General features: G+C 34.7%; 9 protein-coding genes across 9 annotated transcripts in view; 8 read left to right on the top strand and 1 right to left on the bottom strand.

Moving 5' to 3' along the window:
* The window catches only part of LOC144445079 (putative sodium-dependent transporter HI_0736), a 13094-nt gene extending 8877 nt beyond the window's left edge, over positions 1-4217 (top strand). Inside the window, exons 8-11 of the mRNA XM_078134631.1 lie at positions 24-115; positions 2456-2607; positions 3250-3367; positions 3920-4217. Coding sequence (XP_077990757.1) covers positions 24-115; positions 2456-2607; positions 3250-3367; positions 3920-4090 — 533 coding nt within the window. The 3' untranslated portion in view covers positions 4091-4217. The remainder of the gene's footprint in view (positions 1-23; positions 116-2455; positions 2608-3249; positions 3368-3919) is intronic.
* Positions 4218-15229: 11012 nt separating this feature from the next.
* On the top strand, positions 15230-18339 carry LOC144444306 (malonyl-[acyl-carrier protein] O-methyltransferase-like). Its single transcript, XM_078133720.1, has 2 exons — positions 15230-15416; positions 18017-18339. The coding sequence occupies exons 1-2, from the start codon at positions 15230-15232 to the stop codon at positions 18337-18339; spliced, it is 510 nt and encodes a 169-aa protein (XP_077989846.1).
* A 3745-nt stretch (positions 18340-22084) lies between these two features.
* On the top strand, positions 22085-28290 carry LOC144444305 (juvenile hormone acid O-methyltransferase-like). Its single transcript, XM_078133719.1, has 4 exons — positions 22085-22330; positions 26692-27008; positions 27412-27550; positions 28127-28290. Exons 1-4 carry the CDS (start codon positions 22147-22149, stop codon positions 28288-28290), a joined length of 804 nt encoding a protein of 267 aa, XP_077989845.1. The 5' UTR covers positions 22085-22146.
* Positions 28291-30268: 1978 nt separating this feature from the next.
* LOC144444304 (juvenile hormone acid O-methyltransferase-like) lies at positions 30269-34514 on the top strand. The gene is made up of 4 exons (XM_078133717.1): positions 30269-30452; positions 32466-32782; positions 33750-33888; positions 34351-34514. The coding sequence occupies exons 1-4, from the start codon at positions 30269-30271 to the stop codon at positions 34512-34514; spliced, it is 804 nt and encodes a 267-aa protein (XP_077989843.1).
* A 14703-nt stretch (positions 34515-49217) lies between these two features.
* On the top strand, positions 49218-51071 carry LOC144444303 (three-prime repair exonuclease 1-like). The gene is made up of 2 exons (XM_078133716.1): positions 49218-49268; positions 50394-51071. Exons 1-2 carry the CDS (start codon positions 49218-49220, stop codon positions 51069-51071), a joined length of 729 nt encoding a protein of 242 aa, XP_077989842.1.
* Positions 51072-54075: 3004 nt separating this feature from the next.
* On the top strand, positions 54076-55491 carry LOC144444302 (three-prime repair exonuclease 1-like). The gene is made up of 2 exons (XM_078133715.1): positions 54076-54102; positions 54805-55491. The coding sequence occupies exons 1-2, from the start codon at positions 54076-54078 to the stop codon at positions 55489-55491; spliced, it is 714 nt and encodes a 237-aa protein (XP_077989841.1).
* A 6030-nt stretch (positions 55492-61521) lies between these two features.
* On the top strand, positions 61522-67834 carry LOC144444300 (protein archease-like). Its single transcript, XM_078133714.1, has 9 exons — positions 61522-61633; positions 62617-62641; positions 63109-63119; positions 63761-63792; positions 64190-64268; positions 64667-64749; positions 66079-66131; positions 67140-67176; positions 67680-67834. Exons 1-9 carry the CDS (start codon positions 61522-61524, stop codon positions 67767-67769), a joined length of 522 nt encoding a protein of 173 aa, XP_077989840.1. The 3' UTR covers positions 67770-67834.
* A 1583-nt stretch (positions 67835-69417) lies between these two features.
* LOC144444299 (transcription termination factor 3, mitochondrial-like) lies at positions 69418-74178 on the bottom strand. Its single transcript, XM_078133713.1, has 5 exons — positions 73737-74178; positions 72956-73048; positions 71789-71909; positions 70825-70949; positions 69418-69667 (listed from the first exon to the last, which is right to left on the bottom strand). The coding sequence occupies exons 1-5, from the start codon at positions 74073-74075 to the stop codon at positions 69515-69517; spliced, it is 831 nt and encodes a 276-aa protein (XP_077989839.1). The 5' UTR covers positions 74076-74178; the 3' UTR covers positions 69418-69514.
* Positions 74179-75666: 1488 nt separating this feature from the next.
* Positions 75667-132491, top strand: LOC144444298 (phosphatidylserine synthase 1-like). Its single transcript, XM_078133712.1, has 13 exons — positions 75667-75833; positions 92938-93032; positions 106749-106793; positions 107490-107611; positions 116108-116266; positions 118529-118680; positions 122072-122131; positions 126020-126101; positions 127316-127428; positions 128549-128614; positions 131036-131135; positions 131385-131447; positions 132318-132491. The coding sequence occupies exons 1-13, from the start codon at positions 75667-75669 to the stop codon at positions 132489-132491; spliced, it is 1398 nt and encodes a 465-aa protein (XP_077989838.1).
* The last annotated feature ends 1745 nt before the right edge of the window (positions 132492-134236 follow it).

The following is a 134236-nucleotide window of genomic DNA, read 5'->3' as shown; positions in this document are numbered from 1 at the left end:
TGTGTGTTTTGTTTTTGTTACAGTGAAACGTAAATATATAGTTCCGCCGCTATGTGCAGTTGTGTTTCTGATAGGTGTGGGGTCTGCGGTGAAAATCGATTACCTTGTCAATCAGGTAAGGGGTGATATCAATAGTTCAAGATGGATAAAAAACCTAAATTCTCTTACTTTGATGTGGGGGGGGGGGTGGGGGGTGAACTATATTAGTTCTCATCCTACAAAAGCGATTTTACTTTAAATTTAATGAATCTGTTTGTACCTGGGCCTAAATACAAAAATGTTTCTATAAAAAATGTCGTCAAATTGACAAATAGAAGGATTTTCGCTACTGGAAGTGTATGCCACCAAAATATCAAGTAAAGTGTCAACAAAAGAACTATTTTTTCCCCACTACATACTTTGAAATCGATTGTGGTGTCTGAAACAATTATCAAGTTTGTCCCAATTTAGTTAGAAGGGGTGGGGGTCTGAGGCCTAACTAAATAATTTAGTTTTTTATCCTACATTGCACTATTGATCTCACCCTTAATATGACAGCTCTCATTGGTTGATACATGTGACGTCATGACTGTGACGTCATATTTTAGAGTTTTCATCAAAATGGCGGCGCCTCGTTAATTGCACGTGATACGACAGCCGTTTATATTTAGTCGTTAGTCGAGAAATTTGTTGAATATAATATTCATAAAGCTAATGTTTCAGAAAGAAAAGTTAATGCTTTATTTAAGATGTTGACAAATATATAGGATATTTTGAATTCTCTTACAAAAAATATCCAATAAAATTGGCCCTGAAAATTGGCTAAAAATAATCTGAGATGGGCGTGATTAAACATGAATTCAATGTCATTAATTTTATTAACTAGAAATGTGGAATATTTTAACCTGGAGTGTGTATGTGCAATAAAACAAATTATACATAGGCCTGTATCATCTGTAGTTGAAGGTCAAAAGGACCGTGAAACATACACTGGCCAAGTTCAGGACAAAAAAAAACGTTTGCTATCCATTCGCTCGACTGTCCACGGCACTGATCTATAACTTCGCTAACTTCACAGTAGACATGAGCTAGTGCGGTCGGATCCGACCCAGCACTGTGGACAGTTTATCTAACGGATCGCAAACGTTTTTGGTTCTGAGCGCACCGACTGAATACCACAAAGCAACAGGTGGGTGTCGATTGATGAAGACATAAACATGACATGCAGATCATGTCTCATCAGTTTACTTTAATATTGGTGTGAAGGAAAGTCAAAGTAATATCTAGGGACTCTATATGTTATTTAGCCTTTATATACTGTAAAAAGACAGGGTGCTGTAATAATATGCTGATTGATGAGTTATTACATGTTAATTGAAAAATTCCAGTAATGTGAAAAAACGTCATTAATCGTCGGAGATCATACTTTTCTCACATACAGTTCATGAAATGTCCCGGATGTGATTATCAGTTTTAGTCTATGATGTTAGAAGAGCGTTGATGTTTCTTCTTAGTCGTAAACCTGCACTAGCTGCAATTGTGATATTTGTTTTCAGCAAGCAAGCTAAGATATGGTCACTATGAATTAGTCAATTACAAATAAAAAAGCCTTTTATCTCTTTACTAGTGGTCAATATTACCCGTTAGGTAGTGTAGTGATAGATTTAATTAAATCTTGAGCGAAAGCTTGGTTTTGAATATGTCACCGTGTTAAAAGTGTACTAGTTGTAACTGGAGTATCATTTTTCGATCAAACAACCACAATATATTCACTTCTTTCTAAAATGCCAATAGTTAGACATTGCACTTGTCAATGTTCTATATTATCCCATAGACCCTTCACCCACTGTCTATTATTATCCATAAGCAGTACGCACAGGAAACAGGTTGAAGTCGTGATCGCCGTTGAGGGCGCTGATTTTGGATGCGTACCAAAAATCGATTTGATTTGATTTGATTTGGTTTGGTTTGATTTGATTTGATTTGATTTGGTTTGATTTGATTTGATTTGATTTGATTTGATTTGATTTGATTTGGTTTGATTTGATTTGATTTGGTTTGATTTGATTTGATTTGGTTTGGTTTGATTTGATTTGATTTGGTTTGGTTTGGTTTGTTTTGATTTGGTTTGGTTTGATTTGATTTGATTTGGTTTGGTTTGGTTTGGTTTGGTTTGGTTTGGTTTGGTTTGGTTTGGTTTGGTTTGATTTGATTTGATTTGATTTGATTTGATTTGATTTTTCGTGTACATAACTACAAAAAAACATTTACCCAGAGGTGATGCAATAATGTTTACGGTGTATGATATTACCTAACATTACATTTCTTTTAAAAAAGTTCCAGTTACAGTTAGTGCGGGCTTAAGGAAGTGTAGTTATGTGGGATTTCCAATCAGTGGAACCCTTCCAAGGATTTCACACAATCCCAAATATTTAATCAGTTAACACTTTAAGATTCGTTCATTTTGTTTCACCAGGATCTTGTATGGAGTTATGCCTTACTCTTGTCTGGTATGTCGTTCATCTACATGGTATATAGATATGGATCTAATAAATTACGATCAGAGCTGATTAACGAATACAGTACTAGTGACTGGTATCTACCCAAGATATGGGAATGGATGATTAAGTAAGTACTAAGTCGAATTCTGTAAGGTACGCCGTGACGGGGCGCCCTCACACATCGGTCAGCCCAGGCGAGGGCGGAACGACACGACGTATCTTGTGTACGTCAAAATGAATTGCTGATACACATTTATAGTCTGAAACAAAATAAAGTTAATGAAACCGCAGATCTGCTCTTTCGCTGCCCTTTCCCAGTCAACCTTACTATATATTCGCGGATCTCCTAGGATAGGAGTTGGAATATGAATGCTTTAATCCTATCCGTTCATAGTGGCTACAATGGGTTGTATGCTCCCCAATGAGTGGAGCAATTAAAAGGTCTGTACTTGGAGTAATAACTGTAAATGCTTTAAGCAGTGTGGGAAAGCGTTATTTGAAATTATCATTATTATAATTATGATTTAAATATGCTAAGCATAGAGATAGCTAGACGTTATAAGGTGTGCTATTTTTTCACTATTTCTCATCACTGTTATATAACACAATTACAAATCTGAGCTGCCTTCGAGTAGAACTGTGATTCAACAACTGATGAGATATTTATTTCCAAAAATAACAACGAAATATAAATTCACATATATACTGTGATATGATATGATATAACTATGAGAAATAACATGTGTTATCGATTTTGCGTTGTCTTCAGATTCATCGCACCGCTAGAGGTCGCCCTTCTACTGGGTTGGTTCACGGTTGATCAAATCGTATATAACAGTGAGTGGTACAAAGTGAATGGAGACAACTTGATGAGTTGTATTGTACAGGTAACAGTCACACTGCAATACATTGTTTTTAAATCCAATTTTTTGTCAGGAAATTAAGATAATACTCAGGGCAGTGGTTAGGGCTAAAGATGAATTTTGTTTGCTACTCTTCTTGCTCACCTATCAAGGTCTTGAGATGTTAATTTTACCAATATCGTAATTACATTTTCGCATTACAATATAATACAATACAATGTTTCATATGCAATACAAAAACGCCGTGGTTGTGGTGATAATGATCATGGTGGTGGTACTGGCTTTTGGTGGTGGTGCCGTTGTTGTTGTTGTTGTTGTTGTTGGTGGTGGTGGTGGTGGTGGTGGTGGTGGTGGTGGGGGGGGGGGGCTGCTGCTGCTCTTGGTGGTGCTAGTGGTGCTGATGCTGTGCTGGTGGAGGCGACGGCGACGACTTCGTCAACGATGATGACCCAGATGGGAATGAAGTTACGACATACTTCATTTTCACGTTTGACGTCAACTACGACGTAAAACAACATGCAATGCTATAACCCAAGTAAAATAACGTACTTACTTTCGATTTCATTTCATCACCAGTGGACTGCTGTCATCATCCTTACTGTACTTTTCAATATCATTTACGTCAAATATCTTATGCCATCAACACCAACACCAGCCTATGGAAATATGATGTCAGACATGAACCAAGACGTTAGTGGTAATATACAGTTACAGGATGAGAAGTCCTCCCAAATGACGTCACAATGACCAAAATTCTCTTGCATGATCAAACCATGTGACAAAAACTGAAATATCTATAGTTGATCCTATGTACCATTAATTTCTCACCACCGCCTCTGCAATAAGGATGTAGTGCCTGAAGATGGGCAATTTTAAATAGGGATATAACAATGATATATATATACCGTAACCATATAGAACCTCAATGTAAAGTGTTTCATATATATATATATATATATATATATATATATATATATATATATATATATATATATATATATATATATATATATATATATATATATATATATATAGGTATGTATGTATGTATGTATGTATTCATATATATATATTCGAAATTGATATTACCTCTCATAACAGATAAATCCCAAACAAGAAGTTGACTCCAGGGGCTGTGGTCAAATCAAACCCATAACTTACAGTGACAATTTGTGATCCACTAATATAGAGAAAATGTATTATTTTGCACTGGAATATATACAATGTTAATAATTATGCATATATTATGACGACTATTTATTCGTAGTCTAGATAAGATTTGTATAGGATATGCACAGTTTTCATTGAGATACAGAACCTTTATATTTGTCAAGTAATCAAGTTATTGTCATGGTAACGTTTTAAAGCCTATTATGGTATTGGTATAGTTAAAAATAAGACAGTACTAACGGTAGAATATCCAGAATATTGTGTACAGCACCTCGACGTTTACTGTTCACTCTCTCTGGTTGATACAATTATGCAGAGACAAATAAGAAAATGCACATTCTACACTTCAAGATAACAAGACTGAATGAATACAGTTTCTTGCTACATTTTGTCTAAATGAAATAAAGTTATTAGTAGCTAGGACTGCAACAAGACGCAGACACCCAGGCGTCAATGCTTTGATGTCTCTGCCTTTGATCTATGTTATTTCTAATTGGGGATTTTAAAGTAGAAAAAAAACATAGACTATTACAAAATGTCTCTACTTTTCTCTCTTTCAGCTGTATGTAATTCTCTCTTTATTGACTAAATCTCAGACCGCTAAGTTAGTGGTCTGAAACTAAATAAAGACGCCTTGTCCATTCTTCTCCTCTTATCTAAATCAAAACACCCCTGATCTTATAATTGGCGAGAGATCACTTACAATAACAGTTTGCTTTATCTCTCATCTGCTGGGAGATTATCACACTGGACAAACACTCGATCATGCATAAACTAGTAAGGAAGAGAAAGGGGATGTAACTCCAAGAGGAGACGAATGGACAAGGTGTCTTTATTTAGTCAATAAAGAGAGAATTACATACAGCTGAAAGAGGGAAAAGTAGAGACAGGGAAAGAGAAAAAAGAAGTTTTTCTATCACCACAAAACTCAATGAATTGGTCAATAACACACACAAAGTAAGTTATATTGCACCACAAAAACTGATCATTCAATCGATCAATCATTCAACCAAAACTAATAATAAATCAATAAATCAATCGATCGATCAATCAATCAGTTACATATCCAATGGTGTTATAAAGATTAAATATATCATTACTATGGCAACCAAAATGATATGAACTGAAAAAATTAGGTTTCGGCAAAATCGCTAGCATAAAAATACATGTACTCATGTACACGTTTGTATAAATGACGAATCATCCACCGCACTTCCCAAATATTGTCCCGTATGACAATAATATCAAAAAAGTTACCTTTGTAGTGGGTTTATCGTTAGTTGATAAGGTAATTATATATTATTCTCCAATATTTTTCTTCGTTCAAGAAAGGAAAATATGAGAGACCCAAGGGGCCCTTGTCACTGAGTTGCTATGGTGTTTTGTCACTTTTTTAAAATTGATTATGAATAAAAGAAGTATTGATGATCAAATTTTGTTACTGTTCATTCATATTTACAATTGACACCGAATTGGAATATTTTGGAATATATAATTAGTTTGTTTTGTAAACCACCCTCCCTCCTTGGTTTTGCTAATGCAATGTCATGGCGACGTCAAAATTATCACATTATCTATCTATCTCCACCCCCCCCCTCTCTCTCTCTCACACACACACACACACACACACAGAACGGAGATCAACAACCCAAATACACCTGGACAAAGGAGGAACAAGTACACCTGACAGGTTAATATATTCATTCGTACTTACTTGATTATTCGTTTTTTTTTACTTTAAAAGTTCAGCCAATTCATTGACAAACGCAAACGGTGTGCAAAGGTCGACGTACACCATATATGCTTGTACTTGCAAATGACTAAGTGAATTCAACATGAACGAGGCAAGTAGGAAAGATTATCCAAGCAACAGGCAACATGTGGATAGGGCATCACAGGAGGTGTTGTCTTTATGGAATGATGACTGGATAGACGGTGACAGTGTCCTGGATATTGGATGTGGAACAGGGGAACTGGTCAAGCATATAGCAAGCCGTGATAATGTAAGGTGTGTCGTCGGTAAGTTAATCAAATCGAGTCTCTTTTTCTCCAAAAGTCTATGACAGCATATTGATGGTTTTGACGGTAACTATAAGTTCTTCTCGCTGTTTGTACATTTAAATGATAATTCATTATGAGCAGTAGACTTTCTCACAATCTCAACAACATCGATTCTTTGCTAAATTGTCTCTTGCATTCATTTTGGCTTCGGAGGTACACGAAGGTATTTTCACTTTAGTGACTTGGGTAAAGTAATATAAGTCATCATTCCATTTATTTATTTATGTGTCCAATTTAAAGGTGTTGATATTTCTGATGCTGCCATCGACATAGCACTGAATCGCAACAATTCTGTTCTAAACAAAACTCGATACATCGTGACCGATGTTACCAGACTACAGGAAGCCTGCATAGAGTTCAAAAACTCTTTCACAAAGGTCATATCGATAGCAGCTCTTCACTGGATCGACGACATAAAACAAGTGTTCAGGAATGCTTACTGGTGTTTACGTCCGTCTGGTTTATTCAACGCAGTATTCATGATAAATGACCCGCAGAATACGTTCACCTCCGTCTACAATGGATGTTGTGAACTTTACCGGTGGAAGAATTATCTTAAGGTATGAAAGACGCCGTATGGTTACTGTTAGTGGCACCCCCTCAATTGTGATTGTAACAGCGATAATATATATCGATATGAACAAGACAATGAGGACAGTTTATTTTTATTTCTGATCAAATAATGTGTTTATCTTTGTGTAGATTTTACTATGTGATTACAATAAGTATAAATACATCACTGCAGGATTAAAAACTGAAAGAATCACACACACACACACACACACACACACACACACACACACATACACGCACGCACGCACGCACACACACACACACACACACACACACACACACACACACACACACACACACATATATATATATATATATATATATATATATATATATATATATATATATATATATATATATATATATATATAAATATAATATATATTGCCAACAGAAATAAAGTATGATATCAACATTTCATAAAATGAGTGAATGATTAAAGCATTTTTTGTGATCACATGAATAGCTAGGTGTTTTAAGACACGGGTTCACAATCACACATTACTGTTAGTAATAACAAATCGTGTGAATTCTCCAAAAGGTGCAGCAACTTAGAGTCATCCTAACTTTTGACCTATTTCGGGGACGACTCTTAATGCAAATATTGAAGTACATATTACTGTATTCGATTTTTAAGATGAATGTATAGATACCTGTAAGAAAATGAGGGTAAGAAATTACACTATAAAATAACTACTTAAACAAAGGAAACGTGATATAAACAATCTATGACCCCCCACCCCCACCCCCACCCCCCCCCCCTTATTGGTTCACTTGTCTGTAAGGTGATGTTCTCTGTATAATGGTTCAATTTGTTGACATAGACGGAAGTACAAAATGTATGTAGTCGACAGTCTAAGGTAATAATTGTAAAACTTGTCCCTTGAGACAAACTGTACTGCAATATATATAATTGTTTATCAATACAGGTGAATTTCCATGTGAAGAATTAAGGATTGCCACCGTAGACATGGCTAAATTTTATTTTGAAATGAGGTACTTGATGGCTACAATATTATCCCACTTGGTTGTTATATAAAGCTAGATTATCAAAGTTAAATATAAATATAAACCGTGATACCGATACTAAAAGTCTTACGTTATCAAATGCTAAGCTATGTCGATATATTCATAGAAGCTCTCTCACTTTTTTTTCAATACAGAACTTCAAACCCGGCTTATTCCCCTATCCTGGTTCGCTACAAGATTTGAATAACATGGTCACCGACATTGGATTTAAAGTTGTTACAAGTTTCAGGGAATCGCTGAAGTTGAAGTTTGAGTCTGTTGATGAACATAAAGGTGAGGAAATGAACTTCGATGTTTGCTTACAGATACAATTAAGAATATTGCTATAGGTAACAGAATAAACATATCAATGCTGAACTTATAACCTACTAAAATATGACCTGCAAGTACTCCAAGAGGATTGTTTCTAAAGAGATTAGAAGACAACACAGGACAATAAATTGATACAGATGTATTTCGCTTAACAACTTTATCATAGATAATGATTTGTAAAAATGTATGTACGCACGCATATCCGTTCGCACATACATACATACATACATACATACATACATACATACATACATACATACATACATACATACATCAATTGCTTTACTGGATTTATGTTTTTCACAGGTTTTGTCAAACCTCTTCTCGGACATCTTGATTATATACCATTTGAACTACATGCCGAATTTATGGAAGATGTGTATCAACTATTCTATTCTCTTGCACCAAAGGATGAAGCCGGAAATCCTTACTGGTGGTATGAAGTGGTCTGCCTGAAAATTGAAAAATGATTATATCTTTTCGATAACAGCTACATTCAGCTTCTGGACCATTCTTTTGATCCAAGCATAAACGTTTTGCTAAATCATATTTTTATCCCATTCACATTAACCCATTAATATTGAAGTCGTCTGTGCTCACGCTTATTTTAATTTCCTTTACTGTTATTGTCATATTTACGACTCCAATCTGGATTTGTGTCTGTTTAATTTGAATTTCTAAAAACACTTTGGGTAAGATTTGTACCTCAATTGACAGAATGTTATGAATGAGTTTAATTTTCTTCGTTCAGTTAATATGAGTGACCTAAGGGGTCCTTGTCACTGAGTCGCTATATAATGTAACCACATTTTAAAGATAAAGTATAATAAAATAAAAAATTATTGAGTCAGATTTTGTTCTTGTTCATTCATATTTACAACTGACACCTAATTTGCATATTATGGAATATATAATTAGTTTATTTCGTAAACCGCCCTCCCTCCTTGGTGTTTTGCTAATACAATGTCATGGTGACTACATTATCATAGGGGAAAATTACTACCACAATGGCCAATTCGATTTCCAAATCAACAGTCTTTGGTATTTCTTTTTTCAAGTAGATTAATGTTAATTTTAAGCAATAACCCCCGTCGAAGGCGGGTATACACGAGATTTTGGCACAATTCGCGACATATAGCACAGCCGAATGGCGAGTGCTATATGGAGCGAATTGTACCAAATTCGAGTGTATACCCGCCTTCGGCGAAGGTTATTGCTATTATATTATATCAAAATATGTGTCTATTTCTTCTAAATGTGATTCTGTGGTTATTTATATGCCTGAAAAGGCGAATTCGCACGTACAGAAAAAGATCATCGGTAATAGATCGTCGGGAACGAGCATATTATGATGAGTGGATACGTTCATGTCGCCCCCCCCCCCCCACACACACACACACACACACTGCATGAACACAAACCATATACACTGCATTGCATTGCATTGATAAATTACTTTATTTACATCATATAAATGCAAAACGAAAACGCGTTGAAAACTAGCAACAAAGAAAACGGGGCAAGAGGTCAAAGAAAGTAACAATTTTGTTTGGATATTTACATAAGAATACAATCTTGTACACTGCTAAAAATAGATGTCTCGGCGTTGAATCAGTTGAATCGGAGAAAGCTCGAGACAGTAAACCAGAGACGCGACGTTACACAGTCTACTTTAATTTAATGGTTAACAAATTGAACATTGACTGAACCAGAAAATGTACAGTTTTGAAATAATCCTGACGCACTTGACTGATGGTTAAAAGTTAAATTAGTGTTGCTTGATTCAACGAGAGCAGGACGCTGAGACGGCTCGTTGCATGGGAGAACTTGTACCTTATCAGCCACGGGTGATGTTGAAGCCACTGATCGATCGTTGCTTTCGATCGCAAGGTCATCAGTGGAATTATTTGGACTACTGTAACCCAAACTATTGGACAGGATACGTGACATACCTTTACTCTGAAGAAGTGTTAACTTATTGGTATAAGAACGAACACTAGCTTCATTTTTGTGAGTACTATTCATATGCTAGTTTAGGGGCCCATTTTACCACTGCCAGCCATGGTAAAATGGGATTTTACCACAGTTATTATCCAATCAGAATGGCACATAGTAGCATGATATAATATAATTGTATATTACCTGGAAAAATTTGTTCACGAAGCATTTGTATTGAGGAAGCAAGCTGATACAGCAAGTCATTTTTTCACTTTACGTACTTCAGCCTATATCTATTCATTGACAAACGCAAATGGTGTACAAAGGTCGACGCACAGGTACGCCATATCATTTTACGTGTAAATAACTATAATTAGTAAATTCAACATGAACGAGGTACACAGGGAAGATTATCTAAAAAACATGCCACAGGTATGTAGGATGGGACTGGATTTGTCATCTTTATGGAAAGATGACTGGATAGACGGTGACAATGTCTTGGATATTGGATGTGGAACAGGGGAACTGGTCAAGCATATAGCAAGCCGTGATAATATACGGTGTGTCGTCGGTAAGTTATATCAAATCGGGTTTCTTTTTTTCCAAAAGTCTATGACAGCATATTGGTGGCTTCGTCGCTAATTATAAGTTCTTCTCGCTGTGTGTACACTAAAGTGATATTCAATTTGTCACAACCTCAACAACAGCTTTGTTAAATTGTCTCTTCGTTTGATTTTGATTTGAAGTCGTAGCTAGGTAAGAGTTATATAGATAGTCCTCGATTTAGTTCAGTCCCTTGTGTGATATACATTCAAATCGTTTACAAGATATAATATGTGTGAAAATCCTGGAATTCTGTTTGGAAATTGTTCATAGTAAATAACTTATACTAGGTTTTTTCTGATTAAAAAAGAGGAAAGTGTAAACATGTTATTGTAAATCAAATGCATACATTAAGGGTTGTACATAATACCAGTTTTGCTTTCAAAGAACTAGTGTGACAGTCCAAGATGGCGGCCGCCTGCACCCACAAGAAGTGATAGGCTGCCGTAGATTTCTTTATTGAAAACAGTTCGTAACTGTAGAACATGAAGCGAAAAAGTGAGTAGTAAATATGATACTCTACAGTGCGGAGTGTGGGTGTCATTCTTTCAAACGAAATGTCAAAGTGCATCAAGTGAACTCTGTGCAATTTTAACGTCTACTGACTTTGACAACACGATACACGGCTAGTATTGCAAAGGCTGCGACAAAGGATCATGATCAGCGAAGCTGAACGTAATGGATAACTTTCAAGTGCGACTGGAAAGTTTAGATCTGGTGTACAGTATTTAAGAGAACTGGGAATTCCACAGCTACAAAGAGTCAACATATAGAAGTGAAGTTGAACAACTAGTTTTTAAAGTAACACAGGGAACCAAAAGAAAATTAACCACAATCGAACGAAGACATGGTAAACCAGGGTATGAGTGAGATAGAAAATACAAGCGGGCTTTTAGCTGATATTGGGCTGGGTGACTTAGATGTGTCAGAGATGGCAATACTACCCACTGGCCTGAAGAAAACAACTAAAAGTAGATAGCTACCTACACTAAGGTACTGCAGATTAAACTAATAGATATGAAAACAATGCGTAAAAGTTTCCAGAAAGCCAAGAACTTCTCGAAGTCATCAAACAAAGTATACAAGAATGTGTATATATCGAGCGCCCCAGACCTTACTTCTAAACAACGTGAGATAGATAGAAAATTAATTAAGAAAGGAACTTAAAAGCAGGAAAGAGAATGGGGAAGTGAACGTCAAGATATGTAAAGGTAGAAGTGTCACCAATCAGCACAGAGTTGAAAGAGGTATATCAAAAAACTATTAACTGACAAGAATAAAAGTAAATCTTCAGTGTAGTGTAAATAATATATACTCAAGTAATTTTCAAGAGAATGTATAGGAAAATGTGAGCAGCCTACGATGGTTTTTGTATAAATGCCAGAAGTCTGCTAAATAATTTTGGTGAATTTGAAGCTGTAGTAAATGCACTACAACCTGACATTATTGGTTTGACTGAATCCTGGGCCACAAAGGAAAATACAACTGCTGAACTAAATCTCCAAAGATACAATATGTTAGGAAAGGCTAGGTATGGAAGGAAAGGTGGTGGTGTACTAATACATGTAAAAGACTGTTTTGTAATCAGCAATAGAGAAGACCTGTCAAAAAGTGGTTTTTGAAGGGAGTATATGGTGCGAGGTAAATGTAACCATGAAGAGAATTAAATTATTGGTGTCTGTTACAGAAATCCAAGATCTGATGACAGAAAAAAGTTGTTTTGAACATAATAATCTACGTCCAAAGAAAACAGTGAATGTATACTATGTGTGAGAGATTTTCTACCCGTCCATAAATTAGGGTCGACTGACAGCAGAATCAATTGAAGGCCAGACATTTCTGGATACTAATAAGGATTGCTTTCTCACTCAGCATTTGTCCTTGCCAAATAGGGATGAATCCATCCTCGTGCTAAGTTCGTTGTGCTAAACGCCATATGTAATAAGTGAAAACATAACAAAGGATTCAAAGAGCTTCTACGCATATGTATGAAGAAAGCATAAACCAAAGGACTCAGTTGTCTCATTGAAGGACCAAACAGGAAAAGTTATAGACTCGGACTTGGAGCTGCAAAGACACTAAACGCATTTTTTAGTTCAGTCTTTACCCAGGAAGACAGGGACAGTTTTACAAAAATAGAACCCAATGATCAGAATTAATGGCTATCGCACCTTGACATAAACAGTAGATGTACACAACCAAATTACTGAACTCAGTCCAAGTAAAACAAAAGGTCCTGACAACATACACCCAAGAGTACTGACAGAACTTGTTACAGAAATCGAAATACCTATCACTTTGATTTTCAACATGTCATTAAAAAAAGGATGTATTCGAAGAGTATGGGGACAAGCAAATGTTACTCAAGTTTACAAGAAGGGGCCAAAACACTACTATGCTGGTAACTACAGGCCAGCACATCGCACATTCATACTATTTAAAGTATTGGAAACCTTGATAAGAAATGCCATGAGGAATACTTAGAGAAATACTCGCTCATCAGAAGGAGTCAGTATGAGTTAACCAAAAGCAAATCATGTGTGTCAAATTCCCTTGTGTTCTTTCAGTTTGTAGCAAAATCAGTGGATGAAGGAAACCCAAATAGACATAGCATACCTTGACTTTAGTAAGGCCTTTGATAAGGTTCCTCATGCAAGACTAATGCTAAAGCTACAAGCACACGGAATAACAAGGAAGATCAGTGTATGGATTCCGAACTGGTTAACCGAAGTACAGTATTGAATGGAACTGCATCCAAGTGGTCAGCTGTCACCAGTGGTGTACCCCAAGGATCTGTACTAGGACCTATTTTATTTTTGATATACATTAATGACATTGATGATGTACATGTAGTGCTGTCTTTCACACTGAAGTTTGCAGATGATACAAGCTGTATTCAATTGTTAATTCTCTGGCGGATTGTGACAATTTTCATCAAACGGAATATTTCGCACAGTCAAATCAAAATTCTTCATCATGAAGCTGTTCAACTCTTTAGTCAGACCACACATCAAATATGCTGTTCAGTTTTGGAACCCACACTATAAAAAGGACATTGACCTCGTCAAGAAGATTCAAAGGAGAGCGACAAAAATGATACCAGATCTTAGATATTTAAATTATGCAGATAACATCAATACATTGAAGGAAAGGAGGAGTGGAGACTTCGCGTGTTTCGTTTCATTAAGGGATTTGACAAAATTGACCACGGGCTATCATTCAAACATCACCAAATGAAGAGAGCAAGGTTACCGTTGTCGTGAGTTTAACGTTTGCCATGTAATTAGTTATCATTCCCCAATATTTTTCTTCATTCAACCAATACGAGTGACCTAAGGGGTCCTTGTCACTGAGTCGCTATAGAGTGTAACCACATTTTTAAAATAAAGTATGAAAAAAATAGTATTGATGTAGTATTGATGGTCAGATTTTGTTCTTGTTCATTCATATTTACAATTGACACCTAATTTGCATATTATGGAATATATAAATCGTTTGTTTTGTAAACTGCCGTCCCTCCTTAGTGTTTTGCTAATACAATGTCATGGTGACTACATTATCATAGGGGAAAATTACTACCACAATGGCCATTTCGATATCCAAGTCAACAGTCTTTGGTAAATCTTTTTTCAAGTAGAAATGTTAAAATTATATATAACCTGGCAAAATTTGTCTACGAAACATTGTATTGAGGAAGGAAGCTGATATATATATATATATATATATATATATATGACAACTAATTTGCATATTTTGGAATATATGATTAGTTTGTTTTGTAAACCGCCCTTCCTCCTTGGTTTTGCTAATATGTCACGGTGACGTCAAATGTATTACATTATCTCTCTCTCTCTCTCTCTCTCTCTCTCTCTCTCTCTCTCTCTCTCTCTCTCTCTCTCTCTCTCTCTCTCTCTCTCTCTCTCTCTCTCTCTCTCTTTCTCGCTCTCTCTCTCTCTCTCAGAAATCAACAACTCGCTAATACTTTGAATGCTCATTTCCTGTTATATATTTATGGCAGAGGCGGAACAAGTACACCTGAAAGGTTAATATATTCATTCGTATTTACTTGACAAGTCATTTTTCACTTTACAGACTTCAGCCTATATCTATTCATTGACAAACGCAAATGGTGTACAAAGGTCGACGCACAGGTACGCCTTATCATTTTACGTGTAAATAACTATAATTAGTAAATTCAACATGAACGAGGTACACAGGGAAGATTATCTAAAAAACAGGCCACAGGTAAATATTGCGGCACTGGATATGTTGTCTTTATGGAAAGATGACTGGATAGACGACGGTGACAGTGTCCTGGATATTGGATGTGGAACAGGGGAACTGGCCAAGCGTATAGCAAGCCGTGATAATGTACGGTGTGTCGTCGGTAAGTTATCAAATCGGGTTTCTTTTTTTCCAAACGTCTATGACAGCATATTGGTGGCTTCTTCGCTAATTATAAGTTCTTCTCGCTGTTTGTACACTAAAGTGATATTCATTTTGTCACAATCTCAACAACAGCTTTGTTAAATTGTCTCTTCCTTTGATTTTGATTTGAAGGCGTAGCTCGGTATGATAGTCCTCGATGTAGTTCAGTCCCTTGTGTGATATACATTCAAATCGTTTACAAGATATATTATATGTGAAAATCCTGGAATTCTTTTTGGAAATTGATCATAATAAATAACTTATACTAGGTTTTTATGATTAAAAAAGGAAAGTGTAAACATGTTATTGTACATCAAATGCATACATGAAGGGTTGTACATAATACCATTTTTTTTCAAAGAACTAGTGTGACAGTCCAAGATGGCGGCCGCCCGCACCCACAAGAAACAGTTAACAAGTTCACACCGCTACAACATATTATGAAAGTATTTGCTGAAGAAGGCAACCACTGTGGCTGAATAAATAAAGTGTTAAAGCACATCAAGACAAAATACCATGCATGGAAGAAATAAGCCTGTACTGAAGACTCTAATGACTTCCACCATACAAACAAACAATCCCAAGTAATAGTGAATAGAGAAATTCGTCGTGCTAAACGCCAGTTTGAAAATAAGCAAGAAGTGAAAACATAACAAAGGATTCAAAGAGTTTCTACGCATATGTATGAAGAAAGCAGAATACAAAGGACTCAGTTGCCTCATTGAAGGACCAAACAGGAAAAGTTATAAACTCGGACTTGGAGCTACAGAGACACTAAACGCATTTTTTAGTTCAGTCTTTACCCAGGAAGATAGAGACGGTTTTACACAAGCAGAACTTCTTCCCAATGATCAGAATGAGTGGCTATCGCACCTTGACATAAACAGTAGATGTACACAACCAACATACTGAACTCAATCCAAGTAAAACCCCAGGTCCTGACAACATACACCCAAGAGTACTGACAGAACTTGTTACAGAACTTGAAACACCTATCACTTTGATTTTCAACTTGTCATTAAAAGACGGATGTATTCCAAGAATATGGGGACAAGCAAATGTTACTCCAATTTACAAGAAGGGCCAAAACACTACTATGCTGGTACCTACAGGCCAGCACATCGCACATCCACTCTATTTAAAGTATATATTGGAAACCGTGATAAGAAATGCCACGAGGAACACTTAGAGAAATACTCGCTCATCAGAAGGAGTGAGTATGAGTTCACCAAAAGCAAATCATGTGTGTCAAATTTCCTTGTGTTCTTTGAGTTTGTAACGAAATCAGTTAATGAAGGAAACCCAAATAGACATAGCATACCTTGACTTTAGTAAGGCCTTTGATAAGGTTCCTCATGCAAGACTAATACCAAAGCTACAAGCACACGGCGTAACAAGGAAGATCAGTGTATGGATTCAGAACTGGTTAAAAGAAGTACAGTATTGAATGGAACTGCATCCAAGTGGTCAGCTGTCACCAGTGGTGTACCCCAATGATCTGTACTGGGACCTATTTTATTTTTGATATACATTAATGACATTGATGATGTAGTGTTGTCTTTCACACTGAAGTTTGCAGATGATACAAGCTGTATTCAATTGTTAATTCTCTGGCGGATTGTGACAATTTTCATCAAACGGAATATTTCGCACAGTCAAATCAAAATTCTTTATCATGCAGCTGTTCAACTCTTTAGTCAGACCACACATCAAATATGCTGTTCAGTTTTGGAACCCACACTATAAAAAAGGACATTGACCTCCTCAAGAAGATTCAAAGGAGAGCGACAAAAAATGATACCAGAACTTAGATATTTAAATTATGCAGATAACATCAATACATTGAAGGAAAGGAGGAGTGGAGACTTCGCGTGTTTCGTTTCATTAAGGGATTTGACAAAATTGACCACGGGCTATCATTCAAACATCACCAAATGAAGAGAGCAAGAGGACACCCATGCACAAAAAGGGAAAAAAACTTCTTCACACAGCGCGTCATATCACATTTGAACAGCATCCAAGCCAATACTGTTGTGGACTTTAAAATTAGACTGGACCAGTACATGAACACTACAAGGGATTATACGAGCCTTTGAGGCTTTCTTCCCTGCCCTGGTTAATTTACAACTATGGCAATCACATTATTAACTTCACGTTAAACGTCACATCATGTTTTTATCTTTAAAATATAAATCACCCTGCATCATGGCTAGTCTGCTCATGTGTCTATTGTGTTTTGTGTACAATAACTAACTAATTACAATAAAAACGTTTTCCTGAAAATGTTGAACTACAGAGACGGACTTGGTCTGGGTTGCTTACATCTCTTTTAAGAGACTAAATGCATAGTAAAGTTAGTTTAACATTTTAAAAATCCAAACTGCATTTGAATTTCCATGCATGTTTGCTCTTTCTGCTCATACGCTGACCTGGTAAGGCAAGTATTGTACAATGTGGTTGGACTATATGAACGTTTCCGTTTTTTCACCATAAGTGACTTGGGTAAAAGTAAATGTAACGTCACCATTCCGTTTATTTCTTTATGTGTCCAATTTAAAGGTATTGATATTTCTGAGACTGCCATCGACATAGCAAATCGCAACAATTCTGTGGTAAACAAAACTCGATACGTCGTAGCCGATGCTACCAGACTACAGGAATCCTGCACAGAGTTCAAAAACTTTTTCACAAAGGTCATATCGGTGATAGCGCTTCACTGGATCGAAGACATAAAACAAGTGTTCAGAAATGCTTACTGGTGTTTACGACCGTCTGGTTTATTCAACGCTTTATTCATGATGAAGGACCCGCAGGATACGTTCACCTCCGTGTACTATGGATGTTGTGACCTTCCGCGTTGGAAGGACTATCTTGAGGTATGAAAGATGCCGTATTGTCATTGTTAGTGGCACTCCCTTTATTCGAATTGTAAAAAGCGGCAATATATATCAAATATGAACAAGACATATTTTCATATATTCATATTTTTATTTGTGTACTGTGAATCTTGGTGTATTAATATCTTATTACAATAACTATAAATATGTCACTGCAGGATTAAAAACTTAAGGGATGACACATATACTCATATTGGCAACAGAAATATAAAGTATGATATCGATATTTCATAAAATGAGTGAATGACTGAAGCACTTTTTGTGATCACATGAATAGATAGTTGTGGTAAGATATGGTTTCACAATCAGACATTACTGTTAGAAATAACAAATTCTCCAAAAGGTGCTTCAACTCTGAGTTATCCTATCGGAAGCCCCCCCCCCCCCATTTGTATTCCAAATATTTGAGTACATATACTGCATTTGATTTTTATGATGAAAGTATAGATACCTCTAATAACAGAAATTACACTATAATATAACTACCTTAAACAAAGGAAGCGTGTTGTAAATGAACTATGACACCCCTCCTCCCTCCCCTTATAGGTTCTTTTGTCACTAAGGTGATGTGCTCTGTAGAGTGGGTCAATCTCTTGACATAGATAGAAGTACAAAATGTATGTAGTCAATAACTTTAAAACATGTGCCTCGAGGCAAATATTACTGTCATATAATTCTTTATCAGTACGAATGAATTTCCATGTGAAGAATTAAGGATTGCCACCGTAGACATGGTTAAATATATTTATAGAATTATGTATTTGATGGCTACAAGCATTATTCCACTTGATGTTATATAAAGCGAGATTAAGTTAAATATAATTATAAACCGTGATATATACTGATACTAGATATCTACTGTTATCAAAATGGTAAGCTTAGATGTCTACATTTACATAGGTTTCAATGTCAATATATTCATAGAAGTTCTCTCATTTTTTTCAATACAGAACTTCAAACCCGGCTTATTCCCCTATCCTGGTTCGCTACAAGATTTGAATGAAATGGTCAACGAAATTGGATTTAAAGTTCTTGCAAGTTGGAGGGAATGGCCGAAATTTAAGTTTGAGTCCGTTGCTGAACATAAAGGTGGGAAAATGAACTTCGATGTTTGCTTCAAGATGAAATTAGGAATATTGTCAAACATGTCAAAGCTGATATATTATAACCTACTAAATATGACTAGACATGCAAGTACTCAAAACAGATTGTTTCTAAAGCGAGAAACATGGGACAATAAATTAATACAGATGTATTTCGCTTAAAAACTTTATCATGATAGTACGCACAATGCATAGATAACAATTTGTAAATATATACATGCATGTGTGTATTCGCACATACATACACTCATGCATGCATCAATACATCCATTCATCCATCCATACATACATACATACATACATACATACATACATACATACATACATACACACACACATGCATACATACATACATATACATACGTACGTAGTACGTACGTACGTACGTACATACATACATACATACATACATACATACATACATACATACATACATACATACATACATACATACATACATACATACATACATACAGAGACAGACAGACAGACAGACAGACAGACAGACAGACAGACAGACAGACAGACAGACAGACAGACATATTTTTACTGGATCTGTATTTTTCACAGGTTTTTTAAAACCTCTTCTCGGACATCTCGATTATATACCATTTGAACTGCATGCCGAATTTATGGAAGATGCCTACCAACTATTCTGTTCTCTGGCACCAAAGGATGAAGCCGGAAAGCCTTACTGGTGGTATGAAGTGGTCTGCCTGAAAATTGAAAGATAAATAATTCTTTTCGAGTACACATTTCCTCCATTCATCTTCTGGACCATTCTTTTGATCCAAGCACACGTTTTGCTAAATCATATTTCCCATTCATTACAACTCATTAATATTGAAGTCGTGTGTGCTCTACGCAAGCTGATTTTAATTTCCTTTACTGCTATTGTCATTTTGAAGACACCTGTAATATTTGTACCTCAATTGAGAGATTGCTATGAATGATTAAATCATGAACACTAATAGAGGCTTCAGTACATTGTGTGCTTCTTGTGTAAAGATCAACCATGTATGCATGATTCAGCACACAGATGACTTGGACATTCATTTCGCCCTCACCGGCCTTCCCTCTGAGTGAGAGAGGTTGACCGATGTGTGAGGGCGCCACGTCACTGCGTATCTTACACACATTAACAACAACAGACGACTGTGACTTTACATGTCATAATTATCTATATATGGACATTAATTAACAGTCAAACAATTTGTGACTTCCATGGTAGTTAAGAATCAGGTCATCATTCAATGACAATGGAATTATCCAGTTTTTATCAATTTTAGGGTGGTCAAATAAATACAATAAGGGCAAGGAATAAAGGTGATGTGAATTGAGTTATTGATATCATGAATCACAGTAATGACATTGACTCTTTAAATTCAATTTCAATTAATTAAACTTCATACTCTTGACTCTAGTTGAGTTTATCTTTTAAAAAGTCTGTCTTTCATAGTCATAAAACATGGCTGGTTTTCCCAGTCACCATACATTCATGGTTCACAAATTGACTAATCTAAACTATGCTCTCCTCACCAAGCTATTATGGTCACACATAATTTAGACCATAATTTTCTCAGGGTACCATATATCCAATGATGTTACAAATCTTAAATATATCATTACTATCGCAACCAAAATTATATCAAGTGAAAAAAATGTTTCGGCAAAGTAAATAAAAATGCATGTATTCATTCCCAAAAATTGTTCTGTATGATCATAATATCAAAACAAGGTTACCTTTGTCGTGAGTTTAAACGTTTGCCATGTAATTAGATATCATACCCCAATATTTTTCTTCGTTCAGTTAACGAGTGACCTAAGGGGCCCTTGTCACTGAGTCTATATATACTATATAGTGTAACCACATTTTAAAAAAAAATTATGAAAAAAAATAAAAAAGTATTGATGGGTCAAATTTTGTTCTTTTTCATTCATATTTACAATTGACACCTTATTTGCATATTATGGAATATATAATTCGTTTGTTTTATAAACCGCCCTCCCTCCTTGGTTTTGCCTCAGAATTTGGTCATACAATGTCAGGGTGACTACATTATCATAGGGGAAATTTCTACCACAATGTTCATTTCGATATACAAGTCAACAGTCTTTGGTAAATCTGTCTTCAGGTAGAAATATCAAAATTATATATAACCTGGCAAAATTTGTCTACAAAGCATTTGTATTGAGGAAAGAAGCTTATATATACATACATACATATATATATATATATATATATATATATATATATATATATATATATATATATATATATATATATATATATATATGTATATGACAACTAATTTGCATATGTTGGAATATATGATTAGTTTGTTTTGTAAACCGCCCTTCCTCCTTGGTTTTGTTAATATGTCACGGTGACGTCAAATGTATTACATTATCTCTCTATCTCTCTCTCTCTCTCTCTCTCTCTTTCTCTCTATCTATCAGAAATCAACTACTTTGAATATTCATTTCCTACTATATATTAATGGCAGAGGCGGAACAAGTACACCTGAAAGGTTAATATATTCATTCGTATTTACTTGACAAGTCATTTTTCACTTTACAGACTTCAGCCTATATCTATTCATTGACAAACGCGAATGGTGAACAAAGGTCGACGCACAGGTACGCCATATCATTTTACGTGTAAATAACTATAATTAGTAATTTCAACATGAACGAGGTACACAGGGAAGATTATCTAAAACACAGGCCACAGGTATGTAGGATGGGACTGGATTTGTTGTCTTTATGGAAAGATGACTGGATAGACGGTGACAATGTCCTGGATATCGGATGTGGAACAGGGGAACTGGTCAAGCATATAGCAAGTCGTGATAATATACGGTGTGTCGTCGGTAAGTTATCAAATCGGGTTTCTTTTTTTCCAAAACTCTATGACAGCATGCGCATATTGGTGGCTTCGTCGCTAATTATAAGTTCTTCTCGCTGTTTGTACACTAAAGTGATATTCATTTTGTCACAATCTCAACAACAGCTTTGTTAAATTGTCTCTTCGTTTGATTTTGATTTGAAGTCGTAGCTAGGTAAGAGTTATATAAATAGTCCTCGATGTAGTTCAGTCCCTTGTGTGATATACATTCAAATCGTTTACAAGATATAATATGTGTGAAAATCCTGGAATTCTGTTTGGAAATTGTTCATAGTAAATAACTTATACTAGTTTTTTTCTGATTAAAAAAGAGGAAAGTGTAAACATGTTATTGTAAATCAAATGCATACATTAAGGGTTGTACATAATACCAGTTTTGCTTTCAAAGAACTAGTATGACAGTCCAAGATGGCGGCCGCCTGCACCCACAAGTAGTGATAGGCTGCGGTAGATTTATTTATTGAAAAAAGTTCGTAACTGTAGAACATGAAGAGAAGAAGTGAGTAGTAAATATGATACTCTACAGTGCGGAGTGTGGGTGTCACTCTTTCATACGAAATGTCAAAGTGCATCAAGTGAACTCTATGCAATTTTAACGTCTACTGACTTTGGCAACACGATACACGGCTAGTATTGCAAAGGCTGCGAAAAAGGATCATGATCAGCGAAGCTGAACGTAATGGATAACTTTCAGGTGCGACTGGAAAGTTTAGATCTGGTGTACAGTATTTAAGAGAACTGGGAATTCCACAGCTACAAAGAGTCAACATATAGAAGTGAAGTTGAACAACTAGTTTTTAAAGTAATACAGGGAACCAAAAGAAAATTAACCACAATCGAACGAAGACATGGTAAACCAGGGTATGAGTGAGATGGAAAATACAAGCGAGCTTTTAGCTGATATTGGGCTGGATGACGTAGATGTGACAGAGATGTCAATACTACCCACTGGCCTGAAGAAAACAACTAAAAGTAGATAACTACCTAGACTACGGTACTGAAGATTAAACTAATAGATATGAAAACAATGCGTAAAAGTTTCCAGAAAGCCAAGAACTTCTCGAAGTCATCAAACAAAGTATACAAGAATGTGTATATCTCGAGCGCCCCAGACCTTACTTCTAAACAACGTGAGATAGATAGAAAATTAATTAAGAAAGGAGCTTAAAAGTAGGAAAGAGAAAGGGGAAGTGAACGTCAAGATATGTAAAAGTAGAAGTGTCACCAATCAGCACAGAGTTGAAAGAGATATATCAAAAAACTATTAACTGACAAGAATAAAAGTAAATCTTCAGTGTTGTGTAAATAATATATACTCAAGTAATTTTCAAGAGAATTTATAGGAAAATGTGAGCAGCCTACGATGTTTTTTGTATAAATGCCAGAAGTCTGCTAAATACTTTTGGTGAATTTGAAGCTGTAGTAAATGCACTACAACCTGACATTATTGGTTTGACTGCATCCTGGGCCACAAAGGAAAATAGAACTGCTGAACTAAATCTCCAAAGATACAATATGTTAGGAAAGGCTAGGTATGGAAGGAAAGGTGGTGGTGTACTAATACATGTAAAAGACTGTTTTGTAATCAACAATAGAGAAGACCTGTCAAAAAGTGGTTTTTGAAGGGAGTGTATGGTGTGAGTTAAAATGTACCATAAAGGCAATTTAATTATTGGTGTCTGTTAAACAAATCCAAGCTCTGGCAGAAAAAAATTGTGATGAACATAATAATCTACGTCCAAAGAAAACAGTGAAAGTATACTATGTATGAGAAATTTAACTCCCCGTCCATAAATTGGGGTCGACTGATGACAGCACAATCAATTGAATGCCAGACATTTCTGGATACTAATAAGGATTGCTTTCTCACTCAGCATTTGTCCTTGCCAAATAGGGATGACTCCATCCTCGACTTAGTATTGACCTGTGAATCCAACATGGATGAAGAAGTGTGGGTGAGAGATCATTTAAGAAATAGTGATCATGCAATCATACTGTGGAAAGTAATTGTTAAAATATCCATTCCAGAGAACATTTCGCAAACACCAAACTACAATAGAGCAGATTATACATCAATGAAGAATACTCTGCAACAAAAATATACTTGGATACAACATTCAAAGATTGTAACACAGAACAATGTTGGAGAAGCTTTCACTCTATACTACATGAAACAGTTAACAACTTCACACCACTACAACATATCAAGAAAGTATTTGCTGAAGAAGGCAACCACTGTGGCTGAATAAATAAAGTGTTAAAGCACATCAAGACAAAATATCATGCATGGAAGAAATAAGCCTGTACTAAAGACTCTAATGACTTCCACCATACAGACAATCCCAAGTAATAGTGAATGGAGAAATTCGTCGTGCTAAACGCCAGTTTGAAAATAAGTAATAAGTGAAAACATAACAAAGGATTCAAAGAGTTTCTACGCATATGTATGAAGAAAGCAGAATACAAAGGACTCAGTTGCCTCATTGAAGGACCAAACAGGAAAAGTTATAAACTCGGACTTGGAGCTACAGAGACACTAAACGCATTTTTTAGTTCAGTCTTTACCTAGGAAGATAGAGACGGTTTTACACAAGCAGAACTTCTTCCCAATGATCAGAATGAGTGGCTATCGCACCTTGACATAAACAGTAGACGTACACAACCAACTTACTGAACTCAATCCAAATAAAACCCCAGGTCCTGACAACATACACCCAAGAGTACTGACAGAACTTGTTACAGAACTTGAAACACCTATCACTTTGATTTTCAACTTGTCATTAAAAGACGGATGTATTCCAAGAATATGGGGACAAGCAAATGTTACTCCAATTTACAAGAAGGGCCAAAACACTACTATGCCGGTAAATACAGGCCAGCACATCGCACATCCACTCTATTTAAAGTATATATTGGAAATCTTGATAAGAAATGCCATGAGGAACACTTAGAGAAATACTCGCTCATCAGAAGGAGTCAGTATGAGTTAACCAAAAGCAAATCATGTGTGTCAAATTTCCTTGTGTTCTTTGAGTTTGTAACGAAATCAGTTAATGAAGGAAACCCAAATAGACATAGCATACCTTGACTTTAGTAAGGCCTTTGATAAGGTTCCTCATGCAAGACTAATGCCAAAGCTACAAGCAAACGGCGTAACAAGGAAGATCAGTGTATGGATTCAGAACTGGTTAACCGAAGTACAGTATTGAATGGAACTGCATCCAAGTGGTCAGCTGTCACCAGTGGTGTACCCCAAGGATCTGTACTAGGACCTATTTTATTTTTGATATACATTAATGACATTGATGATGTAGTGTTGTCTTTCACACTGAAGTTTGCAGATGATACAAGCTGTATTCAATTGTTAATTCTCTGGCGGATTGTGACAATTTTCATCAAACGGAATATTTCGCACAGTCAAATCAAAATTCTTTATCATGAAGCTGTTCAACTCTTTAGTCAGACCACACATCAAATATGCTGTTCAGTTTTGGAACCCACACTATAAAAAGGACATTGACCTCCTCAAGAAGATTCAAATGAGAGCGACAAAAATAATACCAGAACTTAGATATTTAAATTATGCAGATAACATCAATACATTGAAGGAAAGGAGGAGTGGAGACTTCGCGTGTTTCGTTTCATTAAGGGATTTGACAAAATTGACCACGGGCTATCATTCAAACATTACCAAATGAAGAGAGCAAGAGGACACCCATGCACAAAAAAGGGAAAAAAACTTCTTCACACAGCGCGTCATATCACATTTGAACAGCATCCAAGCCAATACTGTTGTGGACTTTAAAATTAGACTGGACCAGTACATGAACACTACAAGGGATTATACGAGCCTTTGAGGCTTTCTTCCCTGCCCTGGTTAATTTACAACTATGGCAATCACATTATTAACTTCACGTTAAACGTCACATCGTGTATATGTTTTATAAGTATTTTATAAGAATAAATCACCCTGCATCATGGTTAGCCTGCTCATGTGTCTATTGTGTTTTGTGTACAATAACTACCTAATTACAATAAAAACGTTTTCCTGAAAATGTTGAACTACAAAGACGGACTTGGTCTGGGTTGCTTACATCTCTTTTAAGAGACTAAATGCATAGTAAAGTTAGTTTAACATTTTAAAAATCCAAACTGCATTTGAATTTCCATGCATGTTTGCTCTTTCTGCTCATACGCTGACCTGGTAAGGCAAGTATTGTACAATGTGGTTGGACTATATGAACGTTTCCGTTTTTTTCACCATAAGTGACTTGAGTAAAGTAAATGTCACCATTCCGTTTATTTCTTTATGTGTCCAATTTAAAGGTATTGATATTTCTGAGACTGCCATCGACATAGCAAATCGCAACAATTCTGTGGTAAACAAAACTCGATACATCGTAGCCGATGCTACCAGACTACAGGAATCCTGCACAGAGTTCAAAAACTCTTTCACAAAGGTCATATCGGTGATAGCGCTTCACTGGATCGAAGACATAAAACAAGTGTTCAGAAATGCTTACTGGTGTTTACGACCGTCTGGTTTATTCAACGCTTTATTCATGATGAAGGACCCGCAGGATACGTTCACCTCCGTGTACTATGGATGTTGTGACCTTCCGCGTTGGAAGGACTATCTTGAGGTATGAAAGATGCCGTATTGTCATTGTTAGTGGCACTCCCTTTATTCGAATTGTAAAAAGCGGCAATATATATCAAATATGAACAAGACATATTTTCATATATTCATATTTTTATTTGTGTACTGTGAATCTTGGTGTATTAATATCTTATTACAATAACTATAAATATGTCACTGCAGGATTAAAAACTTAAGGGATGACACATATACTCATATTGGCAACAGAAATATAAAGTATGATATCGATATTTCATAAAATGAGTGAATGACTGAAGCACTTTTTGTGATCACATGAATAGATAGTTGTGGTAAGATATGGTTTCACAATCAGACATTACTGTTAGAAATAACAAATTCTCCAAAAGGTGCTTCAACTCTGAGTTATCCTATTTTTTTCAATACAGAACTTCAAACCCGGCTTATTCCCCTATCCTGGTTCGCTACAAGATTTCAATGAAATGGTCAACGAAATTGGATTTAAAGTTCTTGCAAGTTGGAGGGAATGGCCGAAATTTAAGTTTGAGTCCGTTGCTGAACATAAAGGTGGGAAAATGAACTTCGATGTTTGCTTAAAGATGAAATTAGGAATATTATTAAACATGTCAAAGCTGAACTTATTATAACCTACTAAATATGACTAGACCTGCAAGTACTCAAAATAGATTGTTTCTAAAGCGAGAAACATGGGACAATAAATTAATACAGATGTATTTCGCTTAAAAACTTTATCATGATAGTAGGCACAATGCATAGATAACAATTTGTAAATATATACATGCATGTGTGTATTCGCACATACATACACTCATGTATGCATCAATACATCCATCCATCCATCCATCCATCCATCCATCCATCCATCCATACATACATACATACATACATACATACATACATACATACATACATACATACATACACACACACATGCATACATACATACATACACACACACACATACATACATACATATACATACATACGTGCGTACGTACATACATACATACATACATACATACATACATACATACATACATACATACATACATACATACATACATACCTACAGAGACAGACAGACAGACAGACATATTTTTACTGGATCTGTATTTTTCACAGGTTTTTTAAAACCTCTTCTCGGACATCTCGATTATATACCATTTGAACTGCATGCCGAATTTATGGAAGATGCCTACCAACTATTCTGTTCTCTGGCACCAAAGGATGAAGCCGGAAAGCCTTACTGGTGGTATGAAGTGGTCTGCCTGAAAATTGAAAGATAAATAATTCTTTTCGAGTACACATTTCCTCCATTCATCTTCTGGACCATTCTTTTGATCCAAGCACACTTAACGTTTTGCTAAATCATATTTACCATTCATTACAACTCATTAATATTGAAGTCGTGTGTGCTCTAAGCAAGCTGATTTTAATTTCCTTCACTGCTATTGTCATTTTGAAGACACCTGTAATATTTGTACCTCAATTGAGAGATTTCTACGAATAATTAAATCATGAACACTAATAGAGGCTTCAGTACATTGTGTGCTTCTTGTGTAAAGATCAACCATGTATGCATGATTCAGCACACAGATGACTTGGACATTCATTTCGCCCTCACCGGCCTTCACTCTGAGTGAGAGAGGTTGAGCGATGTGTGAGGGCGCCACGTCACTGCGTATCTTGCACACTAACAATAACAGACGACTGTGACTTTTCATGTCATAATTATCTATATATGGACATTAATTAACAGTCAAACAATTTGTGATTTCCATGGTAGTTAAGAATCAGGTCATCATTCAATGACAATGGAATTATCCAGTTTTTATCAATTTTAGGGTGGTCAAATAAATACAATAAGGGCAAGGAATAAAGGTGATGTGAATTGAGTTATTGATATCATGAATCACAGTAATGACATTGACTCTTTAAATTCAATTTCAATTCATTAAACTTCATACTCTTGACTCTAGTTGAGTTTATCTTTTAAAAAGTCTGTCTTTCATAGTGTATTCATTAAACATGGCTGGTTTTCCCATTCGCCATTCATGTTTCACCATTTGACTAATCTAAACTATGCTCTCCTCACAAACCTATTATCGTCACATATACTTTAGACCATAATTTTCTCACGGTACCATATATCCAATGGTGTTATAAAGATTAAATATATCATTACTATATATGGCAACCAAAATGATATAAACTGAAAAAAGGGTTTCGGCAAAGTAAATAAAATACATGTATTCATTCCCAAAAATTGTTCTGTATGATCATAATATCAAAACAAGGTTACCTTTGTCGTGAGTTTAAACGTTTGCCATGTAATTAGATATCATTCCCCAATATTTTTTCTTCGTTAAGTTAACGAGTGACCTAAGGGGCCCTTGTCACTGAGTCGCTATATACTGTATAGTGTAACCACATTTTAAAAATAAATTATGAAAAAAAATAAAGAAGTATTGATGGGTCAAATTTTGTTCTTGTTCATTCATATTTACAACTGACACCTTATTTGCATATTATGGAATATATAATTCGTTTGTTTTGTAAACCGCCCTCCCTCCTTGGTTTTGCCTCAGAATTTAGTCATACAATGTTAGGGTGACTACATTATCATAGGGGAAATTTCTACCACAATGGCCATTTCGATATCCAAATCAACAGTCTTTGGTAAATCTGTCTTCAGGTAGAAATATCAAAATTATATATAACCTGGCAAAATTTGTCTACGAAGCATTTGTATTGAGGAAAGAAGCTTATATATATATATATATATATATATATATATATATATATATATATATATATATATATATATATATATATATGTATATATATATAATATATATGACAACTAATTTGCATATGTTGGAATATATGATTAGTTTGTTTTGTAAACCGCCCTTCCTCCTTGGTTTTGTTAATATGTCACGGTGACATCAAATGTATTACATTATCTCTCTCTCTCTCTCTCTCTCTCTCTCTCTCTCTCTCTCTCTCTCTCTCTCTCTCTCTCTCTCTCTCTACTATCTATCTATCAGAAATCAACTACTTTGAATATTCATTTCCTACTATATATTAATGGCAGAGGCGAAAGGTTAATATATTCATTCGTATTTACTTGACAAGTCATTTTTCACCTTACAGACTTCAGCCTATCTCTATTCATTGACAAACACGAATGGTGTACAAAGGTCGACGCACAGGTACGCCATATCATTTTACATGTAAATAACTATAATTAGTAAATTCAACATGAACGAGGTACACAGGGAAGATTATCTAAAAAACAGGCCACAGGTATGTAGGATGGGACTGGATTTGTCATCTTTATGGAAAGATGACTGGATAGACGGTGACAATGTCTTGGATATTGGATGTGGAACAGGGGAACTGGTCAAGCATATAGCAAGCCGTGATAATATACGGTGTGTCGTCGGTAAGTTATATCAAATCGGGTTTCTTTTTTTCCAAAAGTCTATGACAGCATATTGGTGGCTTCGTCGCTAATTATAAGTTCTTCTCGCTGTTTGTACGCTAAAGTGATATTCAATTTGTCACAACCTCAACAACAGCTTTGTTAAATTGTCTCTTCGTTTGATTTTGATTTGAAGTCGTAGCTAGGTAAGAGTTATATACATAGTCCTCGATGTAGTTCAGTCCCTTGTGTGATATACATTCAAATCGTTTACAAGATATATTATGTGTGAAAATCCTGGAATTCTGTTTGGAAATTGTTCATAGTAAATAACTTATAGTTATACTAGTTTTTTTTCTGATTAAAAAAGAGGAAAGTGTAAACATGTTATTGTAAATCAAATGCATACATGAAGGGTTGTACATAATACCAGTTTTGCATTCAAAGAATGAGTGTGACAGTCCAAGATGGCGACCGCCTGCACCCACAAGAAGTGATAGGCTGCCCTAGATTTATTTATTGAAAAAAGTTCGTAACTGTAGAGCATGCAGCGAAGAAGTGAATAGTAAATATGGAGGAGTGTGGGTGTCACTCTTTCATACGAAATGTCAAAGTGCATCAAGTGAACTCTATGAAGTTTTAACGTCTACTGACTTTGACAACACGATACACGGCTGGTATTGCAAAGGCTGCGACAAAGGATCATGATCAGCGAAGCTGTACGTAATGGATAACTTTCAGGTGCGACTGGAAAGTTTAGATCTGGTATACAGTATTTAAGAGAACTGGGAATTCCAGAGCTACAAAGAGTCAACATATAGAAGTGAAGTTGAACAACTAGTTTTTAATGTCACGGTAATACAGGGAACCCAAAAAAAATTAACCAGAACCGAACGAAGACATGGTAAACCAGGGTATGATTGAGATGGAAAATACAAGCGGGCTTTTAGCTGATATTGGGCTGGATGATTTAGATGTGACAGAGATGGCAATACTACCCACTGGCCTGAAGAAAACAACTAAAAGTAGATAACTACCTAGACTACGGTACTGAAGATTAAACTGAGAGATAGGAAAACAAAAATGCGTAAAATTTTTCTGAAAGCCAAAAACTTCTCGAAGTCATCAAACAAAGTATACAAGAATGTGAATATCTCGAACGCCCCAGAGCTTACTTCTAAACGACGTGAGATAGATAGAAAATTAATTAAGAGAGGAGCTTATAATTAGGAAAGAGACTATGTATGAGAGATTTTGACTACCCGTTCATAAATTGGGGTCGACTGACAGCAGAATCAACTAAAGGCCAGACATTTCTGGATACTACTATGGATTGCTTTCTCACTCAGCATTTGTCCTTGCCAACTAGGGATGACTCCATCCTCGACTTAGTATTGACCTCTGAATCCAACATGTTTGAAGAAGTGTGGGTCGCAGATCATTTAAGAAATAGTGGAAAGTAATTGTTAAAATATCCATTCCCGAGAACGTTTCGCAAACACCAAACTACAATAGAGCAGATTATACAGCAATGAAGAATTCACTACAACAAAAATATACTTGGATACAACATTCAAAGATTGTAGCACAGAACAATGTTGGAGCAGCTTTAACTCTATACTACATGAAGCAGTTAACAAGTTTACACCACTACAAAATATTAAGAAAATATTTGTTGAAGAAAGCAAATCAAGACTTCACGTTAAACGTCACATCATGTATATGTTTTTAAAATATAAATCACCCTGCATCATGGCTAGTCTGCTCATGTGTCTATTGTGTTTTGTGTACAATAACTAACTAATAGTATTTACAATAAAAACGTTTTTCCTGCAAATGTTGAACTACAAAGACGGACTTGGTCTGGGTTGCTTACATCTCTTTTAAGAGACTAAATGCATAGTAAAATTAGTTTGTATTGTACAATGTGGTTGGACTATATGAACATTTCCGTTTTTTTCACCATAAGTGACTTGGGTAAAAGTAAATGTAACGTCACCATTCCGTTTATTTCTTTATGTGTCCAATTTAAAGGTATTGATATTTCTGAGACTGCCATCGACATAGCAAATCACAACAATTCTGTGATGAACAAAACTCGATACGCCGTAGCCGATGCTACCAGACTACAGGAATCATGCATAGAGTTCAAAAACTCTTTCACAAAGGTCATATCGATGGGAGCGCTTCACTGGATCGAAGACATAAAACAAGTATTCAGAAAGGCTTACTGGTGTTTACGACCGTCTGGTTTATTCAACGCTTTATTCATGATGAAGGACCCGCAGGATACGTTCACCTCCGTGTACTATGAATGTTGTGACCTTCCGCGTTGGAAGGACTATCTTGAGGTATGAAAGATGCCGTATTGTCATTGTTAGTGGCACTCCCTTTATTCGAATTGTAAAAAGCGGCAATATATATCAAATATGAACAAGACATATTTTCATATATTCATATTTTTATTTGTGTACTGTGAATCTTGGTGTATTAATATCTTATTACAATAACTATAAATATGTCACTGCAGGATTAAAAACTTAAGGGATGACACATATACTCATATTGGCAACAGAAATATAAAGTATGATATCGATATTTCATAAAATGAGTGAATGACTGAAGCACTTTTTGTGATCACATGAATAGATAGTTGTGGTAAGATATGGTTTCACAATCAGACATTACTGTTAGAAATAACAAATTCTCCAAAAGGTGCTTCAACTCTGAGTTATCCTATCGGAAGCCCCCCCCCCCCCATTTGTATTCCAAATATTTGAGTACATATACTGCATTTGATTTTTATGATGAAAGTATAGATACCTCTAATAACAGAAATTACACTATAATATAACTACCTTAAACAAAGGAAGCGTGTTGTAAATGAACTATGACACCCCTCCTCCCTCCCCTTATAGGTTCTTTTGTCACTAAGGTGATGTGCTCTGTAGAGTGGGTCAATCTCTTGACATAGATAGAAGTACAAAATGTATGTAGTCAATAACTTTAAAACATGTGCCTCGAGGCAAATATTACTGTCATATAATTCTTTATCAGTACGAATGAATTTCCATGTGAAGAATTAAGGATTGCCACCGTAGACATGGTTAAATATATTTATAGAATTATGTATTTGATGGCTACAAGCATTATTCCACTTGATGTTATATAAAGCGAGATTAAGTTAAATATAATTATAAACCGTGATACCGATACGAAATGTCTACCGTTATCAAAATGGTAAGCTTAGATGTCTACATTTACATTGGTTTCAACGTCGATATACTCATAGAAGTTCTCTCATTTTTTTCAATACAGAACTTCAAACCCGGCTTATTCCCCTATCCTGGTTCGCTCCAAGATTTGAATGAAATGGTAAACGAAATTGGATTTAAAGTTGTTTCAAGTTCGAGGGAATCGCCGAAATTTAAGTTTGAGTCCGTTGCTGAACATAAAGGTGGGAAAATGAACTTCGATGTTTGCTTAAAGATGAAATTAGGAATATTGTTAAACATGTCAAAGCTGATCTTATTATAACCTACTAAATATGACTAGACCTGCAAGTACTCAAAACGGATTGTTTCTAAAGAGAGAAACATGGGACAATAAATTAATACAGATATATTTCGCTTAAAAACTTTATCATGATAGTACGCACAATGCATAGATAACAATTTGTAAATATATACATGCATGTGTGTATTCGCATATACACATACACTCATGCATGCATGCATACATCCATCCATCCATACACACACACACACACACACACACACACACATACATACATACATACATATATACATACATACATACATACATACATACATACATACATACATACATGCATACATACATACCTACAGAGACAGACAGACAGACAGACATATTTTTACTGCATCTGTATTTTTCACAGGTTTTTTAAAACCTCTTCTCGGACATCTCGATTATATACCATTTGAACTGCATGCCGAATTTATGGAAGATGCCTACCAACTATTCTGTTCTCTGGCACCAAAGGATGAAGCCGGAAAGCCTTACTGGTGGTATGAAGTGGTCTGCCTGAAAATTGAAAGATAAATAATTCTTTTCGAGTACACATTTCCTCCATTCATCTTCTGGACCATTCTTTTGATCCAAGCACACTTAACGTTTTGCTAAATCATATTTCCCATTCATTACAACTCATTAATATTGAAGTCGTGTGTGCTCTACGCAAGCTGATTTTAATTTCCTTTACTGCTATTGTCATTTAGAAGACACCTGTAATATTTGTACCTCAATTGAGAGATTTCTACGAATGATTAAATCATGAACACTAATAGAGGCTTCAGTACATTGTGTGCTTCTTGTGTAAAGATCAACCATGTATGCATGATTCAGCACACAGGTGACTTGGACATTCATTTCGCCCTCACCGGCCTTCCCTCTGAGTGAGAGAAGTTGACAGATGTGTGAGGGCGCCACGTCACAGCGTATCTTGCACAATAACAATAACAGACGACTGTGACTTTTCATGTCATAATTATCTATATATGGACATTAATAAACAGTCAAACAATTCCTGATTTCCATGGTAGTTAAAAATCAGGTCATCATTCAATGACAATGGAATTATCCAGTTTTTATCAATTTTAGGGTGGTCAAATAAATACAATAAGGGCAAGGAATAAAGGTGATGTGAATTGATTAGTGATATCATGAATCACAGTAATGACATTGACTATTTAAATTCAATTTCAATTCATTAAACTTCATACTCTTGACTCTAGTTGAGTTTATCTTTTAAAAAGTCTGTCTTTCATAGTGTATTCATTAAACATGGCTGGTTTTCCCAGTCGCCATTCATGTTTCACCATTTGACTAATCTAAACTATGCTCTCCTCACAAACCTATTATCGTCACATATACTTTAGACCATAATTTTCTCACGGTACCATATATCCAATGGTGTTATAAAGATTAAATATATCATTACTATATATGGCAACCAAAATGATATAAACTGAAAAAAAGGTTTCGGCAAAGTAAATAAAATACATGTATTCATTCCCAAAAATTGTTCTGTATGATCATAATATCAAAACAAGGTTACCTTTGTCGTGAGTTTAAACGTTTGCCATGTAATTAGATATCATTCCCCAATATTTTTTCTTCGTTAAGTTAACGGGTGACCTAAGGGGCCCTTGTCACTGAGTCGCTATATACTGTATAGTGTAACCACATTTTAAAAATAAATTATGAAAAAAAATAAAGAAGTATTGATGGGTCAAATTTTGTTCTTGTTCATTCATATTTACAACTGACACCTTATTTGAATATTATGGAATATATAATTCGTTTGTTTTGTAAACCGCCCTCCCTCCTTGGTTTTGCCTCAGAATTTAGTCATACAATGTTAGGGTGACTACATTATCATAGGGGAAATTTCTACCACAATGGCCATTTCGATATCCAAATCAACAGTCTTTGGTAAATCTGTCTTCAGGTAGAAATATCAAAATTATATATAACCTGGCAAAATTTGTCTACGAAGCATTTGTATTGAGGAAAGAAGCTTATATATATATATATATATATATATATATATATATATATATATATATATATATATATATATATATATATATATATATATATATATATATAATATATATATGACAACTAATTTGCATATGTTGGAATATATGATTAGTTTGTTTTGTAAACCGCCCTTCCTCCTTGGTTTTGTTAATATGTCACGGTGACATCAAATGTATTACATTATCTCTCTCTCTCTCTCTCTCTCTCTCTCTCTCTCTCTCTCTCTCTCTCTCTCTCTCTCTCTCTCTCTCTCTCTCTCTCTCTCTCTACTATCTATCTATCAGAAATCAACTACTTTGAATATTCATTTCCTACTATATATTAATGGCAGAGGCGAAAGGTTAATATATTCATTCGTATTTACTTGACAAGTCAAGTAAATCAGACTTCAGCCTATCTCTATTCATTGACAAACACGAATGGTGTACAAAGATCGACGCACAGGTACGCCATATCATTTTACATGTAAATAACTATAATTAGTAAATTCAACATGAACGAGGTACACAGGGAAGATTATCTAAAAAACAGGCCACAGGTATGTAGGATGGGACTGGATTTGTCATCTTTATGGAAAGATGACTGGATAGACGGTGACAATGTCTTGGATATTGGATGTGGAACAGGGGAACTGGTCAAGCATATAGCAAGCCGTGATAATATACGGTGTGTCGTCGGTAAGTTATATCAAATCGGGTTTCTTTTTTTTCCAAAAGTCTATGACAGCATATTGGTGGCTTCGTCGCTAATTATAAGTTCTTCTCGCTGTTTGTACACTAAAGTGATATTCAATTTGTCACAACCTCAACAACAGCTTTGTTAAATTGTCTCTTCGTTTGATTTTGATTTGAAGTCGTAGCTAGGTAAGAGTTATATACATAGTCCTCGATGTAGTTCAGTGCCTTGTGTGATATACATTCAAATCGTTTACAAGATATATTATGTGTGAAAATCCTGGAATTCTGTTTGGAAATTGTTCATAGTAAATAACTTATAGTTATACTAGTTTTTTTTTTCTGATTAAAAAAGAGGAAAGTGTAAACATGTTATTGTAAATCAAATGCATACATGAAGGGTTGTACATAATACCAGTTTTGCATTCAAAGAATGGGTGTGACAGTCCAAGATGGCGACCGCCTGCACCCACAAGAAGTGATAGGCTGCCCTAGATTTTTTTATTGAAAAAAGTTCGTAACTGTAGAGCATGCAGCGAAGAAGTGAATAGTAAATATGGAGGAGTGTGGGTGTCACTCTTTCATACGAAATGTCAAAGTGCATCAAGTGAACTCTGAAGTTTTAACGTCTACTGACTTTGACAACACGATACACGGCTGGTATTGCAAAGGCTGCGACAAAGGATCATGATCAGCGAAGCTGTACGTAATGGATAACTTTCAGGTGCGACTGGAAAGTTTAGATCTGGTATACAGTATTTAAGAGAACTGGGAATTCCAGAGCTACAAAGAGTCAACATATAGAAGTGAAGTTGAACAACTAGTTTTTAAAGTCACGGTAATACAGGGAACCCAAAAAAAATTAACCAGAACCGAACGAAGACATGGTAAACCAGGGTATGAGTGAGATGGAAAATACAAGCGGGCTTTTAGCTGATATTGGGCTGGATGATTTAGATGTGACAGAGATGGCAATACTACCCACTGGCCTGAAGAAAACAACTAAAAGTAGATAACTACCTAGACTACGGTACTGAAGATTAAACTGAGAGATAGGAAAACAAAAATGCGTAAAATTTTTCTGAAAGCCAAAAACTTCTCGAAGTCATCAAACAAAGTATACAAGAATGTGAATATCTCGAACGCCCCAGAGCTTACTTCTAAACGACGTGAGATAGATAGAAAATTAATTAAGAGAGGAGCTTATAATTAGGAAAGAGACTATGTATGAGAGATTTTGACTACCCGTTCATAAATTGGGGTCGACTGACAGCAGAATCAACTAAAGGCCAGACATTTCTGGATACTACTATGGATTGCTTTCTCACTCAGCATTTGTCCTTGCCAACTAGGGATGACTCCATCCTCGACTTAGTATTGACCTCTGAATCCAACATGTTTGAAGAAGTGTGGGTCGCAGATCATTTAAGAAATAGTGGAAAGTAATTGTTAAAATATCCATTCCCGAGAACGTTTCGCAAACACCAAACTACAATAGAGCAGATTATACAGCAATGAAGAATTCACTACAACAAAAATATACTTGGATACAACATTCAAAGATTGTAGCACAGAACAATGTTGGAGCAGCTTTAACTCTATACTACATGAAGCAGTTAACAAGTTTACACCACTACAAAATATTAAGAAAATATTTGTTGAAGAAAGCAAATCAAGACTTCACGTTAAACGTCACATCATGTATATGTTTTTAAAATATAAATCACCCTGCATCATGGCTAGTCTGCTCATGTGTCTATTGTGTTTTGTGTACAATAACTAACTAATAGTATTTACAATAAAAACGTTTTTCCTGCAAATGTTGAACTACAAAGACGGACTTGGTCTGGGTTGCTTACATCTCTTTTAAGAGACTAAATGCATAGTAAAGTTAGTTTAACATTTTAAAAATCCAAACTGCATTTGAATTTCCATGCATGTTTGCTCTTTCTGCTCATACGCTGACCTGGTAAGGCAAGTATTGTACAATGTGGTTGGACTATATGAACATTTCCGTTTTTTCACCATAAGTGACTTGGGTAAAGTAAATGTAACGTCACCATTCCGTTTATTTCTTTATGTGTCCAATTTAAAGGTATTGATATTTCTGAGACTGCCATCGACATAGCAAATCGCAACAATTCTGTGGTAAACAAAACTCGATACGTCGTAGCCGATGCTACCAGACTACAGGAATCCTGCATAGAGCTCAAAAACTCTTTCACAAAGGTCATATCGATAGTAGCTATTCACTGGATCGAAGACATTAAACAAGTATTCAGAAATGCTTACTGGTGTTTACGACCGTCTGGTTTATTCAACGCTTCATTCATGATGAAGGACCCACAGGATACGTTCACCTCGGTGTATTATGGATGTTGTGACCTTCCACGTTGGAAGGACTATCTTGAGGTATGAAAGATGCCGTATTGTCATTGTTAGTGGCACTCCCTTTATTCGAATTGTAAAAAGCGGCAATATATATCAAATATGAACAAGACATATTTTCATATATTCATATTTTTATTTGTGTACTGTGAATCTTGGTGTATTAATATCTTATTACAATAACTATAAGGTATGTCACTGCAGGATTAAAAACTTAAGGGATGACACATATACTCATATTGGTAACAGAAATATAAAGTATAATATCGACATTTCACAAAATGAGTGAATGACTGAAGCACCTTTTGTGATCACATGAATAGATAGTTATGGTAAGATATGGTTTCACAATCACACATTACTGTTAGAAATAACAAATTCTCCAAAAGGTGCTTCAACTCTGAGTTATCCTATTTTTTTCAATACAGAACTTCAAACCCGGCTTATTCCCCTACCCTGGTTCGCTACAAGATTTGAATGAAATGGTCAACGAAATTGGATTTAAAGTTCTTGCAAGTTGGAGGGAATGGCCGAAATTTAAGTTTGAGTCCGTTGCTGAACATAAAGGTGGGAAAATGAACTTCGATGTTTGCTTAAAGATGAAATTAGGAATATTATTAAACATGTCAAAGCTGAACTTATTATAACCTACTAAATATGACTAGACCTGCAAGTACTCAAAATAGATTGTTTCTAAAGCGAGAAACATGGGACAATAAATTAATACAGATGTATTTCGCTTAAAAACTTTATCATGATAGTAGGCACAATGCATAGATAACAATTTGTAAATATATACATGCATGTGTGTATTCGCACATACATACACTCATGTATGCATCAATACATCCATCCATCCATCCATCCATCCATCCATCCATACACACACACACACACACACACACATAAATACATACATACATACATACACACACATGCATACATACATACATACACACACACACACACATGCATACATACATACATATACATACATACGTGCGTACGTACATACATACATACATACATACATACATACACACACACACACACACACACACACACACAGACAGACAGACAGACAGACAGACATTATTTTATTGGATCTGTATTTTTCACAGGTTTTTTAAAACCTCTTCTCGGACATCTCGATTATATACCATTTGAACTGCATGCCGAATTTATGGAAGATGCGTACCAACTATTCTATTCTCTGGCACCAAAGGATGAAGCCGGAAAGCCTTACTGGTGGTATGAAGTGGTCTGCCTGAAAATTGAAAGATGAATAATTCTTTTCGAGCACACGTTTCCTCCATTCATCTTTTGGACCATTCTTTTGATCCAAGCACACTAAACGTTTTGCTAAATCATATTTCCCATTCATTACAACTCATTAATATTGAAGTCGTGTGTGCTCAAAGCAAGCTGATTTTAATTTACTTTACTGCTATTGTCAGTTTTAAGACACCTGCAATATGTGTACCTCAATTGAGAGATTTCTACGAATAATTAAATCATGAACACTAATAGAGGCTTCAGTACAGTGTGTACATAGTTAAAAATCAGGTCATCATTCATTGACAATGGAATTATCCAGTCTTTATCCATTTTAGGGTGGTCAAATAAATACAATAAGGGCAAGGAATAAAGGTGATGTGAATTGATTAGTGATATCATGAATCACAGTAATGACATTGACTCTTTAAATTCAATTTCACTTCATTAAACTTCATACTCTTGACTCTAGTTGAGTTTATCTTTTAAAAGTCTCTCTTTCATAGTGTATTCATAAAACATGGCTGGTTTTCCCAGTCGCCATGCATTCATGTTTCAACATTTGACTAATCTAAACTATGCTCTTCTCACAAACCTCTTATGGTCACACATAATTTAGACCGTAATTTTCTCACGGTACCATATATCCAATGGTGTTACAAAGACTCAAGATATCATTACTATGGCAACCAAAGTGATATAAACTGAAAAACATAAGGTTTCGGCAAAATCGCTACCATAAAAATACGTGTATTCGTATACACGTTTGTATGAATGAAGAATCATCCACCGCACTTCCAAAATATTGTCCCGTATGATAATAATATCAAAAAAGTTACCTTTGTCGTGGGTTTATCGTTAGTTGATCAGGTAATCAGATATTATTCTCCAATATTTTTCTCCGTTCAAGAAAGGAAAATATGAGTGACCTAAGGGGCACTTGTCATTGAGTCGCTATGGTGTTTTGCCACGTTTTGTAAAATCGATTATGAATAAAGAAGTATTGATGATCAAATTTTGTTATTGTTCATTCATATTTACAATTGACACCTAATTGGAATATTTTGGAATATATAATTTGTTTGTTTTGTAAATCGCCCTCCCTCCTTGGTTTTGCTAATACAATGTCATGGCAACGTCAAAGTTACATTATCTATCTCTCTCTCTAGATCTCCCCCCCCTCTCTCTCTCGCTCTCTCTCTCTCTCTCTCTCTCTCTCTCTCTCTCTCTCTCTCTCTCTCTCTCTCTCTCTCTCTCTCTCTCTCTCTCTCCTCACTGCCTGCCTGCCTCCCTCCCTCTCTCCCCTCTCTCTCTGTCCGTCTCTCTCTCTCTCTCTCTCTCTCTCTCTCTCTCTCTCTCTCTCTCTCTCTCTCTCTCTCTCTCTCTCTCTCTCTCTCTCTCTCAGATATCAACAACTGGACAAGTACACCTGGACAGAGGCGAAACAAGTACACCTGAAGGGTTAATATATTTATTCATTTTTACTTGATTTGTTTAGTTTTCACTTTAAAAGTTCAACCCATTCATTGACAAACGCAAACGGTGTGTAAAGGTCGACGTACACCATATCCTCCTACATGCAAATGACTAAGTAAATTCAACATGAACGAGGTACACAGGAAAGATTATCCAAGCAACAGGCAACATTTGGATAGGGCAACACAGCAGTTGTTGTCTTTATGGAATGATGACTGGATAGACGATGACAATGTCCTGGATATTGGATGTGGAACAGGGGAACTGGTCAAGCATATAGCAAGCCGTGATAATGTACGGTGTGTCGTCGGTAAGTTAATCAAATCGAGTCTCTTTTTCTCCAAAAGTCTATGACAGCATATTTGTGGTTTTGTCGGCAAGTATAAGTTCTTCTCGCTATTTATACATTAAAGTGATATTCATTCTGAGCTGTAGACTTTCTCGAAATCTAAACAACTGCTTTAATTAGCCTGATAAATTGTCTCTTACTTTGAGTTTGACTTCATAACTACACGTAAGCGTTATATAAACCGTTCTGTCTCTAGTTCAGTCCGATTGTGTGATATACATTCCAATCATGTATTTTGGAAATTGTACCTACTAGATAATTGATACTAAACGTCTTGTATATGTTTAAAGATAATCAATGCCTGCATCACGTCTAGTCTGCCCATGTGCCTGTTGTGTTTTTATGTATGTTTAATTTAATAAGTACAATAACGTTTGCACTTTCTGCTCATGCGCTGACCTGGTCAGGCCAGTACTGTACAATGTGGTTGGACTATCTGAACGTTTCCGTTTTTTTCACCATAAATGACTTGAGTAAAGTAAATGTAACATCACAATTCTGTTTATTTACTTATGTGTCTAATTTAAAGGTGTTGATATTTCTGAGGCTGCCATCGACATAGCACTGAATCGCAACAATTCTGTTCTAAACAAAACTCGATACGTCGTGACCGATGCTACCAGACTACAGGAAACATGTACAGAGTTCAAAAGCTCTTTCACAAAGGTCATATCGGTAGGAGCGCTTCACTGGATCGACGACATAAAGCAAGTATTCAGAATTATCTACTGGTGTTTACGTCCGTCTGGTTTATTCAACGCTGTATTCATGATAAATGACCCAAAGACTGTGTTCACAGCCGTGTACAATGGATGTTGTGAACTCCCGCGGTGGAAGAACTATCTTAAGGTATGAAGCATAGAAACAACTTATACAATGCATGTAGGTTGACTTGACGGTAAGGTTGTGTGCTCTGTATTGTAGGTCACTCTATTGATATTTATATAAGTACAAAATGTATGTAGTCAACGGTCTCAGGTAATATTTTTTAAAAATTGTGCCTCGAGACAAGTTTTACTGTCATATAATTCTTTATCAATAAGTATGAATTTCCATGTAAATAGTTAAAGATTGCCACCGTAGATATGGTTTAGAATTAGGTACTTGATTGCTACACACATTATTCCACTAGTTTGGTGTTATATAAAGCGAAATTAAGTTAAATACAATTATAAACAGTGACACCGATAGTAAATATCTACCGTTATCAAAATGGTAAGCTTAGCTGTCTACATTTACATTGGTTTCAATGTCGATATATTCATAGAAGTTCTCTCATTTTTTTTCAAATCAGAACTTCAAACCCGGCTTATTCCCCTATCCTTGTTCGCTACAAGATTTGAATGAAATGGTCACCGAAATTGGATTTAAAGTTGTTTCAAGTTCGAGGGAATCGCCGAAGTTGAAGTTTGAGTCGATTGTTGAACATAAAGGTGGGGAAGTGAATTTAGATGTTTGCTTACAGATGAAATTAAGAATATTGCTATCGGTGATAAAATAAACATATCAAAAGCTCTTCCAAAATATGACCTGGAGCGTTTCTACAGAGAGAAGACAAAATGAGACAAACAATAAGTGGCATATCTCTTTATCGACAAGGCGTAAAAAAAATTGTGTGGTTCCGATTACATTCAATTTTAAAATAGGTGGGTTAGGTAGACTTTTTATTTTATTTTATTTTATTTTATTTTATTATATATTTGTTTTCATGTGTGAGTGTCAAGTTCAGGTTTTCCATTGTTTTGCAAATGGTCTCTGTGTTGTTATGTCTTCCCATCAGATGTACATCCATTACAGATTAGAAGAATAGTTTTATATTGTCTTTTTAAGATGATGTAATTTTCCGCAACCATTATTTCTTGTGAGACACGATTTTCGCGATTTTATCTTTCTTTTTCTCGAATATACGTGAAAAACAGTTTAGGGTCGGCGTGAAAAATTAGGTGGGGTCGGGTAACCGGAACCAAACAACTTTTTTATTTGGCTTATGCTGTTTGTACAGATATATTTCACTTAAAATCTTTATCAAATAATTCCTCACTTATATAAAACATAAATCTGTCACATATTTTGTCATGGAATATATTTTTCAATAATTACAAGCAAACAATGTCAATCCTTTAATGCAAATTACCGTTTAATATTAGTATGCAGCAAGTGTTTCACAGAAGAAATACGTCTAGATATAGTTAACAGTATGCAGGATAGTAATATTATAGATATTGAATATGGCAAATATGACACACAGATTTCGCTTCAGAAATGACGTACCCTTTCTAAAGTATTGTTTGATAATAAGTAAGTCCTTAATATATGAAAACAACAACAAAAGCGTTTGTAAAATAATGAGCAAAAATAACAATCAATATTTCGCTTCAACACACAACCAGCACGTAGAATGTTATGGATAACCTACATTTTGTATTAGCCACAAAGCTATTAATCTGTCTGTCTGTCTGTCTGTCTGTCTGTCTGTCTGTCTGTCTGTCTGTCTGTCTGTCTGTCTGTCTGTCTGTCTGTCTGTCTGTCTGTTTGTCTGTCTGTCTGTCTGCAAGTCTTTTATCCGTCTCTCTGTCAGTTTGTCTATCTATCTATCTGTCTGTCTGTCTGTCTGTCTGTCTGTCTGTCTGTCTGTCTGTCTGTCTATCCGTCTGTTCGATATCCGTCCGTCTTTGTCTTTATTTTTTAAAGATGTTGGTGCATTCTAGTGTCTGAAAGTTAGAATCTATAGATAACAACAAACTCCGTTCATAGGAATACAAACTTGCATATTATTCAATGGGTACTTGTTCTTCTTCTTATTCTCAAACGGGATTTGAGAGTAACTGGAGTAATACTTGGCCGATAAATTTATATTATAATTTTACCAACCAGCCAACGATTAAATCAAGTGAGATTGAAACACGATCACGAGCAACCATTTATGATATATTATCTTAGAATGTCTATGTGACTAAATATACCTGTTTATACAGGGCCATTCCCTTGAAGCAACAGTGTTTTCTGACCATATACAGTGAGTCAACCAGGCGGACATAACGTGAACACTCCTTCCGCTTCATGCACTGATTGAGTGTGTATTTGAACGGGTGATTCGAAAGACCCACATAGTTCTGTAATTGTATGTGTCTACACGTACGCACCCACATGTTTTCGCACATACATACATACATACATACATACATACATACATACATACATACACACACACACACACACACACACACATACACACATACATACATACATACATACATACATACATACATACATACATACATACATACATACATATATCACTTGTTTTACTGGATCTGTATTTTGACAGGTTATGTAAAACCTCTTCTCGGACATCTCGATTATATACCATTTGAACTACATTCCGAATTTATGGAAGATGCGTATCAACTATTCTATTCTCTTGCACCAAAGGATGAAGACGGAAAGCCTTACTGGTGGTATGAAGTGGTCTGCATTAAACTTAAAAAATGAATTATTCTTCCTACTTTCAACTTCTGGACCATTCTTTTGATCCGGGCATACTAAATGTTTTATTATATTATATCATGCTACTATGTGCCATTCTGATTGGATAATAACTGTGGTAAAATCCCATTTTACCACGGCAGGCAGTGGTAAAATGGGCCCCTAAACTATAGTATATGAATAGTACATACAAGCTGAATGTGTTAGTTCTTATACCAATAAGTTAACACTTCCTCAGAGTAAAGGTATGTCAGGTATCCTGTACAATAGTTTGGATTACAGTAGTCCAAATAATTCCACTGATGACCTTGCGATCGAAAGCAACGATCGATCAGTGCCTTCAACATCACTGGCCATGGCTGATAAGGTACAAGTTCTCCCATGCAACGAGCCGTCTCCTGCTCTCGTTGAATCAAGCAACACCAATTTAACTTTTAACCATCAGTCAAGTGCGTCAGGATTATTTCAAAACTGTACATATTCAGGTTCAGTCAATGTTCAATTTATTAACCATTAAATTAAAGTAGACTGTGTAACGTCGCGTCTCTGGTTTACTGTTTCGAGCTTTCTCCGATTCAACTGATTCAACGCCGAGACATCTATTTTTAGCAGTGTACAAGATTGTATTGTTTTTATGTAAATATCCAAAATTGTTACTTTCTTTGACCTCTTGCCCCGTTTTCTTCCTTGCTAGTTTTCAACGCATTATGCATTATATCAGATGTAAATAAAGTAATTTATCAATGCAATGCAATGCAATGCAGTGTATGGTTTGTGTTCATGCAGTGTGTGTGTGTGTGTGACATGAACGTATACACTCATCAAAATATGCTCGTTCCCGACGATCTATTACCGACGATCTTTTCTGTACGTGCGAATTCGCCATTCCAGGCATATAAATAACCACAGAATCACATTTAGAAGAAATAGACACATATTTTGATATAATATAATAGCAATAACCCCCGCCGAAGGCGGGTATGCACGAGATTTTGGTACAATTCGCTCCATATAGCACTCGCCATTCGCCATGCTTTTCATGGATCTGTTTGGAGCCCAAAATACAAATACTTCTCAAGAATATCTTCAAATTATAAAATTAAAGAATTTTTGGTGTTATATTATAGTAAATGCATGGCAACAAAAAGTTTCAACTAAAGAGCTATTTGATTTGCCCTTACTACATACTGGATTTGTGTTCATATCACTACATATTGATTTGAAATTGATTCTGCTGTTTTCCAGTTTTGGCCAAACCAGAGCTGCCATTTCTTCCGTGACACTGCCAAATAAATCAGCTTAGTAATAAATATTCATGAGTAATGAAGTCCTGACAATCCATAAGTTCTGTACTCAAACATGTTCACTGTATTAAGTGTACGCATTTAACTCTGATTGGCAACTATTTATACTTATTCTCTGACTTATACCTGACTTGTCACTGTGAACGAATCCCAATGTTACTAAATATACCTGCTTATACAGGGCCATTCCCTTGAAGCAACAGTGGTTTTCTGACCACAGTGAGTAAACCAGGCGGGCTTAACGTGAAGTCCTTCTTACATGCACTGATTGAATGTGTATTTGAACGGGCGATTCGAAAGACCCGTGTCAAAGTTACTACTCATTCAACACCACTAGGACCACCAACATTTGAAGGAGTTAAATGGCATAAAGCAAGAACGAGGAAAGATTCACTGGAAATTGGAAATTTAATGTTGATGTACGAGCAACGCATTGAGTAGTAGTATGGGGTGCCATGAACAGGCTGTCCCGGAGTTCAGCAGTCCTGCGCCCAGAGAACACTTTGCTAAAAGGTCGTATACGTATTAGCATTCAGCCCAGGTTCAGTGCCTTGTAAAACCAAGAAAAGTATCATAAACATTTAATGTGAAGTAATACTTCAACAACAATCTATGAAATATTACACGCCCCTATGTGCCCAACTGGAATCTAGGCCAACAGCTGTAATATTGTCAATGTAGTATGTACAATGCATTTATTATAGATCTGTATAGCCATGCATGGATGTGGGAAGGACTACCTCCGTGATATGGTATAGGTAAAACGCTCTGACCTAGATACCTTGAACTGGCTACGTATGCGTACACTGACATGTGCATGTAACAGTCATGCGCAAAGGTGTACCAAATGATATGAATACCTGGAAAAACGTGTCATATGACAAACCTTACGAAGAAAACTGATAAACGAAGACCAGCTTCGTCGAAAGTCGCCTTTTGTCACACGGCCGTGTCCTTACATGACCTTCAAGAGTTTCCATATTGACTACAATGTCAAAATACTTTAATTGTCACATTAGCGCATGCTCAGAGTCTTCGATCGTGTGAAATCAAGCATAGGGTAATGAATAGAAATATACAGACGTAACTAAACACACCTACTCTAAAACAAAAAGTTCGGAATTGCCACTTTCTCAATAATTACAAATTTAGAACAACCAGTCTCTGGTCTAGCTGACCAATGTAGTTATAATTATGTTCAAGTTTGTTAAAATGTTTTTTATCAGATTGCTTTTGAAAATAAACAAAAATGAAACGAAAATGGAATGACAAATAAAGGAATCACAAAATTTCCAGGAATTTTACAGATATTATATTAGTACTATTTCTAGGGAATAAGTTACACGGTCACTGCATTTTCGTTTCACATACAAATCAAAATCGTTTATATCATGATTTTAACCGCATACTTACTATATATTCATTAATCTACTTGACATAATTACGACATGTACCCATACACACGGTACTTTTTCACTAACCCCCCCCCTCCCCCCTCGTTTGGAAGGATACATTGTGACAGTATTAATCACTTATTCTGATGACACTACCGCCGAGATTGTAAAGCTCGGATCCGTGTTCGTTCATAAAAGGCGGATCGTGACCCTGGTTATCCAGTACCGTGCTGAAAAGATACCCGGATATGTTAATAAGATGTGTCCGGGTGTCAGTTGGGTAAGGATCGTTTTTCCTTCTTACTGTATCTTCATTTTCGATTTATTAGTGATTATATGTATACAAATGCAATACTAATAATTAAATGATATATTTTAATTACTACAACTGATACCTAATCATATACGAAAATGTTTTGCTATTGTTTCACTGAGTAACATCATTCTTCGTATGTCGGTCTATATAGCTCTGTAGTACACGTTACACAGGGGGGAGGGGGGAGGGCTGTATGTTCACAGTCACGTAAATGTCCATTTGACAAACAGACATTCGACGCAAAAACGAAAGGGTAAACTGCAAAGAATTCGACTTTAAAGAAATCGATTTCTTCCACAACTCTCGGAATCCGATCACAGTGTCTGTTTGCACTCATACTATGTTACCTGGAATTACTGTGATGACGTCAGACAAAATAACCGTGGTTAAGACTGACGTCACATTGTTGTTTGAATAGATATAGCACAGTTGTTTCATTTATCACTCATGTGCACCAAGCTCGTAAAAGACGGACATACAAACATTGTTTCAAGTACTAGTATTTTACAGATTTGGAGGACTTCGAATTCATCTCACAATGTCTCTCAAGCGTGGAAATAGCGAGGAATCTGTCTACGAAGCATCACAGGTACGTACGGTATTTTAAAATTCAGAAATAGTAACAAAATTAGTAACAAAATTAAGTGTATTATGTATGTTGTCAAAAACAATGGAGAGTAATTGTACGCTCCCTTGGAGTTGAGGATCCCGGATCTTATGCTGAACTTGTGCCGATATAGGTCTGTGCCATGGGGTAACAATTGTACATAGTTATGGTCACGAAATTCATTATTAATAATGGAAGGTGCTTTATAAATATGCAGTATCATTATTATATTAAAACAATGAGAAAGCATACATTGCTTAATATGTATAGTTCATTTGACGACCTTTAAATAGTGAACCAAAAAATGGTCAATATTTTTACAAGTGCGCTCAGCAAAGAGAGGGACAGCAGAGAGAAAGCGAAAGGGGAGGCATGTGTGTTTGCTCGTACAGATAGAAAGACAAATTAACGTAAGCTTACTACAGAGAAAGAAAAGAGAAAGTGAAAGAGAGCATAAAGAAAATGTTTGGAATACCTTTTTTTTTTTTTTTTTTTATCTCATCGCCGGTTTAGTAATGCCATTTTAGAGTATTGAATTTGCCAAAACAATGATTAAGACTAACTGTATTAACAGTCTAGTATATAAACTATATACATTGCAATGGAATCAAATACAGTGGACTACTATAGATTTGGGTCGCTGAAGCTCTCAGTTGGGAGCTGTCTGCTGGCTTTGACTAGTCGCAAGGAGATTTTCAAAGGACGGGTTATATGGTGAACGCTGGACGGAAAAATTACATAATTATAGTGATAGGCATCGAATAGAACACGTTAGTCTAAGTAGAAGAACCTCGGACATGCGTAAAGTTCATTTGCTAGTAAGGCCTAATAAAAATGTGTAGGTCCGGTTACGCTCAATTTTAGAATAGGTGGGGTTGGTAGATTTTTTATTTTATTATATATATTTTGTGAGTGTCTAGTTCAGGTTTGCTATTGTTTTCCAAGGGAGAGGGAGAGAGAGAGAGTACATATATGTATACATATATATATTGGTATATGGATATATTTTAGCGGCTAGCATCGTCAAATTGTCAAGAACTCAGTTCAAAGTTTAAACCAATGAAATCCGAGAATGTTGAGATATCTTTTTTTTTACTTTATACACAGGACCCGCAGACAAAAATACAAAAACTTGACAACAGTGCAGAAAGAACTGAACGACCAAAGTCAAGTAAACGATTCGAAACTTTCATTTTCATGGATTTGGAAGCTACTGGCCTACCAGAAACTGACGGGTCTTGGCCAGATGTGACGGAAATTTCTATGATCGCCATCTCAAGAAAATCCCTGAAGGGAAACTCAGTGAAAGGTTCCGTACCAAGAATACGCGACAGACTATCATTGTGTTTATTGCCGGAGAAAGATGTCGATCCCGTCGCTGAAAAGATGACCGGGCTAAATAACCGGTCGCTACAGAACCATGGAAAGAAACCAATGGATTTAGACGTAGATGGCGCTTTGCGATATTTCCTCCGTCGTCAAGTTTCCCCGATGTGTATCGTGGCTCATGCGGGTGATCGGTTCGACTTTCCCGTCCTAAAGAATGAGTTGGAGAAAGTCGACAGTGTTTGGAATGGCGTGTACACCGTTGATAGTTTGAAGTTCTTTCAATACCATATGCCTAAACAGAATCGTTCACTTTCTGAACTCTGTAAAAGATTCTTGCAATTTGACATTAATCACGATGCTGAAGGTGACGTCATTGGGTTGATTAGACTTGTATCGTCCTGCACTTTTGCTGAAACTTTCCTAGATTGGGCTCACATGAATGCTTCAAAGTTTTGAAAGCTGAGAGCAAACTAGCAGATATGCCATAATGTAAGATTTAACTAAACAACCCAATAAAGATAAAAAAGAAGGCAAATGAACTCGAAATGGAGTATTAAAATTAAATAGAATTAATGTTATTGTGGAATTACATAATATTATTGAAAGTGCACCAGATTGTTGTCTTTAACCAATTTTAATCCAGGGTCTATGAATTATAATAATAATAATATAATAATGTTTTATCAACTGTGACACTGATTTAGGATATATACAGCGAGGCTGCACTGTGAATGGAACAATTCTAGTAGGAAAGCTTCAGAATTTCAAATGTTAGATTTTAAACCTACCTCAGACACGTCCGTTGAGCCTCAAAAGAACATTTGCGTCATCAGGAAGAACAGTCTAAAGCAACTGCAGATGATATTATATCACAAACCTCGGACCACTAAAAGACGTGGTCTGAGCACAAACTAACTGGTGGGGAGGGACGGACGCTACAACTGTATCATAACACGTCAGTAACCAAACTCTGTCTTGTAAACAGTGCAGATAGCTAGATTTTCTATCAGTTAAAATTGGTTAGAGTGATTCTTAAAACACCTCCTCTGTGTGGTAATTTTACACAGTGACAAGAACGGCAACTATATCTTCTTCTGATTATTAAAAGTCTGAAATACACCTTTTTCATACTAAAGGTTGATAGCCAGTATTGCCCAGAGAACAACTAATTATTTGTAAAAGGTTTCTTAAGTTTACTGCCATAATCTACCTGTACGGTGATTTTGAATTTTATAACCAGACGACAAATTTGAATGTACCAAGATCGAGGCTTCGTTGGATGACATTTCCTCACGAAATCGCGATGAAGTGACAGTTTGATTTTCTCTTCGATGTTTTGGTCGATTGTAATTTTTACACTATATTACAGTAACTGTAACGTTAGTTGTTTCATTGTAAGTACTACACGATGTAAAGTATTGTAAAAAATCTCCAACCACCATACATGTGTAGATAGTTTTTAATAATCTTGCATTATATATTGTCTGTTGCAGCTTTTTATGAATAAAAAAAATAAGTGTTCATACTATATGTAATGTTGGCTACTGTCATGATCCTGAATGAAAGTTGTTTGAGTATATCAGGCATGCATGTATTTGTGTTCTTTGCAAATTTCACTGACAAACACTGAATTAAGATCAATTGCAACGAAACATCACCACCACCACCACCACCACCACCACCACCACCACCACCACCGTTACCACCACCACCACCACCACCACCACCTCCACCACCATCACCACCACCACCACCACCGTTATCACCACCATCACCATCACCACCACCACCATCATCATCACCACCACCACCACCAACAACACCATCATCATCATCATCATCATCATCATCATCATCATCATTTCGTTTTAACTTATGTCCCAACTCATTCTAATTTCAAGGGGTATGCCGGGTAGATTGTCATCATGTCATTGCGCCCTAAATATTGGCCATATGTTCACACGACACAAGGTTAGAAGTGGATACGTATTGTTGGGCATGTATTCTGATGTGTTCATCCATCAAACGGTGTACTTCATTTGTACACACTTTTCTCCCCACCTTAACATTTTTTAGTATTTCATGCGCAGTTGAGATCATTGAATACCTGGAAAATAGGGGAATTCCCTAGTTGGTAGGTGGGCGTGACAAACAGTTCTAAGTACTGATACGAGAGTCCTTCATGATAAGACTAGATTAACCAAAATCATATCATGTTTTAAAATACCTTATGTATGTATACAACCTTTGTACCTTACAATAAGGTCACGTCACGTGGTGAAGTACATGTATATATGCCATGTCAATTTTAGGGGTAAACCATTTGATATAGAGAGAGGGGACGTGAGGAATTGGTCCTAAAAAATGTCGGCCACAATGACAGCAATTTTATTTTTTCAAAGTTATCTTTTTTGCCCACTAAGCTTAGAGGTAAAACGAATTTGTTTATAATTAGATATGTATCTGTTCAAATTTGACCAATGTCCCCGCGTCGCGAATTGAGCAAATTACTGACAATTCTAGTCCAGTATTGATCAATCAACATTTTTAACTGAACATCCCCCTCCTCTTCAATACCAAATGGTTTATCCCATATATTATCAGTCGACAAATAAGTCGGTCAAACCATAGACCCATTGTCAAACATTATCTATCTTTCGCTTAAAAATTTGCTAAATTGAAAGAGTGACGTCATACATTGTCTTGTGACGTGTACCAACAAAATAGACAGAATCAGAGCAAAGTTTTCCATATCTAATTAATCTGTAATAATTTCCTGGTATACAGTTACGCGGATCGACTATATTTAGAGCCGAGGTGTACCGACCTTAGACATAAAAGGCGTATATATAGTCCACACACTGTATTTCTGAATTGGTTCACAGAAGAAAAAGCTAGGTGGATACAGTACAACGCACGATATAGTACGGATATTTTTGTCAAGTAAGCTTATACACAGAGTACATTGCTGACTTTTAGACCATATTTCCTTCCTAGTCGGAATTAGAACCGATAACTGGTAAGTATGCGCAGTCCTGTTTTTTTCCCTGCATTTTTAAAGCCAGATTGCTGTAATATTTTACCTTTTTTGAAAAAAAAAAATGTTTTGGGAAGGGAATGGTTGAGTCACGGTCCTACTAGTACTGTCTAGCTATCGTGTTGTAATTGAAGTATCGGTCAGTACGTTCACGACTAGTTGGTATTAATTGAGCATGTATACTGGTTTAGCAGAGTTTATACATTTCGGGGGAGGGGGCGGAGCCCGGGGGGGGGAGGAGGAGGGATGCAAACTATAACGAGGCGTGTTGAATTCTATGCTTGACATGTATATTACCTGTGTTTCCATCCATTGTCATTGCAATGTTGTCATCCTCTACTTTCATTTTTCTTTTCTAGGGTACGATTTCAACACACACTTTGACAATTATTCATCGCAGCGCTGACACTGAAAACCATCACAATGAGCCAAAGATCAGTCAAGTCCAAGGTAAGACTGATATTTTAAGTATTATAACTGTTTAGAAATACACCATGTGCATTTAGTCTATCTAGGCCTGACTTGCTTGCCATAATCCATCCATCCATCCATCGAGAGAGAGAGAGAGAGAGAGAGAGAGAGAGAGAGAGAGAGAGAGAGAGAGAGAGAGAGAGAGAGAGAGAGAGAGAGAGAGAGAGAGAGAGAGAGAGAGATATGGTGGCGCAAATATACAACATAGGGCGTACGCAAAGGACAACAAAGTACATATACCATAGATGGTTATTATAAACTGGTAATGCTATACAGTCCTCGCTTTTCAATCATAGAGTCCGTGCGTCTGTCCTATACTCCCACGGAAACTGACGAAGTATGTATAAAACTAACATAACAAGCCTTCCTAGAAGACACGACGTTCATAGAAGACATAGCCGCCCCCCCCCCCCCCCCCAACTGGTGTGTTGTATATGGCGAAGTGCAAATTTGAATGGCGTCTTTACTCACTAGGTGCCGTTGTGGGCTAAAATTGCCAGAGATTCAGCAGTGCGTGAGCAAGTTAACCCAGCGACGGGCACTGAAAGCCTGCGTTCATTTCAGACTCAACATCGAAACCAGTTAAAATATGTCATAAATTACAGTGTATATATTAAAGCAGGGGGCATATTTACGCATGGTAATTTCATTCACTTGACTTTGAAATAATTTCCTTTGCAGACCAGAGCGCAAACATCAACTGATGACATTGCTGAACCATTGACAATACCTATACAGACATTCGTATTTCTTGACACAGAGGCTACAGGACTACCTAGTCGCAATGGAAAGAAACTACCCGATGTGACTGAGTTGGCTATGATAGCAGTTCCTCGCAAGTCTCTCACAAAAGCTTCAGTTGATGACGAGGTTCCTAGGGTGTCTGACAAAATAGTATTCTGTATAAGTCCAAATAAACAAGTTGTTCCAAGAGCAGAGGAAATGACGGGACTGAGCAAGGCAAGTCTTGAAAAATATGGCAAACAGAGAACGAACAAATTACTTGTTCTTTCTCTCAAATGTTTCCTACTGCGGCAGGCCCAACCAATCTGTCTGGTAGCGCATGCTGGTGATCGCTTTGACTTTAAGGTACTCAAGCGGGAACTCAGCAAAGTGAGAGTAGATGTAGACAGTCTGGATTTAGACATCCCAAACTTATACACAGCTGATAGTTTGCTATTTTACCAGCGGTACCTACCAGATGAGAGTCGAACCCTTGCAGATTTGGCAGATACCTACCTAGATGAAGATGTTTCACATGGTGCCGAGGGAGATGCATCAAGTTTGATGAAATTAGTGGCACTGTCTGACTTCACATCCAAGTTTCTGAACTGGGTTGAACTAAATAAAACAGAATATGAAATTTAGGTTATTTGCTCACAATACTTGGTTTACTCTCAAAGCTTTGGTGAATCTACCTTTCAATATCAGCATTTTTATTATTGATATGTACACCTTGTATTTAGTTACTTCCCATATTTGTCAGGACCATGGACTAGATTAGTTCCAAGTGAACTATTTCCGTGGTCTTCACCAGAACGTTTTCTCATTAGTGATATTTCCTGTTGTATTGTTATTATCTTATGTTCCTGGTGGAAAATAAATTCAATTCAATTCAATATTGATTTTCAGACCACTTCACGTTGACCAATGTTCAGCAGGCCTCTTCTAAATCAGATTTGGAATTTTTATGTTGCTATTTTAAAGAGGATGGGTGATGCAGAATAGGTGAAAATGTCTTAATCACAAAGAAATGTAGCCAAGATAACATCAATGTTGTTATACATGTACCCTTAGCACTGATGGTGTGTCACAGCTCGAAACGCCTGTTATTGTTTTTCTACCATGTTACTTCCTAGAAGATAAACCCAGCCCCTTTTTTTGTTCCCCTTTATAAATGATCCAGTCCTTGCATTTGCACAATAATCTTTCGTGAAGATTTGAGATCAATCAACGTGATTTAATCAATACATTGACGCAATGTTGTCAACATAACAGGAAAATGATTGATCATGACGAAAAAGTGGTCATCTGCAGGTGTGAATGTTTGCATAATAAACCATACAGGAGTTGACTAACCTCAGATTGTCCTCATCTCAGCTGCAAATCAATGTCAAATGCCCCCCCCCCCCTCCTCCACCTCAGTATCTCCATTGTCAGACGCATCTATATCATGAAATCATGTCAGCTGCAAATCAGTGTCAAATGTCCCCCACCCTACCCCCATCTCAGTATCTCCATTGTCAGACTTGCATCTATGTCATGAAAACAAAACCATTTACAACTTTCTGTGAGATTATACTATTTACAATTTTTTTTTTCAGTATGGAACAGGATGTCTTCATGAGTTACATAATACCTTTATAATCTAGCCTGGAGACTCATCACTGGCTTTCCAGTCTAGCGATCATATCCAATGCCTAGCAGTGTGCCTTCAATATTTTACTTTACGAAGCAAGTACTTTCAATATCATCAGCCAGGAAATGGCTGCAAATTTTCTATTAATTGGGGATTTATTCTATTCTACACAGTCAAATGATGTGAGTAGTATCACCACATGATTAAAATAAACAGGGCGTGTGGAGCAGTGTGGTGTAAACATAATTACCATATTCAATGATCACAGGATCAGACAATCACATAAATGCATCCAAGAGGGCTGAGCCATTGCTGTTTGAAATCGTGATCTGATTTGAGGGTAGAATACAAAAGTTATCCCAATTCTAGGCATTGGATATGATTGCTAGATGACAAATCTCTTGGCAATTTATAAACTAGAACATTTACAACAGAAAGAATGAATCTATCCAGACAGGAATTCTTTTTGAATTATTTAATGTATTTACAATTATAATTACATTTCAAATTGAAATTTCAATAAATGATTAAATCTAACTGATTTAAAATAAAAACATTTTACTGTGCTTTATTTGATCGATATCTGCCTAAAATTAACGTCTTGTATCTGTCACAAACGTTTACGGGCTGATAATTTTGTAGAAAAATGGCTGGGACTGACTGTACATAATAGCATATTTGTATCTTGTTCTATTTACTTGCTAATGCTATGATAGAACCCCACAACACGTGAGTGTAAGTAGGGTGTACTCAATGTGTTTGCATGAGTGCTTATTTTGTACTTTCACAAGTGTAACTTTAAGGAGTGAAAATATTGCAGAAAACACTGCAATCAAGTATTTATATCATTAGCAACAAAAGGCCACTGTGCTGATCTTATCACGACAAGTGATTTGATATTGTGGATTTTGTGATAGGTACATCTTAGTTGAATGAATTACTGTAGGAATAATCTAGATCATTAATTAATGGACAGATTCCTGGTTGTTCCCCATCTTCTTTTTCAATTTCAAATACTGAAATAAAGAAAAAATTTGTATGGCTTAGTGAACAGTCATGTAGCGGTAATATTCAATAAAAACACAAGTAACTTGGTGTGGTGGTGACAAACCACCAAAAGTTAAGATTAGAAAAAGTCTATTAGCTTTTGGATTCATACAGCCCCTGTTTTTTGTCTGTACGATAAATTGTGTTATTCCACCCTCATCAGCCTTCCTGTGAACGTCACATTTTGCACACTACCTCCTTCCTCAGCTGTCAGGGTATGAAGTGAAAGTGGGCTGTAAGCTAACACAGGTGAGGAAAGATAAGAATAAAAAAAAGGCCAAAACATGTGAAAGGAAATGATAGTTATGGAAAAGATGTGAAACAGATTGAAAACAAGAGTGCAAAGTGCTATAGTATGAGGAATTTCAATATCTAAATTTTATCCCCCAATATTTTTCTTCATTCAGCCAAGGAAAACAGGAGTAATGTAAGGGGTTTTTTCTCACTACTAATCGCTAGTGACAAAACCCTTAGGTTACGAGTACTTTCTGGCTGAATGAAGAACAACATTGGAGAATAACATATTAATTATACCATCACCAGTAATATTAAAGAAAACTCGGGGGGGGGGGGGGGGGTAATGGCAATTTTTAACGTTTTGATCAATATTTCGAACACAGCAGAACCAGTGACATAGACATACATTGGTGTGACATAGACACACATTGTCATGACATGGAACGACCAGGGTGTATATTCCATATTTTTGACTTATGCATGGTATACTGACACGAGTACAGTTAAGATGTGGTAGGTTAAGAATTGGAGAGACCTGAACTTACACGTGTATTACTACCAACTAAACTTTATATATTGAGAATTTGTATTAAATTATGTAACATGAAACTTTTTGATTTGTCTATTCTGACTTGTTAGAAAACAGAGGAGTTATGCCGTCATCAAGTATATACCCTGGGATAACTCATAGGTCTATACTGTATGCGTGAAGTATGTTTTCAAAATTCACTCAGTACGTTTGAAGAGCACTAACTATCAATAAATGGTGGAAAGGTATCTTTTGGTAGATACATGTACATGAATTGGAATGAGGAAGACTTTGAAAAATAAGACAAATAGTATACTGCAACATACATTCTTTCTGCTGGATATAGCTTGTTGAACCCATAGAAGCTCCATAGCAACATTACTTCTCATCTTCTGTAGATCATCAACATTGTCTGGATACACAATGGGTTCTGTTAGTTAGTGTAAAACAGAAAAAAAAAACATCAACAGTTACTGATTGTTGCAATGGTACACTGACTACCTGGGTCAAAGTAATACAAATCAGAACTAGAAGCCATGTCAACAGTTTGGCATGCAACACAGTCATGTCAAATAGTCCCATACCTGAAAAGAAAATCTGTAGAACCATGTTTGTATTTCTTTGTGTTTATATACATGTACATGTGAAAGTAGATATACATATGAAAGAATAAGCCTTTCCAAAATTTTTAATGGTGGTGCTCAACTTCCTGTCTCTGTGTGTACCTTGGGGGTATACACGGTATAGGTTACTTGGTTTTATAAGAGCACTGCTGCTTTCCTCGATGTCTGAACAATATGAAAAACATCCCTGATTTACACTTCTACAGAATATCTGAATACCAAGGGACAAAGCTCTTAAGAAACGGTACTATGAGGTGATGATACCCCCAATTTGAGTGAGGGTGTTGTGTTCTCAATTTCCTGTTTGCAGTCTGCAATGGCCTATTGATGGTAACAATTCTTTACAGTACACAACACTTTTAAAGTAATTGAATCATATAAAAATAAGCACAGTTTTATAGAGTGTATTAATAAATTTTTCTGATAAGTTGGCCATGTATATTAAACAAGGTCATATCTAAAAAGGCATGATCATTTATTTTATGTTGTCAGCGCTTAGCATTGATAGCCTACATGTAGTTTGTCTGTTTAAAAAAGGGGACAAATAGAAATAACCTCCCTAAAGAAATTATTCTCAACTCTAGTATCTATCTGAAGTTATTTAGTTAAAGAAGTCACTGTTTTATAGCTTTCTTTGTGCTTAAAAAATATTTTTGCCTGTTAGCTTAATATTATGGTTGGCTAGGTGTAACTTAAAACACAATATTAATAAACAACTTGTTCCTATAAGTGTGACACATGATTCCTCCATCTTACCTGTGACTGCAAAGGATTTCTCTGTTTCCCAAACTGACGTCATATTGGCATTCTGTGTCACTTCTAAAGTGTTGTCAAAATGACCTGTCTGAGTGACATCACCCGAGATATGACCTGGTGCAGCTCCTGATGTCTCAGGCTTTTCATCAGTCTTTCCTTCAATCATTTCTGTAGAACTTTTGTCATTTTCATCCTCATCCTCCTCCTCCTCATCATCATCATCATCATTATCATCATTCCTTCCTTCAAGTTCAAAGTTGTTATTACTTTGTGAGACTGTCTGAGCAGCGTTATCATTTTCTTGCTGTTGTCTATCAATGCTTTGTTCTGACTCATTCTCACTTTCCACATACACAACATCATTAGGAGTTACTTCAAATGCATTAGTTGTAGTATTTTCCCGGAAAAGTTTCTTCTGAGGGAGCTGGTTCGCGAATGGACTTCTGTTTTCCTTGTCATTTTCATCACCAGCTTCAAGTATAATCAGTGGGTTCTCTTCAGCATCAGATTGGCCAGATAGTCTTGGACTGTCCTTGATGTCAGCTAAAGCACGTCTGCTATTTGGTGTGCCGAATGCACTCGGTTTCTCACTGTTTGGTGTGCCAACAGCACTCTCTCTTTCATTATTCTCTGAGTTTTCACTTTTCTTATTTGTATTATGTGTGGTATCACTGTCACCACCACCACTACTAATACTTGTAGAACTACTACTGTTTTCTTTGGTTTCATCAAACACTTTTATCTTTAGCGACACATCATTATCATGACACTCATTTTCATGTACACTGATATAGTTTTCTGCATAATCTTGTGAGCTGTCAATGTAGCCATTTTCATTCACAGTGTCCTTTTCCTTCTTTGTTATCGAAGGTTCTTTCTTTTTATTAATAATTTGAGGTTTACAGAGAAGTTCAGCTGGCCATGATACACTCACACCTGTATTAGCGTTGTCAATATCTTGGACTATTTGCTCGTATGCTAATTTCACTTCCTGGAAGTATTTCCTGGTGAGGAACCCCCTCCACGCAGCCTGTAAGAACATAATGAAATCAGAGATGGTATCAATGTAATATATCTGAAAACGCATATATGGGTATGTTGATTGTAATTATGGCAAATAGTTTAGCATAGTGTGCACACACACAGAGACACAGACACAGACACAGACACAGACACACACAGACACACACACACACAACCATCCTCACTCTCATGCCTTCCAATAAGAAAAACTTTTAAGTACAGTGTGGGAACCTCGGTAACAGAAATGGGCGAATCTGGGAAAAGTGGCAAATTTTTTCATACACTATAACTTATAAGTACAAAATGTACACCCTAATTTGGGTGAGGAACGAATCACACTGTCCTCTTTGAATCTTGTCACCTTCACTGCTCAGCCAGAATTAAGTCTCTAACTCAGTTTATAATATGCATTGTTATAATTGTTATAGTTGCTCAGTTTGAAAGTAACATAGTCCTGCTTCTTAGCACGTCTCGTACAGTTATGATGTATGATGTACACCGTCTGTTTGCAAGCAGGACTGGAAGTAACATAAAATAACATGTCTTGGCAAGCAGACGAACATGTAACGGACAACTTTACGAGACAAAACAACACCCCTGGCAAAATAACAAAATCCAGACAGGTAAACCCTTTATCAAGTACCACAAAAGAATGAAAAAGATTTCATTTAGTGAAAAATTACCTGTGCTCGGATAATTTTTCCTTCGACCAGTTCCAGTCCGTTCACTTCAGCCGCCATATTTCAGGTCATCTGAATACGATGATTTGATTGGTTCTTCGTTCTTTCTGACCCCAAATTGACCTCGGTAAACAAGAGTTCATCATGGCTGCGCCTGTAGAACAAACACCGTGCGACGAAGATGCAGAACAGGGAGGAGCATGTGGTGGTTATGCAGGTGGTCAAGGGGATGGAGAAGTCCTTGCAGGATATGAATGTGAGTTTTAGATCACAAATGTCTGTAGCCAGTGCAATGCGGCCCTCATGTATGTTTATTTGTAGAGACGATTTACTAAAATTAATGGTACAGTGTGTTACTGTCATACTGACATGTTCGGCATCTAATTAACTCGTACCGATTGCACAATAGTTGGTCACACTTTAAATAATATTATTTGGCAAGTTGTAACAATTACATTTTACCCTTACTAAAACTCATCTAGCCCTGCTGCTCAGGAAATTATCTATGACAGTTTTGTCATTGGTAGACATTAAAATCGGGCTACAATGTCAGCAATGCCATGGCTAGATCATAGTAGATGCATGCAGTTTCGCTACGTCACTCTCTGTTTGTTTTTCTTTGCAAACCCTGTAAGAAAATAAACAGTAAAAACGAACAATGTTGAGTCACACAAAATAAAATATAACAAAGGATTTAAAAAGTATTGTAAATAAAACGAAGCTATGCCATGGCTACAACGTCAGCATTGGAATAATGCACATTTATAAGCCTAACACTAACAAAATCTAAAAAATCTCCATAAAAATCGGAATATTTAAAAGGAAGTTAAACTACAGATTACAATGTATAACTACAGTCCTAATGTTTTAATCCTTTCGCTGATAAAATAATGCATCTAGTCCTCGTAATAAATTTGGTATGGACATCAGATCAGAATGTCTTATTTATTTATTTGTTGTACTTATCAATTGATTTATATATTTATTCATTTTTAATTTTTTTTTTATATTTAATTTTATATATACATATATATGTACACTAGTTAACTCCTAAACCTGTGAGTTTGGCCTGTGAATTTATTATTGAAATAATTACAATCTAACCTTTTTGATTTGCTGTTAAGCTTTGAGTGGCAGCAGTTAGAGCAGAAAATCATTAGCAATTTTAGTTTTGAAATAAATTTGTTATACAGTGAAAATGGATATCATTTACAAGATAACATGTATTTTATTTTTCAGATTTGGATCACACAGCTGATGTCCAGTGAGTACCAATGAATATGTAATTAGTTGTCAAATGTTGTTTTCATATGATGAATGGGTGTGAGAGAGTACTCCATGTATGTGCATGTGTGTGTGTATGTGTGTGTGTATGTATGTGTGTATGTATGTATGTATGTATGTATGTATGTATGTATGTCTGTCTGTCTGTCTGTCTGCCTGCCTGTCTGTTTGTCTGTCTGTATGTATGTATGTATGTATGGTCTGTATGTGTGCGACTCTGATTTGCCATCTGTATGACATTTACAGCTCATAATATACAGCAAAATTATGACAAAAAAATTTTGTGGTAGTAGAAAGATAATAAATTTGCATGAATTCATACATTGTTGTGCTTTGAATGGCTGTCATGTCTTGTCATGCCATGTCATGTCATGTGTTGCTGTTTTGTGTACAATGTAAGATAATGAATAAGTCTTTATGGTTATTTCTGTTTTCCTCATTTTGCAGACTTCACTCCTGTATCCTTTTAATGGTCTTCTGAAAGGAATCTGTATGAATAGTTTAAAACATTTTAATCTGTACTCCATGTAGTGTAATGATATAACATTGCCTATATGACGTACGATTGAGGGTAATAAGCACTTCGGAGTCATTATAGCCCAATATGGCCCATAGCAAAAATCCCCAAATCAGGCATTAGTTTAGCTTGGTGTTTCTCTGAAATAGCATGTGATGTTAAGTCATAAAATGGCTTTCCAGACCCCAGGCCAAAGTTTTATGAAAGTGCCTTTATTTCCTGGAGAGGCATTCCCTTTGAAATGAGATTGTTAAATAAACAGGGATCAGTCCAACTACACTGTATAGTATGACACCCAAAAGAACTGGAAACCAGGTCGGACAATTTAATTCAATTCTATCTAACAACTAACCAGAACCAAGGGTATATGAACCCAAGGTTTATGACAATGTCTTTATTTCCTGGAGTAGTGTTCACCTTTACCTCAATGGTTCAGATAGGAAAGGTAACTCAGTCCTATTATAAGAAAAGGTGTATGAGATGGTTTATCTGGGTAATTTTGCCTTTTGACATTTGGCAGTGTCTAAAGTATGATGTTATCTCATGCAATTTGATTTACCTTAACATTATTTTACCTACAAGATGGCAGAACATTGGAAGAATCATTTGAAATGGTAAGCAACACAGTAAACTCTTAACCCACACAGAACATACCACACAGAACATACCCATATTAGATTTATTTTTTAAAATTTATTTATTTATTTATTTGCCATAGAAAGACTGGTTCATTTTGTTTTCACTGTAAATACCAGTGTTCTTACCATACTGACTGTACACAATATAAATTATAATGGCACAGTTTGGAAGAGGATTAAAATTTGGCAGAGAAAAACAGTCTAAATGTCTACAGCCCTGTTACATAACTGGGCTGTTACAGAGCTGTAGCATTAATATTCAACATTCTTGTAACAGTGATGTTGCAGGAATGTTACATGCCTGCTAGACTTGAGTGGTACATGTACAATAAACAAAATGAAATAATATTTTTTTTAATTGCTGTCCACGTAGATGGTTCAAGCTATGTTTGGTTATATGACAGATATTGAGACTGTTGAAATGACAGACACTGAATCAGTGGAAGCAGAAGGTAGGTATATCTCCTACAACAGAAACAGCATTGGCGTCGTGTGGTCTTTCATTGATGGCACACATATTTTCACATAAACACAGACAATTTGTCACTCAAAACAAGCAATTATAGAGATGCCGTGCACAGTCTGTATGTAGAAGCAGACATATCAGCAGGAAATGAAGCAATTAAGTATGCCATTGATAGGAAGGTAAACAAGTGAAGCAAATAAGTATGTCATCGATGGGTTCATTCCTGAGGCCAAATTTATTTATGTGCATTTTGGCATTGTTATATTTTCAATCATTTACTCAACTCCGTTTTCAAATATTCCATTTTCACACGGTTACATGAACCTCCTTTTGGAAATGATCCACTTTCAGCAATATTTTCATATTTTCTTTTCTTCCATCCAGGTTCAGATATGCTGTCTCTCCTCTTTCATCTGATGGATGAATTCCTATATGTTTTCTCAGCGGAGCCATTTTTCATAGCAAGGGTAAGTTTTTCTATCAAATGATCCGTGGAATGATAAAAGAGTCCTCTCAAATATGTTGATAAGGCCATTTTGTCATTTGATGGTTCATTTGATACAACTGCTGAAATCGAAGCATTGACGAACAGAACCTGTTATAAACAGGGAAAGTAAACAAATGAATTGGATTAATAACACTTGGCTTAGCATGTTGGAACAGCAGAGACTTGTATTACACACCATGGTTTGATAAGAACAGCTTTGTGACCTCTTTATGTGTACATTTGAAATACAAGGGGAACTTCAGATTTGTTTGTGAACATGGGCTATTATGTAAAGTGGGCATAAAACTGTCCTTATCAAATGATATAATAATATAAGTCTCTACATTTCCAACATGCTGTGTCAAGTGTTATCAATCTATTAAATTAATTTGTTTACTTTCCCTGTTTGTAACAGGTTCCGTTTTTCAGTGCTTCAATGTCGGCACTTGTATATGGTTTCTTCTCAAATGAAACACATTTTTTCTATAGGGCCTTTGGTGTTGTATCATCAAGGAATTGAGGATACAAGAATGAATGTTTATAGTTAATAGTATGAAATTGCAAATTTCTACTCACATAAAATTTGGCAATCACTTCCAAAAAATTTAATGACTCTGTGAGTCGAAATTTCATATAAGACATTGAAGATATTTTGTTAAAAATTTATCAACTAGAATTATTTTGACAAACTTATTTTCCAATATATATATCTTGACAACAGCCATAAACAATACATACTTAGTCGACTTGTCATAACATAAATTAATTTGTGAGGAGTTACAGACATACCATTCCAAAGTTATAAATTTCTATTTATCTGTTGATCTTATATGTGCATGGATGTTCTCAATCATCCAGGTATGAAGTTAATAACAAAGTAATTACCATCTTTTCTACTGGACTTGCTGTTGTTTTGAGTGGTAACAGTTTCACGTCCTTCAGACTGTTTTGCTCTTGATCATTCGTTGACCTGAAGAAACGTCCAGGATAGGATATGAAACTGTTACCATTCAAAACAACAGCAAGTCCAGCAAAGATAGATTGTAATAATAAATTACTTCATTATTAAATACTGATTTTATGTTATTATTAATATGTATTTGAAACATCAGAACTTTTGGAAACCCTATAAGTCGAGTTTTGTTGCGACTATCCAGGTTTCATTTGTGTATTTGTAACAATTGGCATATTCTAATGTAATAATAAATGGTTTAACTAACTTGAGTGAATTAAAAAATGCCAAAGTCCCTCCAGGTTTACCGATACTAAGTCAGTGTTTCAATATCTACTTCCCTTTCTTTTCACCCAGGAGGTAAAAATTTTAGAATTTGACAGAGAAAATTTTAAGATTAAAGCAGAAGGGTGAGTAATGTATTAATTATCAACACCAGTGCATTTCAATTTCTTATCATAGTTATCCCTTATTATATTATAGCATTACCAATTCCAGTGAATTTTGTGACGTCATCGCTGTACATTATTACTGATAATGTACTCCGTTATTGGGCATCGCGGCCCCGGAACGAGCATAACAATACAAGCTTATGTACGTACGTGTGTCGCTATGATTAGTATTCAGCTTCCGGGCCGAACATGGCAGACGATGTTCAGCGCTGTGTATATTATATGTTGTTCTCGGTCTACAAATTCACTGGAATTGGCAAAACTATAAAATAATAACAATAATGTACGTCCTCCCAGTCCGTAATGGACTCAAGCAAACTTTGCACTCCATAATGTGCATATAATGCTGTCGCCTCGCCCATTATGTCGTTCAAAGTTTGCTTTCGTCCATTATGGGCTGGGAGGGCGTACATTATTGTTTAAATAATATGAACAGTAATATTTAAAAATATATGTGCTGGAAGTTAACTCTCTTATCATAATTGTGTGCACAATAAATACTTCCATAAAACTAATCTAGTATTGGTTAACTAAGGATACATGGCTTGAACTGAATTAAAGGGAAACATGATACATCTCCAGGAAATTTCAAAAACTATTGGTTCTGGAGAGTCATTTCATGATTTTATTTCACCTACAATTACTTACAATTTCAGAGAAACATTAAGTTGATCTTGTGCCTTTATAGGGTATCTTTGCCATGGGCCATTGCATGATGGGAGTTAGCAGAAATGATATATGCATGGCTGCACAATGAATATTCATATTTCCCGAGTGCTTATTTCCTTCAGTGTAAAACATCTCTCCAGGTTGAACACTGAAGCCAGGCAGGAGATCTAAATGTATCCATATGGTGTATGATGGCTACCATTTATGTAAAAACTTTGATATTAATTGCTATTGTCAATTTTCTAAAAAATTAATTTTATTATTTAGTAATGACCAATATTTATTGTCCGTCAACAGATATGGAGAAACATTTGATCTTAAAAAACATCCCCAAGTAAGTAAAACCACACGTGAAATAGAATGGAAAGTCAGTGGTTGAGATAGAAAAGTGAACGTAATAACATTATAAGTAATGAAGATGTTAGAAATTGTGAATCTGATGATTCTGGCCTTCCACTATGAGATATTAATCAGATTGACAGAAATTACACAACGAAGGATGCTATATTTTGAGGGTAAACAGCCCAAAATAGAAAGCAAGTACATAGTATAAGAAGTTAATCCAAGCGTATGTTTTCATGAGTAAAACAAAGAAAGACTCATCAAAAAAACTTTCTCCCTCTTGAGGACAAGATCATGTAAAAGATAACGGCTGTGGCAGGATTAGGGTTTTAGAGAGATTGTCATAAAATGCTGATTTCACCCAATGACATATCAAAATGAGATTGTAATAAAATGTGGAACTAGTCGCACCAAATCTAATATATAATGTCATCATATTTTTTCCAGCACTATACTAATAAACTTTAAAAAATGTATAATTTTCTTATGTTGCAGGGAACTGAAGTAAAAGCTATCACCTATTCAAATATGCAGGTTCATGATACGCTACCAACAAATGACTGTTTTGTTATTATTGATATTTAATTAAAAATCTTTACTTACAATTTTTTTGCTTAGGCCTAAAAAAAATTTTGTGGTTCCGATTGCGCTCAGTTTTAGACTAGGTGGTGGGGGTAGGGAGATTTTTTATTTTATTTTATTTTATTTTATTTTTCTTATGTGAGTGTCTAGTTCAGGTAGTTATGTTTCCGTTCTTTTCCATATGGTTTCTGTGTTATTGGTTTCTTCTCATCAGATGTACAGCCATTACAGATTGGAAGAATATTTTTATATTGTCTTTTTAAGTTGATGTCAGTTTCCGCATCCACTATTTCTTGTGAGACTTCACAATTTTCGTGATTTTATTGGTGTTTTTTCCTTGAACATGTACAAATAAGTTTAGGGTTGGCAGTGAAAAAACTATGTGGGGTCGGGCAACCGGAACCAAACAATTTTTTTTAAAGCCTTATTGTAAATACATAAAAAATCTTGTAAAGTTTACAATGGAACTTTTTTTTCATATAATAAAACAATCTGCCGATTTAAATAGAAAATGCAGTTGTCATTTGCAGCAATTTTGTGTGATCGATAAGTTGATAACTACAAAATATTTCAGATGCAATGTGAATTACACAAGAGTGGAAGATTTATACAGAGATGAATTTTGTTTACAATTTTTGAGTAAACCCAAAGAATTTCATCAAATCACTCCTTTAGTTTGCATGGTTAAATATTTAAATAAATACATCTTGTAATCTAAACATGTGTCTGTGATATAACGAATTTTTAATTTTACTTTGAAAGACTTGAGTTTAAATTAGGCGATTAGATCTCACATAAAGTGTTTTGTAAGGAATTGAAGAAATAAAAATACAGGCACTGACTATGCACACACATGAAAGTTAAATAATATTATATTATTAACTTTCTTTAGTCTTGATAAATTGTTGAGCCATATGCCATTCTTACACAATGTCGAAAAAATGTTAAATTTTTATCTCACTGTGAACAGAAATAAACAGTTGTGTTTGGATCTTCCTTGTTTTATATCAGATAGTGATGTTGATTTGTGTTTACAATAAGAAAACTAGCATTTTATAGCGTTTGTGTGTTTTCGGTGTCTGATTTTGTTTTATGTAATTTGTTACGAAAAAAGCGCCATGTGAAACATAAACAACACCATGCTGGCTGATTGAAATGGTATAGTCACTCTAGTTTGGTAGTAAAAAAAACATGCTGCCTTATTAAATTCTATAGTCACTCTGGTTTGGTAGTATGTCACTCGCATTCATTCATACATGATGTTGATACATACACGACATACTTGATACGATATGAAAATGTTAAACTGCTTTTATTGCATCATCATAATAGGTCATTCCAAACTGCAAAGGAAATTATGAATATATCACCCTCGCTAAATCATCACGTCATATTATCGTTTCATGAGAGCTTTGTTCCTTGGTATTTTGTAGAAATGTAAATCAGGGATGGTTTTCGTATTGTTCAGACATTGAGGAAAGCAGCAGTGCTCTATGATTAACCAAGTAAACTATACCATGTATACCCCCAAGGTACACACAGACAGGAAGTAGAGCGCCACCATGGCAGCACCATATAATGGTATTACGATCCAACTCACATCAATCAAATAACAAGAACGAGTTGACATAAACACAGTAGTACATCATACCCAGAGTCTATGAAAAACTTGCAAACATCTTGCCAGATCAAAAGTACACTTCCATGATTCTGACTACACAGACATCGGGAGAGACGAATGACGTGGCCTATAAAGTCTTCAAGAAGTTGTTGAAATCCACAATACTTGACTTGGCGATTTCTTCACAGAAAATTTCATCTGGTACTATGATCATCCTTTCCAGTGATACATACCCTGGCTTGGATACGTCATACTGGGCACGACCTAGTTTGACGAGGTACTGAACAGAAACGAACATTTCAGAATTAGCAATATACCATTAAATAAGATAACACAGTTTCATCTTTTTATGAAGTTCTCCTGTCACCCTTTATCAGTATTCCTTGTGGTTTGGATAATCTATAGTTGGGAGTAATAATCCTGCTAAAATCAAGCATGTGTCCATGAAACAGCGCCCTCAAACATGACAACCTATACACTATGTTTTTTAGTAAATGTTTATGTGACAGAATGGAAGTTACGTTTTTCAAAATTTGCAGTCACTCATGGTGTGGGTATGTATCTTTCCATATGCTGTTTTTGCTACATTTTGGGAACCCTTGTACGATGTAGCAGCAGAGAGATTAAACCATGCACTTGCTTTAAAAATTTTATGACATCAAATGTCAATCAAACCCACGGGAATGTGCTTTGATTGTGAGTACGGTATTAATGTGAAAATATTAAACCAATAATGTGCAACACTAAAGACACAGGACTGGTTACCATGACACACATTCTTAAAGCTAGTATTTTTTCCTTCAAAATATGTTTATCATTTTCAAACAAGTTGTAATCAAAGCTTCAAAAATCTTGTCTGTTATTGCTTTCTTTTCTATATTCTAAATTACTTTCAACCATATGTTGGCCAGTCTCTGATATCGCATGAAGAAAGTGTGCAACATGATAATAATCAATCAAGTCAAATACTGCCCATTTCATATTAGTGGTCACTGGCTTGGTTTGATACAACCATGCACGAACCAATACAAAACTGCATATGCTACACTTTAGATAGTAGCTTCTTAGATACACAGCTTCTTGCATCATTTTGTCTAAATGCCTGACCTAACCAGTCACCAAGCAGGCGTCAAACACTGGTGTCCGCGTGTCTGCATCTCATTTCAGTACTTTCAAAAGTTATTTCATTCAGACAAAATTTGGCAAGAAATTGCCATCCTGCTATTTAAAATATAGATTATGCATGCAGTTTCTTATTGGTTTCCAGGTGGTTGTGTCAAACAGAGCCTGTAGAACGAATATGAAACTGGCAGTAAATAATCATTTAGATGCTATTCGCATCGTACTAGCGCCCTCAACAAAATCATGAAAATTTCTTTTGTTTTGAATTTATTTTCAGAATGAATATCATTTAGCCATAGGTCAGCACATTCTTACCTTGTGCCTTTCTTTAAATTTTTGGAGACTTGATCTGAAAACATGAGGGAACTGTGTCATCTGTTTGTGTTTTATGCCGACAGTGTTATGGAGATAATCAAAAGTACTCAGCAGCTTGTATCTACCTGTTAATTCAAATAGACAGTGGAGAGGAAAAGAATTAATTGTGTTATGAATGACCAGACTGGTACATTGTGTTTATGTACAAGAAGACATTTTAGTCACTACCTATTTTTATGCTTTTTTTTCTGGCAAAATAGGCGAAAATAAGCCTTTAGCGGACATTTCCAGGTTTACAGTATTTTGGTTAAGTCTCGTATCATAAGTACTATTTGTCTAAGATCTTGTGGGTCCTATGAATTACATGAAATTGTTGCAATTTGTTTACTTTTTCTGTAAGACATTGTACACACTATATACTGAACAGGAGAGTGACACAGAGTAAACTGCTAAAGGGAAAGAGCGAGAGAGAGAGAGAGAGAGAGAGAGAGAGAGAGAGAGAGAGAGAGAGAGAGAGAGAGAGAGAGAGAGAGAGAGAGAGAGAGAGAGAGAGAGAGAGAGAGAGAGAGAGAGAGAGAGAGAGAGAGAGAGAGAGAGAGAGGGGGGGGGGGGGGAGGGAGGGAGGGAGGGAGGGGGGGGGGACGACTAATGGGGATGGCATGAAGGCAAGAGCAGAATCCAGACAACTTGCCCGCGAAGTAGAAGTAGCATTTGTAGAATATCTTTTTCTATATATATGAGATGTAGTAACACTATAGAGAACTTGGTGTATTACGGAAGATGTACCATAGTACAATCAAAAACTAACCCCACAATCCTTTGCAGTTGGACAAGCAGAGTTTGGCTAGCATGTTGGCTATAGACTAAATTATTTATCTCTCATTATACACATACATACATACATACATCAGATGCAGGCCAGTGTTTCAAATGCAAAAACAGAACAATAACATATACCACGTACCAGTAGTTAAAATCTTTGGTTGGTTCAATACCAGGTCTTTTAACTCTTTGGCAGTAAATCTCAATTGGAAACGAAGCGAAAACAGATTTCTCTTTATAGTTTCTATCTTCCCTGTAACCAGCTATGAATAAATTAAAAAATATATGATAATTTGAAAATAGCTGTTCCTCTGGGATGTCTAATACTCCCTATTCTTTCTGTAAGATAACTAAAATGTTAAACTATGTATTTCTCAAAATTATGCATGACACATCTCTCCAACATCTACGGTAAAAAATTACTGATAAGGTCTGATAAAAAAAAGTGTGTGGTTCCGATTACACTCAATTTTAGAAAAGGTGGGGTAGGTAGATTCATTACTTTATTACTTTTATTATATGTTTTTTTCCATGTGTGAGTGTGTTGTTATGTTTTCCATTTGTTTTCCATATGGTCCCTGTGTTATTGGTTTCTTCTCATCAGATGTACAGCCATTATAGATTGGAAGAACAATTTTATACAGTCTTCAGTGTTGCAGCCAGCCTTTTGAAAGAGTGGGACATAGTGTCTTGAGACACTCATTTTTCTGGGTCATCATACATTTTTTGGGGGACATTACAAAAAAAGCACCAATGGCATTGTAGCACAACTGTACACTGTTTTCAAAATATTAACCCACATGCTGACCCATTCTAGATATTTGCTGAATAATGATTGTGCAGTTGCCTATCCAGCCTATTGTTATCTATGCAATATACACGATCATTTGACTGTTCCTATAGGCGTGGTCATGTTGCTAAACATATTTGCATACAATTTTAGTGTGGGTCATCTATGACCCGTTACTTCCAAAATTGTGGGTCAGGTCAAAAAAATGCGTGTCAAATGACCCAAAAACCCCCTCTGGCTGCAACACTGTAACTGTCTTTACAAATTAATGTCAGTTTCCACATCCTTTATTCCTGGCGAGACTTCACAAGTTTTGCGATGTTATTTTTCTTTCTTGAACATGTAAAATAAAGTTTAGGGTCGGCAGTGAAAAACTAGGTGGGGGTCGGGTAACCAGAACCAAACAATTTTTTTTATAAGGCCTAACAAAAAAAAACGGCCATATTTTGAACAATGACATTTCCTTTCGTATGAATTTATGCAATCAATCAAGTCACGGAAAGTGATGTTTTTGTTTACCTTTGGTGCCCTGGTTACCAGGTATCTAGTTTCATCTCCTGTAAGACGTAACTCTTGCTGTAAGAAACCAAGTTTTCTATCCACCCTTTTGATCTGTAATTTTACAAGAAAAATAAAGAAGACAATAAGTTCTCTAATATACTGTGAATTACACTTTGTAGCTGTGAAATATGACCTGTAATGAAAAGCAAAGAAATTTCACCAAAGTTAAGAGTAGTCTTACAGCCTGTATCATGTTACAGTCTATTTCATGATACCATTCAGCTTTTCTGTTTGATACAACCACGCAGAAACTAATAAGAAACCGGACATGCTACATAATTGAATGAGTTCAGTTTCTTGCTACATTTTGTCTCAGCGAAATAAACTACAATGTGCCCTTCATCGGGGTGTTTGATACTAAGAAAAACATTGGCGCCTGCATGGAGTTGCAATACATTAAAAATGGTTTATTGCATTTGTACTAACAGTAGCAAAACATGCAAGCTTGCTTTTGAAGTGTGGCATATGCAGTTTCTTATTGGTTTCTGCATGGTTACATCAAACAGAAGAGCTGCATGGCATTGTGAAATACACTGTAGTAATGATTGGCTGTTTGATACAACCATACAGAAACCAATAAAATACTGCACATCAGACACTTTACTTTAAGATAGAAAGATTGAAGGAATACAGTTTCTTGCAACATTCTGTCTATAAAGTTAGTAAAATAATTACACATAACTTGTACATGTGTATAAAATACAAATCAGGGAGATAAAACTGCTTTTGAGATACTTACACTGAAGTTCAAAAAGTATGGTGCCCTGTTTACAATCTGAGTAATAGCATCATCTGTAAATTTCTTTTCTTTCAGGTAACCCCTTCTCACTGTTAACTTGTCTAGATCCACAGCCAAGAGAAACGGATTCTTTGTAAGAAGTTTTCCCAGACTTTCGTCTTTTATACCGATATCATGTAGAAACAAGATATTACCTTGAATATCTCTCTCAAAGTCAAGTTTGACGAGGTAATCTTTAAAACTTCCTCTCTTGTCGACTTCCGATAGGTTCACACCCAATTTGACAAGCTTTGACAGCGTTTCTGATTGGTCAACATATGCAGCAAGGGTAGGTGACATTGGCAGTGCTGGCGTTGTGTATGGCTCGATGTTCTGTAGTAGCTCTTCATCGAGTTCAGCTAGATCGGAGAATTTCACATCTTCAGATTGTGTTCTCTGTGAAGTCTCATCCTTTTTACCTAAAGAGACTTTCTTACGTTCGGATTCATAATTCATTTCATCCGTGGATCTGTTTTCCAAAAAGTGGTTGGAGTTCACAGGCAAGACTCCATCCTCCCTAGCTTCAGATTCAGATTCGTTCTTATATCCAATATCTTCATTATTATTTCTACTAGTCCATAACTGATTATGTATCTGTGAAAACCTCCTCCTCTGATGAAACAAAATTGCCGTATAACTTGGCTTTGTGTGAGTAACACACTTACTGTTCAATTTCAACCCATAGCTAAATGTAATAGATCTCCTTATCTCTCGATTCACAACACTGGTACTTCTAATAATGAGTTCTCGTGTTGATCGATATACTTGCGGTAACTTTCTGGTCGCCATGGTTACTTCCCTAAAAATCCTTTTTGCATCAGCTGTAATACAAATTGTTACATATGGTAAATAGATGATATACAAATCGCAAATTCTGAAAAGTCAAAATAGACGGAATCCATATTTTACTAGGGGATCTTAGACTGTAGGATACATGATGATGTACGTTGCGTCACTCAACCTTCACTGGCCTGCTCTATGGTGAAAGGGTTTGACCTATATGTTAGAAGTCCCCCCCCCCCCCCCTGTCAAGGCATACCTTACAGACGAGGCAGACTTTTGATATGATAACAGTAGTGTAATCATTAGTTTTCAAGTCGTATGCCCCATTCATATATTTTGAAAACCATGACAAATATGTTGAAGTGAAGGGGTATGGTGATGTTGATGTTTCAGAATCAGTGTTGTTGATTGCATTATGATGGTTTGTGTTTTTTCTTTCCTTTCCCTGGGATGCAAAAGCATGCAAATTCCAGGGGAGTCTCTCTTTCATTTCATTTCTTTTCTTGGGTGTCCCAGCCAGATTGCATAGTTAGTACCATTACACGACATGACTCGCTTCTGATTGTCTGAGGAACATGTGTAACGCCCTCCGCGAGTAACCTTGTAATGTAATGTAATACTACCATGACTATATTATTAGTAATACTAGTCTTTGTCAACTTTGGCCATGCCATGGCTATATAGCGCCCCCGGACTTATCATTTTGGTAGTAACTGCAGCTTTTAGCGAGATTTGCCGGTGGAAACTACATACCCATAAACACAACAAGATAAAGCATTATGTGTGTCTATCATACGCTGTTTCATAAGTTTGCACATGATGAATGATGTAGAAGCGATCGATTTTGACTTACCGCATGTACGTCGCCATATTTGTAACTCCCTAGCTATGTGTGTATTTACTCAGGGGCGTGACATCCTTCAATATCTATACAAAAACTCGAATATTTCCAAACTTAACTATTTCACGACGATATTGAGATACCTTGACTTCGAATAATGGTATAAATTTCCTTAAAGATTGACACAGTTCATTGATCCTGAATTTTCTCGCCGTTTGCATATTTTCCATGCACCTGAGGATTCTTTTTAGCCGACTGAAAGGGAAAATGGCAAGAAAAGGACACAAGAGAACTTCGTCAGAACTCAGTGATCATTTCCCGCTGATAAATGAACAGCAGGTTGATGATATTACACTGGAATTTTTCTACAAACCACATACAATCACTCTGCTATCCGTTTCAGTCCTCACGGCGCTGTATTTTGCATTCACGAGGTATGTAATATTTTATCTTCGATACACTTTTTCTCTTCCACATCGCGCCACTGTAGAGCGATTACCCGGTTCCGGTTGTCAAATGGAAAAAATATTGAAATAATCGTTTGTGAATCCGTGAGTCCATTGTTTGCATTTGTGATATCTTTATGATATTGATATATATTTTCCATCTAAAATTTGAGGATCATGGGAAAGCATACTATCTGTTAATCGCAAGAGTGCGAATTGACACGTACCGGTACATAATGATGTGACAGTTCGTGGATAAAATGATCCGCAACTTCACTGCATTGTTTGGTCGACGCAGCGTATAAATATAAGAGCGAGACTGACCGTAAATAAATGTATCGCAGGCGAAGAAGAAGGAAGGGACGGATATTTCAAACTGTTTTAGTTCGCCAATCGGTGTTTCTATCAATCTATCCAATTCGCCAGCGATCTAATAAGCCAGAGCCCGTGTGTAGTGCAGAGAGGAACGGGATGTCAACAATGTCATACTAAACGCTAAATCAGCAAAATGTCACTTGTTTCTGAAGACTTTATTCAAATTGTCAGCAACGTTTATGTGTTCACCGTGATTATATTGATCACTTACTAGTAATGTACCCTCATTAATAGCAATACCAAGTGTGGGCGTGATGCATTAACACGGAACAGCCAAACAAAAAAATAAATAAATAAAATAGCGAACAAGGATATCTACAATACCGATACTATCAATGTCGTACCTCGGGCTCTGGATATGTACAGTACCGGTATATTTTGACGCGAAATTCGGAAAATCGATGTTTGTCTCAAAATGATCGAATGACAATCAACTATAGTCACAGTGCTGGAATTAGGCCATTGTTATGTGATGAATAAGTGTTACCCAGTTCACAATGGGTTACATAGCAAGCCTTGTATTGTAACTACTGTTGTTCTTATCTTATGTGTTGACAACCATTAGTCATTTAAGAAATTACATAACGGTGACAGCCTTTGTAATTAGAAAATAGTGAAATTAAGACAAAACAATATGATCACATTGTTAATATGCAAATTAAGAGGCAGTCAAGTGAATTTGATTTGGGACCACAGAATTCAACTCATATCATGTGGTACAAAGGCCAAATAAAAAAAAGTTGTTTGGTCCCTAGATTTCTGTTTATGTATTTGAGAAAAATAATAATAAAATTGTGAAAATCGTGAAGTCTTGCAAGAAATAGTGGGTCCGGAAACTGACATCAATTTAAAAAGACAATATAAAACTATTCTTCCAATCTGTAATGGCTGTACATCTGATAGGAAGAAATAAGCAACACAGAGACCATTTGGAAAAAAACAATGGAAAACCTGAACTAGACACTCACACATGAAAATATATATATAATAAAATAAAAAAAAAAATCTACCTACCCCACCTATTTTAAAATTGAATGTTATCAGAACCACACAATATTTTTTTTATGCCTAACTTGTATAGTAGTAAACTTTAGGGTACTTTACTAAGCAAAGTGAGTTTGATAAGGGTGGCCCTATTTTTTTTTATGTTTCTCATTATCCGACTTACCGAAATTTTCTGCTTCAACATCAGAATAAAAAAATATATTTTATTTTATCCGTCCTTGAAATTTTGTGGAATAGCAAGTGACGACAACTCTTGTTCACGAGCAGAGCATTTCTTTCATGACAGAAGTTATTGAAGCAGTGGGGCTGAGAACATGGCAATTCTTTAGAGAAGCTGGGAAAGGGTCTATTACCAGGAATCCAATAAAAAGAAGATAGAGAGGAGGAAAAGGAGAGGCTGGGAAACATGAAGAAGATGATTTTTATACTTTTTATCCGAACTGAACTACCCATAGTTGGCATGAAAAAGTAATGAGAGGGTCACCCTTAGTGATATGCAAATGAGGTAAAGAAATAATGGGGAAAAAAGATTAAAAAAGCGCTTCAAAAATAAGGAAAAGATAAATCTACCTTGTGATTTGAATTGACCATGTTCAATTAAATTTGGATTTTAACTTAAATGAGATGAAATACATTACTTTCATTCACTTTTACTTATCATTGCGGAGCTGGCATTGGTCAGAAGTTATATGAAAGTGACATACATGTAGCTTGCAGTTAGACAACTTCTGTGAAATGTGTTGAGTATTTCTATTGTTATTGTAATTTTATGATAATACAAGCAGTCAAGCAGTTCAATGCTTACTTCTACCTAAGTTTGGATTGATACTAATTCTGTACTGATAAAGACCTAACCAAAAAAAGTGTGTGGTTCCGATTACAATCAATTTTAGAATAGATGGGGTAGGTAGATTTTTTATTTTATTTTTTTATATGTATATAATATTTTTTTCATATGTGAGTGTCTAGTTCAGATAGTCATGTTTTCCATTGTTTTCCAAATGGTCTCCTAGTTATTGGTTTCTTCTCATCAGATGTACAGCCATAACAGATTGGAAGAACAGTTTTATATTGATGTCAGTTTCCGTAACCACTATTTCTTGCGAGACTTCACAACTTTTGCGATTTTTTTAATATATTTCCTAAATACGTAAAAAAAAAGGGTCAACTTGAAAACTAGGTGGGGACTGTCATGTAACTGGAACCAAACAACTTTTTTTTTTAAAGTGAAAGTGGATGAAACCAACACTGTGTCTTCTTTAAAGTGGCCAGTTCAAGGAGGATTTGAGGAATTGGTGTTTGTTTTGCATTTTTAAATTGATAAAACGATTTTATCATGGCTGCCTACTTGAAAAATAAATGTGTAACAACATTGACCAAGTCAGTTAGTCTGCGTTTGTAACCCAATATATTGCAAAAAAAAATTACAAAATATATAAACAGTCGTACATACAATAATAAACATTTTACACACTTATTAATCTTTTTGCAATTTACCATGATGACATCAGCAATCTGTTTGTGATCATTCATGTCAACGTACGACACGCCCAAATGCTTGAAATTGAATGTACTGATACTATGGAGCCTAACAACAATCAACACTTCATTTACTTCCTCGTCCACGGTTCATTAACGAATATATTCATAACTTTATTATAACACCTTGTTATCTCAAAATGTGCCCACCAGAGACACTCAGTCTCACTTGAAGTAGTTGCTAATTAATGTAAGACAGGTCATTGCTGTTCACCAGTCACAAATGAACAGCAGGGAGTCTCACTTGAACTTGAAGGAATTGCTAAATGTAACTTGAGACAGACCATTGCCGTTAACCAATCACAAATATACAACAGGGAGAAGCGCAAAAATGCTTAATTCTTGAAATAAAAACATTCCGAACAATAGTGCTTTCCCCCAAATTTCAATACAGCAAAACTCGCGTATTGTGAGTGCGGGCACTGGTTGTTATGTTTCCATTGGTTACATAAATTATGCACTTAATCGTAACCTGCCATCTTACATATGATATCAATTGGCTTACTATATCTATTTTTACTACCAACAAACAACACTTTGCAGGAGCTGGGGAGAACCCCCATTATTGACACTAATGAATATTAATGACTGGCCAGCATCTGCTGGGGCTGGGGAGAACCTCTGTAAGGAAGTCAAGTAATTAAAATCCCCCATTAGTGGAGTTCGTATAAATTCATTGTATCAACTTGATAGATTACTTTGCTTTCATTGCCACGACTTTGCCTACAGCAAGCCAATATTCAGTGTTCTGTTAACAGTACAAGATGCTGTGTGATGTCTACGAAAAGTATGATAGTTCAATTATGTATAAATCACATGCATACTTGCAGTAGATTAATCACAACGATGTGAAATACAAATATCTTAATCACATTGTGATATCCCTGCCATTTGTTATTGGAGTTATTTTTAGTATTCAACTCATTTACTTAACAGTGTCAGTTCATCTAAATTTAGATCAGTACATATCTGGTTTTCCATAATGATCATTCCAGCTTCCAAAGTCTGAAATAAAAATATCAGTACATATCTGGTTTTCCATAATGATCATTCCAGCTTCCAAAGTCTGGAATAGAAATATCAGTACAGATCTGGTTTTCCATAATGATCATTCCAGCTTCCAAAGTCTGGAATAGAAATATCAGTACAGATCTGGTTTTCCATAATGATCATTCCAGGTTCCAAAGTCTGGAATGGAAAAGTGAGTGTGGATTTGTTTTTCCATAATGATCATTCCAGTTTCTAAAGTCTGGAATAGAAATATCAGTACAGATCTGGTTTTCCATAACAATCATTCCAATTTCCAAAGTCTGGAATAGAAATATCAGTACAGATCTGGTTTTCCATAACGATCATTCCAGCTTCCAAAGTCTGGAATAGAAATAGCAGTACAGATCTGGTTTTCCATAATGATCATTCCAGGTTCCAAAGTCTGGAATAGAAATATCAGTACAGATCTGGTTTTCCATAATGATCATTCCAGCTTCCAAAGTCTGGAATAGAAATATGAGTATGGATCTGGTTTTCCATAATGATCATTCTAGCTTCCAAAGTCTGGAATAGAAATATGAGTATGGATCTGGTTTTCCATAATGATCATTCCAGTTTCCAACCATGTCCTTCATTATGTTACTGCTAATGTGTCTGTAAGTGTTCCTGTAATAATAATATACATTGTTGAAAATAAGGAATAAAATCTGAAATCCTGACTACATGATATTTTTCATTGAGTCGCATTACTTACGGACTTTCAACTGTGTCATATTGTGATGACATTTTCTGTTAATGGTTACTACTGTTTTCATAAGAAAACATGTTAACTACAAATTACAATCCATTGTTCGAAAAAATGTTTATCAAATTATTAATTGAAAATCATCTGATTATCTGAGATAAAGTGATATGAAATTGTAACAACATGTTCTGTGATTTGTTAATAGTATTTTTAAAGAAAACAGACAACAAAAGTGCATTGTTTGAAAAAAAAAATGTATTATTGATTATAAGCATCCGACTGTGAAATGAAGTGTTTGATCATGTTATTGACCATTTTATCATGTGACTACATGTTCTGTAAACAGTATTTTAAAAAGAGTCACGTTACTTACGGCCTTCTCAACTGTGTCATATATCGTCTCTACATGTTCTGTGAAAGGTATTTTCAAATAAAACAGACATTTCACTAATTCGAAAAAAATTGTATCGAATTATTGATTTGATCAGTTCTGAGATGCCATATTTTTTTATTTATCAGGGATAATTGAATGAGAAACCACTCAAACGATGAAAGAGGACGGACATCTGTTCTCTGATATACTTTGCTATGCATTGTTGGTTCAACAGAATGAATGAGTGTGTAGGGTTATTGTGATGGTAAAATGAACTGATATTGATTGGTTCAGTACTTACTCTATGTATATACAAGCAGAATATGCATAAATACGCCTTCAATAATAACTGTTCAAGTCACTGCTTACCGATTGATTCATATCTAGGGCAAATCTGAAATGTGTACAACTGTTTCCGACTCCCAGTTTTCTGAAGGGTAGAGGAGAAAGAGTGCATGCAAATGAATATGAAGTGAGTGTCAGTATAATTATATAATTTCATATATTATATTAATCATATTTTCTAAATTTAACGTGCTTGATTTTCAAAAATCTAACTGAAAATTAAAAAATTCTTTGTGAGGATGATATACAGGAGTAGCGTAAACAACTGTCATGTTTTTTTTTTGTTTTTTAGCAGTGTATTTGCAAAGTTTTTTGAAGCATGAGTCCCAGACTAGACTTGGAAATGATAGCAAAAATTCAAAAAATTGAAATGTCAGCTAGCAGGAGAGCAGCATAGTTTAGTAGCAATCTTGGTTCAAGTCTACAGGTACAGTGTTGCAGCCAGAGGTTTTTTTGGGGTCATTTGACACACTTTGTTGGACCTGACCCACAATTTTGGAAGTGACGGGTCATAGATGACCCACACTAAAATTGAATTTCCAAATATGTTTTGCAACATAACCACGCCTATAGCAACAGCAAAATGATCGCATATATGGCATAGATAACAACAGGGTTGGGTAGGCAACTGCATAATCATTCAGTAAATATTTCTAAAAACTGTACAGTTGTGCTACTACACCATTGGCAATTTTTTTTTATAATGTCCCAAATAAATTTATGATGACCTAGAAAAATGAAAGTCTCTGAACACTATTTCCCACTCTTTCAAAAGGCTGGCTGCAACTCTGCGTCAGGTACATGTAGACTAGACTCGTCATAACTGTTGAATCAAGAGTGACGCACATCATCGAAACGTAGAACAACAGAGGTATTAATTCCATATTTTCTGTACAAACATGAACAATTTGGCTTGCGTATCATGTAACATTGTAATGTACACTACTACACGTACTAACGTCATGACAAAATTAATGTACACTCAAGTTTTGAATGTAAGAAATCAGATTTCAAGTGTTTCGGATTTCTTATTTTGCCGAAGGAAGTAATTGACTGAAATTGCAATCGAGTAAATAGAAACCAAGTTACCTCATGCTTTCATATATTTAGTATTATTACGTTTAATAAAATATAAATGAGATTTTCATTTTTCATCTGCAAAAACCATGTCATATTACATTTATTTAATTTTTAAAAATAAAAATGAACACAATTTTTGGGCACTAAATTACTAATTAGTGTTCTTCTAATCATACATCATCGTGGGGAGGGGGGGGGGGGAAGACGTGTTTGCCACAGTGCATCTCGTGATAACATCATGAATACCAGCAAAATGAGAATAATGTATTTTAATATTATCATGTGATTTTCACAGTGAAAGTACTGATATTTCCTACTATTAAAGTTACAGACTGTGTCCATGTAACCGTTTTTAAATTAATACACAGACATAGTGGAAAGTTTGTACATACATGTATATGTCAATATGAATCAAAAATAAAAATCATAAAGTTATGGGCTGTGTCCCCTAAAACAAAAGTAACCACCAAAGACCATAAAGTTACAGACTGTGTCCCTTTAAACAAAATTAACCATTAAAGTTACAGACTGTCCGTTTAAACAAAAGTAACCACCAAAGACCATAAAGTTACAGACTGTGTCCCTTTAAACATTATATAACTAACCACAAAAGACCATAAAGTTACAGACTGTGTCCCTTTAAAACTTCTATAAATTGCGTACCAGACAGGTACTACATGTACATACAGGTGTTCTCCAAAAGATTGAAATTTCAACATCAGATCCTATATTAGTTTCAGCTTGCTTTGAATGCGGCATATGCAGTCATATCTTATTTCCCTCTTCCATCAGTTGAGTCAACACTTCACATTTCTAATACATTTGTAAGTACGTCAGTGTACTTTTAAGTCTGATCCGAAAGCTCTCCTTGAATTACTATAAGGTATTATTTGATTGAGTATTAAAAAACAGTTTGTTTTCTCTGTTTTTGGAGTAAAACTGAAAAATAACGTGTTTGCTTTATGCTCTAAAATTTTTACATTTTGATATTCAGCATGCATGTACCCAAATTATTGATTATTAAGATTTATTCATAAATTTAATGGAATATGCGTGGCTCATTATGTCTGACAAGTTTAACTATTTTTGTATTCAGTTTAAGTACCATTATATCATGCACAAGCCAAGTTATTGTTGTTGAACAGAAAATATGGAATATATACCCTGGTCATTCTATGCCACGACAACCAGCGTCTTCGTCACTGGATTTGTGGTGCTCGAAATATGAATCAAAACATTTAAAGCGTCCTTATTTTTCCCTAATTTTAATAAATTAAGCTTTAGCGGGAAAATACTTGGGACTGACCTAAGGGTTTGTCACTATGAGTCACTGGACGAGTAGTGACAAGGCCCCTTAGGTCAATCATATCTTCCTTGGCTGAACGAAAAGAAAATATTGGGGAATAATATCTAGATATTTTCGGTATCAAATTAAAAGGGCATAACACAGAATTCTGATGGTATGAAGTTTGTTTAATTCTGACACTACCATTTCTTGAAAGTTATGTTAAAAAATATGTGTTTTGGGGGCCAGGGGTTTGACAAGGATTACATTAGAATGAGACATCTAATTAAAAATAGAAATTACAATTTGTTTGCATTTTCCCCAATTCCTTAGGGGAAGGGAGAAAAAGATGAATAGAATAATTTCACCACCTACACAGTTTAGGTTTGATATAGTTGTAGATGTGTATGATATTAACACTAACAATATTAATACTGAATTATTGTACAGTTTTAAATACTACAATCAGGAATATCCCTAGTGGGATAATTATCCTGATCGGGATAAACGTTAATTTTATGTATCCTGATCGAAATAAATAACCTTTGAATCCTCTGTCACATGTAACTATGAAAGGGCAAATGTAGAAACAGGTGTGTTACATTTATACAGTCATGTACTTTCTACTCTTGAAGCCATATGAAAAAGACAGGGGTCGGACATATGTTGTCCTGGGCAATCTTCAACTCTTTCGAGTACACACATTTGAAGAGTATTGTATCTGAAATGATTGTATCCGTTTATCTCGATTGGATAAACCAGTAGCACCTAGTTGTCAACAACGTAATTGGAATTGTTTATGCCGATTGGAGTAAATAAATACGGAAAGTACCAAGTGAAATTTTCATTCCCAATTGGATAAATATCCCGAGCAAGACCCAAGAGATACTCCTGACTGTACTATGTGTATGATATGAGTATTTGAAACTCTACACTTCAGTTATTTCGTGTGCATATCAATTCATTTCAATCTGACTATATTTGTCATGTTTCAATTTATTCATGGAAATGGAACTGAACGTTTATTTAGATTCAAATTCCCTAGATACCTGCGCCAGGAGTTAAATATCCAACCATGCATGAAAAACAGTTTGCCCTACCAAAAAAATCAATCATTTAGTCAGACTCTGTGTATATTAAGTAACCATGGAAATTTATTGAAAGAGACATGAAGGAATACTGGTAGTTTCGAGATGTACAAAATGCTACTAACTGTAACAGTTATGTTCCCTGTTCCCTAACTGTATCAGATTCAGTTTTGTACCGTTCTCAGAACCATATCTGTCATCATTCCCTTTCCTGACTCAGAACCATATATATCATATTCCCTTTCCTGAACCATACTGTATCTATCATATTCCCTAGCTTCCGTGAACCATATCTGACATGTTCCCTTTCCTGAACCATATCTGACATGTTCCCTCTCCTGAACCATATCTGACATGTTCCCTTTCCTGAACCATATATATATCATATTCCCTTTCCTGAACATATATATATATCATATTCCCTTTCCTGAACCATATCTGACATGTTCCCCTCCCCGAACCTTGTTTGATATGTTCCCTTCCCTGAAGTCATGATGGTAAAAGGGTTGGAGTGGCCAGCTTAAATTGTAGAGTCTGCAAGTTTTTCTGCAGCTGCTATTTCTTTCTAAATGTGTGATTTATGTTAAGTCTTACAGCGAAATCTGAATTATCAGTGTGTTGTAGATGACCCAGCTAGTATCTGGTAGGATAGAGGTTGCCTTGTTTAAGGCATCCATATGTTCTTTAAGACTTTATACACAGTCAAATAGTGACTGTCGACAGTCGTTCATAACTTTTTTGCTACGTTTCATCTACATCAAAGTCGTCGCCTTGCTCCGTAGCACTGGATAATGCATACTGATAGGAACTGCGATTGCCAAACGAGCGATAACAGTCGCTCGTGCCTCCGACACTCGTTGATCAGTACGTGGTTGTTATAGTATTGCTCCAGATCGAAGCGAGGCACCGACTTTAGTTTTACTTTTAGATAAAATGTAGCAAAAAGGCACAAAAGAGGCTACAATGGATTGTATATGCTTCCAGGGAGTTGGAGAAGTTGAAAGGCCAGTTGTGGCCACATTTATAGGGCTACATGTACCAGGGGTAATTGTGGAGCATTTTGAGCACAACCCATTGAACTTTCCCTTTGACAATATGGTAATAACACTGACATATTGCCCTGTAACAATGTTCTGCTAGTGCTAATATTTCTGGTAGAGAGAATATCAGATTGCCAAGGTTTACCTTGGCAAAAACAACACCATTTTGCCGTGTAGTTAATAGTTAATAAATTTAACTTCATTTTGCACCAAGAAATACTGTTAGCTCATCAAGCCTCTCGCCAGGTATCCACCATAGCTTTCTTATTGTTTTCTGAAGTTGTGACATCATATTTGACTTTAGACAATTATCCCAAATTCTTGAAAGCTGATAACAGATTCCACTTCATCAATATTATTTGCGATATTCTGGTAGAAAGATTGTCATTGCCAGACCGGGTACAAAACCTTGGCAATAACACTCATGGTCAGATAGTAAATAATGGACACTGTCTGCAAATTGCTCCTCAAATTGACAGTTTTGAGATGCAGACCAGGTAGAAAAAATCCAGACAATGAATATTTTATTATTTAGTAATTTCCTTAATATAAGTGAATCTAATTTATTAATGACCTACGTCCTGTAGTTTGAAATTAGTTGTGCAATTAGTGTCACCCGCATTTTGGGAGATTAAAGATTTTTAATGAATTTTTATGTCACAGTGCGGATTGTAAATTGTTACGATAGGAAATCTCTTTCCATTCATAATTTATCCAGTGAATGTACATTAGCAGGAACACATCTGATTTAGTTGTGTGGCATAGTAAGGGACGATCGCACAATGTCACACAAGCTTGAAAATAAGCTAACTTCGTTCATTTAGGGAAGAAGGAGGTCTGTTGTCAATGCGATTGCTTCAGAACTTCATTTTCACACTTCTAACCAAATTCCGAAAACTTTTACGCCTTCATTGATAACAGATTCTGTATTTACTACTGAGATGTTGATATGTTGATTAAAATTTACTGCTAATGTGATATACAGTGCTGCAGCTGTGTTTCCAGTTGTATTTTAATGTGTTTACCATCCTGTTTTACTTTGCAGCAATCATAGTGGTGTGACTGCCACAGTTTTCACCATGGTTTACATCACATGTAATCCTGTCGATGTCACAAGTGTGAATGTTCGTTTGTGGTGGGGGGGGGGGGGGTTGTCCTAATTGAATGAAATTTGTTTATGGTGTCATGATAGTTGAATAGTTAAAGTGGCCAGAAAAAAACTTAATTTCATCATTCAACAGTGCAATGAAATATCAGACGCCTTCCAATGGTCAGCTTTGAACCTGAATGCTGCAGGTTTTCACCACATGAAAATTTATTGAATTGCTGACTTTTCTGTTTTGAAGCAATTTACAGTGACAAATTCGCTTTGACACTTTTCATGGCACACATTATATTAGTTGGTGTTTCTTTGCTTCACAAACGACAGAGTATCTAATTATGTAAGGATGAAAAAGTTATATAGTCAATTTCCTAAAATGTAATAAAATAACCGATGTTTCAATTTAAGAGACTTACATACATGTAGTAAAAAGGTGGCGGTAAGGTGACCGTGTGTATGATATGACAGCAACTTGTGAAAGATCGGTCAATATAGCGTAAATAGTTAAGAATGTAAAGATAACGTACACATGTACACACGGTAAAATCTAAAGACTCACACTGATTAGGAACAGATGCGTATATAGGCACCAGTGTGCCCTCTAATAATAGCCAAATTTTGTTGTTGTGGGTCAATATGATAAAAACTGGCATTTCTTGTGAGTCACCACACATAGTAAGAGATAGGGGAACACCAAAGTTTGGTGCGTCACTAGAAATTGTGTGCGTCAGTGGCGCGTCATATTGGCTTAGAGGGGTACACTGCTAAGCACGCACATAGGTTATATTGAACAGGTTGCTACTTGTTGGCATCAAATGACAGTTCATTCAATATTCAACTTGTCTCTAACCTTGCATCTTTTGTACATTGACAAGGAGTAAGGGTCAAATTCAAAGGTTATTTATTTAATTAACTTAAAGGGGCACAAGCTGAATTTATAAGTTTGTGGGTGAGATGTATGCTGTGTATTTAAAATTCACTCGTAGTATTCTACATTGTACTTACTTCTGAACCCAAACCTGGTATTAAAAAAACAAATGACCTATAAACGGTCTGATGATGTAATTTTTTGTACGTATCAAAAAACGTTGAGTAATTCATTCTTGGTAATAAATTGTTCTAACAATGCCAGGAGGCAATTGTAATGTCATAGAAGGCATATTATTCCCCCAATATTTGTGTTCAATCAGCAAAGAAAAATATGAGTGACCTAAGGGGCCCTTGTCACTACTTGTCTAGCGACTCATAGTGACAACCCTTACATGTAGGTCGCAAGTAGTAATATAAAAAAATCAGCGAAAGTAATGGTAATTTTGAGTGTTTTAACTCATATTTCAAGCACAGCAGAACCAATGACGTAGACATGTGTTGTCGTGACATGGAAGCGTGTTGTCGTGACATAGACACACGTTGTCAAGCGGTAGAACGACCAGAGTAGTATATTTTCCATATTTTTTTGTTAACCTGGCTTGTGCATGGTATAATCTATATATCTGATAGTTTAGATGAGATTTCATGCAAATATTTTCAAGTAAGTAGAAGTTGTGCCACTGTGTATTCTGTATAGTGAAAAAAAACCATCTGAATGTTACCAGAAAGGACAATGACATAAGCCATGGCAGGCAATATGTACTGCAAACTTGAATAACTTAGATTTGTACATGTATTACAAGGGTTGTATTACCCTATCACTAGTATCAGAGTTTTACTGTATGGGAAAATGTATAGTGTGTAATTATTACAAATCACATTTTTATTATAGCTATTCTTTTCCTTTTAATTTAAAGTTTCTGTTATGTCAAAGGAAGAAACCAAATTATTAATATTCAATTATATCGACTAGTTTTTCTTGGATATACTATCCAACTTCCAAGTAGTTTTGTTAATGATTGTAACTAAATAGCTAAAATCTATTTCTCAAGTAATTCACTTACAAGTTTCCCATCGCTATTAGTATGGTTCTTGTAGTTCTTGAGTATGTATCTGATACAGAATATTACTGCCTAGGTGCATCATAAAAATAACGAACATTCAATTTCATGGTTGACATGGTCCCCATAACTTCTTCTCCACACGCTTGTGATGCATTACTGTGTAGGTGTGGTTGGACATAAGTCAACCTTCTTGTTCTACCATATTTTGACCCTCAAGCATGAGGTAAAAAAGCTCTTTCCAAGAATTACATGCAATGATGTGAGTATAGACTGAAATTGGTGATCTATGCAAGCAAAATTTAGTCATATTTAGTTCAAATGCTCCACTGTAAAGTCCTGGGAAAATGTTATGGACTCTTGGAAAGTCATGAAAACCAATCAATTGAATGATTGTTGTTCTTATTGTAAAGTTAGACAGGTGAGAGAAAGATTAATGTAGAAGGTGTGTTGACAGATAATGTGTATTTTGCTGGTCAACACTTGTGGAAAACAACTAAAGCTGATCTCAGTACATGTACTCCTGGAAAGTTCTAGGATTTTATTTGACTTTATGATGTGTATGAAACCTAGAAGATGTATTGAATCATAATTTTTTTTCAGAGAATTTACGGGCTGTAGTGTATATACATTGCATTATTTTTGTTTTTGAAGTGGTTATGTATGTAAAATCTGCATGGATCTCTTAGGGTAATTAACTGGGGTTTACCATGCCACTTCTAAATGTACTGTGGTACTAATAGGCTAAGGTATGAAAGCATATACAAGTTTTACCAGCGTGCCCCCCCCCCACCCCACCCCCACACACACACCACCTCCATTTGTATTACAGGAGTTCCTCAACCTGAGCAAACACACTATTAGCTGGGGTAGGCAATATGGACTTAGTACATTTAAAATTAATATGTTTGATGTAAAGTATAGTTTATTACATATGTTGTATTATTCTGTTCACTCACCCATACAAGTGTCAGAATTTGAATTATGTTGCTTTTCTCATTCCCTGCGAATGTGAAAATTATTTCTACATGTAAGTTATGGATAGCAGACAGACTCTCTCTCCGTAAGTACAAGAGAAATGCTGCTTAAGTGGTAGTTTGATATTGAACATGTTTGAGGTAAAGTCCTGTCCAAGTGAGACTTACACTGTATTTGTGCCTTTAGGCACTTGTAAAGTTGTATTGATCACTGCTGTCAGCTTACATATTTTCAGTGATACTATGGCACCTCAGTAACGTGTTATGAGCTTAGTGTTTACCTGACTTTTCACAATCACTCACACAGGCTATTGTTTCATACAAAAAGACACAATTGTGTTTTAGAAAATCATATTCAAGTAGTGAAAAGTCTACAACTTACTCAACTTTGAAAGCATGTAAAGAATTCTTACTGCACTTGACATGTGTTCACCCATTTTGGGGTTTCCTGACTCGAATATGAACAAATCAAAAGAGCATCAAATCATAGGATTAGCATATTTCTGATGTCATAACTAGGGGTTTTCCCATAAATCTTTGCAAGAATTTGTGAAACTAGTTGTATATGGGACTTAAATGTATCTGATACAATAGATCTCTGAATTCCTTTGTGAAAAAATCCATTTTTAACAAAAAAATTATTATTTTAGTACTAATGAATTCTTGTAAAATTTACCTTTAGTGATCAATATAAAAAAGAATTCAAGAATGCAGGATTTGTGTGCAGGAGTTTGGATGTGTGACCAGTGTCTCGTTCCATGTGATTATAAAGAGTCTTATTGTCACCATCTGTTGTGAATGATATACTGTGTATGACTTAAGTTGAAAAAAAATGGAATCTAATGCTAGATGGTTGTTCTATGTCACTACAATACGTGTCTATGTCATGACAACACTTGTCTACACCACTGGTTCTGCTGTGTTTGAAATTTGAGTCAATACGTTCAAAATTGTCATTACTTTCCCCAATTTTTTTGTGATATTACTCAGTGACTGGCACTGGTATAATACATTATGTAATTCTCCTTACTTTTCTGCATTCAGCCGGAAAATACTCATGACCCAGTTAAGGGTTTGTCACTACTTGCCTAGCGACATGTAGTGATAAATTCCCCTTTATAGGCCGCTCGTATTTTGCTTGGCCGAATGAAAAAAAATAGTGGGGAATAACATCTAATTGCTGAAAAGTTCATATATATTCCAAGATGCATGTATGTTTTCTTTGTTAATTTTCAAATATATGAACTTGTGATTGCTTGTACTGATGCATGGACAGATTGGTATTTGTACTGCAGTGAAACACAGAAATGCATACCTGTATGCAAATGAGTACGTGATCATTCCTTGCAATGTACAGTGTACACAAATCATGTGGTGAAATTCGCTGTTTCGGATAAACACTTTATGGAATAATAACAGAACCCCATGACATGTGCCAGTGTGGTGTACTCTGGATAGTATCACTCATGCTGTGTTTTCTGCAGCTACATTTTCACTTGCAAATTGCTTAAAATATGATGAAAGTGCCCGCAGAGCATTTATGCAAATTCCCAGGACTATGCCACATGGGTACTCACGTACACGTAATTTGGGGTTCTGTCATGTTATTAATTAATATATTACTTAAAAAGTAATAAAAACATTAAAAATTAATGTTCATTTCAACTGTTGTCATAACAATAAAAAACATCTTTGAGTATGGTCGATTAGTTTCATTCACTGTAGAATTTTCAACAAAACTTAATTTCATCCATCAACAGTGAAACAAAATATCAGAGTCTGTGAATAGACATCCAACAATTCACCGTCATACCTGCATAAAACATATATGAATAGACTATATTTCATTTTGATCAATTTTCAACCGTTATCAGGAAAAGGGGATTCAACATCTAATCCATTTTAGCAATAAACAAAGAAAGTTGGACATAAATTTTTAATTTTCAATCTTTAAAACCAAGAGTGTTATTAGATACATTTCATGCATACATACAAAACTACAACCTAAGTGTATTTTTATGTCCTCTGTGACTGCATATAAAATAACAAACTAGAGCTTCTGGGAATTGGATAACATTTACGCACTGCCAATATTCTATATATAAACATTTTTAAATGTATATTGGCACCAAAGTTTAGGATCGGCGCCTAGGACATGAAGCATTCTTCAGATAGATAGTTCCTATTAGGCTCGACACACACACACACACACACACACACACACACACACACACACACACACATATATAATTATATACTTACTTATAACCCTTTAGTTTAAATGGTTCTTGCTAGTTAAAGGGGAACACCACTCCAGGAAAAAGAGACATTTCCAAAAACTTTGGGTTCTGTAGGGAAAGTCGTTTCATGATTTTACATCACCTACAATTACTTGCAATTTCAGAGAAACATCAAGTTGATCTACCTTGTGCCTTTAGATGTTATCTTTGCTGTGGGCATATTGCCTCATGGAAGTCAGCAGAAATAATAAAATTCATGTTACACAATATTCAATATTCAAGACTCCTGAGTGCTTATTCCCCTGTGTAAATCATCTCATGAATATTTTTACATAATTTACATTTTAGAATAGGGAACTTGCAAATCCGCCATATTGAATATTGCATCATGGGAAATGTTATAATACATACTAATCAATTAGTATAATTGTAAACAATGTTGATACATTGTGTGTAACCACAAATAATCAATTCATAGTTACCCTGACAATTGTGGGAGGTTAATGTTATCAGTAGTTCGAGATTACATGTAGGTATTACGATAACCACAGATAATCCCATAGTCCTTTGCATCTGAGCATGCTCAGTCTGGATTGCAAGTTCCCTATTACAATTGACTTGCAGGTTAAAATAAGACATGGTAGAGGATTAAGATCTTTATTTCCCATAATGCCATGTATATCTTTCCGTCAGGCAACAATTTTGTTTTATTCATGGACAGAGGATCCTGTTACTAGCATTAACCTTTGAAATGCTTGCCGTCAGCTTAAATACAGTCACTGTGACAGTATGACCTCCGGCAATTCCTCCCTCATAATATCTGCTAATGACCTCATATTTCAAATGTCAGCCGTGGGAAGATTATAGGTTTACGCTTACATGAGAAATGAATCTAATCAATATAATCAGGTTGCAAAAAATAACAAAATGTTATATTGTTTATTCACAGTTTGAATGATGTGTTTGTTTGATTACAGAGATGAGGAGAACAGCACAGAAGACAATATTTGGGCAGGCGTTTGTTCCATGGTCTTCTTTTTCCTGATAATTAGTATGTTGGCATTTCCGAATGGTAAGTACTTAATAATTAATAACACATATGCACCAGAGATTACTTACACCAGTTCGCAGCCATGCATGCATACATGTACTAGTGGTATTTGCTCTGCAGTGCAATACCGAAAACATTATTGCATACCTGCATGGAAATGCAAATCTTATGTAAATGATGTATTTGATATGCGAATGAGAACACAATCACTCATTGTGTACATGTACGCGAAAGCCATGATCACACAGTATCATTTTTACAGAAATTTGCTATTTTGGATAAACATATTATGTAATAATAACAGAACCACATGCCATGAAGTTGCAGTTTGGGTGCTCTGGGATATTTGTTCGCATGCTTGCAGTGTTTTCTGCTGCACTTTCACTTGCTAGCTAGCTATATGAAAGTAGAGAGAGAACACTGCAAGCACTCATGCAAATACCCCAAGTATGCCACACTTGTACTCACACGCCATGGGGTTCTGTCATAGTACATATACATGTATATCTTGGATAAAGGGAATACGAGTATCGTCTACCGGTATCAGGATATTTATCCTTTGTGATATAAAAACAAACAGACCTTGTGTTGTATGGATGAACGGTATCATGTACATGTAATTGTTGCGAGCTGAGAAAGGTATGATGGTAGTTTGTTACTTTACCAGTAACTGGGTTTCATTTACTTTGTTGGGGTTCAAAAATTGGCTAGGGTGTGCAAGTTATAATTCTACCAATGCCATGTTACGTTACCCCTGACAATCAATCAATGTGACCTGGTTTGAGTGTGTAAATGTGACATGAAAATGAGAGATGGGGATACTGTATATTAGTGAATAATGTCAAGTTATCACTACAATTGGAGACGTGATGTTGGTACGAAATGCAACTCACCGCTAATGCACGTCTGTTCGTGTATTTCCTTATTAAAATACACTAAAAAAAATGTTTGAAAGGTTTTTGCAATTAATAATCATCAGTCTATCTGAACATGTCAAGGGAATGTGAACATAAAAAAAGTGGTTAGTACTGTACTGTTGTTTTTTCCATTATATACAAAAATGTCCCTCATTTTAATAGGTTCATGGAAAATATGATGATTAATGCGTTTTCACGTAAAAGGAATAAATTATGGATACTACAGGCTGTAATCTGCTTTTTAATTTTGAAGATCAATCATTGTGTACGTGTTTATGACAGGAAAATGTATGCATTCATTACCACAACAATGTAAATCATGACCTGTTGTTGATAATTTATTCACTGCAATCATCAGATTAACCCTTTCATGACTAGAGACGAGTTTTAAATAATATGGGGACCCAATTTATATGAATATTTTCATAATTACAATAATATTACTTTATTAGGAAGTAACATTTCTTTAATTCCAGTCTAAAATGAAGTTGATATATGCCAAAAACTTACATAAAACAAGAATTTTGTCCAAACAATTTTGGCGGGAATGTTTTCAGTATTGAAGGGGTTAAACTACTTCAAGGCATGTGAGAAGTCGATGCAAATAAAAAACTGTAGCCCTAAATGTATGATATTTGATTTATGTACATTCTGTTTTTGATATTATTTTTTTTGCAGTAAAACTACCTCCAGTGTATTTCTTGTGCAACATGTGTTTCTGTCATATGTATGTACGAGAAAATAGCTATGCATTTACATACTTTTATGATGCCAAGGCCAATTAAAACCGCATTCAAACTGGATTAATAATTTTCAGCGTCACATTTTTAACCTAATGTTCTTATAATGTCCACGTAGGGAATTTTATTTCCACATTTCATCTGATGGGAAATGTCATGACATGAAATGAATCCTGTTCACTTTTTGAGATTCAAAAGAATTAGAAATCAAATAGAATGGAAAACTTTATTGTCCATCTTGCACAATTACATGTTGTTCCCCCCAATATTTTCCTTCATTTAGCCAAGAAAAATATGAGTGACCTAACTTGTTTGTCACTACTTGTCTAGCGACTCATATTGACAAAACATTTAGGTGACTGGTCACGAGTTTTTTCCAGCCAAATGAAGAAAAATATTGGAGAATGACATATTTTACCAGTACCAGTAATATCAAAGACAAATTGGGGAAAGTAATGGGAATTTTGAACATTTTAACTCATATTTCAAATGCAGCAGAACCATTGAATGATGAAGACATGCGTTGTCATGACATAGACATGCATTCTCGTTATATATAACGACCAGGGTATAAATTCCATATTTTTTGTTCAACTTGGGTTGTGCATGGGATAATACATGGAAAATCACTTTTTTAATATAAACTCAGATTACTACTTTGAGCATTAATATGAATAATAGGAATATTTTTTTTTTTGAGTTTATATGTGTATTACATTACAATAAAAGATTATAAAAAGTAAAACGAAGAGACATTTCAATTATTAGACACAAAAATATGAAATGCAGATATCTCCACATGCAATTTGAATCCATTTCACTTTTTAGATAATGAAAACAAAATAATCCAAGCAATACAAATAGCGTGCCATATTTAGTATACATGCATATCAACAGTCTGAGTAAAAGAAGGGATTTCAATTTTCAGTACCTGTATTATCATTTTATCTATACTAGAGGGTCAAAATAGAATTATTGTCAGTACCTGCAGTATCATTTTACCTATACTAGAAGGTCAAAATAGAATTATTCTCAGTACCTGAAGTATCATTTTACCTATACTAGAGGGTCAAAATAGAATTATTCTCAGTACCTGCAGTATCATTTTACCCATACTAGAGGGTCAAAATAGAATTATTCTCAATGCCTGCAGTATCATTTTACCTAGTATACTATAGGGTCAAAATAGAATTATTCTCAGTACCTGCAGTATCATTTTACCTATACTAGAGGGTCAAAATAGAATTATTCTCAATGCCTGCAGTATCATTTTACCTATACTAGAGGGTCAAAATAGAATTATTCTCAGTACCTGCAGTATCATTTTACCTATACTAGAGGGTCAAAATAGAATTATTCTCAGTACCTGCAGTATCATTTTACCTATACTAGAGGGTCAAAATAGAATTATTCTCAGTACCTGCGTAGCATTTTACCTATACTAGAAGGTCAAAATAGAATTATTCTCAGTACCTGCGTAGCATTTTACCTCATGCTTATGCTAAGGTCGGCTTCTTCTCACTAGCACCTAGTAATGCATGTGAAGCATGTGGAGTGGAAGTTATGTTGTCAACCAAGAAATCAAATGTTCATTATTTTTATGGTGTGCTAAGGCAGTATTATTCTATTTCATTTAATGGGAATTATAATTACATCCCAAAATATTAGTGAACACAGAGCTGTCTTGACATGCTGTCAATACAATTCACTTTATAGAGAAAGAAAGGATTAATAAAAGCAATTGCATGTACTAAATGTATGATGGAAATATCTTTGTGTATGTATATTGCATTAACAGAAGACATATTAATATTATAATAATTTTTTTTTTCATTTTGTTTGAAAAGTACAATACAAGAGTGTCATTTTTAGCTTTTCTTTCTTTTTAGGTGTGAATTTACATGGCAACGTTTTCAAATAAAAATGTTAAACATCAATAATCCTTTTTGTTTTAATGCATCATGTGTTTGTGCGACAGGCAGACAATTGCACATTTGCAACAGCATCGTTCTAGAAACAACAAAGCCAAAACAATTCTAAAACGATGCTGACATTGCAAATATGTGCAAATGTAACAACAGGGTTTAAGCAAGCACATGCATAAGTATGTAATCGATTGAGTCAATCTTGAGGTCAAATACAAAATTAATGTATGTGCGTTTTCACATTTCTTTTTTTCGGTCATTTACACAAAGGTGTTTTTGAATCATTCTGTTTTCGCCCCTTTTAGGGATGATCACACAATGTCACTCAAGATCAATAAAAGAACTTCGTTTAGGCCAAACCCCTCCCCTTCCTTCTCCCCCTCCCCCTACACAAACACTCGATGACCCAATTACAAAGCTTGAAACTAAATCTGTTCATTGCTTTTACCTAGGCACCCTGTATTACATTGTATTTAACACATCACACTTTCAATTTAGACAACTGCAGCTGGGTGATGAAATTTGAAATCAATATAAAGCCCTATCAAAGTACAGTGACACCAATATGCGTTTAGTGTAAAGTACACCCAGTGACTGTTTTCTCTTCATGCACAAAAATGTAATGTTAACCCAATTCTAATATACCAAACATACATGTCTACAATTTGCTGTTTAAATTCCTACTTTGCGGTGTGCTAAAAAAGGGTTTATAGGTTTATAAATTGTTTCAAAATCATATTATCTTCATTAGAAGTGATCATGTGCATATATGCACAAAATAGAACCGTTTGAGCTTCAAAATTGCAATTTGAAGGGAACCATAAAATGATATCATTTAGCATGTATTGGTATTGAGCCACATTACATATTTTGTAAATTGAAAATAAATAAATAAAAATGGGTAAATACGGAGCATGCAAGACTGAAATAATGGTACAAAGGCAAATTAATGAGAGCAAAAGTATACAATCCATTCACTCAAAAAGTACCGTTTTAAGCTTGCCCTAAATTTCTCTCCATTGTGTTTTGGGCATGTTGCCATGGGCACAGAGTTCAAAGTTTGAAAGCTGCATATTTGACATTGTGTTGGCTGATTGAAAGGCGAACCTTTGGAATATACAATTTATCATTGCTGTATATCTATTCTTCATTTGTCAACCTTATTGCATTATAAATGAAAGTTATTGACACTTTTCAAGCTTCAAAACCACACATAAAATTCTACCCCTACTCATAAAAGGAAAGAAAGATGTGTTTAATATCATATATGTGTTGTATTTCAAGCGACAAATCGGACATCAAATTCTGCGCTGATAAATAAAGCCACAGTTATCAAATTCATCTAGACTACCATTGAATGATGAAATTCAATGGTCTGTTTAAGAATGAAATGCTTTCAAAATCATTAGTTTTCGAGGAATTTACACAAAAGAAAACTACGCTGTTATATTTCAGCTATACCATATTCTGTTAGTGTGACTCAATCTCTTCTCCGTTAAGGATCAATTTTATAAATGAAGGCTCAGACCTTGATCATCTATACGTATACCTGTCGTGTGCAATTAAATGAAAAATAAATACAACATTTACATATTAGTACAACTTCACTATAGACTCTCTCACAGTCCTGGGAGGTTCGCATTACTAAAATTAAAGCTAAACGAATTATTTTGTATGTACCGATACCACTTGCATAACCATACTCGACTATCCCTGTACTGTGTGCCCTCATCGACCACATGGAGATAACCATTCGTTGACGTGTGACTGTGACGCTCCGTGTTTTTGCTCGGGCTTCGCGAGAACAGTGTCGCAATCACACGTCAGTGAATGGTTTTAGTGGTCGATGAGGGCACACAGTACAAGGATAGTCGAGTACGGTTATGTAGATGGTATCAGTACATACAAATAATTCGTTTAGCTTTTATTTTATTAATGCGTAGCTCCGAGACTGTGAGAGAGTCTAAACTACACTTGTGACACTGATGATGACATTCAATAACGTATGTCAAACTGAAATGCTTTCACAATTGCAGAGTTAGGTTCACTGTGTTTATGCAGAATAGCTGCGCTGTTAAATTCCAGCTTTACCGTATTCTGATATTCTAATTTAGTGTGTTTCAAGCTGAAATACTTTCAAAATTGTGGAGTTACGTTCTGTATCTACACCAAATAAAAAAACACTGTTTATCGTATTCCGATATTCTGAATTTAGTGTGTTTCAAGCTGAAATTCTTTCAAAATGGCAGAGTTTCGTTCTGTTTTCTACACCAAATAAAACTGCACTGTTAGTGTTAAATTCCAGCCTTACCGTATTTGGTATTTTGATATTTTGAATTTCATGTGTTTCAAGCTGTGTTACGTTCTGTACTTACACAACATAAAACTAACGTTATATATAGCTGCACTGTTAAATTCTAGCTATACTGAATACAATTTACCGATACGTTTCCAGATGAAATGGCAGATTGATCTTTTGTGAAATCTTAATCACTAAAGATAGTAATGTGTCACATGAGATTATCCTCAGAATTTTGATAAAGAAGTTAAGATGAAAAACACTTATTTCTGATATTGATACCTCGTACTCAGTGTCTATCCATTTATCACATGATAGCAGTCACTATTTATTGCTGAATCTTTAAGGTAATCCCAGCAAGATTTTTATCACTAGTTTTTTATCTGATGATGATGAATTTCATCTCTACACCTATTTCCAAGGTTACCATGGAAACCAGTGTCTTTTGCTTATAATCCAGCACATATGCTGAATAACATTTCTAGTCAAAACTTGATCATTAATACTAACTAATGTAAGTTAAACTGAATGGAAAGATGAAAGATATGGTCATTAAAACATGGGGAAGGTATTAATAATGATTTCAAAATGATGCATAGTCATAGAAACGTGAAATACATGGTAGGAACCAAATGTATGACCCATCTTTAAAGTGCTGAGAGCAGCTGAGAAGCAGTGAGATTGAGAAATGTACAAAGTCAGTGGGAGACTAATTAGCCATAATGGGCTACTACTAGTACCATGGATACATGTATGATGTAGATCATATGTTTATGGACATGACGAACAGTATAAAATACATACATATATAAAGCGTATTGTTTGCATTCATGTAAATCAGCGTGCCCGCTAATGATAGCCTAATTTTGTTGTTGTGGGTCAGTATGATAAAAACTGGCAATTTTTTTTGAGTCACAACATAGTAAGAGATTGGAGAACACCAAAGTTTGGTGCGTCACTAGAAAATGTGTGCATCAGTGGCGCGTGAAATTGGCTTAGGGGACACACTGATGTATACATCTTTTTTGATTTTCCTTTTGTTGTGCAGACCGTTATGATCATTTTCATATGACATGTTGCCTAAATATTTCAGTTTTTGTATTATTTATTAAAACTTTGTGTGTAAAACTTGTAGTGACAGTTTAACTTAATAAAGTTAATTCACATTTTGTGGCACAAACAGTGATATTTATATCTTTTTGTCTTAGAAGAAAAACTGCTTTTCTCTTTAAAACTTCACTAGCTGCAGCTGGAACATTTTTTTGAACTGTTTTATGTGATGATATAATGGCTGCAATGGATTGTATGCTCCCCAAGGAGTTGAGGAAGTGTAAAGGGCCATTGTGCTGATATAGATCCGAGCCAGGGGTAATAATTGTAACACGCTTTGAGCACAGAGTGGGAAAGCGCTATATAAACACTAACATTTAACAATTTTTATTATTATTATCATAATGATTTAATTATCTTTTAGTATTGTTCACCATGAGATGTATTGAATAACTTGAGAGTTTAATAAATTTGTGTTGCAGTACACAAAGTATATGTTGTATGGAGCAATTTATTCAAGGAAATCGCTTTTGGGGCCTGCAGAACAGTTTTACGATTTTTGTTTCTGAAGCACATACACATGATACAGTGAATATTAAAATAAATTGAAGTGTTAACATGTGACTTCAACTCTGCTGTTCCACTTTGAAATTACTGTTTTAAACTAGCTTGGGCATGGTACACTGATAAACATCCTGAGTGTAGTTATCTTAATTCACTATCGTATGCGAATGAAATGGTTTGGAACGGCAGTCATCAGGGGAATTTTTGTTGAGTACATGTACAAGTAAACTTACATCCTGTTTCCCGGCCACAATCAGCTTTCCAATACTAGTAAAACCACCGATTTTTTTTAATCGTTATGCAGTACAAAATGTACAGTAAGATTGATATAAAATTCCAACAAGTGTGCAGAAACTTATAAATGAAAGGCTGTATGTTTTGAATTGATAGAAATAATAAGTTAAAATTTGTCAGATATCAGATCATAGAAAAATTACACTACTACTAGATAGCTAAGGTACACCCAGAAATTGTCATCAAGATCAAGATCGCGGAAATACTGCAAATGCATAAACCTAGTATCAAGTATTTACTTTGTAGGGTACATCCAGAAATTGTCAGATATATGTATTAGGAAATACTGTGTAAACCTGTCAAACATGACTTTACATCATGTGCATTATGTGTACTATGCGCAGTTGCTCAAGATCACAGATTTTAGATTTAGTCCACAGTCATCATTCAGTGAAAGTCATTGGATGCATTGTCTGATGGACATCGGTAGACATGCAATATATAAAGCTTACTCAGAATAATCAATATTCAGGTTTTTCTGTTTTTGCCATGTGAAAGTGTCATTTAGGAGTATATTAAAACTTTTGATGGATGTGTTTATTTGTTCGTGTATGCTAAGAGTGTAAATATATTGTGTTTAAATTGTAGTGTGAGTCCGTGTTTCCGTGTTTGTTGTTATCAGTACGTGTACTGTTCTAGTTAATTGTTTTGCAGTCCCTGGAGAAGCATAATATTTAATTGCGAAACCTGGTCAAGACGTTTACAGCTATTCTTGTAATTTTATGGCAGGATATAAATATTCATGGCTCCTGAGTGCTTAACCTTCAAATAAATCAATCGTGATCAATGATGTCGACTATAGCAGGAACTTTCACTGAACAAATGAACTTGTTTCAAATCAGTCTTTCTCAGCAATTGCTCATAATATATGTGATGTAAATGACTCTCCAGAACTGATAATAATGTATGACTTCCTTTCCTGTCACACAATGCATTTAGCTTGCCCCTTATAGGGTAAGACACTCTCACTAGAAATGTTATAATGTGGTTATCAAATCGTAGATAAATCAGTTTAATATCATAATCTTGTCAGCTTATTTCTCTATTCCTAAAGCATCCACAGTCATTTGAGATGAAAAGTTGCCCTTCTCTAAAAGTTCACAAAAGGATCATCCAAGAGAAACATGCATCTCATATTAAATCACATATTATCCCAGACAACATCATTCTAATCTTATTCAAGACTGTCATTTTATATTTCTATAATCATTGATTTTATACTTAAGTTGTCTCGGCGTACATTGTACTGTACAAATTTCAATGTAACCATTTAGTATGCAGATTTGTCTTCATATAGTAGTTGCTTTTTGTTGTCAGTTTTCAGTAAGATGATAAAATTTGAGTGATATTTTAAGACTAGAGGTGACTTTTAATGTTGAAGAAATTACTTGTTTGGCATGCTCATTGGAATCGCTTGTTTTTGTAAATGTACATTGCAAGTGTTCAATTTTAATATATTCAGCGTCACTAGCACTACAGTGACGTGAATCTTGACTAGTTTCTCCCTTATGAGCAGGCCTTTTCAGAAAGTTCAATTTTAATGTCTTGCAACCATTCTCACATGATGTTTTTAATATTTTATTACATTTTGTCTCCACATACTGAAATCAACCCGAGAGTTTATTTGCTTCCAATAGTGTGTGGTAGTAATACAAATACAATTTATTGAAATTCAACTGCAAATTCTATTGTAGCCTTTAAAAATATAAAATGATACATGTGTGTGTGTTTACATGTGTGTGTTTCACTGTGTGTAATGTTTTGATGTTCTAATGTATAGGATATGTCGCCTTAGAAAGATATGTTTGTGACAAATCATACCAGACAGATAGAATATCATATGAAAAGGACACACCTTGAAATGAGAAAAATAACTAGGTTTCAATTTCTCCAAACTTTTGGATATATGTGTGCACATAATTCAACAGTGACTAAAACTTAAGAACTCATAATTGAGTTTCACAGTATACAGTCACATTATTAACTATCAAGTTTTTATGTTTTATGAATTTGAGTTAATATTGTACCATTTAAACCATACTGCAGCAAAAAACTATTGGAAAGTGTCACAGAGCTTGAAGTTACTGTGCTTCATTGCATTTACCATGTGGAATCACTGCTAATATAAATCGTTCACTGTACTCCTTTCCTAAAATGCTACCATCTGGACAGGATAGCTACCATGGTCTCAACTGCGTCAAGCTTCAATACAGCATGAAGTTTGGACCATCAGCAATCATAAGACGCAAATCTCTGACATGTACCTTTAAGTTTAAAGGCTTGTGTGATCAGGTCATGTTTATATACTCTACTATTTTGTAAAATGCCACCATCTGGGCAGGATAGATCTCAAATGCTGCAAGCTTCAAGTTCAATACAGCATGCAGTTTGTACCATCAATGATCACAAAACTCAGTCTCTGACAAATACTTTAAAGGTTGTGAGTCTGTCATGTTCTGCTCATGTCTACATGTTTCCCATTAGTACCAGGCAGAGTTGCAAGACAAAATTATCCTTTTAATGATAACATCAAAATGGTCGAAACTTATGCTTTCAGTAATACTTGATGCTGATGTACATACATAGCAAAGCAAAGAAAAGTGAAAGGGCTCAGCTGTATCAACTATTTCTGCATTCTTTTGACGTCGACATGTCTGTGCCCTGGCATTTACAGATCTTGCTGTAGTCATTAAAAGATACTAACAGAAAATCACGTATGAACAAAAAAAATTGCAATGATGTCATGTTTCTGAAATTATCCGACAGGTGTATGACATTTTCATCTTTGACATGGCCAGGAATATAGACTTGATGACAAATGTTACTATCTCCGCAAGCGAAGATTAGATTTAGTCTTGATGGAATTTTTTCATTATTACACTTTTCTGCTAATATTGTGAAGGACAGAATTACCCTAAACCATTTCTGTATCATTTAAGGAATTTCATTTTCACTGATGGTTGTTGTCAAATAGCTTTCTTTGATCTTGTTTCCACAAATTGAAGAACTCAGGCCTTGATGAATTATATTATAAATCATATCTTTTCAAAAGCTGTGAACTTGTTTTCAGTAATTAATGAAACCTTTTTCTTATTAATTGCTAAAAAGGGAAATGAGCATAAAAACGGAAACTGAAAATGAGGAGGAGACAGGCTTTCTTTTACAATTTGTAAGATGATGACAATTGACCTTGACCTTCAGGGTAGACTATCAAAATTCAGCCTTTTCTTTCATATTGCAGACACTTTGTAGTTCTTATGTTTGGCCAATTTCTTTCAAATTCTAAAGATAATACAGGAGAAAAGCAAATATGCTCTTGTATTTTATTATCAGGTGTAAACATTCTTTTAAGACCTTGACCTTTGACCTTGACTTAACCCTTCAGGATCTAATCATCAAAATCAAGTCATTGAGTCTTGCATATCACAGATACTTTGTTGTATTAATGTATTGCCATTAATTATTTTTCAACCATGCAATAAAAGTATTTGCGAGGAAGAGTGCCTTGTATGAAGACTTATTCATACCATTGGACTAAGATATTACAGGGTTGCCTTCTCCATCCTCATTTGATCTTCATTCGCCATGATCCTGCAAATACCGGAGCTAATATACATGTGTATCTACTGTTATCGTATGATTTTCAGTCCTTTTCTTAAAAAGTTGAAGTTATCTAGGATATGAAAAAAGTAAAAGGTATCAGTTACAGGTACCAAATGTCAATTTTATCTGGGGACAATTACAAATTGATATTTCTTGTAAGTCCCTGCATTAGACTTTGATATCGGAACATCTAAGTAGATTTCTGTAATATTTCCAAATGGATCTGGCATTTAGAGCAAATTTGATGAATGTCTGCAGTATAGAATAGGTTTGATAATAATGAAATTGAAGTACAATGAAACATTATACACACGAGATAATACACAATTATGATCAGATAACATCATTACATGCTACAAAAAACAACATTATCTCAGTCTGAAAATATTCTGTGTCACTTATTAAAGTAATGATGAACCTTTGCAGAAATGACTTCAGGGACAGTGTAAATGTAATCAGTCACATTTCATTACAAATTGTTTCTATTTGCTTCATGCTGACTGGCTAGTAAATATTTGTAAAAGTTTTTTCATGCAAGATTGTATTTCTACTTCTAGAAGATTAACTTAAACATAATTTGAAAGTTTGAGTTAGTTTTAAATGTCTAACCTGTTATAACATTTGACGTAGAAAGGTCAACATGTGCAGTGAAGTTATGGTTCGATCAAGAAATAAATTTAATGATTGTTCGCTTAGTAACAAATGGGTGGTCTAATTTTCAATTAAAAAACTGTTGTCATACCTCCTAGCCCTTGAAACCAAGCTTGTCTTGCGAACCATAAAAAACTGATTCAGTTAGCTACACCCCCAAAAGTCGTTATCAACAACTTGTAGGTTAAATTTTATTATGTAGATGATCACATGCATACTTCATGTGACTGTATTCATCTCTGCTGTGTGTGTACATTTACAAAATGACTTCATTTGAATAATGTTGTTATGGTTGTAATCAGGTTATTGGGTGTACACTTACATAATGACTTCATTTGAATAATGTTGGTATGGTTGTAATCAGGACTGAGGTTATTGGGTGCACAGTTTGAAACTGTAATAACCAACTTGTTCATGGTTTTCAAAACTAGCATTGGTTTTGAGGACTAGGAGAAACAACGACAGCTAACGATGCAACATAACAGTAAACAGGGTATAACAAGGCTTACAGGCCCTTCTAGTCCTACTCCCTTCATCTGCAAAACATATTATCTGGACCGTAAAGATTGTCATGCTGCCATTGTATCCAATATTTCATGCTTCATACACATTTAGTATTCCTTGGCAACCCTGTGAGCTGTACATTGTATTTTTTGTGATTTCACAAGGATGTCTATTTTGTTCACAATTCTATATGATATGGCTCCTGTCCATACCAGAGTTTGTTCGTTTATAAACACTTGAAGCATTTTTGAAGAACATTTTTTATAGTGAATATTCTTACAGTGTAGCATAGCTGGTGGTGCATGTAATGCATACATAATATGTATGCAATTGACTGATGATCATTCTTAAGTTTTATTAATTTGTTTATAAATATTTATTCTTATTTTTTAAATGTATTGTGGAGTTAATACATTAAAGGGTAACACCACTAAGTGAATTAAAGACATTTTCATAAAATATACTAGTAGTTTCTGGAGAGTCGTTTTATGATTTCACATATTCATGACTACTGGGGCTTAGTCCTTTCTGTGTAAAACATCTCATGAATATTCATTGTGCAACCATGAATGTTGACCCCATCTAGCTATGGCCCATGCACAGCAAAGATAGTATAAAGGCACAAGATCAACTTGATGTTTTCTCTGAAATTGCAAGTAAAGATGATATGTAAAATCTTGAAATCACTCTCCAGAATCCATATAGTTTATGAAAACGCCTTTTAATATCTTGGAGTGGCATTCCCCTTTAATGATAGAGAAATGAGTCCATATTTTGATAAAGATTTTGCATAATACTTAATAGTTCTGAAATCATGAGTCTCAGAAGTGTATAGCTAATAATCAGAAGTGTTGAAACTAGCACAAGGCACTGATATGAACTTGAAGCCTTAAATTTCTCTTGTACAGTTCAAGTTCCATTAATGGTATGCATACACTCTCTACTATATGTACCATTCTTCTTTTGCAATCTGTGATCATTAAGGGAAAAGTCTGTTCCATGGACATGGATGAAATCTTTGCTATTCTCACGAGAGAAATTTTTCATTCAGTCATGTGAGAAAAGTCTTGTATGCAGTACAGAAAACTCTTTTCCATATTCCCTTGATGTCAGAGTAAATCCATTTTTAAATTTTAGCATGCCCATAAGAATTTTGTAAATTACATTTTTTTTGTGTGTTTTATCTGCAGGTCCCTTCACAAGACCTCACCCTGCAATATGGCGAATTGTATTTGGTAAGTCTAGAATGCCTATTCATGAAGTCCTTTATTTAAGTATTTCTTATGTATGAAGTACATTCTTTATTTGTAATTTTCAATCTTAGTATCACTTACATGTACTGCATTTTTGAAGTTCACTGGTCATCATGTTCAGATGAACTAATTTTTTGTTGAAACAAATCATTGAATTTGGCATATTATTAACTTGGGGGGGGGGGGGAGGGGGAGAATTTGGATAGGTTTCCTAAAGTGTGACTCCTGCACCCTCGAGTGTGAGAATTAGATGTCTGGTTTGCTTGAATTTACAGGACTAAATACAGTCAGTATAAGTCGACTCTCACCTTGTCTGAAGTACCAACATAAACAAAATTCAGTATATTATTTGATAGAACTACTTTGAAATTGATACTGATAGATGTTCATTGAAAATCTACCACAGCACAGGGCAGTACAATAAGTACCACTAGCACAGACCTATATTGGCACAATGGCCTTATAAATATAACTTCTTTAACTCTGGAGGGGAGCATACAATCCAATGCAGCCTTTGCGAGTGCATACCCCGGTAGGATTAAAGTATTCACTTAGCAACCTTTGTTTTACTAATATGTATATGTCTTACTAATCAATACACCTGGGTTGATTTCTGTCTGATACACGAACAAAATTTACCCAAATTTTAACTTTCTTTGTTCTTGATTTCTCTCCTAGGATTGAGTGTTATTTATCTATTACTGCTTGGCTTTGTACTCTTTCAAAGCATCAAAGACATCAAAGCCCTGATGTACTCATTCTATCCTGAACTCAGGGATGTGAGGGAGCCAGACTCAACGGTATGTGTATCAATACACTTATTAAAGCAAAATTCAAAAAAAAGTTATATTCCATAATATTTTTGAAGTAATTAGATTTAAGGTAAAATGCATCTCAAGGACTGTACTTCCCTGAAAATCAAAGTTTTTCATATCTCTTCAAACTATGCCATATGAAAGTATGGTCCTGGTCATTTTGATGGTTTAACATCTTGTCGAAAAATTGCCAATCTTTTATTATCCTATAAAGTTAACGCTGTATTCAGCTGCCATATTGTAATCTAAAATGGATCGTTTTTTATATCATTGTATTAAACTTCTGTTTGAAAACTTTACGTGATGGCCATTCTTCCTTCCATAAAGTAATGACATTTTAATCAACATATATTTTAATTTCTAACATTTCTTTCTGTGATAAATAAATTAGTAAAATTAAAACTTATTATTTACCTGCCAATAAAAAGTAGATAAATAATATTTTGATCAATGTAAATTGAATAAAGAAATTTTGTGGTGAATTTTTTCAGCATATGCTGTATCAATAGTACTATGATATATAGATTTGTATTTGGAGATTTCTCCTTTGTTAACATAATATTTTTTCAACATGTACATGTGTTAAAAGAGAAAATCTCTGTAATTCAAGTGTTATTTGAATAATATTTTGATTTTAAATATAACTATATTATGTTTTTAAAAGCTCATGATAAAACTTCATACTGTTTTCATTCTAGATGTATGTATATGTATGTGGGTGTGTATGTTTGTTTATGAAAAGAGTCTGCTTCAGATGGCATTTTAATAATATTTCAATTTAGATAAACATCACATGTATATCGTTTAAAAAAGCTATTTGCTACAACTGGCATTTTAATAGGCACTTTAATGATACATGTATATGTTGTTACAAAACTGTTTCAAATGCCATTTTTATAATGATTTCATTTTAAAATACATACACCTATATGTATGTTTTTAAAGACCAAACACTCATTTGTTAATAAAGGCAAATACAAATCTAATCACTATTTCCAATTTAGTGTATGTGCATGCTGTCAAAAAAACTGCCTCAAATGATATTTTAATAATTCATAATTTCCTTTTAAAATATGCATACATTGTTTATACATTTTTAAGGACAAAACTCTTTTTTGTTTTAATATAAGGATAAACTCTGCTTCAAATGGCATTTTTAATAATAATGATATTTTTTTTTGAAATATTTTCATCTGTGTACATTTAAAGACGAAAATTCTTTTGTTTATAATCACAGATACTGCTTCAAATGGCATTTTAATAATAACAATTTAGATGTACATGTACCAGGTATTGGTATGTTGTTAAAACTGCTTCAAATGGCATTTTAATAAATTATTTAATCTTAAAATAAATACACTTGAATGTACATGTTATACTATTTTCAATTTTAGATTTAAAAACCTGTATATACAAATTTATGTACATGGATGTTGTTAAAAAATGCTACTTCAAAGTCCATTTTACCATGTGTGTTTTTATAAAGATAAAAGTTGTTCATCAAACAGTAATTTGAATTTAATGTAAATGATATTCTTATTACATATATATGTATGCCTTAAAAGATAGAAACTGCTATTAATTTATCATTACAGTAGTATATTTATAAAAATTTCCAACATGAATTCTTTATAATTAAAGATGGAAGCTTTTTACTTGAATGTGTAAACAAATACTATTATCTGAGAGATGAAGTTGTGTTAGTGTTTCACCAATTGGATATGATGTTTTTGACACAAAGATAGACACAATTTTCAACTGTAGACTTAACAATATCAGAGACATAACACACACACTCAGCAGGATCCTTTACCCAATCACATTGAAAAGTGCGATTCTTTAGAAACTGACTTCTGCTGAAAATAAATTACACATGGACTTAATGATTGTAATGGCTTCAATTGTGTACTTTTCAGCTGGAAGTCAAGTCATGTGAACTTGTCTGCTTCTATATCCTCCACAGTGTGCAGCACAGCACAACTATAATTGCTTCTTTTGCATTTGAAGTTGTCTACATGTCACTGTGTGTAAGCACATCATGTCTCCTGAGTGAAACACCAAGGCATCTTTATTTTTCCTGTATCATATAACATTGTAAAGGTGAACTGTTGCTTAAAATTAATTGGACGTTTTTGTCATTTATGACAAGTTGTAAAAATACAGTAACAGTTACGGCTATCAATACTCTTAATTAGTTCACAACGACTGACAATGCAGAACTCGTTTTTAATAACCACAATATCAGCTTATCAATACAAACTGTAATAATAATAGCTCGTAGCTCGAGGGAATACAACTAACAGGGGTCTAGTTTTTAATAGTGATAATAATACACATATATTTCCATTGGGACTTCTTGTGTCAATAGTGGATAGCTTTACTAATAAGTTTTGAATTCTATTTTAATCCTGTTTTCCCAACTTGTAATTTCTTGTGTTAAAAGAAAAACACCCCTCCACCCCACATAGATTTATTGTTGTGACATAGAATGACCAGGATGTAAATCTAATTTTCTGTTTGAATGCATACTACTTGGCTTGCACATGGTATAAAGGCAATTGATCTCTTGGACACAAGTAGTTTCAACTTGCTACTACATAAGTGGTGAATTTTACCATAAGTGATAAGTTGATGTGAGCATCGATCCATTTCGCATGATATCATTTTCACAGTTTTCAAGAGGTTTACATTCACCTTACAAAAATAGAAGCTTAGCTTATAAATGCACATAGTATAGCTTTGGTGACTTTTATTGTCAATGATCAGTCGACTATACGTAATATGGAAGGTGCCCACATGGTATGTATGTAAGTGGTGTTTTCATTTGCATGGTTAAGGGAGATTGCACCTTGGGGATCAATTTCCCGGAAACCAAAGTCCTTGAAATCTCTGAAAAGGTTGTTCCAGAATCCAGGTTCACCATCTTGTTTGAAGGAGATTGACATTTATTTTCCACTTGCATTAAAGACAGTATTTGGTAGCCATATTAGATATATATGGCTCAATTTTGATAATATTCTGACAGTTTTTAAATAATTTTTATTGTGACCCCTGATTTCTTTTCTTAATTTTACATGAGAATGGTTCAGATTTTTCTTGAAAATTAAGAAAACTTCAAAGATTTATAAGTGAGGCACATACTTCATAATGTAAATTCATATGGAAGGCAGGTATCAACAAAGATAGCAAAAGTACGAATCGAGTGGTAAATGGTTATTTCACAATACACAGCAAAGTTAATGTGTCTGTGTTCGCGACATAAACTTTCAAAGCAATCAGCGTAAACCTTAAGAGTAAGACTATTACTCAATACATGTCATTTGCCCATTGAAGAGAGCCTTGCATCTGATAAGAATTTCTGAAACTCTCAGATAGGTCAGCTTTTTACTTATAACTTAAATCTCTTAAAAGCAGTTTCTATATTATGATCACTTAAAAGTAAACCTCCACTTGCAATTCCATATATGCCTACATAAAACAAGATCAAGAAACATATTAAAATAATTTAAAACCCAGGGTAAATTAATTAAAGAACACAGTTGATTTGTAACTGGTAAGATTTCATCTGTATATTTTCATTGTTAATTTTATTTCATTACAACTTAATACAAGGGAGCTACATGTGAAGTATTTTTGGTAAGGGCAGTAAGTAGGTAAAATCTATCTGGATTGACCAAACAAAATTACTATAGACTCTATGGGGAATCACTGTCAGCTCTACCCCTTTATCCCTTTCTGTTACCAGGGTTCCCCAACCTTAGCAAAAACACTGATTTGTGTACAGTGAAATATTATTAGCTTAATTGACGAAAACATGAATTCATTTTCAATTTCATAAAAATGTTTTTGATACATCACAGTTTTAAACTACAAGCAGTTAGCTAGCTATACCAGGGGTGAACAAATCCACTGGTCCTGGGTCCGGGACTAGCAATTTTTTTGTGGTGGACCTGCACAAATTTTACCTTGTACCACTAATTCTTTCAGCAGGACCACTTGATTTTCTATGGCACCAGTTCACAAAATGATTTGTTCACCCCTGTATACCAGGAAAGTGAAGGGGTGTGTTGTATTTCAGATGATGAAAATATGAATACATTTTCAATTTCATAAATGTTTTCATCACAAAATGTGGTGGTATAAAATAAGATTTAACTTTGTCACAGACATCTGTTCAATAAACAGAATCTCCCATTAGTTTTCTCTGCTTAATGGCCACGATTCAATCCCAAGCTTTGGGATGAGTATTATCTTATCAGTTGCACCAAAGATTAAACAGGATTCTGCCTGTGTGGAGGATCAGTGTTTATATGTAAGTCTGACAGGTGACTGTTTTTTACAGCTAAATTTAAATCCTACTCCGAATTTGACCTTTGAATGAATGTATAAAATAACACCACTTACCAGTGGCAGTACAAGTACATGTACATGCACAATATGTTTACTTGATAGTACTAAAAAATAGCGAGTCACAAAAACGTGTCTAAAAAGTGACTCGCTTAATTTAAATTCTACTCCGAATTTGACCTTTAAATGAATGCCTAAAATAACATCACTTACCAGTGGCAGTACAAGTACATGCACAATATGTTTACTTGATAGTATTAAAAAATAGCGAGTCACAAAAACGTGTCTAAAAAGTGACTCGCAAAATGCACTCATTCAAAAAGAAAATGTTTAATTTGTTCAGACCATCTGATAAGATATCTCCAACTGTGATTTCTCCTTTGCACATCAAATCTCAGCTCTGTACTTAAGATTCAAGTTTGATAAAATTGTAATATGTAGGAAACTTTAATTAATAGAAAGACGATTGAAGCCATTTTCTGCATCACTTTAGATTTCAGTTTGATTTGATTGATCACTGATCCACAGTTACAAATAATCAAATGTGTACTTGCTGCAACTGGGACATTTTTTGCTCAAGCAACAAAAGGTGAATTTGTTGAAATTGTTCAGTTACTTTCAATATAAGAGGACAGTATACATGTTAATTTGTGGTTGGTTTCATTTGTTGGTCATTTTTACTTGAAAGAATCACATCTTGAGCAAAACAAGGTTTTAATCTGTTTCAAGCCAGTTTGACTTGCCTATAGTAAATACCTATATATGGTAGTGCTCATTAGGTATTCAATAACAAGGCACAAGCTAGAAAATGCAGTTTTCGGCACAGTAGTCACCATGCATTCTTTTATGCAGTTTTATGAATTTTCTCATTAATTTGTAAATTCAACATATTCTAGTAGATGGGATACTTGTTTGAGAGTCCATACCATAGAATACAAATTCATTATGTTTTTTACCATATTAGATGTACTGCTGCCAAAACAAGTTTACCTATTGATATTTGGTTCAGTAACTTTATATATATGGTGTACACTATGGAGGAGTATATACATGTAGAGTCATTATTAACAGCACAATTTTGAAAAATGGGCTTGTTGTAGCGAGTGCAACTGTAAGATGGTAATTTTGCCTTTTAGACCAAACTGTGTTTTGGTAAGTCAGTCAGGGACTATGCATATCAATTGCTATAACTAGGAAGTAAGGAAAAGAATGTGAAACTTAAAGATCGAGCTTAGATTTCATGTATACTTTCATGTGTTTTTATTAGAGCTTAGATTTCATGTGGGCTTTTATTATGTGTTTTTATTAAAGTGTAGATGTCATGTGTAGTTTTATTATGTGCGTCTATCAGAGCTTAGTTTTCATTTGTACTTTTTGTGTGTTTTTATTAGAGCTTAGATTTCATTTGTACTTGTATGTGTCCATAGGTCTGTTTATAAATATTTTCTACTTTATGATGATCTGATTGTAGAACATTCTGTACATCTCGGATAACTTAAGATTATTCTTTAACCAACTACATGGCATAATATGACTAAAAAATACCATAACCAATATGTTTGTTACAGCATCTAAATGATGCAGACAAGTAATGTTATATGGTTAATAGGGATTGTTAGATTACCCTGAAAATGGCAAAGCTTGTAAGACTGTGTTGAATAGACACACATATTCATTGTGTGTCTAAAAGTATGGAACAGAAACTAAATGATGAAGTAAATGTTATGGTTAATAGGGATGTTAGATTTGCCCAACATGGCAAAGCTTATAAGACTGTGTTGACTATACACATGTATTCATTGTGTGTCTTAAAGCCAATATGGAACAGAAACTAAATGAAGGTGACAAGTACGGTATTGTGATTAATAGGAATATTAAAGTGCCGAACATGGGAAAGTTTATACTGTAGGGTTGAATATAGAACACATGTACGTACATGTACTTGTTGTGTGCCTCAACCTACATGTAGTATATCACAGAAACTAAATAAAAGAAAACATTTTTGCTTAAGACTATAATAAGAGCAGAGGTGTTTATAAGTACATATACAGTACAGGCTATGCTGATAAAAATGATTGTTAGAATCTCTGAACTACCTGAAGCATCATTATTTGTAAATGGAAAGGCTGGCCCAATGCCTTTCAGATGTGCCTAATACAATACTCACGGCATTGGATTTTAAATGTTGCTTATTAATGATTAGTAATTTGCATATTTATTTGATTTTGTTGATACTGCTAACAAATTTGCATGTAGCAAATTTGGCAAAATATTCCATTGACTTTTATGTAATATAATACTAAATGTGTAATCATGTATTAAGTTCTGCCATTATGACATTTATGTACAATTGTAGAAAAATGACAGCACAAACAGTAATGTACTGTTAAGTGATATTTTGTGCAATATATCTGATATCATCCAGCTTGACTGAGATAATTAAACAGAAATGTGTACTAATGACACATAATTTGCATATTTACTTGCTTTTGTTGATACTGATGACAAGTAATGTATTAAAAGTTGAATTATATAATTTTTTTGGCATGATGTACAGTTGTAAATGTAAAGAAATGCCAGCACTCACAAATGGAAATGTGCTGTAAAGTGATATTTTGGGCTATATATCTAATATCAACCAGCTTGAGATAATTAAACAGAGACAGACGTTTCTATATTTGGTGAGCGCAACCTCTGTACATGATGGATCTGTTTTGAAATGTCAAATAAATGGCACTAATAGTTTCTCTTGAGGATCAAAGTAAACACTTTCTATTACTTAAAAACATGCTATATTTATCAATCATAATTAGTCACTCTCATAGCATTCAGTAAAGAGCTCTTAGTAAACAAACAGCTGTATGTTATCATTTAGTTGTCATGTACAGGATTTTTTTTATTGTCATTTCATTAGTTGCGTAGAGTTGTCTTTACTCTACAAAGCAGTATCAGTGGCAAAATTTTCATAGCTTTTCTTTTCCTCTTTGCCTCTAGTAATTCTCTGCTGAAATCTAAGGAAAACAGTGAATTAACTATCTGATGTTAGAGTTTCTTTTAGCCTTGCTGTAGTGTATATTAATGTAGCACAAGCAGTGTATATACATTTTTGGGGGCAAAATTTTTACTGTACATTTTAAAGATACTCGCAGTAGACTTCTCCAACTGAAGCATACTTTGACATTTGCAATTGACTAAGATCGGAGTCAAGCGTAGTAGACGTCTATTACCACGAGGGCTGTTATGTACGTTAACACCTATTTCTCAAGGCTGAAAGCCGATGGAAATAGTTGCTACATAACAGCAAAAGGGTTAATATAATGTCAGTAGTGCCCGAATAAAGCCAGGCTGTACATGTTTTATAACACATCATATTGTAATTCTCAAGTACATATTCTTTCAATTGTCAAAATGAATCACTGATAAGTCTCATGCTGCATGTATATGACTATTATCCTAGGGAAAGTAGTACATGACTAGCACCTCAATATGCAAATTAAGGTTGCTATGGGTAACTATTCCATACCATGTGACGACCTAAGCCAATCACTGAAGGTTGTATGAAAATGATACATACTATTGTCAACCTCAAATGTGAACATCAGAAATTTTGAAGAAAAAATTGATATAGTTTTCTTTTAAATAATACGGCAATGAAAGAATATTTATATACATTTCTTTATACTATATATGTTTGTGTGCATATTTTATGTGTGTGATTTGTTCAAATGTGAATATATACTATAGATATTAATTAGAATTAATATAACTTTGAAATAAATGTAGAATTTATATATAATATATTTCATAATTTAAAGCTGTCTACAATTCCAAATGTGATCATGTACATGTTGAATATTTGAATCAAATCTGAACATGTCACCATCAGCTGGTAATAGTGTACGTATGTGTTGTAATTGGTTTTATCCATGGCCTAAATTTCCATACAAGTGCCTTGCACAGCTGTGGTATATGTTTACTAAGTGTATGAAGTGCCCTTGGCACTATGCACCAACCTGCCTATCACATTAATTTCTTTCCCCTGTGGTTGCTTTGTCATCATTTATATAATAGTAACTTAAAAAGTTGTGAAATTTTACTCATTTTCATTCTTTCTCTCTCTCTCATTCACTACAGCAATATGCAGTCAACTGTTCAGTCGTCACAGCTGAACGCCTATGGAGCCATATGGATATATTTGCATTTGCCCATTTCTGGGGCTGGGCACTTAAAGCACTTCTTGTGAGGCATTATGGGATATGTTGGACTATAAGCGTTACCTGGGAAATCACAGAGGTTAGATTTGTTTTAAATTCTGTTGTAGCTCAGAAACCTTTTAAACTTCAAAGTACGTATAATAATTGTAATTTGGTATCAACGTTAATTCCACAAAATTGTACCCTTATTTTTAAATTTCCAATATACGAATTTGTTTTAACTGCATTTTAATTTTTTAACAATTTATTAATTCAAAATAAATATACAGGTACTTAAACAAAAAAGTATACCAGCCGTGATTTTGGTTGGTTTGGTTCTTTGTTTGTTTTCCATCTTGTCATTACTGTATGAAATGTCAAGTTTTAACATAACGTGAAACATAGGAATCTATAATTAGTGCGAATTGTATGTAAACTTAACTAGTTCTCACAAAATTTGAGTCTGCAGACACAAAAAAATGCCTTATTTAACTCAATTATATGGCAACATATGAAAAGAAGCAAAAGAGTTCATGATGAATACATTTGTTGCATTACTGTTATGTTTTTGAATGTTTAACATGTGAAACACATGCAGTGTGCCCTCTAAGCCAATTTCACACTCCACTGATGCACACAATTTCTAGTGACACACCAAAATTTGGTATTCCCCTATCTCTTACTATTATATAGTGATTCGCAAGAAATTCCAGTTTTTATTATTTTTGTCCCAGAACAATAAAATTTGGATATCATTAGAGGGCATACTGGACAGATGATAGATGATATGGGCAGGACTGTTAAAATGAATGTGTATGTTACTAAAATGCTTCCTGCATCAATATCAATAACTATTAAAATTACACTGCTTTAATTTCTTTCTCATATTCCTCGCCTTATTTCCATCATGAGCATATATTGCACCTGTTTATGCCTGAACATTTCCCTGCATGCCACTTGCTTTCTGCCATGTTATCACAAACATACTAGATTCCATGTGATGTAACAATGTCTCGCCATATATAGAAGTATGACTCACTTTTTGCTATGATGCATCATAGTTGATTGCCATCATTTCTGTCTGCATTTCTCTCTCAGAAAACAGCAATAGACCTGTTGCCAGTTCCAAGGTGCATTGCGCGTCTCCCCATACAACACCATATATTCTGTATGCGCAGGATCTAGGATGGGTTGCAACTTGCAAGCGCTACTCAGGGGGGGGGGGATGGTTGTCACCTCACCGTACCCTGTGTTCACTCGTAAAATCCCTCTCTGTCATTGATTGTGTTTAGTCTTTGTTCTATGAAATCACTCATAAGCAAAGAGGTCATTATGCCTTTTGGTCATTTCCTGATGAATATGTTATTTGAAACGTAATAAAGACAAAACAACACTAAATGTGACAGCATAAGTGACATGCTCTCATGCAATGCATCTTGGAACTGGAAAATCAACTATTGCCATGATCATTTTTGTGTGCATTTCTCTCTCAGAAAACAGCAGTTATTATTTACTTGAACATAACACGTTTGTCAGTTCCAAGATGTACTTCTAAGTTCTTCAAAAGGATGTACTGCTTCTAAAATTTTAGCTTCTAATCTGAATTCTTCCTATGCTGATCAGTATGTGATGATACTAACCAACAATCCAAAAATGTTACTTCATATTTTTATTGTACATGATTGTAGTTTAAAGGTAGGGTTCACACCCATGATGAATTCCATGATGTTCTACATCAGAAACATTTCATCTGCAATTACATTGTTAATGACTATTTTTGATTTTTTGAAAAGTGTGGAAAACCCCAAAATGCTCGAGGCAAAACAAAAACAATTTAATCATAAAGTAAATATCGGTACTTGTGTATCCAGGCTATGTATAATGTCAGGCGGAAACTTGCCCACATTACTAGATTTCTATATACATGTAGACTATTGAATTGAGAATTCTGGTACATTGTATCCTGGAATGTACGGATTTTGCACATTTATTTGTATAGAGAATAGTAAAAATGTATTATATACATTTAGTTTCTCTCAGTGGAGTACACAATGTAGTGATCATGTAAAGTACACTTCATCCTGGAATAGGTAATTTGTTAAATTCATCATGGCATAGGTAATTTGTACACTTCATCCAGGAATAGGGAAAGTGTACATGTCATCCTGGAATTGGGAAAAGGTACACTTTATCCTGGAATTGGGAACGTGTATAATTCATCCTGGATAGCGAAACTATAATAGTGCATCTTTGAACTGACAAATTGTTTATAAATCTGCCTGCCTGGTTTTCATTGTATCCGGTATTGCTTCTCTTCTCTTCAATCATTTTTTCCTTCCATGCTGCTGTTTAATCATCTCAGGTAGCGTTTGCTCATCTTCTTCCAAACTTTGCCGAGTGCTGGTGGGATCAACTAATTTTGGATGTCTTGGTATGCAATGGACTTGGAATTTGGCTGGGAATGTTTGTTTGCAAAAAGTTAGAAATGAGTAATTTCCACTGGGAAAGTATCAAGTAAGTTAAATGCATTCCAATTTAATTTGTTCTGGAAAATGACGACCCATATTATCTAACAGCTATGTTGAAAATGTAGGCTTACTTATTGTTTGTGCCCATTTGGATGAAAATTGGGACATGTATTTATTTTGACTAGCCAATGTTTTTCTACATGAAAATACAATGTGACGTGAACAATGAAGACTAAGGTTTGTTATTTGCAAAAATGGGCTAAAGGTTTGTTATTGTATGCAAATAAGTGATTTGCAAACAAACTGGTTAAGTTCAAGAAATCATTAGATCAAGTAGAGTCTGTGCATGTATCTGTCACCACAATATAGCCACACACTTTTTGTTAATATCAGTGTTTTGTCAATCAATATGCTTTTTTATATCATGAAGTCAATAAGACCATATAAATCTTGTAATTTTTTTTTTTTTTTTTTAAATTTTTTTTTTAATTATTTTATACAACTGCAAGACAATACAAAGGAAAACAACACATTACAGAAAAAACACAGGAAGTACAAAGCTTGTAGAATTAAACTAAATCTTTCTACAAATTAATTTTAATAGATTACTCAGTGTTAATAAACGTCATTTTTTGAATAATATAAATTATAGATTTATTCTAAATATTTAATATAATTTTATCAATTGATGTTCAGTAAAACCTAATAAAATAAATTGTGTGGTTCCGATTACGCTCAATTCTTAGAACAGATGGGGTAGGTAGATTTTTTATTTAAGTTTATTATAAATTTTTTTCATGTGCGAGTGTCTAGTTCAGGTTTTCCATTGTTTTCCAAATGGTCTCTGTGTTATTTATTTCTTCTTATCAGATGGACAGCCATTACAGATTGGAAGAACAGTTTTTTAAAGTTGATGTCAGTTTCTGTATCCACTATTTTTGCAATTTTATTATTTTTTTCTTGAACACATAAAAAAAAAGTTTATTGTCGACAGTGAAAAACTAGATGAGGTCAGGTAACCGGAACCAAACAGTTGTGGGTTTTTTTAGGTCTACATGTAAGTCCTCGAGTCATAATAACATGACAGGTGTTAGGTTTAAGATTTACATGTACATGTAGTGGAGATATAGGTAGTTTACTAAGTGTGAATTTATTTCACAGTTGAGTAGGGTTGTCAGTGACCAAGTGATTAAACCACTTGCCTCTTACCCCATTCAGGGTTCAATAAAATTTACCACACTACCAAGTAAGAAGAGTGTCGTTCAGTTTGACTCTACCAAACGACGCAGGTTTTCTTCCTGCATTAACAATGAACCCACTAGGGATAGCCCTCATTGGACTTCTTGGGAGACAAGTGTTTATATACTTAAAGATCTATCCAGTATAAGTAAAGATTATTATTATAGTATGTACATGTAACACTACAGTACAATAGACAGTTTTAATTATCTTAATTCCCCATATTTTTCTTAATTCAGCTAAGAAAAATACCTTTTAAATACAAGTTGCAGATGAGTATTAACAGTGACAAATTTCTTATTTCGCAAGTATTTTCCAACTGAATGAAAAAAAAATGATTTTGGCCACAAAAAGCATGATGTAAGAAAAAGAGGGGAAAATATTGGCAACTCTGAATGTTTCTTCATTTTTTATGTTTGGGTTACTGGAGTTCGGTTGTTAAATGAAAGGATAGGAATATGATTGTGTAACCGGTTTGACATATGGTTTAGTATAATTGGAATTTGCCATACTTTAACCCCAGAATTTTTCATTGATTTAAATCAGGAGTAATTAAATTGGAAATTATACGTTATTATTTTCCAATTTTTTGAGCTTGTAATCGAATTTGAAAAGCTATGTCAGTCATTTTATGTATCATTATATTAAAGGCGAAACTGGCCATCAGTGGTGGAATTAAAGCTATTTTCATAATCATGGCATCTTCCAGTCTGATTATAATCCGATGTAGTGTACACTTCACGATTTCTTTTTGGCTGTTATGCTTACTGTCATTTGTCTTTTTGTGAGCGCTCATTACATACATCTGACACAATACCATAGGTTTTCCCAAACCCAATCTCATATGTACGAGTAGTCAACCAGAATCTGTCTTACAATATAACACTCAGCACTCGAAATTGAAAGAAAGAGAACCACCAAACAATAACGATAACATCGTCTGCACTCTTTATTCGTGCTCTTCTCAAACTCTCTGAGGTACTGTACCCGACTTATGTTTCGGCATGTTACATAAAAAGATTGATGATTTCTGTGAAAACAAGACAGCGTTTCCGTGAGAACAAGACAGTGAATGCTAAATTATATTAATTCAAAGAGACCAGGACCAAGCTTCCATATGCGGATTTAGGGAGAGATTCTAAGTACTGAAATATTCAGATAAATCGGTCCCTTGAAGTGCATTCTACTGTACATAATGTGAGTTCAGGGAAAAAAAATAGAGCAGGCTGTCCACACAACCCTGCATAAAAACATAATGGCATTTAATAAACATTAAAATGTATGAAAGAAACAATGGAAAGCAACGAGATTAAAAAATGTAATATTCTATATATTGAAAACATTTTTGATCGTAAAAATAGAGTTCTGTAACCTGATTCTCCAAAACCCATTGATTGACGGTGAATATTACCAATGCAATTTATGTCTAGTTATAATTAATTAATAAGATATGATTTGCATATATTGTATTATATTATAAATTATTACTGAATGAATGTGTACATTATTACTAGATGTCATTAGCTTATGTTTCGGTTCACTTACTATAGTAGTCGCCTATATTGCCAAAGTGATGTATGGGCAATACAAACACACAGAATTCAAATGATGTGGTTATTAAACTATAGCCTAGTACAGGCATATCATATTTTTCATACAAATGCCTGTGCATACAAATTACTTTGAAGCATTATGTTCACCACGAAAATTTTAGAACATGAACAGCATATTTTTTTTTGCAAATAATTTGCAAAATAACTTATACACACATGATCATATGTGTAAATGCACTTGTTGATGTTAATCAATATAGTTTGAGTTTTCGAACATACTAAATATATCATTTCCTTTACATTATGAAGAACATATAAATTAATTATTGTGTTAATTAAAAAAGAGCTTTGAAATTTGTATTGTATTTTTCACCAACTGTTTGCTGCAAGCTTATAGTATATTAAACAGATGTTTCATTACTTGTAAATGTCATTCAATCTTGCTCTATATGCTAGAAAGTACAGCCACAGAAAATGCCGCAAGCACTCGTACAAAAACCCAAAGTACACCATACTTCCAGTCATGGTTCATGGGATTCTGTCATATTACTGCACATGTATGGTACTCAAATGTTCAAATACATGTAAACATTATTTCATATTTTGTATATAATTTTAATTTTTTCATCATTCTTCACTCTACAGAGATATTCATTCAACAACAGGTAAAATAAGAAGAGCAGTCCTTCAGTTTACCCCTGCAAGGTGAGGATATTTGTATACATAGAAGGCAGATAATTTCTTTTTTCTATTTATTCCCCAATGGATTGTTCATTGTATACTCAGCAAGTGTGCCCAAAGGAATATGAGTGCCGATATGGGGATCTATCAAGATAATTTGTTGCTCAGGGCCAGCACACTGTAGCATCCTAATTCATTATCTATTTTGAATTTCATTCATCTTGTACAGAAAGAGACCTGCATGTAATAAATATGTGCATTCATGATGTCAATGTGCATTTATTGTAAATTCCTAAATTGCAAGAAAGCAAAATTCTGTAATTAGAAGTACTGTATTGACAAAATTCAAATTAGTAACAGAAAAAAAACACGTTTCTATGGGTGTAGCAACCAAGAGGTTCAGCAATGGCCAGGACACAATTTGTAAACGACATTAACATGATAATGATTTGATATCAATTACCTGCTATTCAGATGATTACTCATTCTTTATTTCCAGTATGTGCAATAACGTGCTTCTACGGAAAAGTAAATTATATATTTACAAAGTAAACAGTCTGTTCATGCTTAATCAGTATAGTTTTATAATTCCAAATTATATAATTTGATAAATGATAACGTCATTGCCTTCACTGAATCATATCAACAGCAGTGTAATCATGCACAGCGCTGCAACTGTCATCCACAAGGGAAATTGGCCTATCTAGATCATCCTTGCCCCCTCAAATTATTGGAAGGGCATCTCTATTCAAACCACAAGCAGTGCCCCAGGAAATGCAAATTCCTACACAGTCTGATGTATTACCAATTTTCTACACGTATCGTACTTTTTTATGACCACTATAACCTTTGGTTGAGGCCAGAGACATGATGTGATCAGACTTCATAATTGCACAGAATTAGACACAGTGTAAAAATGCTTGCCGACATTTTATCAAATTTATGCCAAGGGACAAAATTGGTATTTATGTTTGTGATATTGTGATGCACAGCTGTGCATTTAAGTGTGTTGACATTTCATATAATAGTGTGCTTTATAAGATTATATTGACAGTGTTATATAATTACGCAGGTAGTCGATTCATCATCTGTATGTGAATAAAGTATAAATGGCCCAAGTGAGTAAATTATTGGCTTAGGAGAAAATTAAGTTAACATGAATAGAGATTCAGAAAGAAAAGTAATTATTACATGTACCTTGAATCAATGATTACTTACACCAGCATAGGTGAATACTTGTGTGTATGTATGTATGTGTGTATTTGTATGTTGTATATGTTGTATATGCACTGCAGTCCAATACCTAACCCTTTATTACATACTTACATGCAAATTATATGCAAATGAGGATGCAATTATTCCTTGCATATGATTACACAGTATGATTTTTACAGAAATTTGGTGATTCTGATAAACAATGTAATAGTAACAGAACCCCATGCCATGTGAGTGTCTGTGTGGATGCTTAGGGGTATTTGCACTAACTTGTGCTTGCAGTGTCTTCTGCTACACTTTCACTTGCTATATATGCTTGTGACAGTACAACCACAGAGAACACTGCAAGTGCTCATGCAAATACCCAAAGTCTGCCACACTTGTATTCTTGGGTCATGGAGTTCTGTCATATGAAAGGCAAAAAGTTTATGTAATGTTTCTATCAACAGTATATCAAAAAATTTCAAAATTCAGAAGAAAAAAATTACAGGATAGAAAATTTGTTTAAGAAGTTTGTTTCAGCTATAAAGTAAAACACCATAACTTTTATTAAGCCAAAGTAAAAAAAAAATAAGTTTATATGACAAACTTTGTTATTTATTGAAATAGATAAAGTGAGTTAGCATTGGTAGATTAAGAAAAAATATGCTCATTCAAAGGTAAAGTGAACAGTCATCTTTTTTAATATAATGAATGGAACTTATAATATTCAAACACAAGTCTAAAAAGTCTACAAAGATATAATTATGGCAAAATCCAAATTGAAAAAAAAAATTATGACAAAAAAATATGGTAACAGATGAGTCATGATTCATCATTATAACAAGACTACAATTTCATGTGAATTTAATGCAGTGTGTACATTCGGTATGGCACCATTCTCACATTGACGTTGACAATATCAGTAATAGTCAGTCGATATTATGGTCATACAAAAACCAAAATCATCTACTCATAGAACTAGAAATAGAAGTGAAACAATAACAAACCGAAATTTATTGTTTAAAAAAAAAACATTTATTGTGTTACTATGAGTAAAAATGGAAAACATATTAACAAATAACAAAATGTGACATTTATTCATTAATAAACAAATATTTCTTTCAAATGACCACTCTATCAACAAATTTTGTCTTAAATTTTCCTCAGTATTTAAATGGTAGCTGTATATTAATAATGTCAAAATTTAGAAATAAACAAAGCCTTTTGCAGTTCATGCGGACAGGATAGTGAAATTTTGCATCTTGAGTAGTGGTAGGCCATTGTTACCATAGTCATAGAAAAACTATTTTTGATACACTAATAATGTCAGTATTTTAACTGTTGCATTGACCTTAACGGTCAGCAGTGGTAGCAGCCCTTGTTATCGTTAAAAACTAAAATAACCTACTCTAGTCTCAAAGTAGAGTCAATATTTCAACATAGACAACAGCAGTAGTCGGCCATCGCTTCATAGTCGTGTAAAAACTAAAATGATATACCAGTCTCACAGTAACTGCAATATTTCACCATAGACTATGAGTCAGCAGTGGTTACTAAGGCCATTGTTATCATAGCCATTGTTATCATAGCCATTTAAAAACTGAAACGATCTGCCATTGATAGTTCTACATTAACCTTGACCTACCTAGTCTTGTTAAGTAAATGGTATTTGAAATAAATTACAATGGCACACACTACATACGTGACTTATCAAATTACTTAAATTAAATTAGGAGTGGGAATTCCCACAACAATCACATTAAATGTGAGCCAGTTTACTTTGTACTAAATTTGCATCTTATTTCATGATGTAGTTTTCTTTAATAGATTCAAATCAAAATTATATTCGACTGATATTTCAAATATTTTGTAATGTATTTGCTTAAACAGTTAAAGCTACACTGGCCTCGGCTGTTTTTTTTAAAAAATGTTTTAAATCGCTCGGTACAATTATAACTTAATCGTAATATCGCACACCCTGAACAATATTCCATCACCTAATGTTAACATACCGGGGGTATTTTTTGTAGCTGTATACACGATAAATCAAATGATATTGATTTTTGAGTCCGTGCCCAAAATACAGTGCCCTCATGGCAGTCGTAATTTCAGTCTGTTGCTGTACTGCTTATGGATAATATCAACCACTGATTAACATGTACAATATAGTTATGTCTTTATTGTCAAATTATCTTTGAAATACTTTGATCAAAAATTGTCCCAGTTGCAGCTAGTGCATACTGTTTGTATAATTTCAGTTCCAGTGGATTCAGTATTTGCAGAAATAAGTTACTTTTAATTTGCTATTCTAATATTTCCCCATTATGATATATTTTAAGTTAATGTATTTGCTTAAGATCCTATGAATATGCACATTTGTTAAAATATATTTATCTTGAATATTCAATTTCAATTCCAAAGAAATTTTTTTTGCAGTTATAAATAAGTTGTATTAGTTGTGATTTTAAATTAGATTGTTACAGAACATTAATTTATAAGTTACAACTTGGAAAATGTGAACTCCATTTTCAGTATCATTGGCTGTGAGTGTTTGTGAGTGTGCACTTGTGCATGTGTATGTGTGTGCGTGCAGTAATACTCATATACTACAGTGCTATATGTAAAATTCATATTGAAGAGAAAAGGATGTTTAAAAAATGACAAATTCATTCAAAAGCAACATGCTCATTCAAACATATCTGTTTTTTCCTGCAGTTGGATTCATGTAAAATGGTTAGACCCTAACTCTTCATTTATGAGAGTAGTGGCTGTGTATATTCTCTTAGTCATGTGGCAGGTAAGTTGTGACTAATGCAGTAGATCAGTCATCATATTGACATCTACTTGAAAGTTCCCCAAATGCCTAGTAAGCAGATGTGAATAAAAGCAATCAAAATAATTGAATTTTACAAACCAAGAGGTATTTTGACTATGGTTACAAATGAATTTCTACAAATGAATTTCTACTTGAAAGCAAATCCTAAATGTTTGCTTTTTTCTCATCATTTTCATGTGAGCATGTTCAAAGCACTATAAAAAGATATTTTTAATTTTCATGTAAGGAGCACAAATCTGAATGAATTATATTGTTCCAGACTAGTAATTTTAATATTTCTACTTTCTTCATTATCTCAAAAAAAGAAAAAGTGGTAAAAATGATAATGAAACACAATTATCTTGATCTTGCCTTATTTTTAAAAAAAAACACTGAGATATGCTGACTCTCCAGTAGCTCCATGCAGCAAGTTGATTGTATACTTTATTTCAATTGTGAACCTTCTCTCACAGAAATTAGTTTCGGTAGAAACTTCAATTCAATTGTGAACCTTCTATATTTCATTTAGTTTTTTTTCAAAATTTGTACTATACCACACTTTCTAGTAGTGTGTGTGGTGTAATAAAGATTGAAATTGATTTATATGAAATATTTTCAGTGTTTGAGGAAATATTCCTTGTGGAACTATAACTACAGGGGGGGGGGGGCATCCATGAATATTATTCTTGCATGTTCTGTATATCTTGTACTGTATGGCATTATTATTTTATATGAACTCATAGACTTTTAGAATTCCTATTTTGGTTCTCAAGAATAACAAATTTTATTGCTGTTACAAAAATTGTGAAATTAAAGCCAAATCTCAAGGGAGACATTATGGCCATAAACTAAACGCCTTAACATGCGCCCCAGGGAGTTGGGGAAGACTAAAGGGCCATTATGCTGTTCTGATCCTAGCCAGGGGTAATAATTGTAAAGCACTTTGAGTATGGCTTGGGAAAGTGCTTTTTAAGAACCCAACATTATTACATTACTGTGTTAACTGTATGGGAAAATAACATATTGTTAATTCTTTGAAAATAAGATGATGAACCCTGAATTTCTTTTATTATTTCAAAAGAACCAGAAGCAGGTTTCCATATGGTAAAGTTAAGAAAGATTTTAAAAACTTTGATTTTCAATGAATTTGTCATTGTACCTTAATAACAACCCTCTAATGTTTACATTGTTTACAGGTGACAGAATTAAACACATTTTTCTTGAAGCACATATTCCTTATACCAACTGGTCATCTTTTGAATATTATTAGAATTCTCCTTATAGCCATTATAGTTGCACCCTCTGTTAGGTAAGTATATATATAGTACTGTCAATTATTAGAACATTTCCCTGCAAGTAAAGATATTAAGGAAAGTTAAAGTCAAGGTACTATTACCCTGTGGAAAATTGCAACTCACTGCAAGAGCTTTTATTGTGAGAGGGAATAAATAGAGTCCCCACTAAAAGATTGACAATGTATAGTTTGGCCACTAGGGGGCGCTATTCAACAGTAAACATTTGATGAGTAACATGGGTCTGAGTGTGGATCAGGAGTCAGTTAAGCTTTCATTTAAATAGAAATAACCTTAGTTAATTTTCCTGTTTCTCATTTTTTTCAGTAAGTTCTAGGAATTACTGTTCAAGTCCATTCATGCTCATTTCATTGGCCGTGCCTTGTACCTTTCCATGAATAATGAAATTTTAATCCTCACTTTTTCAAAATCAAAATGAAGGGCTTCTTTTGAAACTGGTGGAAAAAGTAAATTACATACTACAGCATTTTGTTAATTAAATGCATATTAATGATTTTAACACTGATGCAGAGCTTTTCAAACGGCTTACAGTGAAATGTGTATAATTCATTTATTTTATACAATTAATGTACCTTGGTAATAAAATTCTATTCCAGGTAATGAGAATTTATGTATATCATGATAAAGCAGCAACATATTGTAGAGTAGCCTAGAGGTTCTCTGCTGGCTTTGAATCTGAATATGTCTTTCACCACGTTTAGGGAATGCCTTAATCTAACACTGAATTCCGTACTAAATTGCACATTACCACCAACAGCTGGTACTACATCAATTGGTTTGTTAATATGAACTGAATACATATTTCGTCCTCACATGACTTACTTCAGACTGGATTTTTTCTAATCGAATATTAATGACTATGAATGAAGCACTCAGTTACAAGCACCTGTCAATGTGTGGTGTATTTACTGAGACTGTTCAGTAGTAATATCAGTATGTCGTCTAGCTAGTTTTTCGATATAGATTAACGCATTCCCTTCGACATGGTGAAGGAGATCTTCAGATTCAAAGTCAACAAGATAGCTCCTGTAGTAACTGTACACAATACAGGTAAAATGTTCGAAATTGTGACAATCAGGTACCTTCTCTGATGACTTGATGACTTCTTACTTGTAGGCAATACTATTCTTATGTGACTGATCCACGTTGCAAACGACTTGGTACTCAGTGCTGGGTTTTCTGGTGAGTTGGCATGCTGGCTATTTTCTACTGCAGTTTTTGTTTTTATTTCAATATCTTTTCTTCAACTTAAATATCTTTCTTACAAGTGTATCTTGCAAGACTTAACTTCATATGATGTTGTAGTATTTGATTATGCTTCTTACGAATGCACTACATACTTTGTTTGATTTGTTCTCTTGTTAAATGTACTTTAATTGTCAATCCTGTAGAGTTTATTTGCTTGAGTTTATTCTTTGTTTGTTTTGTGCGTCTGTTGTTACTGCTTGTATGGCAAGAAAAAACTTCAGTCTTCTTGTTTTTTTTGTTCACACCCTTGCTTTGTTTTTGCTATGGTGGTGTGGATGATTATTTTGCAGTAAACAAATACAAAAATGGCGGGAATTTCTGTCTTACTTTGCACGTCAAGGATATATTTATGTGTGATCATTATTTTTAATCTCTAGTGTGTGATAACCTTGGCTTTGATAAAATTCTATAAGTTTGTCCTTTAATTGAAATTAATTGGGCTTGGCATCTTCAAAATATCCAATGAATAATTGCTATCCCTGTTGGTGTTTTTGTTTAAGGGGAACATTCCTGTAAATAAAAGATATTTTCACAAACTTTTGGTTCTGGAGAGTCAATTTGAGATTTCACTACACATACATTTTGCCAAGAAACACAAAACCGAAACGCTATATACCTCTGTTCTTCTCATACTTGTCCATCGTTGCCTCATGGGACTTAACAGACATGCATATTTATTAGTTGAACACTGAATATTCATTACTCCTAATATCCATGACTCCTAAGTGGTTATTACTTTTAGATAAATAATGGTATGAAAAAATTGATACAATCTACATGTCAGTGTTAGTTTCCCAACATTTAAGTATAACGTGTTGGAAGTGATGTAAAACATTATCAGAGTTTAACAGTGAAGGCCTAGAACCATAGCAAAAACACTGCTTGTGCATACATGTTAACAACAGCAACAAAATTGCCCAAAAAATAAGACATACTAACTCTGCAAAGTAAAACTTTTTGCATACAAAATATCAACTTTCACCTGCATATTCTGATAGCTTTAGAGCACTAGAAGTGTTTTTTGAATATATTTGTTATGATAATAATATATATTGTAGGAATGAGAGGTCAATGTTTTTGTTCCTGTTTTTATTTTTTGTGAAGGCATATTTATTGCAGTCTCAAAATATTCCATGTCCTCATGTAATGTGGGGATCGTTGCTTTTTTTTTGGGGGGGGGGGGATATTGCTGTATACTAGTGGGATGATGGTATATTTGATTTTGTTCTGGTTTGTGTTTTATTTGGTTTTGTTGTTGTTATTTGTTTTTTGTTGTTGTTTGTTCTTTTTGTTTTTTTGTTTTTTTGGGGGGGAGTGTAGTTTTTGTCTATGTATGGTTATTGCTGTATAGTTATTTGCAGAGTCTAATGTGTACATTTATTAGAATAAAAGCAAATTGCAGTATACAGCTGTGCCAATATGGTATGCAAACATGCAATTTGCTGAGATTAATTTTACCGTGACATCTAAGTACCGTAGTCTGTAGGTTTTATAATATCATACAGTAAATGACTGTAAAATATAGTTACTTGGAACGGTAAATTAGAAACGAACGTGACTTTTCGATCTGTCTACTACAGCCCTTGATCATGCAATGATTTAATTATTCAGCGTTAGTGTCTCTCTTCAAAATTTTGGAGAAAGACTGATTCTTTGAACATTGAATAACACATTCTCCATACAAAATATACTTCAATTTCTGAGGCAAAGTGCTTTACATTATTTAGTTTAAGAAACTGCTCATCTTTTGTGTTCATTTTTCTTGCAAATGATTCATATTTGATTATTATAAACCATGTGAACCAATATTACTACATGTTTAAAAAAAAGTATGCATGATTCAATTATTAAAACTATGGAAAAAATTGCAATTATTGGTACATTTTGTCAAACTTCAACTGGAAAAATTGTACCAGTATGTTTATTGACTACGGCTACTCCATAGAGTCACATGACCTGGGTTCATGGTAAAGCATGCCTTATATTTAGTAGAAGAATAGTACATATGAATATAACTGAAAACACCACAACCTTTACTTCCAGACTGTCATTTATATCATATATTATGTGATGTTCTTGCTAATGATATATTTATTGATATGCATTTTATGTGTAAATGAATCCATTGATATATAAATGTTAGGTCAATGACATTCATTCATATAGAAATGTTATGCAAATGAGTCAGTTGGTATGCAGATGTTATGCAAATGAGTCTATTGGTTTGTAGATGTTATGCAAGAGAGTCGATTGATATGTACATTGTATGTTAATAAGATTCTAATCTGTACTCTGTTTGTAATGATAATTTTACAATTTTTTAGGCTGTAATGAAATATTTTCACTTTTCTTTAGTGCAATAACGCTCACAGAGGCTTTGATATGTGTGAAGTTTGGAGTGGAGTTATTTGCGCAAACTGTACTAACCAATGTGATATTGTGGCTGGTATTTCAGGTGAGTTTGATTAATGTTATACATGATTATGGAAACTCTTGTTCATATATCAAAGTGTGGTCATATGGTAGTTTACCATCAATTGTAGGGTGAACAAAAATAGCGAATTGATTGTCACACTGTTGTGTAGACGTCAAGCCGCCTTCTCTTTGTTGTGATTTGAATTGTCTAAATAAACAATTTTCTTTGTCCTATGTACCAAATACTACATGTGTGTGTACTGATAAATTTACTGGTATCATGTTACAGATGCTGATCTGCAGTGTTTGTCTGTACTTTATGGTTCTTGTTGCTAGGAGATCACTTCCAAAGGTAATGATAAAAATAAACAATCATTAAATTAATTGTAAAGTATGATGCTAAATAATGATTCATCTGTAAATGTAGAATGGGCCTCGGACATAAACTCTTTAGCCCTTTAAAGACTGACACTCTAGATTTTGGGTGTTATTTCATTTACACAACCTTACTAGAAATAGAGTCCTTAAATAGTTAAACTTTTCATTTACTTTGAAAACTCCAAACTATTCTCGGTTAAAGTCAATCAAAAAATCTTGGGTCACTTCTCAAATTGTTGAATCAGATGTCAAAAATCTTGGGTCACTTCTCAAATTGTTGAATCAGATGTCAAAATGATATCAAATAGCATTTTAGAGTAAAATATGGCCATTGAATAACTGTGTTGAAAATACAAAACTGATGATGTTCTTGGAAACAAGACTTTGAACACCCAAATTTCTTTTATGGACCAGGAACAACCTTTCATATAGCAAAGTTTGGAAAGAATTGAAGGAACTTGATTTTCAAGGAAATGTGTCCCTGTGGTGTGCTCTACCTTAAGGAGACACCTGCTGAGTTTATAAGCTGTTTTACTCAGCTGAAAATACTAACTGAATACAATTAACATATTGTACTGTATATGCCTACCTTTGACGTCACTAAACATCATCTTTTGGTGTTGTTCGCACAATGACTGCTACTATATCTGTTACTGTACTACATATCTAGATACAATCAAATGATAATTTACAATGTAAAAGATCTAATTATTGATATTTTAACAGTTTTCAGTGGATAAATTGTTGGTGGTCTGATCAAAAAAATAATACTCCGGTTACAACTAGTGTATCTTTAATGTAACTTGTTGTACTGATAATGTATGTACTACCTTTTTATTGTCAGGCAATGCTGTCACCTCAAAATGGATATGACGACATAAAAATGAGTGGTATCCATGGCAATTCAGGTATCAATAACCATGGACATATAAGCAAAAGTGAGGATTTTCGGAATGGACAAGTTCACTTGCGTGCACACCGGACAAGAGGACGCAGCAGACTTGAAAATGGTTTCTAACGTATAACAGCAGCACCTTTTTTTTTTGCGATGACAATCAATAACGCTCAGCTGAAAACTGAAGTGAAGGTGATATATATGTACAACGTCATGGCAGCTATTGTAGTGAAAAACATAACTATTAAACGTCATGTTAATTGTTGACATTTTTTTTTAGCTTTAAAAATATTCTGTAAGTGTAGACATTGTGTGGTTGATTTCATTGTTCCAAGATGCATTGCGTTGGACGACATCAGTTATATTGTTGCTTTTATAGGCTTGTGTTGTGTTTATTACATTTGAATTAACATTTTCAGACTGAAAGAAATGATGGAAAGACCTTTTTAATTGTGAGTGTTTTAAAAGACAAAGATAACACACCAACAGTGACAAGAGAAGGGTTTTACTGGTAAAACTCAGGATATGGTCAGGTGACAAACATCCCCCTGAGTAGCTTGTACACAGAAATTACATGGTGTTGTATGCAATGCATCTTTTAACTGACAACAGGTCTATATGTAAATGCTTACCATTTATGTGCATGATAAACAAGTAAGTGGACATCAGGGTTTTCAGTTACTTAACGTAAGTTGTACAATATCATTTCTCCATCCATCCTTTTGCCTATCCTTACACATTGTAGTACAAACTTCAACATCCACAAGTTACCTGCATTTTTTTAAAAACTAATTCATAAACATTTTAACCTTCTCAAATCTGGGGGCCTGTCCTTGCACAACATTTCTTTGAAAGGTGGTCACAGATTTGACAACCAGAGTGTGCCAATTGACAAATAAACCATAATTATGTGTAATATACATTATTTGATTATAATATGTTGATGCAATGAGAATGTGCAATTTCTAAATTAGACATCAGATGTCTGTTATCAAGTGTAGTTGTAAAGCTTTTATGAAATAGTCGCAGTAAGGTCGTATCTGCTATGCAAATGTATAGGCAGTTATGACCTTTACTGCTCTGACGTGATGAAATATCGCCATTGTTATTGAGCATTATTTGGATATTTAAAGAAATATCCTTGAAACGAGGATTTCTACGGGTTTTAAGAAATTGTTTCAGGACTTTCACTGTTTAAAATCATTTGAATTTAGATGGATAGACAGTGTCTTAATTGTTATCAATCGTTTTACTGCAATATATTTTAAATCATTTTAATGAGAGTGTTGAAAATGAAGATTTAAAAAAAAAATTGCCTATGAGCGCATTTTAACAAATTTCTGCCAATTACTCATTAGAAGGCAAAAATAAAAAATGTTTGTTTCCGATAACATGACTGCAGAAAATAGGGTAGGGAGGTCAGGATTTTATTTTTACATTTTTTTTATACCTTGACCCAAAGACAAGATACTCGTTGGTCACAATATACTTCCGTAAAAATTGGTGAGGTGTAAAAGAAGTAAATGAAGACAATTATGTGATTCAGAAGTAGATAAACACAATATGCAGACTGTGCTGTTATAGGCTGAACTGACATCGTTTCTCTCTGGAATTTGATTTCAAAAAAAGTAACCAGATATACTTTGGCAAGAAAATCTACAGGGGAAGTAAATTGTCATAATTTTACTTTTTTGCATGTAAATGATTTTTAGGGTAGGCAGCTTAAACTAGGGTCAGTTGGCTTAACGGAAACACATTTATTTTTTATTTGGCCTTATGAGTACATTTTTTCAAATTTGCTCATTGTAAGAATGCATAATAATCGACATGTTGGTGACCGTAGTAAGAGTGTGTTTTGTAGTGGGGCA

Source organism: Glandiceps talaboti, chromosome 13 (genome assembly GCF_964340395.1).
Source record: "Glandiceps talaboti chromosome 13, keGlaTala1.1, whole genome shotgun sequence".
In the NCBI taxonomy this organism is placed as follows: Eukaryota; Metazoa; Hemichordata; class Enteropneusta; family Spengelidae; genus Glandiceps; species Glandiceps talaboti.
This window is presented reverse-complemented; position numbering and strand designations above follow the sequence as displayed.

Bases quoted from the DNA above. Each gene is read 5' to 3' on its own strand.
- LOC144444306 (XM_078133720.1), top strand. From the start codon at position 15,230: ATGAACGAGGTACACAGGGAAGATTATCTAAAAAACAGGCCACAGGTA. The intron at 15,417-18,016 runs GTAAGTTATCAA...TCCAATTTAAAG, and splicing joins TAATGTACGGTGTGTCGTCG to GTATTGATATTTCTGAGACT.
- LOC144444305 (XM_078133719.1), top strand. From the start codon at position 22,147: ATGAACGAGGTACACAGGGAAGATTATCTAAAACACAGGCCACAGGTA. The intron at 27,009-27,411 runs GTATGAAAGATG...TTTTCAATACAG, and splicing joins GTTGGAAGGACTATCTTGAG to AACTTCAAACCCGGCTTATT. The intron at 27,551-28,126 runs GTGGGAAAATGA...TATTTTTCACAG, and splicing joins GTCCGTTGCTGAACATAAAG to GTTTTTTAAAACCTCTTCTC.
- LOC144444304 (XM_078133717.1), top strand. From the start codon at position 30,269: ATGAACGAGGTACACAGGGAAGATTATCTAAAAAACAGGCCACAGGTA. The intron at 32,783-33,749 runs GTATGAAAGATG...TTTTCAATACAG, and splicing joins GTTGGAAGGACTATCTTGAG to AACTTCAAACCCGGCTTATT. The intron at 33,889-34,350 runs GTGGGAAAATGA...TATTTTTCACAG, and splicing joins GTCCGTTGCTGAACATAAAG to GTTTTTTAAAACCTCTTCTC.
- LOC144444303 (XM_078133716.1), top strand. From the start codon at position 49,218: ATGTCTCTCAAGCGTGGAAATAGCGAGGAATCTGTCTACGAAGCATCA. The intron at 49,269-50,393 runs GTACGTACGGTA...CTTTATACACAG, and splicing joins CTGTCTACGAAGCATCACAG to GACCCGCAGACAAAAATACA.
- LOC144444302 (XM_078133715.1), top strand. From the start codon at position 54,076: ATGAGCCAAAGATCAGTCAAGTCCAAG. The intron at 54,103-54,804 runs GTAAGACTGATA...TTTCCTTTGCAG, and splicing joins AAAGATCAGTCAAGTCCAAG to ACCAGAGCGCAAACATCAAC.
- LOC144444300 (XM_078133714.1), top strand. From the start codon at position 61,522: ATGGCTGCGCCTGTAGAACAAACACCGTGCGACGAAGATGCAGAACAG. The intron at 64,750-66,078 runs GTAAGTTTTTCT...CTTTTCACCCAG, and splicing joins AGCCATTTTTCATAGCAAGG to GAGGTAAAAATTTTAGAATT. The intron at 66,132-67,139 runs GTGAGTAATGTA...GTCCGTCAACAG, and splicing joins TTTAAGATTAAAGCAGAAGG to ATATGGAGAAACATTTGATC.
- LOC144444299 (XM_078133713.1), bottom strand. From the start codon at position 74,075: ATGTCACCTACCCTTGCTGCATATGTTGACCAATCAGAAACGCTGTCA. The intron at 73,049-73,736 runs GTAAGTATCTCA...GTAAAATTACAG, and splicing joins CATACTTTTTGAACTTCAGT to ATCAAAAGGGTGGATAGAAA. The intron at 70,950-71,788 runs GTACGTGGTATA...TTGAATTAACAG, and splicing joins ACCAAAGATTTTAACTACTG to GTAGATACAAGCTGCTGAGT.
- LOC144444298 (XM_078133712.1), top strand. From the start codon at position 75,667: ATGGCAAGAAAAGGACACAAGAGAACTTCGTCAGAACTCAGTGATCAT. The intron at 106,794-107,489 runs GTAAGTCTAGAA...TTTCTCTCCTAG, and splicing joins AATATGGCGAATTGTATTTG to GATTGAGTGTTATTTATCTA. The intron at 107,612-116,107 runs GTATGTGTATCA...CATTCACTACAG, and splicing joins TGAGGGAGCCAGACTCAACG to CAATATGCAGTCAACTGTTC.